The sequence below is a fragment of the Toxoplasma gondii genome, chromosome VIII (assembly GCF_000006565.2).
Source record: "Toxoplasma gondii ME49 chromosome VIII, whole genome shotgun sequence".
NCBI classification, from domain to species: domain Eukaryota; phylum Apicomplexa; class Conoidasida; order Eucoccidiorida; family Sarcocystidae; genus Toxoplasma; species Toxoplasma gondii.
The window spans coordinates 3,809,386-3,916,341 of record NC_031476.1 but is presented as its reverse complement, the minus strand read 5'-3'; the positions used below and the strand labels follow the sequence as shown (position 1 = coordinate 3,916,341).

The 106,956-nt window shown below is 50.6% G+C and overlaps 14 protein-coding genes and 1 non-coding gene across 15 annotated transcripts; 7 read left to right on the top strand and 8 right to left on the bottom strand.

Annotated features, from left to right (window-relative positions):
* Positions 1-584: 584 nt before the first annotated feature.
* Positions 585-10,882, top strand: TGME49_272540 (protein kinase (incomplete catalytic triad); the record flags this gene model as incomplete). Its single annotated transcript, XM_002365846.1, has 8 exons — positions 585-930; positions 2,129-2,531; positions 3,277-3,357; positions 4,019-4,095; positions 4,638-8,577; positions 9,224-9,320; positions 9,963-10,164; positions 10,797-10,882. 8 exons carry the CDS (start codon positions 585-587, stop codon positions 10,880-10,882), a joined length of 5,232 nt encoding a protein of 1,743 aa, XP_002365887.1.
* Positions 10,883-13,283: 2,401 nt separating this feature from the next.
* On the bottom strand, positions 13,284-27,282 carry TGME49_272550 (hypothetical protein; the record flags this gene model as incomplete). The annotated part of the gene is made up of 18 exons (XM_018781666.1): positions 13,284-13,687; positions 14,105-14,325; positions 14,782-15,273; positions 15,473-15,654; positions 16,231-16,482; positions 17,006-17,251; positions 17,884-17,949; positions 18,443-18,575; positions 19,027-19,099; positions 19,457-19,871; positions 20,488-20,931; positions 21,806-21,951; positions 22,620-22,703; positions 23,248-23,395; positions 23,893-24,211; positions 24,576-24,663; positions 24,985-25,252; positions 25,573-27,282. The coding sequence occupies 18 exons, from the start codon at positions 27,280-27,282 to the stop codon at positions 13,284-13,286; spliced, it is 5,691 nt and encodes a 1,896-aa protein (XP_018636702.1).
* A 3,884-nt stretch (positions 27,283-31,166) lies between these two features.
* Positions 31,167-31,544, bottom strand: SRS31B (SAG-related sequence SRS31B; the record flags this gene model as incomplete). Its single annotated transcript, XM_002365848.1, has 1 exon — positions 31,167-31,544. The coding sequence occupies one exon, from the start codon at positions 31,542-31,544 to the stop codon at positions 31,167-31,169; it is 378 nt and encodes a 125-aa protein (XP_002365889.1).
* Positions 31,545-35,289: 3,745 nt separating this feature from the next.
* On the bottom strand, positions 35,290-38,395 carry TGME49_272570 (dihydrouridine synthase (dus) protein; the record flags this gene model as incomplete). Its single annotated transcript, XM_002365849.2, has 1 exon — positions 35,290-38,395. The coding sequence occupies exon 1, from the start codon at positions 38,044-38,046 to the stop codon at positions 35,290-35,292; it is 2,757 nt and encodes a 918-aa protein (XP_002365890.2). The 5' UTR covers positions 38,047-38,395.
* A 1,157-nt stretch (positions 38,396-39,552) lies between these two features.
* Positions 39,553-39,624, top strand: TGME49_272580. Its single transcript has one exon. It is a non-coding gene; the product is annotated as a tRNA-Asp (tRNA).
* A 10,412-nt stretch (positions 39,625-50,036) lies between these two features.
* TGME49_272590 (hypothetical protein) lies at positions 50,037-56,024 on the bottom strand (the record flags this gene model as incomplete). The annotated part of the gene is made up of 6 exons (XM_002365850.2): positions 50,037-50,745; positions 51,242-51,435; positions 51,904-52,061; positions 52,347-52,518; positions 52,981-53,116; positions 54,388-56,024. 6 exons carry the CDS (start codon positions 56,022-56,024, stop codon positions 50,037-50,039), a joined length of 3,006 nt encoding a protein of 1,001 aa, XP_002365891.2.
* Positions 56,025-60,199: 4,175 nt separating this feature from the next.
* Positions 60,200-60,608, bottom strand: TGME49_272593 (hypothetical protein; the record flags this gene model as incomplete). The annotated part of the gene is made up of 2 exons (XM_018781667.1): positions 60,200-60,274; positions 60,330-60,608. The coding sequence occupies 2 exons, from the start codon at positions 60,606-60,608 to the stop codon at positions 60,200-60,202; spliced, it is 354 nt and encodes a 117-aa protein (XP_018636703.1).
* Positions 60,609-60,940: 332 nt separating this feature from the next.
* On the top strand, positions 60,941-61,987 carry TGME49_272595 (hypothetical protein; the record flags this gene model as incomplete). Its single annotated transcript, XM_018781668.1, has 2 exons — positions 60,941-61,213; positions 61,742-61,987. 2 exons carry the CDS (start codon positions 60,941-60,943, stop codon positions 61,985-61,987), a joined length of 519 nt encoding a protein of 172 aa, XP_018636704.1.
* Positions 61,988-62,798: 811 nt separating this feature from the next.
* On the top strand, positions 62,799-75,341 carry TGME49_272600 (adaptin c-terminal domain-containing protein; the record flags this gene model as incomplete). The annotated part of the gene is made up of 12 exons (XM_018781669.1): positions 62,799-62,985; positions 64,186-64,403; positions 64,939-66,112; positions 66,514-68,475; positions 69,260-69,777; positions 70,547-70,792; positions 71,235-71,414; positions 71,790-71,851; positions 72,621-72,754; positions 73,223-73,293; positions 73,661-73,779; positions 74,250-75,341. 12 exons carry the CDS (start codon positions 62,799-62,801, stop codon positions 74,395-74,397), a joined length of 5,019 nt encoding a protein of 1,672 aa, XP_018636705.1. The 3' UTR covers positions 74,398-75,341.
* A 1,750-nt stretch (positions 75,342-77,091) lies between these two features.
* Positions 77,092-78,771, top strand: TGME49_272620 (hypothetical protein; the record flags this gene model as incomplete). The annotated part of the gene is made up of 1 exon (XM_002365853.1): positions 77,092-78,771. The coding sequence occupies one exon, from the start codon at positions 77,092-77,094 to the stop codon at positions 78,769-78,771; it is 1,680 nt and encodes a 559-aa protein (XP_002365894.1).
* A 1,858-nt stretch (positions 78,772-80,629) lies between these two features.
* TGME49_272630 (U6 snRNA-associated Sm family protein LSm8, putative) lies at positions 80,630-82,222 on the bottom strand (the record flags this gene model as incomplete). Its single annotated transcript, XM_002365854.2, has 3 exons — positions 80,630-80,819; positions 81,451-81,619; positions 82,192-82,222. 3 exons carry the CDS (start codon positions 82,220-82,222, stop codon positions 80,630-80,632), a joined length of 390 nt encoding a protein of 129 aa, XP_002365895.2.
* Positions 82,223-86,194: 3,972 nt separating this feature from the next.
* Positions 86,195-92,725, bottom strand: TGME49_272640 (eukaryotic initiation factor-2B, epsilon subunit, putative; the record flags this gene model as incomplete). The annotated part of the gene is made up of 8 exons (XM_018781670.1): positions 86,195-86,889; positions 87,466-87,753; positions 88,149-88,703; positions 89,168-89,344; positions 89,730-89,918; positions 90,685-90,968; positions 91,557-91,763; positions 92,245-92,725. The coding sequence occupies 8 exons, from the start codon at positions 92,723-92,725 to the stop codon at positions 86,494-86,496; spliced, it is 2,577 nt and encodes an 858-aa protein (XP_018636706.1). The 3' UTR covers positions 86,195-86,493.
* A 1,721-nt stretch (positions 92,726-94,446) lies between these two features.
* On the top strand, positions 94,447-95,413 carry TGME49_272645 (hypothetical protein; the record flags this gene model as incomplete). The annotated part of the gene is made up of 2 exons (XM_018781671.1): positions 94,447-94,630; positions 95,310-95,413. The coding sequence occupies 2 exons, from the start codon at positions 94,447-94,449 to the stop codon at positions 95,411-95,413; spliced, it is 288 nt and encodes a 95-aa protein (XP_018636707.1).
* An 8-nt stretch (positions 95,414-95,421) lies between these two features.
* Positions 95,422-101,033, top strand: TGME49_272650 (3'5'-cyclic nucleotide phosphodiesterase domain-containing protein; the record flags this gene model as incomplete). Its single annotated transcript, XM_018781672.1, has 4 exons — positions 95,422-97,845; positions 98,490-98,686; positions 99,307-99,631; positions 100,095-101,033. The coding sequence occupies 4 exons, from the start codon at positions 95,422-95,424 to the stop codon at positions 101,031-101,033; spliced, it is 3,885 nt and encodes a 1,294-aa protein (XP_018636708.1).
* Positions 101,034-102,307: 1,274 nt separating this feature from the next.
* Positions 102,308-104,760, bottom strand: TGME49_272660 (hypothetical protein). Its single transcript, XM_002365857.2, has 3 exons — positions 104,682-104,760; positions 103,659-104,190; positions 102,308-103,376 (listed from the first exon to the last, which is right to left on the bottom strand). Exons 1-3 carry the CDS (start codon positions 104,748-104,750, stop codon positions 103,201-103,203), a joined length of 777 nt encoding a protein of 258 aa, XP_002365898.1. The 5' UTR covers positions 104,751-104,760; the 3' UTR covers positions 102,308-103,200.
* Positions 104,761-106,956: the final 2,196 nt, after the last annotated feature.

The window sequence follows — 106,956 nt, the reverse complement described above, 5'->3', positions numbered from 1 at the left end:
GTTATGTCGAGACAAGCTTTATGGAGGCAATCTCCTCGACCACGTATGAAAGGAAACAGACGGCCACCCGTCTCGGCCTCCGAATGTTGGAACAACAGGGAAGCCTCCGGCAGGTACAAACCGACGTCGACTTCGGCAGTTATGCATCTGCGTGCGACGAAATCTCAAACGCTTTTGGAAGACTCAAAACAGGTGGCGCCACGCCTTCCTCTGAAGAGATGAAGCCTACCCCTTCAGATTGTCCCAAATCAGGAAGCCGACGACGGAGCAGCAGCCCAAATACCTGCAGATCTAAAGGCCTCCCACCACAAAAGTCTCCGAAGTTTTCTTGGTGTAATGACTTCAATGTTAGCGCTGATCTGCCGGCTGTTTTTTCGTCAGACACTGACAGCAAATCGCTGTATATCCAAAGGTTTTGTCCGCACACAGAGATGAACAATACCAGTGGTCATATGCTAACAGACAGTCGGACGAGCGTAGAACGGACAATGCCTCGTTTAAGACTTTCCGAGGACGAGCAGACAGAAAGAGGAACTCTGCTCCAACGATCTGACCCGTGTCAACCTCTGGATGAGCGCTGCACTATGGAGACCTTTTACAGAGACAACAGCCAGCTTCTTTTTCAGGGAAGTGCGGCTCCTGACGCAGTCAAGAATGTGAGCGTGTCACCAGCGAAAAGAGAATGCTGGAACCAAACTCGATGGCAACTGGAAAGTGTGGGCAAGCAAGCCTCCATAACCGCCGAGACGGGAAATGTTCTTCCGGTAGGGTGTTTACGAAATCGGTGTAGAGATCGCATGCTCAAGGAAGAGTGTCATGGAGGCAACGATCTCCCAGACGACAGGGAACAGGAGCTGACCAGAGACGAAAATGACGATACGCCTTGGTCTGTAACAGCGAAACAAAACGCTCTACACTCCTCAGAGGACAGTAGCACAGCCTTCTCGTCGTTGACTAGAGTCGACACAGCGACAACAACTGTTCCGTCGACTCCGCTTCAGTGGCAAACAACGATCTCTTCCTTTTCAACTCTCCAGTCTCTGCATTCACTAGGTTCCACTACTGTCGCTCGAGAGAGTTCCACGCTAGACCGCACCTGCGATCTAAATAGCGCAGACCTTACGTCTCCGAGCCTTCCATGCAGTGCTCCGGGATCTGGTTCTGAGGACTCTCAGTGTTCCTCCAATATTAGGGAGGCGTCGCCGACTTATCGTCCCAGGTTTGACTCTCCATCTGGGAGCAAAGAAGATTTGTGGGATCCCGACACCATGCGAAACAGCGTAGACACGCAACTGCATTCGACGGCCGCACGCGGGTCGTATGCAGACACCCACTGCGTAATTGCGCTAGCCGCTACTGCTGAGGATGAGTCCACTTTGGGCAGGAATCATCTCCGGCCTCCCATTGCACATCTTGACTTTCACTGTCCTAATGGACTGGAGGATTGTTTTGACACTAACCGTTCACCTCGGGGCGAACTCCCCCCATGGGAAATGGTGCACGACCCAGGCAGGACCCAGGAACGCATTTTATCTTTTGAAGAGGGGAAGAGACCAGAAGTCTCATCACGCAGTCAGAGGGCATTGCAAATCCAGAGTCGTCTGCGTGGAAGTTGTGAAGGAGAGTCTAGAGTAGAAACGGTACGGCGACTCTTTCGATCGCTCCAGTTGACTGTCAGGGACTTCGAGCTCAGGGAGACAGTGGGTAAGTGTAGGTTCTGTCACTTGCCAGGTCCGGCAATGCGGCTGAATGAGACAGCCTCTCTCAATGATGGGAGGTGGGTGATGCCTCTATCACGATGCATGCGTGCTCACACGTGCGCGAGTATTTGGAGATATGAATATAGGCTCTGGATCGGGAGGAGAGAGGGGAAATTATCGGTTAATCATTACTATCAAACAACGACTCCTGCAGTTGTAGAGAATGTTAAATCTCGAATTTATCCCCTACAAGACTGTACAACATTTACATAAGTTCTAGCCACTATTTGCTGAACCGTTTTACTACGGGGGAAAAATCCGCAATCCCACCTACTGCTGCAACTCAACGCGAGAGCAGATTGAACATTAGAAAACATGTTTGCTAGGTTGTGCCTTCTTTCTGCAGTTTTGTGCCTGTTCCTTCGCAGGGACAGGGACATTAGGAAGAGTTTATCTTGTTCGTCCGAAACTATCGAAAAGAATGTCGTACACGCCACTGGCCTCGCAACTCGGGGAAAATGGCGGCTGGATCGACGTCGCCTCCCTAGCTGAAGAAAGTGGACTTTCTCCGGTAGGCTTTAAGGGGTGTCACAGCCATTGTGAAGCTCCCACCTCCTTGGAGGGTGGCGTGTGCGGCAGCAACGAGCTTCTGGAAAACGACGAAGACGATTCGCCCGATCGGTTCCGCAACTGCCTCCAACTGTTAAAGGCCTTCCCTATGGCGCTGAAGGTTATGAAAAAACGCCAAGTTCTTGCTCTGGGTCAGGAGAAGCATGTGATAGCGGAACGGAAGATTCTCCAACAGCTCAGACACCCGTTTATCGTCAACATGTACGTTTCCCTGTCGCTAGTGAAAACGGTGAAGCAAATGCAACAGATACGACGCCTAAAGGAAAAGTAGCTGGAAGGAAGTCGCTCCCCACTCTCTTCGTGAAAGGCTGAGAAACAGTTGACTAGCCGTACAGCCCGCCGCCACTAAACGCGCCCCATTTGGCGAAGCAAAACATGTTTCTGTAGGAAGTGCCGCTGACGAGCACCGCCTGAAGCAGATTGTTTTACGTCACAGCGGTCAGTATGCAACCAGGTTCCTGCTCTTCAGGAAAGCTGTGTCAAATCAAGAAAAGGAGAATGTGGCCACTGCACAAGTCCGTAGTGTTGACCCGCAGCGGTCAACATGCTCACACTTGCGAAGTTAGAGACAAAGAGGCAGGCTTGCTGCCTGCCCTCTTAAATCACTTTGACATCGCTGAAACTGCCGCGTCTCGTGTCGCAGGTGGAGTCGTGCTGTCACCGGGTTTCGGTTCAGTCGGTTTTCTGAGTTCGCGCCTGCGACTCTAGACTTCCGAAGCTGTTAATCTTACGATATCTCCCCACAAGGATAGATAAAGAGAGACTCCGTTTCTCCATGGACAGCAAGCGACAGCAGCTGCGCTGATATTTTTGCCAGATCTGTTTGCCTGACATTCCCGAACTACTTTCATGAGGATGGGCCGGCGGTACTGAAAGTCTTCAAACAGACAATCGAACTACTGTGCAAGCGACGAACTTGTGTGTTGTTTCCGACTGCGCACTTCAGGATCTGTTCATTTCAAGACCGGCGACACATCTACTTGCTGATGGAGTTCGTCAACGGCGGCGAGCTTTTCTCACTCTTGCGGTACGGCAGAAACAATGGGCCGTTCTTCGGTTTGCCGCGACCGATGACGTGAAAACCTCATCGCTTGTCAATACCGATCTCCAGAACGTGTTCACCATCTAGACTGACGAAACATTGAAGGGTTCCAGGATTAGATATACAGGACGCACTGGCGTACACGGCATACCAAGCAATAACAGAGCCCGTTTGGCAGAGAAGTGCTATATTAGCTTGTTCCTGAGGTGACATGTTTACACTTCATGTGCATGACCCCAAGAATATGCGCTCTTACATGCATGGTTGTCGTTGTCCCGCTTCACGGGTTTACCGATCAACCAGAGGAGTCGCCGATTCTCTGTCTAAGGCCTACTTTCTCTCACCCGCTACAGGCGCAATCCAATAGAGCCTTCGCACGAAGTACAGAAAACACAGAGCTACGAAACACTCTGTGCCTTCACAGATGTCAAGTGTATGCTGACGGTGACGGTGGAACAGAGCTGCCAGAATAATTTCACCCGGAAAAATCCGGATAACGTTGTTGAAGGCGGGGAAAGAAAATCCATCAGAAACGCTTTGAAAACGTGTCATCACAGTTGGAAGACACACACGCAGTGCCTGCAGCAGCCGATTTGGTTTCTTTGTGTGCCTCTGTGTGCGACGAACGGGCGTCTCCGTCTTCTAGGAGTGAAGGTACTTTAACAGAGAACAGCGCGCGGTTCTACATCGCCGAAATCATCTTGGCTCTCAACTATCTCCACGGTGAGTCGAGTTGTGCTGTTTCATCACTTTTCTCTACACGACATTGGGTGCCCGTACAAGTAACTGACTTCGACGTTTGCTAATTGGATTCCCTGGAACGCCTCCTCAAACACTCCATGTCCCGGTCTTCGCGCACCAGCGGCACTGAGCTGCAGCTGACTCACGTACAGTTCAACACCACGTGAACCAAAACCCGATCATGTGCCCACATGTCGACATCTTTGGATTCAAAAGTTTTGCACTCTCAATACTTACCTGTAGCATCTGGAAGCAACGCATAAGCCAACACACACGGCGCGCCATTGTCGTTCAGTGTGTATCTCAGAAAACAGCATCACTGCCTCTTCTGCACACTAAACAAATCCAAGTGAAACTCTAAGATACACACATGTCTCCGTACCACAGAGACGATACGACGCGAGAGCCTAGGGCACGCAGTCACTACAGCGGAATCCTCGTTTCTCCATCTCCTGACCTCTTGGTCCCGGTTTCAGTTCCCCGATTTGTCAAGATGCAGGTGATGTCTGTACATGCCACTGCAGCCAGCATGATCGTGTACCGCGATTTGAAGCCAGAGAACATTCTCCTTGACCACATCGGCCATGTTAAACTGGTTGACTTCGGGTTCGCCCGCTCCTTAGATCCGCTGCCTCCGCCCACACGCTCCCTACCTACAGATTTCGGTTCCACCAAAAGCAAATCCGCAGCTCGGAAGCTACAGAATCAGTCCCTATCACGAGCAGAAGCTCCTCCCCAAGGGGGTGGGCGAGGTTTTGGCTCCTTTCATGGGCGAGCTGATGATCTGTATCAAACCGAGTCTGCGGCCCACAGTACCTGTCAAGAGCAAGCAGAACGCTTACGCGTTTATTCTTTGAAACACGGACCGGATGGAGAGGCGGTGTGTCTATTATCTCCTTTCCTTGTGGAGCCACCGCGGAAGCACAGAAACGGTAGTCCGCGCTCCAGAGATCCCCATGAGGAGTCGGAGACTCTCGCCTCGCCATCAATGGTTGGGGGTTTAGGCGCGCTGCCAGTCCAGAGCCAAACGGTGCAGCTTCTTAGGCATACCGCCAACAAAAGAGCTGTTGGTGCTGACGGCGAGCCTACGAAAAATGTGTTCCCGCCTTACTCTTCCGCTTTTACGTTTACTGGGACGGAGATCGACGGAAGTGTCGCAAAAGAGCATGGGCTCTGCGGGTTCCGGCACAACACAGGAGGGGGAGGCGCAGAGGTTACAAATGGAACGATGTTGGAAACCAAAATAGAGAAGCAGGCGCTCCCTGGTTGCGGGCGATCAGTCAAGTGCGGCACATCCTTTGCTTTCATAGACACCGCGAGGAGCACATGCGCTGATACTGATAAAGAAAATCCCCACTTCCCCGCCTCTCGAACAGCGACGTTACCGTACGGGGCATTCGACATCACTCCCGCAGACGTGAACCAGTTAGATTTCGGGGTGAAACGAAACACTCCTTCACATATCTTTCCTTCTGCAGAAGGTTGTATCTCATCCGTTCCGACAGGCTCATTGTGTGGTATCTCCTCGTATCCCGGCTGTCTCTCTGTGTCAACGTCTTCGCATGGGTTCCTCTCCATTCCCGCTGTCACGTCGTCTGATCATCGGATCCCCGACGCGTTAGTCGCTTCACAGTCTCCACGTCGTGTATCACAGGAGCTATACACTCCTCCGCTCAAGGGGCAGCTTCAGAGCGCTCAAGTCCACGGACATTCACACCAGCACAGCGAGAACCACTGCAGGCATCTGACTAACTTCGGACCAAGCCAGCAAACATCGCTTCTTTCAACTCCAAACTACGCAGGAAAGTGCACTTCCCTGTCCGAGTCGCACCCACTGTGTGAGCTCATCTACGGAAAAGGAAAACAGGGCGAAGGTGACATTCCAGGGGATGGAATTCCACCCAACGGGGAGTCGTGCTTCCCTTTTCTTGCCCTGGCACGTCCCACGGGCGACCACGGCATTGGACCTTACGAAAGTGGAAGCCAGTCGGCTCAGCTTATGTGGAACGGACAAGAGAAGGAGAAAATTGAGAAACGGGCGGCATCATGCAGCCCAACAGCGTGGTTTTCCTGCCACGAAAGCGATCCATCATATCCGGCAAGGCGTCGATCAGTGCTCGTTACGCTTTACGACACGTCTGAAGGCACACCCGGTCAACGGGGGAAAGGCCGGATTTCTGATGTCGGGGAAGGGCGAAGGGATTCCTACGGGCTTGCGGGCAGCAGTGAATCTGTGGATTTAGAAGGACCAGCAACACGAGCGTCCAGCTGGAGCTCTATCCAGTTGGATCCAGCGTCGACCCGTGCGCCGCTGAACCAGGCAGAATTCGACGATGATTCGGAGATGGAACTTCCAGGGAACGGGCTGACATCTTGTCTAAGACGAGGATCTTTATCGCGACGAGAAACAGCGCCTCCGTTTCGACCAAACGCGGACAGGAAGCAAGTAGGGGATTTCAGAGGGGACACAGACAGAGACACACCCTCGACAAGTCCTCAGTCGGAAGTGCTGACTGCGGATATGAACCGACGGAAAACCGTAAGGAAAGATTCAGAGACCATGGGATCGAAGGTAGGGGACCAGTCACCTCCCCCGACTTGTTCGTACCACCGTCTGATTTCTTCTCCGGAGACCGCTCCTGCCTGTGTAGCAGCCACAGGTCGCCCTGGTTGTTCAAGGAACTTTGCGGAAAAAATCACTTTTCAATCCGACGAAACAAATCCCTCAGAAAAATGTGATTCGTGGCAACCTTGCCATCCAGGCTGTGGTTTAGCAGACTCGTTGTGGTCTGTGATAAGGCCTCACGACCGTCCGCTGCGACAAGAACAAAGCTTGCTTCTCCGAACCGGAAACAACCGTAGCTCCCGAGTCCAAGATGCCACCGTAACTGGCAGAGAGGAATCGTCGCTGTCCTTGGATGGAAAAATCTTGAAGGCTCCACAAGCAGGTGACGCGACATTCGGACACTCTTCGGATCCTTCCAATGCACAGAGCCCTAAAGTAGTGAAGACGGAATTCGCAGAGAAGGACCAGTCTGCTGCAGTGAGACAGTTAGAACCCGAAAACTGCAACAGGAAGACGTTTCCACGGAATTCAGAGATAGTGTCCTACGATACTACCCATCCTTCTGTGACACGTCTCCCGGGGGAATCTGCTTTCGCAACTGTCTCCTCGTATGACGGCTATTCGTCACCGACCGGTGCAGATTCTCCCGTCTGTCGCGCGCCAGGCGATGAATCCGGTTCACTCACTTTTGTAGGGGATCTTAGCACGGCGGTTCCTCTTTCACCGCGTGACGCCGCGACACAGTTCAGCTCTCTCTCTCTGCCTCTTTACTCTACGGTTTCCCAGTGCTTACCCTGCGCACAGTTGAACACAACCCCAGCAACGGGGGCATCTGTCACAGCTCACTCATCCGCGTCGTCTAACGCCTGCTTCTTGGAGAGTGTAATAGATGCGTTGAGGAGCCCTCCAGCCGCTGCGCGTGCCTGCGAACTTGTGCGAAGCTCTCCCGGCGATGCGAGGAGCTCCCAACTGTTCTCTCCAGTATCGTTAAATGCTTGGACAGAAACACGTATTTCTTCCATAGCCTCTTCTCCCCGTCTCACAGTGAGCCGTGGCAGCACACACCTACGGGCATTAACTGTGGGGACCCCCTGTAAATCTAAGGAACCAGGTGTCGGCACCTGCGAGTCGGCGCTCCGTACCTCCCCAAATCATTCTGCGTTAACAGAGAATCTTCACGATCGGTGTGATAGCGCAGTGGAAGTTGGGCAGTTTGTCAGCGCGTCTTCTCCCGGGAGTGCTCCGAGAATGCTGCTCACTTCTGAAGAAACACCGAATTCCCGAGAAGAGTTCGACAGTGGCTCAGGAAACGTAGGCTATCAGAGGGAGTTGGAGCGTCTGCAGGGATCAGGGGTTGGTGGTTTTCCGTGCGAGTCTTCGCGAAGAAGCTGCTCGCTAGCAAAAAGGCGAAGTCCACCGTGCGAGCTTTCTCGGGATAGCAGCGACAATATTCCTTCTAAAGAAACGGGGACAAAGCAAGCCGGAAGGAGCGCCCAGGCTCGAGGGCACGACGTTTCCTGGGATGGTGTAAAGATACAGCAAGCGAGGGAAATGGAAAGAGGAAAGGACGACAAGAATCCTCCGACCAAGCCTTCCGAGATCGATGTTCTGGGGAGCGGAGACGAGCGTGAGAGGATTTGTCTTGTGCATCCACCCACTGCGGTGAATCCCCAATGCTTCAAAAGAAAGAGCTGTTCCAGTGCCCGCCACCACTTCCAAGCGGAATGTCAAGAAAGAAGATGCAAACCGCGTGAGAAGGAAGCACCAGAGCTCCTCAGAGCTTTTACACTGTGTGGAACTCCGGAATATCTTCCCCCAGAGGTGCTTCTTGTTAAAGGCCACGACTGCAAAGCGGACTGCTGGGCACTGGGCATTCTCGTGTACGAAATGTTGGTCGGGTGAGTGGAGAAGAAAGACGAGGCCGACTCACCGTCTGAAAAAAAAACAACAGAATCTGCGCGAAGATGTATTTTTGGAACGAAACACGAATCCACTTTTGCACATACCGCAGCCACGCGTACCGGATCACCGCATGCTACTTCCAATCAGAACACTTCATCACGGCGATGTTGTGGCCTTGGCTGTTTCTAGCCAGATGCTCTCTCTCCGAACAACTTGAGACAAAACGTATTGCAGAGACCCTGAGCGAAACAAATGCCGACAACCTTTCTGATATGTTTAAACGGCGACCACACATGTTTGTATGTATTGTCCACGTACATATATATATATATATGTATATATATACGTATAACTATTAACGTATCTCTAGTTCAGTTTCTGTACACATCTATCTTTCGTTGTATTGAAACATATATATATATATATATATATATATATATATATATATATATTCTCCTCACCACGTGTTCCTATATACGTGAACATATGGGTACACACTTACGTGTAACCGCGTAAAATCATGTACTTGACAGTACTTCACATGTATGTACGTATGTATAAATATATATATATATATATATATATACATATATATATATATATATGCTGTACTTGGCTGTCACATTTGATGTCTCTGAACAGGCAGACGCCCTTCTACCACGATAATCCACAAGAGATGTACGAAAATATTCTCCGCGCTCCAGTTCCGTTCAGCCCCTGTCTGAGTCCGATTGCCAGCGTAAGTGTGGTCCTGCCGGGTCCTGACGCTCTGCCGGCTGACTCTCTGCTCTGGTTTTCAGTGTGAACAACACTACCACACCCAGGGGGGAAGCTGAGAGAGGGTCACAGGCGATGGGAGTGTTGGTAGCGGGTATCAAATATTCCATGGTTGAATGCTTCAAATCATACAGCAAACGTTTCCTCGCCCTCAAGCTATGCATGCCGGATAGGATTACATCGCTGACGCTGGCAGCGGAGTTCTGGCAAACGTTGCGGCAAAAACACACAGAAATGCAGGGGAACAAAAGGAATTAAAACGCATGAACTAGAGAACTATCAATAAAGAAAAGCTCGGGTGCTTTCGTTGGGTGCCACAGAAGGAAACCCGACTCGTCACGCGTTTCGGTTAATGCAGTCAAAAACAGAGTATCTTTGCCACTCATATGTGAAGAGAATCGAGAGGCAGGATGATGTAAATAAATGGCTGAGGAGAAGATTCAAATACTCATCCGGACGGCGGACAGCGTTAGCCCTGTTTCCGATGCAAATACCGAGGATCCTATGTATATATATACATATATATATATATATATATATAGAGAGAGAGAGAGAGAGCTCAAACTGTGCTTTTTGCAGGGGTCATCTTATGTTTCCTTCGCAGGATCTTGTGGAGCGCCTGCTCCGGAAGAGTGCAAGCAACCGTCCAAGTATGAAGTCTCTCACTCAGCATCTTTTCTTCACGTCTGTGAAGTTCGACTGGGCGGCAGCAGCACAAGGTCGCCTGACTCCACCGTTTGTCCCGCCTGTCCGAAGCAAAATGGATACTCACATGTTCGACGAATACCCGGAATCCTTTGGCTCAGGTGAGTGTGAAAAGAACCGGCAGAAAAATGCTGTCGCAGAGATGCCAAAAGGTTGCAAGTGACTACGACCTCGTGCGTGTCAAATAACGAGGCGAGCGATAGATGCTTTGAGACAACCGAAAGGCGCACGTTCCGTAAAGAGTCTTCCCAGCTAAGAGAGATGTACCTGGTGTGTTTGTTTATGCAGAGGGGGCGTCGCCGACCGCACAAGAAGACCTCTGGTTTCAAGATTTCTGATGATTCACGGTGTGCTTTTCTCCTTGCTCGGTTCCCCTGAACTTCGCTCTTCCCTTTTTTCTTGTTTCCGCTGCTCCGTCCTGCGAATTATTCCGGAGACCTTTTCTCCCCTGTTTCAGGTATTCCTATCCGCGCCGAGCTGTTCGCGCTCCAAGAGCTATTCCTCGAATTTTTGTTGTTGTCGTCGACTCCGCGGTTCCATAAACGACACACTGTCGACTTTTTTTTGCAAAGTTCATGTGTACATATTGAGCTGTATGTGTATGCATGTATGCAAACATTCCTCCTTGAGCTTCTCCCGCTGGGCCATTTCCGTTGATGTTCCCTGCTAAAGTGGAAGCGGAAAACAGGTCAAAGCTCTAGGCATTCTCACCTCTCTGCCTGACACCTCCCAGCAAAATTCAAGCTTGTCAGCGTCGGCATCGTCGATCACATTTTTTTGCTAAGCGCCGCCTGGTCGCCAACAGTCAACTTCATTTAGTTCAGATGGTAGGACTGCCGGCTATTTAAAAGCTTTGTTCCTCCATAACTCGCAGTGACGACATCCACAATTTACGCATTCAGAAAAGCACATCTAAGGTAAGAGAAAGCAACTCTGGTGTCACACACTTGAGTGCTTTCCACCCCGGATACGCGCTTCTCTGTAACCAAAGCACAACGCAGACGCCAGCTTCAAAGTACACGCAAAGAAAGATACTCCGGGAAAGACGAAAAAAAGGTAGCTCACCAAAGTTGTGCAGCCGAAGATGCTGGGCACAAACCACAATCTGCCGGAGCATTCGCGCAAATTTCAATTGTCAGATTGCTGTTACAAATGAATCCTGTCAGACCCAGCGTAGCGGGGGTCAGACTATTCGACAGTCCATTTGCAGCGGATCAAACGTGGATGTGGCTATTTCAACCTGCACGGGTCTGCCTTCCACATTCGATCGGCCAGTGTTATAAAATCCTCACTGTCGTTCGAAATGCGCGCGTGCATATCTAGGTTCGATGTTTCGCCACTGCCTCTGTGGTGCGTGACAAAGGCATCAAAGAACGGCGTAAAAAAGCGAGATTCGAGCGATGCATTATCTGAAATTTGATGCTATGTGTCCCTACGCCAGCTGCCCTCCTGCGAATGCATCGTGTTCCGTTCGGGAGTTTGCTAAAGGCAAAGAACGAGAAACACGGAAGATATGCTGTCAACCACGCCTCCAAACCGAGATAACGGAGTCTGAGGTGCGACTGTCCCGACATCTCTGCCGATGTGTGTGCGTCGTCTGTATCGAGAAGCAATCGCTTATCTGCGACGTTTATCTACAAAAGAAAAACAGTTCGATTCAGACCTGAAAAACGTAAACATAAACCCCTTATACTCCTTCCCTAGTCAAAACCGCTTCGCAAGTCGTTCTTCCTTTTCCCTGTCTTCTCCACAAGCCGCTTCGAAGGCTTTGTCCTTTTCTCCCGGCCCTTACAGCGACGCGAATATCGTAGATGGCGTTTTCCTCATATTGTAATGTTATCTTATCTCTACAGACTTTTTTTTTCTCAAGGCTCAATCTGTCCCCCTCGTCAACTTTCAGGTGTGCCTCCACCCCAATTCTTTCGCCTCTCTAGCTCAAAAACGAAACACGGGGTATCTCAACCATGGAAGCTCGCAGACTCAGAAGCTCCGTTCTGCTGTTTTACTCTACAATTCGCTCTTACACTCCCTAAGTCGCGCATGCTCTTCCCTTTTTCCATGCACACACGAGACTCTTTTCTCCCTGTTGCAAGCCCCCCCCGTACACGTCGGCAATTTCGAGAGGCATTGACGGTCTGTTCGGGACTGCAAAGAAAGCGAAGAAAGCAACGCGTCAGGAATTTTCTAGAGCCAACAGCCAACCTGTAATGGCTGCCTTCTAGAACGGGGCTGCTCTGCTTCCTCTGCTTGTTGACCGACAGCTAGAAAAGAGTGCACGCTCATAGTTCAGTGCCTCTCGTCTTCATCCTCATCTCTCTTTTCCCTCTTGCCTGCTTTTCCTGGATTGAAGGATGCAAAATCGGAAAAACACGAGAGAATCTGTTGCTTCCACTCTTTGTCCGTCACCTCCCTCCACAAGGAAGAGAGCAGAAAACATGATAGGTTCACCCAGACGACTATGCTTCTCACTCTATCACCCTCGGTCATTCTCCCGCATTGCTTTCCTGCGTGCTAAAATTGTCTTTAGCATCCCTATCTAGCCCGTGGCGCAGTGGCCCTGTGCACATGCCCACTCGGAGACACTTGTGCGGAGGCCAAAGCAGCCAGAGCCTGTTAAAACTGTTTCTCCCAGCAACGCTTTTCCCCGTGCTTCACTCTTCACTGAATGTGTGTACGATGTAGACTGAAAAGACGCAACAATGGATACAAGCTAGGACACTCGAATCTGCTTACGTCGTTGCCTCCGCTACGTTCGCACAAAAATATTTTTTGTGATAAGAGAGGGCGAGACACTCGTATACGCGTGCACTCAGAAAAAGGTATGAACACGCACACACTTTTCGTGTGAGTGCCTCAGCTATGTGTGCGAAGTCAAAGCGAGAATCTCCGCTTTTCGTTTTCAGTATCCTAGCTCTTCGCGGAACTTCATTAAATCGACAGCGAGGGTGTTTCTCGCATCCCTCCCTCAGCATCTTTTCTGCCTTCCTCTCACAGACACTCAGCGAGGCAATTGCCACCCTCCGTCTTCCTGTGCCGCATTCCGTCTTTTACCCTCCCTCCCTATCTGTTTTTTCTTCTTCTGCCTCTGTGCAGGTCGTCTTCCTTTTGCATTTGGTTCCCCCCACGCACCATCGCTGTCTTTTTTCTGCTTCCTCCTAAATTTATCTTTGTCTCTTATTCTGTCTTGGCACTTCTGCCGCATGCGCGCGACTCCGTCCCTTCACGCGTCTTCATCGTCGCTACCGTCTTGCAGCATGTCCGCGACGAGCTCTTCCGTCCACTTTGACTTCTTTCTGTCGCGCTTGTCCAATTCCTCCCCGGCGCTCTGGGCCTCGTCATCCGAGGAGTGTCTTCTCTCTCCTCCCGTCTCTCCTCCTACACGGCTGGTCTTCTTGCTCGGTTCCTTCGCCTCTCCCTCAGCCCTGTCACTGCCCTGGGTATCTTCTGTCTCTGTCGCCCCCACACCCCACAAACTGCGCGCCGCCAAAAGGCCCTCGCGCCCTCCTCGAGGGCATGGCCGCGCCCCCCTCTCATTCTCCCCGCCCAGCGGAGAGTCCGACGACAGAGAAGAGGCCAATCCGGACGAATGTTTTCTCTTCAATACACCAGAAAGCAGGCGCATCCCTGAGACGACACGCACACCACGAGGTCTGTCCACGCGCAGTGATTACTCTCTTTAAAGCCACACTTCCTTCTCTACATATATATATATATATATATATATTATATGTAGGGATACTTGGATAAAGAGTTCATGGCATGTGTATCAAGACGAGACAGAGTGGCAGTATTTAGAAGTCGGTCGCTGCGCAGAGACAGTAATACGAATGGCTAAACCAGAAACGTGGAGAACACGTAGCATACATATGTGTATAGAGGGCGATACGGAGACGTGTAGAGGCGTGTGTCCTCTGTCAATCAAAATTTGTAAAAAGTACTAGAGACGTCTCGTCGCCTTTCCTAATTCGAATACCACCCGGAAGAAACTGAAAGGCCTCTCTAATTTCCGCTCTCCCTTTGTCGCTTCCCTCGTTGCCTCACCTGCAAGAAGTTCGCTTCCTCCCTCTCCTTCGCGCGATTTTCCACCCTCGTCAGTCCCGCTGCTTTCAGCATCACTGTCGCTGTGGAGGCGCCCATCACCTGTTGTCGTTAACGCACGATCATCAGACATAGAGTCTCCATCGTCCTTGTCGTTTCGGACCTTGTTCTCAAGATCTGCATTGCTTGAAGACGTTCCTGTGCCCGCGCCGTTCCCGCCGAGTCTGAGGAGCCAGAGAGGACGAAAAGAAAATGTCGACAGACAACAAGCACAAACGCAGAGGAATGATACGGAAACAAGCGAGCCTGCATGACCTCCCCCCCCCTCCTCGACCCCTCCCTACCTAAGTGGAAAACGAAGCTCCTTCCCAAAGGCAGTCAGCTTATGTTCCCCTAGTTCCCAAACGATATGGAAATCACATACACATATAATTAGATATGCGCATATATATATATATATATATATATATATATATATATATATATATATATGCATGCAAGTAACGCTGCAACGATGACGCGCGTATTGTCGATGAGCCAGCAGAGCTATACGCACAAAAACACATGTCATGTGTTTCTTGTAGTTCTCTGCAGATCAAACTGAACAAGAACTTGAGACCTATAGAAGTGTACATATATATATATATATATATCTGTGTTGTGCGTTCTTGGCGTCTCACTTCAGCTTGACTGCGATCTTTTTGGGTCCTGCAAGTGCTGTTCCAACTCGGGTCGGTGAGGTCTCTTTAGGGCTGGTTTTCGCGTCTCCGTCCGGCACCCGTCGTCCTGGACTTAGTCGACGGTTCGATCGTTCCTCGTCTTTTTCTGTCGCCGGCCCTCGAGGATTTTCAAATGCCTCTGCAAGCTTCGCGCTGTTGTCGTCTGCTCGACGTCCCTCGCTCTTGTCGAGTCGCCTTTTCTCGGTCCGCCCCTCCTCGCCCGGGTCCCGCAGCCTCGTTGGCTTCGAAATCAGCTGCTTCTTCTCCGGGAAGGCCTTCAACAGAAAGGACTCGTCTTCGTCTTCCTCGCGGGTCTCGAACGGTCTCTGACTCCGATTATAAGACGAATGCGAGGCCGAGTTGGTCTTCCTTGACGTCAGCGAAGGCAGACTCGCGTGGTCCTCGTCCTCTTCGTTGTCGTCGTCGTATCCGTCGACAAGGGATGATGTGCACCTGCCACCACCCCAAAAAAGTAGTACAGTGACGAGGAGATAAATGGAGAGTGAAGCCGAAAATGGGAAGGCACGACTAAACAGAGTGGGCTCAGAACTGCTGAGACCCAGGACACAAGCGACAGAAACCTAACAACGAACGTGAGAAGTAAACACGTCCGAGAGCAATGACCTGCAGTTTTCTGCTTTCTACAGCCTACCGAGACAGACTGCGCCTGCCGCTGATCTCTTCCTCGTCGTCCTCGTCTGGGTCAGTGTTTCGCAGAGACAGAGAGGAGAAATTCTCCCGGCATCCACTTCCCTCCGACGGCGATTCCTCGTCTTCGTCTTCCTTGTCGTCAGAGAGGAACCAGGACTCCTCCTCTTCGTCATCCAACGACCTCTGCGAACAGAAGCAGAAGACAATATGATGCGAAAAATTTAGGTTTCCCCCATCAACTAAGAAGATAGTCGAGGTGACTGCGGAAGGAGACCAGACACCAACAAGGAAGGAAAGCTGCAGCAAAACGCGGAACAGAGGGAAGCCTTGCTTTTCCCAGCTTGACTTCTCCTGTGTAGCTCTCCGACATCCACTTGGACCCCTCGGCCTAACTTGTCCTGCATGTGGGCAACACTTCCTGAGCCAGCGCCCCGCCCTCGTTCTTCTGTTTTACCGTAAACTTCGCCTTCTACTCTTCACACAATACAACTTTTACCAATGTATGCAGAAACCTACATATACAGCCACGCTTGTATGCATTCATCAACAGAGAGAGATATATATATATCAACACTAGCATCCTTACAGATATATATATATATATATATATATATAAATGCATGTGTACGCACGTGCATATACCCAGCGACTTATATATATATATATATATATATATATACAGATTAGTGTGATATTTATGAATATCAACATCCATCTGAGGAGATCATCCTACATGTATGCATAAAAGAGTGAGCTCACATTTGGATCTCTACGAATAACTCGACCGAGACTGGACCGCAGAGAGTGAGGCGAGAGATTCCCGTCGCCTGCGTCGGACGAATTGAGGCCCGAGCCGGAGAAGAAGAAGTCCCTCGCGCCACTGCGTCCACTTCGAGGCGAGAGAACGCGAGAAGACGGGGAGAGGTAGTCCTGCGGCGATCGCAGATGCAGCGGCTGACTGGCGCAGAGCGACGGCTTCGCGACAAACTGGATGTACAAATCGTGTAGATCCTGAGAAAAAACGAGAGGCCTCGCACGCATGCAATCGTGCACGCGTTTGCTTTGCCGATGAACGAAGCCTAAAGAGATATGTCAGTCCCCGAGCGAGACCGCTTCCCTGCGAGAACACTCCAGACATGAAAAACAGCCGAAACCGCAGCAACTGCCACACACATCAGGTGTCCATACGGGCTTTCCACACATGTGTATTGGCACAGATTCACAAAAAGGCTGGAAAACAGAGTCACATATGTACTCGTGTGTGGAGACGTCTCTCCCTGGTTCAATAAACAGGCACCGCAGTCGGGCCACAGAACGGTCGGGAAGATCCCCCTCGGTCTGCAAAGCGATCCTTCTCACACGACCTTCCAGTCGTTCACATTTCCCGTTCGCCTCCATCTCCATTTTATTCTGACAGAACAGAAAGATCAGAGAGTCAGATGGACAGAGAGACGCCCCAGATGGTCGAGGGCACAGCACGGTGGTTGCGGCCGTCTTGAAGCGACGCTGTGAGGAACGAGAGGCGTTTCCCCACCTGAAGAGTTTGGCAGGGCCGGCGGCCTGTGGTCCGCATGGACTCTTGGATGTCTCCGATCCAGTGACGACAAAAATCATCCGTGAAAAGGAATTCTATCAAATGCAGAGAGTGACAAGGCGCCTGTGGAGCCGCGAACGTCGCTGCGCCCGCTGCGAGCGCTCGCAGACAATCCAAGATGACCGACGCGAGCAGCGAAGACTGCTGCCGTCGAGATGAAAAAAGCGAAACTGCGTACTGCTCTTCCTGCAAGAGAACGCAGAGAAACAGCAAAGGAAGTCAAACCGCAAAAAGCTCAACAAGTAAAAGCATGCATATCTGTACGTGTACAGACAGACAGACAGCTACAGATAGAGAAGCGTAAATAGATTTAGATACATATGGGACACGCAGATGCATATATATATATATATATATATATATACATATATATATATATAGAGAGAGAGATGAAATATAGACACATGTATATACATAAATACAGATGGATATAGATATCGACAGATAGATATGGACACCCAAAGAGACACAGATAGATAAAAATAGATAAATACAAACAGGCTGACAGACAATCCAGCAAACATACAGGCAGAGACATATGCATTACGGTAGAAACAGAGGTACATCTTGTAATTGATATATGGGAGTGAATCTCTGTTTTCGCAATGCATTAGATAAGCGAGGGTTGCAGGAGACTGGCTCGCGGCGGAGAAAGAAGCATTGAAAAGTGTCTCGCTTCTTCACAAAGAAGCTAAAAAAACCGTCCGCACTCCAAGGCAGTAAACGTCAAACCGAAAAAACAGAAGCACAAACCCCAGATGAGGAAAGGCTGGGAACGAAGGCTTGAGGAAACACACTAATCGAGCAAAGTCTCTCACCTTGAGCATCCAAATGATCGGTCGGAGGACCTTGTGCTGCACCAAATGTTTGTCCACGTATGCATCCTAAAACAGCAATACGCGACACCGGCAAAACAAATTAAACAAATCCACGGTGCGTGCCAGAATGCGCATTACGCCTGGGAAGGGTAAATGCGTCGATCCACTTCTCTTCATAGGTGCATGCAGATGCGCAAATTCGCAAAAATGTAGATAGATGGATATATAGATAGAAGTACAGATAGCAATAAAGTATATACAGACCAACATACGAATGGAATTCCATAGATGCCCGATACAACTGGAAGCGCTAACAAATTTTCATCTAGCTGCGAAATAGCACTCAAATACTTATGCATATACATTTACTTACCTGCAAAGACATAAATATCTCTAGACATATATTTATATATCCATGTATACATAAATATATACGTATATAGGCATTTATATACATAAACGCTTATGGAACCCTAGGGATATCGAGGGAAAGAGACCGGAGCACCATCGTCACTCGTGAAATCGATGATCGGGAAGGTGGTGTTTGACGAAGTCTCACTTTGAGGGAGATGCATGCGCGAATGAATTTGACGGCAAAGAGAGCAAGGAATTTATCAAACGTGGGCCGGAGTGAGGCGAGGATTGCCCGAATCGGAACCCGGTCTTTCTGGATGCGAATCTTGAAGCGATGCCTGGAGCCAAGACCGAGGAAGGAACATAACAAAAACAAGTTGAGGCGATTTCTCCAAACTGGTAAAGAAGCAAAGACCCGAAACATGGAAAAAAGCAGGAGACGCCACACTCAAATCACTACACACACCGGTCCAACACATCACGGATTTACGTCTATGCGCCTTATGTAGACATCCACGAATATTCATCGATGTATACGCATAAAAACACATACCTGATTATGCATATGCGTATATATATATATATATATATATGCAGGAAGCTTGTCCAGGTGAATGCGCTTGCGGTGCAGACGCGAGAAGGTCTCAGAGAAGTGAAGCACAGAGATGATGAATGCGACGGAGTGGAACGAGAGCAAACCAACAGACACACAGGAGATAAAAGGAAGAATTGGAGAGAGCAGGAAGACGAAATACGAATGAAAGAGACCACAAGGGAGCAGAAACTCACTTGTGGGCCGGGACGCAGTGCGCAAGAATTTCCAGAATCTGCTGCTTCGCGTGGTGCAGACGATGGAAATCGCCTGGTGGAAAAGTCAAGACACGTTAAAACACAATTCATCAAGATAGAGAACCCGCGTCCTTAGAGGTGTGGACGCGATATCACAAAGCACTCATAGTGTACAAAATGTCTCCGGTAGGGACTTGAGATCTTCTATTTATGCGTATATTTATAAATAAGACGCCGGAAGGCACTGAAGTAGATAGAACACCATATGGGATCATGTGTAGAGGGATCGACGTCTAATAGTGTTACACGTCGCTGGACCGTGAGGTATTTATACGCTCTGCATGTCGCCTGAAAAACATCTATCAACCTATGTGTACATAGATCCAGATATGGCATCTGAGGCCTAGTCTGTGTGTTTTGAGGTTTGTACTTGGAGTCATTTCGTCGGCGTTTAACGGCAGAAAGAGGGTCTGAAGCAGGCGGTCCATGACGCCTTTGTCGTAGAAGAGCATGTGGATTTCGTCCTTTTCCGGAAGTTCCATGACGGGACTGCAGACGACCTTGACGAGAATTTCCTTCACCTGAACCTGGACGGAGTCGCTGTGGCTCTTCTCTAGGGTCTCTGCGAGCAGAAGGAGGAGACGAGACTCCTGTTTCGCGTCGCTCTTCGCTTCCGAAAAGAAGGCCTGACGCAGCAGTTGAGGCTGGAGCTCCGCAAACGTGTTCAGAATCTCAACCGCCACGCACACTGGAGTGGGGTAAGGCAGCCCAGACAGATCGAGAGGATTCGGACGATACGTCTCTGCGCCGTCCGCCAGCAAAATCTCCTTTAGACGCTCTTGGTACTGCAAGGAAATGGGAGAAAAAGACAGAATGCCGGAGTAGACAGAACGGGACGCAAAGCAACGGCGCGACAGGGCGACGCACAGACAGAGGAGAGGACGGGGAAGACCGAAGGAGAGAAGAAAGTGGTGGAGAGAAACACAGGAAGAGCAAAGGGCGGAAAGAGAAAAAAAAAGAGCAGCACGGAGCGCGACAGGGAAAGGAGATGGCAAACGAGGAGAGAAACGATGTGGCGACCGATAGAGCGAGGGGAGGAAGGGGAGAAAGAGAAAAGAAGAGAGGCGCTCTGGTGCGTATCACGAGGCAGTCTGCGTAGAGCATCAGCGGGTGGAAGGGAAAGGCATCCTCCCAGAACGTCGAGTTCAGAAACAAATTCCTAGACCGTCTCGAACTCGACTCGCGGGAAAATCGCATTTCTCCCTGCCATCTGCCACCTCCCATTTGTCGCCGTTTTTGCAGACACGTCGCTCTACCAACTGAAACGACTTTTCATTAACCTTCAACATGCATCGTTGGCTCAATACAAACGCATCTGCATGCGTACACTAATGCATGCGTATACCAGCAGATGGGCTCGAAGAGCCATGCACGACCGAAGTGGAGGGGTGCGAGGCCTACCTCCTCAGCCTTCTTGTTGAGAGGAAGAAAAACTTGGTTCCAGTTCGCGACGGCGGCAGAGGTGCCGTCGAGGTATCCACGAAGCTCCAGAAGAATCATGTGTTGCTTGATTTGCGTGAAGATCGAGTGTTTCTCGAGCATCTGCTGCTGCAGCAGCTTCGAGAGATTTTGCAAGAGCTCCCGGAGAAAGAGAGCAGCCATAAAGTCCTCGCTGAGGCGCTCGCGGAGCACGGCGAAGCAGGATGAGCTGAGACTCTCATTCGATTGCACACCCACGAGGCTGTGGGAGGAATACGAAGAGAAAGAAGACGGAGACGAAGGGCACCCAGGAGGCGACTGGCAGTCGCGAAGAAGAAGTCGCAACACTTCTTGAATGTTGCAAGCCAACACTGACTGAAGCCGATTGATCGCAGCCTCGTCCAAATACCTCGTAATCGCCACATCCTGAACACCAAACAGAAGATAAGCACATGTAAACAAATATTTACACATACACATCACTAAATACCTGCATAAAAATATTCATTCAGCAAATACACATTCGAATGTACATTCAGGAAATAAATACATACAATTCCATACGCTATATATATATATATATATGAAGATCTGTCTGACGAGATGGTGCATTTTCACACACGAAAAACCTGATAAAAAGGCGTTTCTCCTTGGCCTCAGCAGGAAGGAGACTACACTGGAACCCGGGTGCGAGATACGGAACGACGATGTCGAGGTCGAAGCACTCGGTAACGGAAGAGGTCTGCCGCGTTCCACCAACAAGCAATACGTATATACGTACAGACGAGCGTGACGACAGAGTGAAATCGAACGAGCAGCCTTGTGAAGGTAAATACAGAGACGCAAAGAATCACTCGTGTCCGCACATTCACACAGTTGGAAATGTCCCACATCTCTGTGTACGAGGCATTCCTCGATGCATACAAACATTGCAGGAATGATCGCAAAAGTATGGATATACAAATTTATCATACGGCCTTCCCATCCTGCATGTTGCATGCTCAGAAGAGCGAGACTCCGAAGGCACTAAATGCACATACAAATGTGTATACTTGCGCGTCCGCATGTTATATAACCGTTAGCATGCGTAGACCTAAACACATGCATATATATATATATATATATATATATATATATATATATATATATATGCATGTGTGGACTTATCCTTGATGGCCGGTATCCGAGGCAAGCTGTTCGTCTGGCTGTTTGTCGATTTCTGGCCTCCTGTTTTCCATGCGTTAACGGCTCTCTCTTGTCTTCTGTCTTAAAAGGACAGGGAAGTCGCTTCTCTGCTTACTTTGAGATACATGAGCCTGTAATGGAGGTGGACGTGGCTAGTGAAGACAGGGTCCTCGAGTTGAATGACATTGTGGAACTGAGCTTTGTGCGCGAAGAACTCGCTGTGTCGCATCTCCATGCCTTGGTGAAGCAAGTCTTGATCATCTACACCAATACAGTGATTCCCATGGCCAGCAAACCAAACCGAAATCACAAATGCTTCTCAGTCAAAGGCTTCCAGATAGAATGGATCGCGGAAACAGATCACTCACACATCAACTTGTCTGACATGCTTAAAAGCATAGAAATATATATATATATATATATGGATTTACTTATTTAAGGCAGGGACACAAAGGATCGAGAAAGTGTTAAAACCACAGCCTGCCCAGAAACAAAGAGCACGTGTGGTATGCGCCAGGTCGCAATGCATTTTGCAGGCGGATGTATCGAGGAGTCGATGATGTACAGCAATGCACACCAGCGCGGTATATACTTACAAAACGTCGAACAGAAGCGTTTTAGCGCCCTTCATGGGAGCAAAAGAATTCAAAAAAACCCGGATCAAATCTGAGTTGCAAGTGACTTATTTTTCCACCTTCATGACACTTCAGTCGCGTGGCCGCAAAACGCCAATAGACGCTGATCACAAGACGCCGCGCATGCACGCGCCTATGAGGAGGATATACCGTGAGGAGATGTGGTTTTCATCACAGGGGAAAGGCTACATTCGATTGAAGAGCGGCAGTCGTCTTTTCTAGCTTCTGCAGCTAAAACTTGTTGCCTATACAGAAACAGTCTTTTGACCTCAAGTGGCCAGGTACGGGTCTTACATTCCAGAGACTTGAGGACGTCGGGCCAGAACTCGTCGCTGAGCAGAACCTCCAAGGCGTCGATGTGGCCGCTCCAAAAAACCACTGTGGAACAAAGACAGAGAAGAGAAAAACATGGGTAAACGATGCAGAGGAAAGCGAAATCTAACATGTGTGCTTCTCTCCATGAGACACTTCGCCGAGCACAGCCCTCCATAGCAAACTGCCTTCCACGGCCGCACCAGACAACGATCACGACACGCAGTCTTGCAGGAGGGTCTCGTCCTCAGAGATCAAACTGTGAATCCGTATTGCTGTTCGGCGCGTTCAAAAATAGGAGACGCAATAATACCTAGGACACTGAAGATGACTCCAGTTACGACGCAGAAAAACAAGATCTGTTGTATACATCTATATGTGCATCGTATACAAAGACATATATAAATACATAAATATAGAGACATTGAGCATTGATGGTTATATCTTCCTTTGTCCCAAGACGGTGGATACCGTGGGGAGATCTAGATAAAGAGATAGATCTAGATAAATAGAGATAGAGATAGATGCATCTGAGTAGAAAGATAGACAGACACTGGGATCTGGGTGTGTTATTCGGAAGGAGAGTGTTGTTTGTGTCGATTTCGCGTACGCATTTTTCGAATGATGAAGGCGATTTGCTTCAGCTGCTCGATTTTCTCGGCTGCGATGCACTTTCGCATGAATGCAAAGAGCAGATAAAGCCAGTGACGCCCCAGGACGTCCAGCAGCACAAGTTCTCCCGTCTGCGGATGCGGCAGCTGCAGAACAAGCAGAGAAAGAAATCCCAAACCTCCCTCAAAATCAGCCTCCGAACTACGCCTGCCACACATGCTCCAAAATCCCTGATTGGAAACTCCAACAGAACCTCCACAACATGGCGATGCATTAATTGGCAGAGAATGCGAGGCAACCTGGGATGGAGATACGAATCCAGCGAGAGCGAACAAGAAAGAGAAGTCGGTCGGCGCACAGTGGGAAAGCGGCAAACAGAGAGGCGGCCAGCTCGTGATCTGGAGATGGCCAGCGAGGCAGCGCGATGCCGGCGAACAGAAACGCATGCACTGCACCTTTCCTCTATATGCAACGGGGAGAGCAGATCACCATTCCGATTTCTTTGTCAATTTACCGTATGGCGGATGTGAATTTGTATAACAGAGAAACTTGAAAAACCCAAGAAGCCTCCGCTCGCTGGCCAGAGACAGACCAACACATCGACTGATTCCGGCAGCGCCAGACAGAAACCTGTTTTTCTTACGTCGAATTCCATTCGTGTCATCAGCATGTGTAGATTGTCCTCGTTCGGTGTCTCGAGGATGTGGTGAGGTATGGATTCTGCGCCGTCTAGGCCGACAAGAGAGTCGACACCGGCCTCGTCTTCCTCCTCTTCATCGTCCCTCTCGTCTTCTACTCCTTCCTCAGTGCTTCGCCTAAATCGCCCCAGCGCGCCCTGGCGTCGGCCACATTCTCGCTGCTCCTCTTCGGCTGCACCAAGCGTCCCCTCGTCTCCTTCTTCTTCCTCTTCTTCCTCCGTTCCTCCCGCACACCGATCCGGGGCCTTCAGAGTCATGTAAGTCCTGAAACGCGAATCGAGCAGAGACAGCGGGCAGTGGAGGGGCATGCCGCGCAACGGGGGAACTGGAGAGAAGAAAAGCGAGCGAACAAGCGGCGGGTACGAGTCCTCAAATAAACATGACTTGCTACAGACAAAGTCGCCGGGAGATATGGGTGAGATGAAATTCCCCCACATTATCTGCACACCTACACATGCACATATATGCGTATATACATGTATACATACATATCGGGAGAGAGACAGAACTCCAGACACCTGCCAAGGGTTTGAGAGACGGCAGGATAGACCAAAACGTCGAAACTTGTTCCGACTCTCCGTGATGTCCTCTCTAGGCCGGATTCCTCTTGAGCCCTCTTGAGACATACCAGCAGGCGAAGCAGCCGTGGGGATGCTGAAAGGATAGGGCTCGATAGACATCTCCTGTTCGTCCTTCTTGCCAAGTGATGATGGAATCTGGAAGGAGAGAAAAAGCAAGCAGGCATACCGAGAACATGTCGATGCGGCTGCTCTAAAGATTATGATCGAAAGGCCCGTCTTGCGCTGCAGCGATTCTCCCTTAAGATCCCCGAGCGCCTTCCTGGTGGTCGTACCCGTCTCTCGCGCTCCTGTTAAACAAGTTGCGAATTGCCGTCGCCACAAAATGATTTCCTTCTTCCCCTCCTCTCTTGGTCCATCTCGTTATGCCTCTGGAGTTCTCTTCAAACCTGTTCTCCTCTCCGACCTCTCGCATCATTGCCCTCTCCCTTTTCTAGACCTCGCTCCGCGCTTCCTCACCTTTCTGATGCTGGTACGCATAATTGCTTCCGATTGCTGTGTCCACGTACACCTTCCCGTTCTCTTCGTCTTCGACTATAAGCCGAGCCATGCCTGTCTCGTCGTCTTCGTCTCTCTGGCCCTCGCCTGCTTCGTCGTCGCGTTCCAGACCTCGCTCGAGATAGAGACTCGACCTTTCGTCTTCTCGCCCTCCTCCGTCGCCAGCAGCGGCCGTGCCTCTTCCCTCAGTCACGTAGAAGTGGCCTGTCCCTTTGTCGATCCACCGTCCCTGAAGGAGACCAGTGGGGAGAGGAGAATGGAGAAAAGTTTGGAAGTAGACGGGAACAATGTTGTGAAGAACGAGAGGTTTTAGGCTACCGAACATCTTTTGAATGAAAGAACACCACCCAAGAAAGGGTTTGAGTTCGAAGTGCTACAATTGAATTTCAACGGATGCCGTGCACAGTAACATCAACTTCCTGTCCTTTCGAAACAAATCGTGGCATTCTCGCCTTCACCAGACCTTGAACTTTTCCAACACAAATCTCACTCACAATGAGAAAACGGAGACGTGAAACCTTGGAAACCACGACTTCTCTGGAGACGTACCATCTCATCGACTTCGTAAAGTTTCACTCTCCTGCAGCTGAGATTGAGGGAGTTGACGGGATGAAGTCTCGGGGTTTCCTCTTCTTCTGTCTTCCTTCGTTTCTTTTTCTTGTCCTCGTTGCGGTGAATGGAGTGGCCTCTCGCGCTCTGCTTCGCCTTCATCGCCATCTCTCGGCGTTTCGACACCTTCTCTTCTTCTCTGACCGCCGCCGCTTCTCCAAATTCGGTTCCAGAAAGATCTGCATGCGTAGCAACCTCCATCTCTCCCTCCTCACTCCCCTCTATCCCTCGTCGTTTCTTTTCCCCATCGAAGCCCGCATTCGCCCCCATGTCATCCCCCCCGACTCTCCTGCTTTCCTCCTCGCGCTTCGAGTCTACTCCCTCCTGTTTCTCTCCCTCTTCCTTCTCCCCAATCGCCTTCTCTCCCTCTGCCTTCTCGTCTTCTTCCTCGCTCTCCTCACTGGAGTCTTCCTCCTGGAGCTTGTCCCCCGCTAGGATCTCTGTCTCGGGCTTCTTTGAAAACTGGAAGTAGGCAAAGTGTTCAGAGACATACTGTCGCACGACCTCTGGCGGCGAGTGAAGAAGAATGTCGGGGCGAAGACCAGGAGGCAGAGCATCGCTCATGTTAACCCCGGCGCGTGCCGCAGCTCGAGACAGAGGGCGCGCATGCGAGGCGGGAAACGCAAGAGCGGGAGACGAAGACTGACGTGGAGACTCTGAGTGTGGTGAAGACTCTGGAGATTGCAAAGATGCAGAGACAGCTGAAGAGGATTCGAACGAAGAAGCTGCTGGGACACATGCATCTGCGAAGGCACCATTCGGTGCCGTCGACGCAGACGCAACAGCGGAGAATTCGGAAAAAGAGGTAGGCGCGAAACTCGCCTCGCTACTCGTGGAAACAGAAGCGGCAGTGAGGTCCAGGTTCGTGTCGGTGGGAGACCGCCCAGGATCGGTGGCCTGGGTCGCGTCAAAAAACGGCAAAAGGTCCGTTCCTTCCTCGACTCCAGCATCGTCGTCGGGTTTCTCTGGAGGAGAGCAGAGAGTCGATGGTGAGAACTGGCTGCCTGCCGTAGGTCCAAGAGCTGTCGAAGAAACCCCAGGGTCACCTGCGGAAGCCCCAAAGAGTGAAGAGGGTACGGAGGGCGAAAGCGTCTCCGGTTCTCCCGTAGGTGAGGTGAAACACCCCGAGGGAGAACACGACGTTCCTTCAACATCGACAGCCTCACCTTCCCCTCCAGTTAGGGGTGCCCTTGGTTGTTCTTCCATCTCGACGTCTTCCGCCTCTTTTGCCCCGGCACGAAAGAGTCCTGCTTGCTCTCGATCGCCTCCTGGCCTTTCCCCTCCCATCAGTTTTTCTCCGGCAAGTTCGCCGGTCTTCTTCTCGCCGTTTCGCCCCTCCCAGCAGTCGCTTCGTTCCGAGTTTTCCACGTTGGGGGTCGAACAGACGCCGCCTGTCTGCTCGCGACAGCCGGTTCCCCCCTCTTCCAAGTGGTTCCGCATGCCAGAGTCGCACAGCGCGTCTCTCCCTCCTCCTGTACACGGCGGCATATCTCCGTCTGTCTGAGTAGTTTCCGAAAACGCAAGCTGACCTGTTTCCGCTCTCCCGGCTTCGTTCGGTGGACGACAAGGCGTCTCCTCGGAAAGGCATCTGAGGCCCAAGCTCGGCGCAGGAGTGTGGGGTGAACCCTCGGGGTCCCCCGTTCGTGCCATTCTCTCGAGCAACAAAGAAAGACGAGAGGAAGGAGACGAAAACGGCAGGTCTGTGCCACGCCTTGTCTTCCCGCCTTTGTTCCTCTGACTCTTCCTCTCGGCCACACGCGGGTTCTCAGGGTCTTTCTGGTACTCGGAAAAGCATCTGTGAGAGGAAAGGGAAGTCCTGTACACGGAGCATGCGCGGGAAAAACACAGGCGAAACAGTGAAAAGAGGAGACAGAGGAAGACACGAGCTGATCGGATCAAGAGGACAGACAGCGTTTCTTCTGAGGGGTGCGACAAGCCGCAAGGGCATGACGAGCCGCAGGGGGGAAACAACACTCGTGGCGGAAAGCACAGAAGGCAGATAGGGGCGCTGAGAAAGAGAGAAAAGGCGGCGGGGAAGAAAAAACGGAATGACAGCAAAGATTCGAGCAGCAAAAAAAGACAGAAAAAAAGAGAGGAAGCTAGAGGCCAAAAGACCGGAAATCGAGGCAGATGCTGTGAAACTGTCACACGACTCACATTTTAAACAAATGTGAAAGTTCACACGTCAGTTAAGCAGACAAAGGGAAGACGGGGAACCGGAGTAGGAATTTTCCGCCCACATCAACCAGCAAAGAAAACGACGGTGGTGAGTTTGAAGGCTGGACAACAGTCGCGTGCTCGAAAGCAGAAGAATGTCGTTTTTCCCGTTCGCACACTCGGGGGAAAGTCTCTTGGATGACGAGCGCCTCCAGTTCGTTCTCCTTTATGCATCCCAACTCTGCTGCTGGTTTCTCAAGTTGAGAGGGACGGAAGGTGCGCAAAAGGAACTGCGAACAAGAGCACGAGCAACAGCTCTGAAACATGCGCTGGCTTGAGCGAAAAGGGTCGACAGAAGACAAAGTCTGCAGCCTCGATAGCGGAAAACAACAGAGAATGTCGATGAACGCAAAGGAGTGTTCAGCGATGGAAAACGACGAAAGACCAGACGGTAGACGGACGACAGGAGAGGAAAAATGCAAGAGCGTTAGACGGAAAAGACACTACAACTCCTCTGACCACTGCTGGGACACGCACGGGTACAGCGGGCTCAGAGAAAAAGGGGGTTCTGGGGAAAACGGAAAAATCCTGAGTTCTACAGGACGCGCGGCCCCGTTTCGAGCGGTGCAACGTCTTCGAGCGTCGCCATCTTTTCGGCTGGGGTCGAAGACGTTCCTCCCAAAAAAACAAGAGACGGGCGGAGTCTTCTCAAGAATGCAAAAAGCCACAACGAATGGTCATCGAGTGCGCGGCCTCTGCTCTCAGTCACCGCAGCACACGCCAGCTGCAGGGTGAAAAGCCGCGTAGTTCATGGTGAACAGTAGAGACTACTCGACAAAAAAGCATTTAACGGCTGTGGGCCGCCACAAAGATGTAAGGGAAAGAGGAGTGAACGAGAGAGTGCCTGAAGGGAGAAGAGGGTCTCAGCGGCCCCCCAAAAAGCACGCTCCGTTTCCCGTCTTGGATGTGTTTTCCTCGCCGTGTCAGATTATTCCCTCACGCCGCAACCCGCTCGTGGCCAAAACGGTGAAGGAACTCCCCAGATGCTCGCGAAAACAGACTGGCTGAGTCGTCCAGATGCCAGGAAACAGAAATCTGTAACAAACAGGATGCACGTTCGGCGTGTTGGCATGGAGTCCGGGGAGGAGCGGACGAAAAAGCGCCGCCCTGTGAAAATTGAGGGAGGTGTCTCGAGGGAGAGGTGAAAAAGACCAGAATTAGAGGGGGAAAAGGATCTCTAACGGTATCCTAGTCATGCAAAGCAGCACTCGAGAAACCTCCCTTTCACCTGTAGAAAAACGCTCAGCTGGCGACAGTGCGCGCCCTCGTAGTCCTACTGCAAGAAAAGGAGGTAGGAAGGAGACGACGTCTCAGCCGTCCATTCAGGCAACGCTTGCCCGCCAGCTTTCGCAGACGGCTGGAAAAATAGCCCGGTTACTCGAGTGACTCTTTTTGCGAAAGGAGTCGACGGCTGGAGAAGGTCGAGAATATTCCCACGAGAGCTAGAGAGTGAGGGGAAACCAGACTGGTAAAGACAGGAATCAAGCGAGAAACAAGCCTAGCCCAACAACACAGTGTGTAAGTCCCCCCAAATAGAAAAACTATCGCTTCTGCCACCAGCATGGCGTTTGCCAGACAGGGGACGTTCTCGATGCTTATACACGAGAAATCATCACCGTCAGTACAAGACTAAGCGGTGAACACGCAAGACCACCATGAAAAGAAGACAAGAGCAAAGGGCGGGAAATCTTCCACGACGACTAAGGGTGGTGAATTCCTACCCGTCAGAACTGGAAGAAATGTTTCAAAGGATTCTTTACGTCCCCGTCATTCGGACCCCACTCGGCTAAAGTATGTACGACCACACATGTAGAAGAGGGTCACAACAGGGTACCTAACAGGCACGGGCGCGCCAAGTGCGATCTCGGTCCAAACGATTGAGGGGATAAATGCCGCTGAAGACTCACTCCACTTGCTGTCTCTCCGTCGAATTTCACTGGACCGGTATCACAGCTGTTCTTTATCGGAATCGGACCGGACGTCGAAATAATGAAAATCTGTAGGGGGTTTCGATCGTGCGTGTTTTCTTCGTCACCGTTGCACGCGTTTGCCGAAGGCGTACGTCTCGCTTGTGCGTGCTCGTGAGCACAGAACTCAGGCTCCCGGCAAATATGCTGACGGAAGGCCTACATTTATCGGAATACTACTTACACGAAAGCACTGCAAGAATGTGTGCAGTTTTCTATGGAAGACTGGCATGTACCACGGACGCTACGAAGTGCATCGACGGCGCCGTACATATTGTTGGTCAACAGTATGTTCGTCAGAAAGGCACAGCTTGAAGGAAGTAGACTAACGATGGAAGCTCCTGAAAAAGGTCACTGAAATCAAGCACGTGCTAGTTTGTGTGGCCGTCGTAGGCTCTTACTCTGTTTCAGAGAAGCAATTGTACTTTAGATTGGTGTCATCCATCGTCTTGTCTCATCAATCCCGTTATAAGGGGCCTTTCTCATAAATCCAGTTATAAGGGGTCTTTCCATTTTGAAGCTACAGAAAATGTTGTCTAAAGCATATCGCCTGTGTTGGTAACACCCGTCTCCAGGACGGTGTTAACGGTTGTTGGCTCATCCAAAGCGCCCAACAGGCAGTCAGCACACCAAACGATATGGATTGATGCATTGTGTTATCTGCTAAAGTGAAAACCATCCGCTACACGGCTAATCTTGGAATTCGCTCAGCGACTCTCGATAAAAAGCTTCAGAGAAAAGGCGAAAGCGCGTTCTCGCCCGTCGGAGGATCAATCACTTCCAACACCTTAGCATCTTTACCTCCTCAACTGGAGGAAACCGTGGTACGTCTACCTATTGCCACTACGGGGCGTTAACCTGCCGCCTAAAACCAGATTCAGACTCTTACGCGGAGTGTGTTCGACTTGGTACAGGACTATTGTCTGCTTCCCTTTAGTTCTGTGGACTGCAATTGGGCGTCAGAAGAATTATCATTGTTCGGGTTCAACATCAAAACTTTCGTGGCGTGAAGAGCTGACGGGCCCGTAAGGTACGTGACGACACCAGGTGGAGTCTGCACGAGGCAAAAACAATTGATGCGTGACGAAAAACCACAGGCGATCTCCCTTACTTCAAAGCAGCATATATCTGCAACACGGCAGCTCTCGAAAAGCAGTTGCCGCGGACATATAACGCAGGGAATCGACCAGAAACCAACTGAACAAGTCGGTCTAGTCGCAGAAATATCTAGAACGAAGTCAACTATGCACCAGAGACCAAAGGAGATACCAATCCCCAAGAAAAGGTACGCAGTGCCGTGCTAGCAACAGAGCCGCTGAAGTCGATGCAGCGGAGATAGCCACTTTAACATTAAAAGTGGGTTTTTTCAACAGTTGTAGTATCAGGGTCCTTCCGTGAACCAGATGGTGTGTTCTTGAGGCTGCATCCCAACATAATTGTCTTGTTCTTTTCTGGGAAACCTCCCTTGGGGACCACGAGCTTAGCGGCGCCAGTTTCCTTGTCCACTGCTAGCCACGTCTCGTCGAAGTTGAGTAACACGTCAGTCACGTTCACTACCGCCGTACAGTCCTCTGCGTCGCAGAGGAGGGCAGTGAGAGGTGATTCCGGGCTAGGCTGCAGTTGACCTTCGAAGCCACATTCGACAGTCAGAGTGTTGTTATCGGAAGTCAGCGTTGCCACCGGTGTTCCGGAGTTGGTGTTGTTTTCTGTGCCGTATGAGCAAGTCATGACATTTTCCTTCAGTATGGACCTTTCAGCCGCCACTTGTAGAGTCACCACACCTGTTCGAGCCCCCAGACACTTCTTCCGCCTTTGGTAGGCATCCTACAAAGAACTTCTTGTCAGATAATGGCAAGTAGGCTCGTGGAAGTGTTAGACAATTCGTCGTGAGTCCGTCACCACTTGTGCTCCACTATAGCAACCTCTCTGGGACTGGACACAATAATTTTTTAATTTCTCCCCCGGGATTGGTTTTGCACTCTTTCAAATCGTTCGCATCTTTACCCGCTGAGCATACCATCGCTTTCTCACCAGCTACAAACTCATAATTGGCGGGACAGTTGACGCTAACTGTAGGTTTAGACTCAGTTATGAACGCATTAGTGGTGACTCCCGTGTTTACTCCATGAGCTGCATCGTCTGGACAAGTGCAGGTCGTATCATTGTCAGAATCATTGCATGTCTCTTCAATTGCCGTAGGATTCTGTTGTCTTTCCATGGCAATCGCCAATAGGAACAGATGTGTTACGGAAAGAAGGAAAAATACACCCAAGGCCAGCTGCGCCGGGCCTGCAAAGAAGCCTTCCGCTCCATGGCTGCAAGAACAGAGTCTATATGTACGTAAAAAAAGTGCCTCAGAGAGAAAGGGTTGGCGTGACTCAGAGAAAAGCTGCCACTGTTGATTGTGATATACCTAGCAGTTCTGACAACCTGTCTGGAACCATGTGGAACAGCTCATGCCCTAGGGGGCACCCTGCTTGTTGCACGGCGACAGATCCGCCGGTTTCTGTAGCTGATGACCATCCGTTTGTGGCGGGTCCTAAAGTCGGTCACGCTATTATGTCTTGCTATCCGCCGGGGGCCTGTACAGGAACGAAAATCACAACTCAGTCAACTTCGCAGCTACAAACAATACAGAAGCTTTTCGAGGTTGCACTTACTCCTCCTAGTCCGTTTAAGCCTAAGAGTTCACGGCAATTTTCGTTGTGCCTAAAAATGGCATCGAGAGACAAAGCGACAACGGTCCCCAACTACGCCCTGAACGGGGGGAGAGTCACCTGGGCGACACGTAGGCAGCTGTACCCGTGGCTCTTGAGAATTATTTTCTTTTGCAAGGGGGGAACACCACAAGTCACTAGGTTGCGGCTTGTCGCTCTCTAGTAACATTTTTCTGAATGAAGTCTGAATATGCCAGTTCATGCCGCATCAAGTAACCAGTGGAAGGCACATCACTCACGGGAAAACGTAAACACCATTGTCTGCTAAAATTCCCAAACACGAGCCCCAATCAAAGGAACCATACCGAAAATGGTTTCAGCCTGACCCTGCCATGTCTTTTGACGCCAGAAAAGGCGAATTGCCAACGTCTCTGAGAGGCAACTGTCAGGGGCAAGTGCAGAAGTGAGGTCTATCGGCCCTACTCTGCAGAAACACGCCCCGCTAATTCCTTGGACCGAGGAAGCACTTGACTCCGGTTGTGCAACATAAACAAGTTCTTGTGACGGTTCGGCGACCCACTGTTGTTGGCTGTTGTAAATCGTTGAGGTGTGCACTGAGTCTAACGCGGGAGCACATTCTGGTAGCAAACGCCGGAAAGATTACCATTTGTGCTCAGGAAGGGTGATAGAGTATCGTTCTGCATCGAGGCGCACGGATGGGAGGTCGGCGAAGTGGCTGAGGCGAAGATAGCCACCTTCACTTCGCCAGTTGGTGCGTTGCAGTTGATGTCGCTTTTTTCCGACCAGTCCCGGGGGTCTCAGCCGTGAGGCTGCATCCGAGCATAATCGTCTTTTGCTCCTCAGGGAAATAGCCCTCAGGAATCATGAGCTTGTTCGTGGCTTTCTTCGCGACAACTGTTAGCATTTTCGTCGAAGCTTAGAGATATATCGGTTCACTATGACTTTGCACTCCTCTGAGTCACAGTGGAAGGCTGCAGTTGGCCTTCAGGGCCACTTTCGAGAGTCAGAGTGTCGTTGTTGGACATCAGCGCCGTCACGGGTGTTTCGGTGTTGGTGCTGCTTTCTGCGTCATTGACGCTGGTGATGACGTTCTGCTTCAGTACGGGCTTATTAGCCACTACTTTTACGTGGCATTCACCACACATGACTGTTTGTTTGAGACTACACCAGCTTTCGTGGCGCCTTGGATAAGCAAGCTACAAAAATTTTCTTGTCAGTCAATGGGAAATTAGTTCACAGAAGTGCTGAATAACGTGTTTTTCTCCGCTGCCACTCATTTCACTCCACTCCGAGACGCTTGTTGGAACTGGATTCGAACGCTTTTTAATCTACTCATTTGAGGATTCGAAGGTTTCCAGGCTCGCTATCTTTTCAGTCAGCGAACATACACTGGTTATCTCCGGGACACGTGATGTTGACAGAATGTTTGTATTCTGTTAGGGATGCGCTAGAGTTAAATTCGGTTGCACTATCCTTCAGTGTGACGTCGTCACACACGCAAGCACTGGTACCTTCTTCTGGCACCGCGCACGTAGGATTAGTTCCCGTATTCTGGTTTTCTGAGGTCGTTTTATGTTTAGTTCTTGTGAAAGAATTTATTTGTAGCTGAAAAAGCCATGTGGCGATAGTCTATCGCTGGAAGTGAATAGTCTCCGACAAGTCTCTGAGGGGAAAGACACACCTGAGCGAAAAGGGGGCAGCCGTACCAGTGTGACTCGTACAAATCAATTCCATTTACCAGCGAGAGGTGACGAGGAGGTTAAAGTAAATCCCGAAGTGCGACAGATGGGGTTCAGACGAGTGTATCTTGTCACTCTCTAGCACTCCTGCTTGGATGAATCCTGAACATCGTAGCTAACTTCAAACCAAGGAACCAGCAGGCGGTGCAGCATCTACAGAAAAACGTGAACCCGACTGTCGACCATCACTAGAGAACGCCGACCTCCATCTCCGGAGCCAATACCGGCGTACACGGCTCTACACGAACTTGTCCGTTCATTAAGCCCACCAAGGAAGTGGCATAACCATAAACGTCTCTAATGAAGAACTAGTTGCGGTCACCTGTAAACATGCGATCTACCCCAGGCAGTCAGTCCGGACTGATAATCCCTTGAACGCCGAAATGCTGTAGTCAGATCTCTAGCATTGACAAACTTTTATCACGGCCCAGCGACCCATTCTCTTTGGCTCTTCCAAGAAACTGGCATCGACAGTCGAGCAATGACACGCGAGCATCCTGGGATATTTGGGCTAGTTTTCGATACTGCCACGGTGCTCGATCTATATTGAAAGCTCCTGACGACTTCCAAAAATGCATTGGCTCTGCCACCCAGTGTGTCATGAGTATGCAGCTGGGTTACGTCCTGGGAATCGTTGTCATGTGTTTTCACTCCAGACTTCGTCCGCTCGCATCCGCCCTTCGGCTGACGCCCTGGCGAGTACGAGACCGTCTCTCTATCTGTAGCACTCAGCCTCATGCAGCAATATGTAATTCAGTTCGGCTCCACCAAGACGGAAAAGAGACAGACGAAGGACACTCACCATGCATGTGATGTGTACACTCAGTCAGATGTTCTTTCCCTTTGAACATAGTGCAAGCCTTCATATGAACTCGCGAACTCTTCGTACGAGCTTGAGATAAACAAAATCTCTAGTCAGTGGCTCCTCATAACGTTGGAACGAACACATCTCAGACGCACTGTCTCCTCAGTCCGCACAAGCAACGCCGAGAGCTACTTCAAGAGGGGAGTCAGTTATCCCGTCCAAGAACACCCCACCGTATCCTCTACACAAGCTTATGTGGGCTTCACAGTCTCTGGTAGGAAAGAGACTACTCCTGCGTGCCAGAAATCCCATTCTGGTTGTGAGTGAAGAATGCCCGTTGGAATGACTTCTAAGGTCTGGCGAATGATTTCGCCTGTCGACTCCTGTCTTGGAAACCGAAGCCCCGAGGCGTTAGAGGCAACAACTTGCCTCGAATATTCACCACTCGAAACTTCTCCCCTTCCTTTATGTAAGCCGTCTTCATCTGATGATTCACTCTGTCCAACGTGGAAACTCTCTGGATTGCCACAGGCAGCCTGAAGCCTTTGCTTAAACGCACGGCTTCCTGGTTCGCCAGCGAACATATTCAACAGCGGCTTCAGCAACGACGCCCGACTGTTCAGTATCATTTGCCCGCCGCTGGTGGCTTTTCTATTCCCGCTCCTCCCCGTTTCTTGTTCATCTGATGTACACCTTAGTCTATCAGTTTTCTCTACTTCATCGACATAGCATGCATATCGCTCCAACACTTCTGCCCGGGTCACACGTTCCATTATTCTTTGTGTCTCACAAGGCTCAGTCATCCACCGTTGTGCGCGTGAAACAGTTACTTCCACCGTTCCTAAATCTGCCTTCACCTTTCTCCTGTTGTCACCGGCGAGAGTGGCATTGGATTTTCCCATGCTTCCCTCGATAGTCGAATTCGAACGCATACCACGTCTCTGTTCCTGTGCAGTGATAAAAGCGTCCGCATGCGATCCCCAATACCATGGCCTCTCAAGCATATCTCGGCCGACCATAATACCGGCAAGTTTATCATTTGTGTTCAACAAGTGTTCTTCTGCGTTCTGAAATGATTTGACGCCGCCGTTGAACGTGAATGACACGGTTGGAAAGTCACTGCAGAGCCTGTACACCCACTCGGGCCTCCGTTGCGGAATTTGAAGGTTCTGCTTCGGTGACAACTTACCCACCAGTATTCCAGGCCGAGCGTGAATTATGAAATGCCTTACCGGGGACGTCTCAACCACTGTACCAACGAATTCAGCGAGCTTGTCATATGTGCATGAGGACGAAGAATAGGGAGTTGTAGCGCTGGATATCGGGCTGCTTCCGGACCGAAGAAATTGCTTGTCTTCTTCGATCCCAACCCGACATTTGACAGACACTGCTACGCTGTCAGTTTCGGGAGAGTCGTTTGTGTGGACCGTCCTATCCTTCGTGTCTCCTCTTGCAGACTTTCCCATCACGTCGAGGCTGCACCTCTTCTGGCCCTCTCGGTTGTTCGCACCGTCAACGAGAATCTGGCACATCTCTGCAACACGCTTAGGATCTTCCATGAGAATCAACCCGAACGATCCCTTGGCGACGCGTGGACTGGGGCACCCACAGTTAAGATTGACTAAAAAGGTACGCTTGCCTCGCATCCTTGTGACCGGCTCGGCATGGTCTCTGTCCACGCTAAATTCGTTGAGCACACGGGCAACCGCAGTGGCGCTCTGGGCGCTTCCCACGCCCACTTGAAGAACAACATCATTAGGAACGCTGGCGAGGCTACCCGCTTCTTCCAACAGTTTCCGCTTTACGGAAAATGGAAGGTCTTGAGAACTGTCCGGACTTTCACAAGGAGCCGGAGGGACAGGCACCATCTCTGTATACAAAGTCAAGCGCCGCGACATCAAACTGATCAGACGTCGCCAGTGGCGATTCGTGTAATCCATCATTGGAGCTGCGGAAAGAAGGCCGCCAGAAGGGTCAAAGGCAAAACATCGAGACGGAGAAGAACCATGGCAATTGTCGTTGGGGGAAGAAGTCCAAGTGGATTTATGCGACCGAGATGTTGCCACGGGAGCAGCTTCATCACACCGCAAATCGGTGACGCAATTCTTTATGGCATAGTGTCTTTTCCAGAACCGGTGTGAAAGAGTGGTTCCTTCGAGGCCTGACTTACACGAGCTGAAGTGCAACCGTGTGCACAGAGAGTACGCTTCGTCGCTTGCCGGTAGCTTTTGAAATAATGGGGAGAGCGGCTTTTTCATTCGAAGTGAACTTTGGGAGAGCCTGCGCTCAAGAAGGGCGGGAGATACCGATGGTTTGACAAACGTGAACGCGTATGCCTGCGTAGGGAATATTCCCGAAGAACAACCAGCGCTTCGTCGATGACGAAATGGACTCACATTTCGCTCTGGTTTGAAACCTAAGAAGAATAGACAAGCGCTAGAGACGCCTTTCTTTGGGGTCGAGTGATTTGCAGGTCTGGCATGCCCCACAAAGTTATTTTTTCCGTTTAACACCTCGAACTTAGGTACGCCAGGTGTAGCAGAGTCTGTTACTGTGGCAGGTAGGTAGAGCCATTTCTTAGGGTAGGAAACGAAAGGGAATTTGCTGGTAGGAGAAAATGTCTTCCTTGTCGAGTTCTGCTGGGTAGGTCCATCCAAATGAGTATGCAGAAGAGCGAACGGGGAAGCAGAGACGGCATGCGTGGACTGAGGGGTGGTGGCTTCAGGTTGATGAAAGCGACGAAGCTGATGGTGGTTGAGTGAGTGGGCATTGGATGAACAGACGGATACAAGAGTATGGAACACTGCTGCGACAAACGCACAGTCGAGTAGCCTGTGACAGCGCCCGGTTCTCCCGAAACAGCGCAACTCGCTCAGGTTCCGGTTTCCCGTTGGCCACCGGCTCTTCCTAGAGAACTCTCCCAGTTCCGGTGAGGCACCAGTGAAACAAAACTCCTGCTGGAGGGACTGCATGTTGTGCGTTCGCGCTCGCGGTGCCAAGACCACCATTATATGAAGGGAAACACACTCGCCCTCATTGTGTCTCACTATTCTGAACAGCGACAGACTCTAATACCTCGCATGCAAAACAGCAGACTAAGAAACTCAGCGGACTTTCCAGGTCTCGGCGATTGTGTTCATCATGCGGACGCAAAGACCAAATTCAGTTGTCCCGATTTGCCAGACTACAACACGCAAAAAAGACCAACCATATTTGCTGAGTGAAAGGGGCAAATTGCCGCAGAGGAAGGAGCAGTGTACACAGTGTTGTCTTGACAACTTCGAATGTTGCTTGTCGCGACTACGCTTGCATCTCATCGGAGATTAAGCCGAACCTTCGAGAAAAAAGAGCGGGCTTCTGGAGAGAACAAACTTCCCAAAAACTTTTGTGTGCAAGGATCTAATGGGCACCAAAATTGGATGGTGTTTCTGTAGAGAGACAAACAAGGCCAGGAGCGCTCAAACCACCATAGGAAGCCGCATGCACGGCATGCAAGCGAAGAAGCTGTGAAGAGTCCACGAATGAACACAGAACACACACTCTCGTGTCAGTGTCGTCAATACACCACAGCATTTTCAAACACTCCACGGTGTATCAACATAATGACAGTACATCGTTTACGATATCGACATTTCTACTTCAGAATGCGGGACTGCTGGCCAGCGTCTGTTCCGGTCAGCGTCTTTCTGTAGTTAACAATTTGGGAAAGTGCATTTTTTATTCAGTTGTATTCGAAGTACACTAGGTTCGATTAGGCGCCGTGTCTCTAGCAAAACGAAAGCCCTGAAATACAATGGACGCCCGCGTAGCGAAGGGTAACCTACTTTTTGCTGAAATCCCCATATTCGCACTGTTTATACGTAAAGTGCTATATGACAGCGATTTCGATAATGGCACTAGTGTTCAGCCGTTTGTGTCTTCTCACATCGTGCATGTCAGTCTTGTCACTCTTTCAAGCCTGGAAGACGAAAGGAGCCAATATAACTGGCTGCCTGTTCTTTTGTCGGTTCGACCAGTGCAGACACGTGAGTACATGACAGCAGTGCCCGGTTTATTTGCGTTTTCAGGCTTACAGGAATACAGCTGCATACACAATACTTCGCGGAAGGATTCGTAGCTAGAAGCATTTGTTCCGGCGCAGGTCGCACGTCAGAAAACACGATGTCGATACCTTGCGAGACAAGACAAAATACCGTTCACACCTGCAGCGTTTGCGAATACAAAGAACTACGGGGGACAGTATTTTCGTGTCATATGTAAGAGTCTAGCTCAGTGCCGATGTTCAGAATGGGTAATCGTGCGCTGCTGCGGGGTATGATCATAATTCGACAAGAAAATACTTCGGATTTGTCATCAAGGAGCGGGGTCGATCGAGCCGAGTCGTGGAGCGAATGTGATAAGGATACAAGCGTGAAGTGCGGAGGTAGGAAAATTTAGTCGTAAACGGAGATGAAGGTGAACTAAGGCTCGCTGAAAATTGAGTGACGAGAATACTCAGGCAGCACCGGGCCCCGTCCGAGATAGTATAGTGGCTAGTATTTCCGCCTGTCACGCGGAAGACCCGGGTTCAATTCCCGGTCTCGGAGGTGGCTATATTACTTGCAGCACATAGCAATTAGATAACCAAAAGCTCTTTTGGCAAGTTTCTGCCTTCTTTTCGGAGGAAACGACCCTGTCATTAACGAACCATGAGTCCGTCCGTTCGGAGGTCTAGTCATACATACCTTCATCGACCGACGTATGTTAAAAAAAGGAGTTTCGTCTTCGGTCCTCAGTATCGGTCATACTTCTCCACAATCCCCTTCTGTAAATTATCCCATCCACCACAGCCTGTCATATCAGACCCCCAGCGTTCTATCGTATCATGCGGAAGAAATTGTTTTTCCTCACGGAAAGTTAACACCAGTTTCGGCTCTCGGCCACCACTGCAATCAACGACGTCACCGTTTCCCTTCCGTAGAACACAGAACAGTGGGAATACTTATCACTTGTTTGCCTACAGCCACTGGTTTCTGTATCCACGCTGGAATTCCCGCTTTCGTGACCGGCAGTCAGTGTACACCTAGGGCGGATCTTCGGCCTGAATAATTGTGTGTGAATGTTTCATGCTACTCAAAACCGGAGAGAGAAAAATGTTGGGGTTTTGGGGGTGTACTCATGAATGTTGTGGGTCCAGATACACGGGAGGGAAGGGCAATGCTGAAATTATTACAAAAACTCCTGTCTGATCTCTTCAAGCTGCTCAACTTTTCGAGCCCAGACTCTCCTGTTCTGCGTAACCTCGCGGTAAGCGGACGCCAGCCGCTCTCGAGTTTCTGTGCTCGCTCTCCTTACCTCCTCGAGAGCGCTTACAAACGCCGCGTTGCGCACTCTGTGCAGAGCAAGTAGATCGCATCAAAGTACAACACTTTCTAATTGCCCGCTAGTGCGTAGGTTCCGTGCGCTTTTGTAACTAAATCAACGAGAAGCGTCGGACCACCTGACGTGGCTGCTTCCTGTGGGCTGCAGCTCAATTATAGGCCATTTAGTTAGGGAGCATCGAAGCCTACCGGAAGAGATGTTTGTGAACTGGAGACGAGAAAGATGTTATTGTCTTGGAGAAAAGAGAATTCGATACATTGTTGTCGTCCACCAGGTCGCTTGGAACAGCTGTAGTGCCACTGACAACTTGTTTTCCAACAGGCTGGTTGTGAAGTGTCTGTTGGGAGACTGGCTTCTCTTTCGGCTTCACAGATGAAGCTGAAGTATGTCTGCTGTCAAGGGGTGGTGATGACTTCGTATGATAGAGCACCGGTAGCACCGGTGCAGTCCACTTTTCGTTTACATTCGCATCACATCCAATGCTCGCGTAAGTCGCATCTGCGGTAGAAGCGTAGTAACTACAAGCCGACAAAACTGTTCACGTTAGCTGACAACTGCCTCCCCGTTGCGGTCATACTTGTCGGTGACAGGATCCCGCAAGTCGGGCAGCGGAACATGCACAGCAGGTTGGATAAATTACTGTCGTGATAATGTGAAAACAGAGCTGCCCCCACACAGCGGCAAAAGTAAGGTCTACGAGACCTTGCTAGCATCATGCCTACACACTTTGTCAGAAGAGGCTTTAGTGATAAAAACGCCTAGATTAAGTGAACCTTCCGATTAAGGAGACGGATTATCGGAGTTGAAAAAAACATTGTTCTTACCTAGACTCCAAGGCTGAACAGGGAGACCTCTCCATTGTTTGGTGAAATAATTGGAACAATCGCCCTCAGGAGTAGGAGTTGTACAAGAGACCGCGCCCTTACTGTTGGCAGCTCTCGATGAAGTGGAAAGCCACGTCCCACCTGCTGATTGAGGGCTGTTCTGTTTACCAAAAGCAGAAGACACCTGCGCACAAGCGCCCTGCTCGACCTGCAGTACTGCAATGTTTTTTCGCAGACGTCTTTTCAGAGACCTCCTTGGCATCGAATAAGCTGAAAAGGGGATGTCGCTGACGAAGAAAAACATACATTTAAGAAGGCTACGGGACCGTGTCATCTGGACAACAATAAAAAAACGCCATCACGAGGAAGCCGGCGGGATACAAATCTTTCTATCAACACCAATCACTTTGTCCTCCAGTTAGCCCTCAAAGTGCAAATGTGATTGTGAGACTTTACAACGAGGCGTGTGGTATTCATGCGTTCTGGATCACACTGGAGAGGTCAGAAAACAAAGCGACAATGATGTCGGAGTGTTGTAAAACGCAGTCCCGAATTGGCAGTAAATTCCTCACCCCGTACACTGATGAAGCGGTGCCCCAACAGAACAGATTTTCAACGCCGTATCTTCGATGATCTATTCCGTACCCGTCAAGAGGACGGAAGTCCGCCAGTTGTGGGAGCCTGTCTAGTACGGTAATGAGAAACTCGAAGTGGCCGATACAACCGTTAGTGATGAACGCTGAGGACGCATTCAACCGCGAAGCAGTTTCGTTGCAGACTCTGAACAATAGTGCAGTCAGCTGTTCACGTCGGCTCTCCTCCTCTAGACAAAGCTCCCTGTTGACAATCCAGCATAAAAAGAAATCGCTGTACACAACTACCAGCAAATAATCAGACTCTCAAACGAATAAAGCGCAGCCACCGCCCCATAGAAATCGAGATAGGATGTGAATCGATGGAGGACGATCTACGGTCAGAGAGATTCTGCACAACCCCGAGATATAAATCGCTGGGCATGAAGCTGTTCTATTGCCGTTCATTCTCGTATCCCGGCCGCTACCTTCTCTGATATTTTTTCGGCTAGTAAAGGAATAGCATATCTTGACGTGTTCTCGCAAATGTTTCCCTCCCTCGTCAACCGAGAAGACAAGCAAGCTTGCGAAACCACATCCCTCCCGGGCTGATCCGTGTCTGCTAGGTTGAATATTTCACCACAGTACACGTTCAGGCAACACGCTTGAGAAGAGAGTTCAAATGCCTTGTCTCCTGCTCTTTTCTAAGGATAGATGAGTTGCCGCGCTCCCTCGGGTGCTTGAAACTGTACCTCAGACGGTCAGTTTCTTCGACGCATTTAAGCTGGGCATCAAGATTTAGGAGGTTTGCGTCCCACTGGCGTCTCAGTTTTCGTATTAAATCCACGTCAGCGGGACCTATGCGTCCCTCGGCTGCCTTGCCATTTCCAAGGTATACGTCGAGTGCTCTGCGTTCAATGAATCAAACTGAAAAAAATTACTCACCACATACAACTCAACTGGGCCGTGGAGGCAGGCGCGGTGCGACTATACGTGGAAAAAGTCTTTAGCAAACAGGAATAAGCGGACGCTCCACATATTCACCGCTTGAAAACGCTGATGCTCACCTTCAAAACCATAAACACATGAGACCGACTGGGAGGGCCTGTTCCTTTCTAGAGGAATGCAAGTCATGGAGATGAACAACTAACAGTCCGACAGCCACGGCAAATATGCCATTCTAAAAAGCGTAGACTAAGTGAACCTGAGCGCTCGACTTATGTTACTAGAAGTCGACTAGTTGAGGGATGAACTCAATATTACTGGTGTACTTATTCAGAGAAATCAGGAACTGTATCGGTGATTTCACTTTTGGCGAGTTCAACTAGGAGGAAACAGGAGGGAACAGTGAAATATCCCGTCGTCGTACGGCCATCACCTTACTCCAGTTGGTCTTGGAGGGTTTGGCCGAAATCGAGGAAGATGCCGCACACTGCGATGGGGAAGAGTTCTTCTCGCACAGTGTGGCAGAAATGTCGAATGACTGCTACAAGCTGAGTATATTGAGTAGGAAATACGCATCACAGAAGTCATTGCAATCCCCGTTACAGCTCCGTTTCAGAGTGTGTTTCGCATGAACGCTGTGGCAAAATTAGTAGACACGTGAGAGCGTCTATGCTCAGAAGGTATTTGAAGCAAGTGGTTCGTTTTTGAGAAAGGGTGATTGACAGAAACGCCGTCTGTCAACATCGTTGCAAAAGGACATCCTGGATTCCTTCTGTTCGACGGCTTTTACCCACCTCACCCGCGCCATCAAACGTTCCGGGAAGCGCTTCCGCAATACGTTACCAAGCCTGTTTTTGTTGGTTGCTCCACCTCCCTGACAGGCTCAGGTAATCCATATGCCAGCGAGTGCTTTCCCATTCTTTGGTTTTCTATTCCGTTCATCAGTGACGCTTAGTGTGACTGTCCGAACACTCCTGTCGCCATCGTGTGTTGAGCCAGTTTTGTGCTGTGTTACCTCTCTGAATGCTTCGAAAGTCATTACCTTCTGGCGATTCGCTTCTGCCTGGGTTCGTAGATACTGAGCGAAGTGATCGACGTAAACAGGCGCCTCGAAGTCTCTACAAGCAGACATCCCTCCTGTTGCTGTCGGCGAACCGTCATTTCTTCCGTTTCCTCTGGCGACAGGGCCTCCAGTAGGCGGCGCAGGCGCCACTGCAGCAGCCGCCTTGCTGCGGAATTCCCTTTCAATTTCTTCCACTGCTGCTGCGTACGAAAATGGCAAGCTCGCCACAGATCCCAAGAGGCACCCGAGCATCGATGTACGCGCTGTTGTTTCCACTATTTCTGCGACAACACAATAGAGCAGAACGGAAAGCAGAAACTGCAGACAGTCTGATTCTCCTTAGCAATCCGGCAAAGGAAACTGCGTGAAGTCTGATACAAGATGTCAATTTTGTCCTTGAAATATTCCGTACATCCGATGTCCGTGATTGCAGAGCCATCCGCTTTAAGAGAGCTCTTTCTAATAAGAATCGACGGTGGAGAGGAGTTCTACTCTTCCTCAGTCCTAAGTTTTCTCATTCGAGAGTGTCGAAGAATCTACCTCCGGCTAAAACCATTTCCACTACTCGGCAACGCTTTTACAGTAGGATGGGGGACCAAGTGAGTATTCCTTTGCCGAATTCAACTGTTTCTCTCGGCTGGAGCCCACCTATTCCAGAGCTAGTGATTAAACCTCACCCCGAAAAATTTGTTCTGCGTTGCTCTCCGCTTCAGAATCTCCTCCACCGGGAGTGATGCCTGTTCCGCCGCCAAAGCTTTTCGCTGATTCACTGCTACTATTTACACTTGCTGAAACGGCTGCCGCTCTCCCTCTGTTTTCGGTATTCGACCCCCCTTGCGCCTCCCGTGGATTTTTTCTATCGTTAGGGCTTTCTCGACTTTTCCCCGTGTTCCACGTTTCCTCGGCGCTCGAATGACAGTGGTCTCGGAGAAGAGGAAGGCCCTGGAGAATCTGTTCGGCGCCTTCATCCACGAATGAGACTTGCGAAGGACGGAGACACTGCAGTTTCTGACAGAGAACAAGAATGATCGACCCTGCAAGAGCGTACCCGGCTCGAATTTCTTGAGCTATGCTGACACGAACTTCTCCCTCTAGCCGAGACACTGCACCGGCGACTACACCCTGAGGCAGCGATTCGACTTTCCGCATTTGGCCGTTATTGTTTCTTCGTGTGGTGCCGGATGTTTTTACCGGGAGCGCAGAGGAAGTAGAGGTGAACCTCTGGTACTTGAGGTCATCAGCTGCGGTGCGTACGTGGTAGGCAAAAGAGAGTGCATTTCGTTCGTGAGGTTTCAACAAATCTACAGACGTGAAACTGTGTGATGTGTGTATCGGCCCCGCTTCTAGCCCGCTACGTTCTGTGCTACGCGAACCACCAAGAGAAAGATAGCAAGAATGGGTCATTTTTGCGTTTTTCGTGTATGCATTTGAACAGGTGTCTTCTTCTAAGCCTGCCATTGCAGGGGGCGAAGCGATGGCCTGCTGGGAGAAGGTGCAACTTTTCCGTGCTCCCATTTTGTCCTCTTTCTCGTAGCTCCCCTGACCACCAGGGCCGTCGCTGGTACCGGCACCGAGTTGGCTTCTGTCGAGTGTATGGACTGGCAAATCGGTTGAGCATTTTGTCAGAGGAGATTCGACATGAGGACCATTGGAAGCAGAATGTGCAGGAGGAGAAGGGGCAGTCGAAGACGATCCCTCGAAGAATGTCAGGATGACACGACACGGCCGGCAGAAGTTTCTTGACTCCTTTCCTCGTCTTTCTGAGGTGTAGCGAGAAGGGGATGAAGGATCGCCAAGGTCTTGACGACAAGCAGATATCCTTCTCTCAGCTTGCTCAGTTGAAAGAGAAATACACTGGAAACATCTCTGAATGGCCGCTTCGTATTGCTGGTGAAGATGCTGCATCGCCGCCACTGCAGTACGCTTTGGAGCCCCGTGCTGTCGACCAAGGCCTGAAGAATATAAAGAGTAAAACTAAACGCAACCACGAGAAATCTCGTCGAAACGAAGAATTAGAGACAGATGTTAGAGAAGTGGAGAATCGTCAGGGACAGAGCAGCCTGCTCAGAAGCGGGAAGGTAGTGAGACGAAATGATGAGACGAGGCATCAAAAGAAGACGCGTACAACGGACAGAAGGTGGTGCGATAAACAGACGAGCGCTGGAATAAATCATAAAACAAGTCCTCGACAGTCAGGAAATCATAGACCAGGTCTCGTTCACAACCTACTTTACGTTTACCGAAAGTTATCACAAGTTCCTCTTGGCTTCCTTCTCTCTGTCTCCTCCTCTCGCGCTGCTGCTGACTCTTATTCTTTCTTTCTCTGCGTCTTCTTCGCAGCCCAATTTCAGTGGTCACTGCGTGTTTTTCTCGCCCACCATAAAGCCAAGAAATTCGGTCTTCGAGACCAGAAACATGTTCTTCGATCTGTTTTCGCCCCTCCGTTGCTGTGGAATCCAGCCTCTCTTTCCACGCCGAGACACGCGCTTGCCAGTCTCCCTTTCGCTTCTCGATTTCCTCTGTCCACTCATCTCTCTTTGAATTCGCTTCTTGTAGTTCTTTCTCCGAAATCGAAGGAGCCGAACTAAAGAAAGTCTCGATCTTAGTCTGGATTTTTTGCAGGCTTGCAATCAGGGACTGCTCAATAAACTGGAAAGACAAAGGGGAAGAAAAACGCCCTCGGTGGAAAATAGATACTATTCAAGAACAGCCGGAGAAAGAAAAACACTGGCATTCCATTGCAGTCGCAAACTGCTCAAGAACCCAAGCACTAGCAAACGTCGATGAGTGGAAAAATCACTTTCATCTCTGACTCTAGCTTGAACCGCTCTGGTCTTGGTCGACCCATGGGAATCGGAGTACATAGTCGTCTCTCGCTCGCTCTGTAGAACAAGCTAAAAACCAAAACTTATTGGTTTCCTCTTCAACAAGCAAGACATTAGGCCCATACACCCTTCTATTGTTGTTAGGACTAGAATTTCAGTCTCTTTTCATTCTCCTCCCGGATTTCTTTTCATCTTTCCCTCATGGTACTAGTCCACTGTCGGTCACTTTGCAGTCTCTCGTAGTTCCTGTATTGTTCATGTGTTTCAGCCATTTCCTACAACAGGTTTGCATCTATGCGCGCAAATGCCGCATACAAATGTGTGCTTCTGCATTCACTCCTGTCCGAGCTGTACGTCTCCCCTAGTATCTCTCTGCTTATTTCCGCGTGCATGGTGTCTCGACAGGCGTTTCCCACCTTCGTAGATATACCTGAACTTTCATTTCTGCGTTTTTCCTCATATGGTCCTGCTCCCGAACAAACTGTTTCCTCTTGCGCTCTAACTGTTGGATCAAACACCCGCCGATTCTGCCATCTGGTGGTCTCTCGTCTGAAGCCCCTGGCCGGTCAAGCGGCCCTGCTTCAACGGCCTCACACTCCACACCGGATCCGAGAGCAGCGACAGATGCCTCTTTCACCCTTCCCTCTTTGTCTCTCCCAGAAGCTGATGAGGGTAGCAGTCTCCCGTCTCGGGCTCCAGGTACGCTACTCGTTCGGAGAGCGGAGACAGCAAAGGAAGAAGCGACCGGCTTCGAATTCAACGACGAAGGGGAAGGAGGGGAAGGCGAAGAGGCAGCTGCCGCTGCGGAGCCCCCTACATTGCTCAGGAGCGATTCTAATCGCAGCTGCTGAAACCGGTTCTGTTCCTCAACCATTTCGTGCAGAAGAAGAGTAAGCTCCTCCTGTCGGAGAAGGCGCGAGAAACGGAGAAGCACTCACGATGCAACCTCAACCAACTCTACAACAACCCCTCTCTTCATGGAGGAAACAAGCAGGCAGAAAACCTCTGCTTCCAAAAAACGTAAGACTGTAATATTCTTAGTGTTTGAAAGGTGCCTCGTCATAAAATACCAAAGACAAAAGTCTCGTGTCTCCCTCGATTCGCGTGGCCTGACACTCCCTGGTTTGTCCCCCCCCTCCCTCCCCCCATCTGGTGTTTTTAAAGTTCCACGTCTAGCCATGTAGGCGACTCTCTTGTTGAGTCCAAAGCGCCTTACTTCATGAACGAAATCGTATCAACATGGGTTCTCCACTCCTTTGATCCGTTTAGTCACCTTTACATCAAAAGTCACTCTTGTACTCACACTTTCGCCTCGTTGACTCAACTCCAATCGATATGTTCCGATTTTTGCCTCTGCGACGTCTCTTCTGTCTTTCGTTTTTCTCTTTTCTCCTGTTGCTCTGATTTCTGTTCCGCGCCTACCTCCGTCTGCACCAGGAGACGTTGCTGCTGTGCCACGGCACCCGCCACACTTTGAAGGAAGCGCTCAAGACGAGCGAAGTGCGATGCCAGCTGCTGCTGTCGGTGTTTGTAGACGAACGAAAAGGAGGCGACAGTTGCAGAAGTCGAATCAAACTCTGTCAGCACATTCTTCATTTCTCCCAAAGCCGTCGAATATGCTGCCTAAACAGGATGCAGCAGCGGTGAGAGAAGAAAGCCACAATGGTAGTCTTGCAGGAAATGAAACCGAAGCGGTGCTTCCAGGGAAACCCGACTGTGTTCAAGGGTTTCCGGTTGCGTGAGAGCGGGAAATGGCAAGGAAGGATGGAAGAACGTTTGCTTTTCGGAAAGAACATCAACGACCATCAAATTGTTTTTGAAAGGAAGGTGGATTTGCCAAGGTTGTGAATCTTCGAATGCCAGAGGACGACAGACAAGAAGCAAATCCAAACCTACTGGGAAGAGGGGGCTTTTTATTGGTTCTACTATAGTAGTACGGATCATCCAAGCATCTGAGCAGCACTTCTCTCTCGCTTTTAAACGTATTCTATGCCTCCTGTTGGCTAGAATGAAGACACCCAGGCAAAGGCCATTAAACATAGACAGGACATACTACGGATTTCAGTAGAGAGGAACCTAGGCATGTTAATGTTCATGCCTTTCATCACCGAGAAAAACACTAGACCCAGGCTTTAAATGCGTGCATATGCATGCATGCGGGCACAAGACAACGTGTTTCCATCCAGGATAATTCCTATCCACCCCAAATTTCAGTAATCATTCTCCAGATCTCTATACTTTTCTGTCTCGATCTATTTCGATATCACTCGATCTACGACATGAACGCACATACGCACACGCAGCCAACTTGGTTCCAAGAGTGTCCGCATAAAACTAAGTCGATCTACACAGGTACTCCTTTATTCATGTCTGTGCAGATATGTACAGTATATTTCCAGGATACCTCTCCGAGTGCTGTGGCAGTGGTTTCCACTTCTTCAAGGGCGCGAGATACGAAGTCGAAGGATGCAGTTCTCAGCCTTGTGAGGCCCTCTTTCCAAGACTCTCTGAGAACGATTTCGACGGGTCCGTTTTCTCCTTCTCTCCCTTCGACTTCTTGTTGCCGAGTAGCACCCGCTCCCGGACTCCCCAAGACAGTTCCATCTTCCGTGGCGGGTGCGGTTCTGTTCGGGGCGCCTCGTCCGTTGGAGCAGATGCTTCTGTGCGGCACAGAAGCTGAAACTATGGACGAATTAGGAAGAGAAGAAGCAGACGTCGGTTTTTTCTTTTCGCCTATTAGGTCCGGGGTAGCTTGCGGAGAAGATGACAATGTAGGTGAAAGATCCGGCGGAAGGCGAGGGGAGGGAGGAGATACAGAGGCCCGAACAACACTTCCACAAGAAGGGACAGCGAGGGAAGCCAACATTGCCTCGAAGGACTTCAGTTGCCGGTAGGCCTGACCCCGCGAGTCTGTCCTGGGCAGAACATCGGAAAAGAAAAAGGAGAGAAATCAGCGAGGGACTACAAGGAAGTAGAGACAAAGTAGAGGGGCGTATAAGTGGGAATTTAGGGAATAAAAGAGGAAACGCAGACAGCAAGAAGGCAGGAATTAGGCAGTGACTCGCAGGACGAGTGCAGAGGAACAAAGCGGGAGAAACAAACAAAATGAGGAAGAACGATACATATGAGCAAAATCGCGAAATCACGGAAGATCTCCACATGGAAAGAGACACAGAGGCGACGAAGAAAGAAATCGAATGGAAGGACGCAATGGACGGGAAAACGTGAAGAGAATGGGAGAAAGAAGAGGAAAAACACAGACAAGGAAGGATCAAGTCGGGCATCTGCATCCTGAGTGGTGCCGTTGGGAAGGGTAGTACAAACAAGAAACTACGATAAGCCACGGTATTCCCTTGGCACACTTAAAGACGGTGAACAGTCGAAACAAACGAGACCAAGTGTTTCCTATCACCAAATGTTCTTGTCGAGGTCGATCTCGTCTTCGTAAACTTCGCGTTTTCCAACTTTATCTCTTTTTTTGCCTTCTTCTCGATCGCCGTTGCTGCCACCGTGAACGCCGCCTTTGCCGCCACCCGCGCTTTCCATTTCTCTGCTAAGACTTGAGGCTCCTGATCTCCGGTCGCTGCCTGCGTGCGTCGCAGAGACATTTAGCTTTCTCCCGTTGGCACTTTCGGCTTTTTTCTCGCCTCCTCTGAGAGCCTTGGCCGCGGTGTTGGAGAGAGGCCGCTGTCTTGCCAAACTTCCGCGTGCTGGAGAAGCTGGAGAAGAAGACGCCTCTGTCTCTCTCTCTTGTGCACTTCTGATCGACTCTTGTTTTCCTATTTCCGCGGAAGAAGGGCCGACGGCCTCTTGTGAATCTGCGAGAAGTTCGAAAGAAGCCTCGCTTCCGTGGCTTGCTTCCTTCTTCTCCCGCTCCTCTACGAGAGCCAAATGCTTTTTCTGCTGTTCCTCAGAGACTGGCGCGAGACTCCACAGATCCAACAGCTTCGCCAGTTCCGTTCGCCGTCTTTCCTGAGTTTGCGGGAGAAAGGATTGACCAAGTGAACCGATCCGCTTCACCCCTGCGCGAACCAGACCCTCCAGAGTCTTCAGTTCCTCCTCCGCTTTGTTCTTCAGTGCATCCAAGTCGGCGAGAGTTGCAGCTGTCTTCATCTCTCTAAAGACAAGCACGAGAACCCAGACCAACATAGGATTATCGCGTATATGCATCCGCGATAGAGTTCACAGTCTCTTACTTCCCGCTGCCTTCTTCCCAACACTCGAACCTCAACAGCGATGCAGGTGCGCAGCCATACTTCTCACAAGCCAAGAACCATGCACTCAACAACTGCTTAACACACCTCGCCATCTTTCGAGATTAAGCTCCCTTCTATTATCAAAGTGTGCATCTACGGGTTATCTCTGTTTCTATGCATGCATCTAGGTACAGTTATATATGCACTTTTATCTGGGACGTAGGTTTGGAGTACTCCACTGGCATGGCGGTATAGTTGAAGGCAAGCGTGTCTCTCTGGCTTGTGTCGTTTTCGCTGAGTACACTCAGTTGCAAATTTGATTTCTTCCGCTTTTTTCACGTTGCTTGTCGTTTGGCCTCTCTTTCTTGGGTTTGGGAAATTTTAGAGCGGCTTTGTTTCTTGCACATTCTCGCGTACTCCCGAAGAGCGAGAATGACGGATGCTTGCCGTCGATTTGCATTGACAAACTCTTTGGAGGCATCCATCGCGACACGCCTGTGGCTGCTGTTCAGGACCTGGTGAGAGTCCCGAAAAGAGGCGAGGAATGACGCAACTTGCGAGAGAAATGTCAAGAGGCGAAGGCACACACGGTGCTCTTCTTGCTGTCTTTTCTGCAAAGAAAGCGAATGTCAAGACAAAGGGAAAAGAACCGAAAACGACGTTGTATAAACACTGCTGTTCGGGGGAGTCGCAAATACGCAATGAGCTAAGTAGACTCGAGGAACATGACACGCATTCCTTGGCTTGTATAATCGACAAAAGGAAATGCAGATTTTCTTACCTTTGGACTGTTAGAGTACACCCAAAGTGGTACAGATTGTGGGCAGATGTTGATTTTCAAAATGCACGAGGGATGCCACTGTGCTCAATGCATCTGACAATGTGGTATCAAAAACACAGTAGAGACACATTAATCCGGTACACACAGACCTTTAAGAATTCATCCGCAGCCCACCTCGTAGTACGTACTCTCCAGAAAAGCCAACCCTGACCCCGCCACCACATTTCGCTTGTCTTTCCCGGTTTTCTGTTGTCAGATTCTCTGCAGTGTCCTGTGGACATCTCGCTCTGGTGCTTACTTCCATTCGTGACGCTAATGCATTCAAATCTGTCTGCAGTTCCTCCAAGTGTTTGTGTTGAAGCGGTTCAAGAAGCTGCGCCGCAACCTCGCTGGCGGTTTCGCACGCTCCCCAGAGAATGCGGGCGTTGAAGTGTGCCACCCTCTCTGCACACTTGTCTAGAGACAGACACATGCAAAACGTAAGCACCTGCTCTTCACGTTCCCAGCAGACGCTTTGTGTCTGCTGGCTTCGTTCGATTTCCTTCGACGAGAGAGAGAGTCTCTAAACACCTCCCACATCACACATGACTACAACGCATATTTGAAAAGCTTTGGCTGCTTGGTCTGGCTTTTCGTCTCGTGTCCTCCGGCTGCTCCTTCACAATCGACGATTCGACACAAGCCCTACCAAAGAAAAGCCCAAAACCAAGATTAGAAGCGTTCTTGCCCTGTCGAGCTTACGAATTAATTCTTCACATCTGCGCCTCTGGATCTCTTTTAAGTCAATAAAGTCCCCGGAAAGGTTTCGCATCCAAGCCTCTCCGGCTTGGCGAATGCAGTCAAGGCGCCCCAGCCAGCGGGTCACCTTCTCGGGAGTTACTGAAGCGGGCTGACAATCCAGAGCTTCGTGGATCTGCCGAAAGAAAACAGAGAACGTAAAAGAATGGACGGAAGCGACGCTTCGTACGTTGTAAGGAGAAAGCGGAAACCAGAGGAGATACACGTGCAGAGTTGAGATACAGCGTTGGTAAGAAACAACCGATCTGAGGTGCATATGAAGCGAAGCAGTGTCAGAAAAGCACGAGTATGAATATGCATTTCCATCTCTTCTTGTTGTTATGTTTTCTAGCCATGATTCTGGCCAGTTGTCACAGTCTTGAGAAGAATGTGAGGAGAGAAGAGAAAGAAGTTTGTCTCAACGGTGAGCGATGGATCGACTTCCTCTGTCCTTGTGTTTGTAGGACGGGAAGGTCGGGCAAATGCTTTCCTTATTTCGATGTGTTATATGTAATTTTGACTTCTTGCTGTTCATCCAGCCTCTTTATGGTTCGAAGGAGGGTTTTCTTCGTTTTCCAAGCCTTTGTTTTGCGCTTACCACATCGTGTCGTTTGACAGAAAGCGACTTTTCTTTTTCCTGCATTTGCTTCTCCATGGATTGCCTCTCTGGAGGAGCTGTGAAGTCGTCGTCCTTACGCAGTGTCATCACAGCTTCGCGAATTGCGGTGTGGTGACTGGCAAAGAACGGCACCGAGGAAAAAAGAAGGGGAGCAAGAACGTTTGCTTCTACGTTATACGATCAAGCGATTCAAGCGTTGAAACAAAAAAATGTCTATTCTACGTTATACGACCAAGCGATACGAATGCTCTTTTCATCGATACATACAATGTCTAGAAACCTTTATTCGTGTAGACTCGTCTCTACCTATCATGTTCAGAGTCGTACCCGGAAACCACCTTGAGTAGAGATACGAATTCTATGCAAAACTAATTCACCATACGTCCCGAAAACAACCATAAATTCACAGACTAGAAAACAGTAGCGTACGCACCAAACACACAAACATCGTACACCACACACTTACACATCATCGTGTATAACCTAAATATATTTATATATATGTATCTATGTGTGGGTGTAAGGAAGAAAGAGAGAACTGAAGACTCATCTCTTTCGCGTAAGCGTTTTTTTTGGAACCTTTGTTGGGTCGCGGTCTTTTCATGCTTTTTCTCAGTGCTTTTGTGTGTTCCTTGGGTCTCTCTGCATCTCCTCACTTGTGTATTGTCAACTCCTCTCGACATTTTTTGTTGGTTGTCTCGTGCTGCTTTTCCCAGCCCTCAACCGCGAGGACTAGGCGATGAATGATTTGCGCCTGCGCTCTTTGCTGGTGGAGAAGTTTGAGATTTTCGACTTTACACTTTTCGTCAATAATTCTCTCAATGTCGCCTCTCGTGTGAAACGCGACTGTCTGCAGCTGTCTAGACAGCCCCCGAATGTGTTCATCTGCTGCGTGCTTCCGTTCTCTCTGAGGCAACGAGAAAATGTATCCAGGACGAGCGAGAAAGTCAGAAACACAGGCAGAAAACAGAGGAGACAGCGGGTCTGCATGTACTGATCATCAAGTGTGCTCTCTATGGGCACAGCACAATCAAGATTGTAACATCGTTGCGTAAATAGACCCAACTGAAAACCACGTATTAGCCTAACGGAGATAATACGTTGAGCTTTGTGTGCGCAGTGTTTGTAAGAATTTGTAAGCATTTGTCAAGGGTAGCGACAGCAATCACCTGCTGACCGTACTTGGCGCCTAGAGAGGTGAAGTGTGATGCGAAAAGCAAGAAAACAGAAGACAAAGAAGCGAACAATTGGAAAACACTTGATGTGCTTTGCGGCCTGTTCCTTTGGATGTCCTCATCTGAAGTGTTTCCTTTTTCTTCGATCCCTTTTCTTGGTTGACGTCTCCTTCCAGTTTGCCATCGAACTTCTGTTCGCTTCCCCTCTAACTTTGTGCGTTTCTTAGTGCCACTCTCTTCATCATTCGCCCTCTCCACGTCGGCTTCTTCTACTCTGTGTTTTTGTTCGATTAATTTCCCTTTGAATATGTTTTTCTTCCTCTCTCTATGGACTGCTTCAATGTCCCTGTGGTTTGATTCGCAGAGTCCCGGTCCTCGGTCTCCTCTGAGAGGTCTCTTTTCGCCCATGGGATTTTCGTGTTTGTCTCCGTTTTTTGCAGTCTGGAAATTCCGTGTCTGGCTTGCCTCGATCGCCTCAAGCTCTGCAGCAAGCTGCGTGACCACAACTCGCATTTCCCGAAGGAGTTGTTGGGCGCTCTTTAGGTTTTCATCGAGGGCCTCCTTCGTCCAAAAGTCATCTTTCTTCCTTTGTTCTGTCCTGGAGACACTTGCGTGATCTGAAGCTCGTCCGGCCTCTTTGTCCTCTCCGTTTGCTTCTTGCCCCACTTTCCCGGCTGTCTCGAAGTCTCCGCTCGTGCACCCTTCTCGCCCTTCTTCGTCATCGGAGAAAAAGAAGAGGTCTGCAGTCGCTGCCTCAGCAAGACGTTGGTGTTCTTCGTCTTTGTCTCTAGGTTCTTCTGTGTTTGCAGCAACACACGCGAAAGGCCTCTCTTCTTCCCCACCTCGTCGTCCCTTGAGCAGCGTAGATCGTCCGTTCTTCCCGTTTGAAGAAGAGGCGCCGGCGCAGGGTGAAGCCGCTGCCGAACTGGCATTTCCTCCATGCGAGGAATTCGAGTTTCCAGCTGCATGCGTGGGTGTTTTCGCAGCGCGAGAAACCGCCTTTGCGCCGTGAGTGGACGAGGTAGAAGACAAGGTCTTGGGAGACCCTCTCATGTCCCGAGTTCCCCCTGACTTGTCTTTTTTCTTTACACCTCCAGACTCCGGAGCTGACTCAGGTGTCTCTCCCTCGTCGCCTTTCTCTGCGACAGGCGCCACTTCTTCTCTCACGCGCTCCTGGAAGGCGCGAACTCGCAGAAGCTGTTTCTTTCTCCACTGAATCTGTTCGTTGAGTTTCTCTTTCAAGACTTCCTGTAGCGCTCTCAGAGTCGCCTCTCTTTCCTTCAGTTCCTCCCGCGCTGCGAGACTCCGCATTTTGACCCGGCCTTCGAAGGTCTCTTCTTGCATCGCCCACTCTTCGTCTGCCTTGAACAGGACCCTTTCTGCTTTCTCTCGCAACCTCGAGGTCAGACGCTCACAGAAGGACAGCGGTGATGTCCTTCTCTCCTCGCTCTCTGCTTCATCTTTCGCCTCGCATTCGTCTCTCTGCATCTGCTCATTCACTTCTCCATCATGACACATCGCGCCACTTGGCTGGTCTTCCATTTCCTCCTCTCCTTTCTCCCCTTCTGCTGCCGCGTCTTCAGCTATTAGGACAGACGAAGAACCTTCTGCTTCTCGACTCCTTCCCTCTTCTCCTCTGTGTGAGACGCCAGGGAACGCTGGCGACAGCCTATCGCCTTTAGGTGACCCAAAAGGTGGCTTACGGAGATTGGTGCTCTCTAAACTTGACCCAGCCTCTCTCCCTTCGACGGGCGAAGACTGATGCTTCATTGCCGGCGGCGAGGAAACACCGGAAGTTCGCCGCTTCGGACTCGGACGCGTCCGTGTCTTTGTTTTTTGTGGTCGCATGCTTTCGAGGGAGACGTCACAAAACAGAAGGGGACAACATGGGCAACAGAAAGTGATCCCAGCTTCGGAGTTCGAGGTGAAACCAACTGTCTGTGGAGTTTGCTCCGTCGTAGTGTTCCTGGAGAGAGTCCTTCGTGTTTCCTCTTATAAGGACGTTTCCCGTTGTCTTCTTGTCACTTAGCGAAGCGTGTGTTTATTTCCTTCCGTTTTATGAACGCATGTTTGCTTTTTCACATTGTCGGCAGCTAGAACGGCCCGTGTCATCAATTACTGATTCGTCTTTGCGTTACCCACTGAAAACAAGGGGAAATGCAGGAAATAAAGCGTTTGGTGGGGTATCAAAAGTGTTGAAAACACATCTTGTTTTTTGGAAAGTCGAAATCGATTTCATGTTAAGCGTTGGGACAAGGTCTGTAGAGAAAGCGCTGAGTGTCGCTGCCGGGTAATGAGAATAAAGTTTTGTTAGGGAGATCGAGGTGTCTACGGAGCGATTTGACCAACGCGACGCTGTGTCCTAGAGAGTGAACCGTGCTGTCGAAAATCGCAGCAAAACGGTTGCTGTTGGATGTGTTCTAAATCTGCAAATTTTCGCATCTACAGCGCGCTTCGCAAATTCCCTCTTTCTCGAATGAGACAACGCAGAAAGCTAATGAAAACAACCTCACATGGAGCTCTGCGACCAACAGGTAGTCTCTTGGTCACATGATGAGGAAAAAAAGAGGATCTATGAGTCCATAAATTACGCGAAAACAATGGTAAGCGAGACAGAAGAGAAAAAAGTGAACAGCTGACCTTATGCGGCAGGGCAAACGCAGAAAAGCCGCCTCTCCTACCGGTTTGAGGTACGGAGCCCCGCACGGAGAGAAGGAAGTTAAGAGGGTGGAAGGCTAGTAAGAGAAACCCCAACTGGATTTTGTCGAGACCTGAAGAAGCAAAGATAAGTGCGATAAGCTGTCGGCCAGCTCGAGGTCAAAAAGTGGGAAATACGCGGCACACGGCCAATAGCGAGTTTTACGCCGTCGCTGACTGCACGATTTTTAATGTGCATGTTGGTCGTGTATACAGCAGATCAACGAACCTATGTGGGTCGAAGAGTTAACACATGACAGAAAGATGTGGGCGAAAACCCGAATGTTGCATGATCCTCCTACGTTTGTCGAGCAAGTTGTACAACGGAGAACTCAGCGCTCGTTCGCGAGCATGCACGCAAAGCAGATTCGTGTCTTGTCATCTCACGACGACCCTACAGAAATATGACGGAACAAGAATCGAATCGCTAATAAAACAGAATCAACGCAAGCTCGATGAACAGCTTTTTTGTGTTCAACGGAGAAATTCGTATAGAGCGGCTGTGTGTCGGTTGTTTCCCTCTCCACTACCAGCAGATTTTCCACCTCGGCCAGGTGTGCAACAAGGCAGAGCACTACGTTCGTCGTTATATTTACGATTTCCCTCCGACGTTGGAATCAAGCCGTGTTGTTTTGCTTTGTTTTGGCCTTTCCTGATATGAACCTCTTCCCCTCCTACAGCGAAAGCTTTCCACTAAACGCATGTTTTCCGCTAGTCCACCGCCGTTGAATGCGTGGCGGTTTATCGTGATCCGGGCCGCGGTAAAGCAGTGAAAGATTCCTCCTCAGCTTGCTAAATGCGACAGGCAAGCCGACTTTCCTGGCCAAGTGAAGCGGGCGTTAATCGCTCAAAATTTATTTCCAAGGAATCTAACAGAACATCTGTAGAGTCTGTCCACCGGTGTGGCTGTCCGGTGGACTCGAGAGGATTTCTGGATTCGTTGTAGACCATTTGAAGCAGTCCACTACGCATCAGCGGTTTCCTCCACATGTTAAAAAGGAATATACAAGCTATTTTTCGACTAGGGGGAGCTCCTTTAGCTCGCAGAAAAATTGAACAAATCGACGGTTTTCGCGGCTATCCGGCACGCTACAATGAAGGCGCTTGCGGCAGCCCGCTGCTTCACATAGACTTATGTGCTACCACGTTGTGCAAGCCCGGGTGGAAAGGTCCTCTCAGCATTTTCTGAAAATCGGGGATAGAGAACTCCATAGTCGACTCAACCATTGTGCAAAGCTATCTCAGTGATTCGCGCTTTAAGCCGTGGCTACTGAAGACAAGCAGAAATGTCCACTTGTCTCGGCGCTAGCGCTCAACATCGACTTTGAGAAATAGTAGCAGGACGGGAATTTATGATGTTACATGCTACAATCGCCTCTTTCGTATTCTTGCGTCTTAAAAAAGTTACATGACTTCCCTTCTGGCTGCTTTACAGAAAGAATGCTTAGATAGATATAGGTGATGGACTGGGCCTGGTTTGCCACTGGGCTTGCAAGGTAACATCAGCTGTTTCGATGACCAGACAGATCAACAAACCAAAGAGAGAGGCAGAGGTAGCAGCAGGGAAGCGTACACGGCAGACTGCTAGCTTGAGTGACAAGAAACATTTCATAAGCATGAACCATTTCACAGCTCGCATTCAACACAAAGTAAAAAACAGGTGTTTCCCGGCGTGAACGACAAGACGACGCGCCTGATGGGACGCGAGATTGCCATAGGACTGTTGTTAGCAAAAGACTAAATACACCACCAAAGAGACAAGATGTCGGCAGTCATAGACAAACGAACGAGGTACACAGAGAGAAGCGCTAGCCCGCCGCGGCAAGGGTGGTTTACTTTCTGCTCACGGACATGAAAGCTAAACAGTAGCCTTGGAGACGAAATCGAGGCGCTAACCCACATACACATCCGAATCCATCTCTCTTTGCAATGTAACACTGGATTACCATTTGTGCCATTTCCACGGGGTAAACCGACTTTTTCATGTAGTCCAACCAATGTAAGTGTTGAAATAACGCCTTACTCATTGCAGGTAGAACTGGTGATTCAAACGTGCCCATCATATATATATATATATATATATATATATATATATTGTTCAATGCCTTCTGGTGAACCTTGCGAGCGGTTTGCAGCCTGTGATTTTAGGTTGCTTCAAGAGGTTATGGTTTCAGGGGCTAAAATCTGTAAGTGTCTAACTAATAAAAATGTCTTATCAAGAAGCTACATCGGTCTGCGTTATTGTCATGATGTGCACAGCCAGAGTGACTCTAGGGTGACTGGTACCGTTGTCAACACGACCACTACTTCTCACGCATGAACGCTCGCAAGTCCTCATAGAGGAGTGTTCAGAGGGAGGGGAAGTGTCAAGTGAAAATATCCATGCAATTAAACTACAGAGTTGAAAAATGTGCCACTGCTTCTACATCGTCTCGACTGCGACAAGACTTGGAGTGGGTTCACCAACCAATTCTTGACATAAAACATTCAGAATCACCGCACTCTCTTGTACACCCGGCCAGTTGACATCTCCGCAAAATAAAAGCATGTCTCCTTTAGAATTGTTCAAGAATTACACTTAGCGCGCTAGGCAAAATTCCCGGTGGTGGCAAATCTGGCATTTTGTGTCGAGATGAAGTTTTGACATCGCGAGTATCGTTTTTGCTGCGTGCGTCGGCGCAGCTGGCTGGAATGGGTTCACGATGTAGCACTAGACATCGTCGCCAGGAAGCTCCCGCTGACTGTCCAGTCGGCAATTTGACTTCACCAGATTCCACACAGACAAGGAAAATTCGAAGACATAATGGGCTCATGTACCAGTTATGAAGGTTAATGAATTCTTGCGCCCTGGTCCTGGGGAGCAAAGGGTTTGGCCACGCTCGGGCAACCTCGATATCGAACGATTGAAGAGCGATGAGCCGAAAGGACATATGCAGCAACTGACGAGACCCTGTTATGTCAGAACCTTCGCCACGAAAAAGAAACACGCAATTCTATGGTGCGTTTGGGAATTTGTGACCCGGAACAGTTTCACTGCTCGGGAATCGCGTTGTCTAGTCCGTTTCGAGAGTTCGAATGTCAAAGCCGCCCGGACGAAATGGTGGCGGAACGGCTTTCTCACACAGGCCAGCCAGCACAAGCTGTGACTAGAAGTGTACTTTTCTCACTGGACATATATGAATGTTAGTCGAACAAGCTCTCCGTCAGTCGACACGCTTTTCTCCACCAAGAGGCAAGTGGACTTCTCCCGGGCGTCGGCATTGCTCATCTCAACGCGCGTTTCTTTTCTCCCTTTTCTTTGCCCGGCCGAAAAACGCTGTCAAGACTCAAGTGAGACTTCCAGGCAAACGACAGTCGGAGGTTCCTTCTGCACTTTTCTCCTCTGGTTTACGGCTGTCCTGCTGCCCGTGATGGTCTCAATCGACAGCCCGTTTTTCGAAGTAACCGTTTTCCTACTTTTCTTTCGCTTTCGCGGTGACGGCCTTCGAGTCGTCTTGCCACGAATAATTCGATGCCGAAGTTCGCGCGGGCGCCAGCGTGATGTCGGCTTTCACGCTTGACTGGGGTCCTTTCTTTCCGACCTTTTCGTTTTTCTATTTCGCTCGACGTCCACTGCATTTCCCATTCTCCTTCACTGCTGCTTTTCCACTGAGCTTCTTCACGTTCGTCTACCTCCTTGACAAGCCGCGAGTCCGTCCGGCCACAGGTCGCACACTCCGACTTCTCTCGACACATTTGCGAACCGTCCGGAGTTTCCCGTTTCTCTCCGGGTGTACGTACAACCAAAACCCTATCCGCACCCGGTCCGAATTCTGGAACTGACTCGATAACTACCTCGAGACAGTCCGTCCGCGTGTTCATGATTGCCAGCCGTAAAACCTGGACTTGTCTGAGTTTTTGCCGAACCGCCTTCTACGTCCATTCCGTAGTCGTTGTTCCGTTTTTGTCTCGGCACTTTCTCTAGCGTTAGCCGGCCCATACTCGTCGTCCCTGCTGTTCCCGCGCCGATTTCACCGCTTGCTTCACTTCGGCGGTCCTGTCGCTCCCTTCCTTCCAGACGGAATGAGATGCAATTTCTGAAGCGACGCACCATTCCGTCGAGGCGACGGCGAACCCCCGTTTCTCCAGTGTCTTCGGTCTCGACAATCACTGAGTTCAGAGAGACCACGAAAGAAGCGGAAGACGATCTGCGTCTGTCAGCAGAATTTCTGGGTTCTTCATCGGGAGCGAAAACTAAAGGACCCCGCGAAACACGGCGCACACGAAACACCATTCGACGGAGCACAACAGCGCTTGCAGTCGATGGCAATAAAACCGATTCTCAAGCCACGCTCAGTGTGGTAAGCTGAGTCATTGTCTCGCCAAATGGTGCAAAAACGAAATAGCCGCAGCACGCATGCATGCGACTTGACCCTGACGCCTTCATATATATATATATATATATATATATCTGTATGGGTAGTTGTGACTGTTAGTTCTTTTAATATTAATGACGACCCATGTGCGTAGATCGACGGCCGGCGGGGGTGTTCCCACCTTTGGACCGTCGTACTACTGACAGTTTTCGCTGGGTATCAAATCCAGTGCTCTACCGTGGACACTGAAACTATCCCCAAGTTCAACCTTCTGTTATTTATGAACCTGTTCGTTGAACTATCAATCTAGACATGCCTGCGCATTATAACTGAGTCTCTACACCGTCGTTCAGGATGTATTGTATCTGTACAAGTCACTCTGATCCTCTGCCCCAGCTTTTTCTGCGCCCACGGCGTTTGCACGTTTTTTCTCGGTTTATTCTTGTCAGAAAAACACGGGTCACGAGTGTTTCAGTCCCCCTTAATAAGCCTGTGTTTTGTCTGCTTTTTCAGCTGTTATCCCTAACGAGTTGCGTGGTGCCTCCGTCGCTCACGCCCGATGACGCTGCGCTGTCTGTGGCTCTGAAGAGTTCGCCGCCGCTGATTCTTCGTGAGCTGCTGGAGAAGCGTTTGCTTCCGTGTACTGCGGGGGTCGGTGGGAAGCTCCTTTCTCTGCTTCTTGTCGAGCGATTCTTTCTGTTATCTGCACCGTATCGTGCAGCGGTTGTGGCTTTTCGTCGTTTTCTGCTTCACCTCTAGCGAAGGTCTGCTCTTTTCTCTCTGACTTGTCTGTATTATCTCTCCTCGCGGCTGCGAACGGGACTGACGCGTTCTCCTCAGCTCCTTAGCCCGCCGGAGGCTTGCCGCTGTCCCCAGCGACGAGAACAAAGAGTCTGCGCGGCGGGAAGCCCACAGAGAAAAGGGGGAAAGCGTTTGTATCTCAACTCGCAGCTAGCCATCATCGCGCTCTCGCGTTCTTCCCTGAAGACGCCCCATCTTCCCATCTGCGTCTTTGTGGTCGCGCGGCCGCCAGGTGCCCCTTCGCAGGGCTTTTTGTCTCAGGCAGAGACCCCCCATATGTCTCCAAATGATTTCGCTCTGCCACTTCTCATTTGCGCTCCCTCGGCCTGATCTTCATCAAGTACGCCGCGTCTTCTACAGTATCTTCTTCTCTGACGTCGCCCTCTTCCCTCCTGGCGCCAGTTCCGCTTTCTGTGGAGGAACTGAGAGAGGCAATTCTGCTCGAGGAGCTTTTGCTCGTTGCCGCCCTCCTGCAGCACGTGGAGCAGCGCGGGTGTCCACGCGCTGCTGACTGCTGCAGCTAGCCAGAGACCGGAAGGATTGGGGGAACTCGCATCTACGCATTTGGCCAGTGTCTCGCCTGTCGGGCCTCTCTTTGGAGACTCCAAAATCTTTGTCGGATACAAAAGCGAGAGAGAAAACGCCTCGAGTTCGGCCTGCAGCGACACATCTGCCCCTTGCGTTTTCGGGGCTTCGAGTCCCAACGGCAGACAGACTTGCCTTGGGCAACTGTATCTTATCCAGTCTCAGATCTCTCTCGAAAGCAACCATGGGCATGTTTAAAAAACACTCGAGGAAGGCCTCACAGGCCATCAAAAACGCCACAAAGACTGCGCCTCCCCCCCCTCCACCCCCCGCCGCCACGCCAGCTGCAGGCCCTCCTGCCCCGACACGCTCGAGCTATGCCGGAAGCGAATGCAGCGATGACAAGAGAACACTCGAAGAGATTCTCAGCGGTGAGATCAAGGAAACAGGATCGACTGGGCTTTGCCCCTCTTGTTTATTATCACCTTCTGCCTCCGTACATATATATATATATATACATATATATTCATATACATATGTATTTAACACTATTTGAATACATATGCATCTCTGTATATATGGGTCTGCAGACATGTAGTAGTGTTCTACGTACTGCATAAAATGCGCGAAAGCAATTGTGGTGCGAAACGCGCCACAGAAAATGCATCCTCCGCATCCCCAAGAGGCTGTGGAGACGAAAGAAGAGAGGAAAGCAAAGGCGTTTTTCATTAGGAGGCACACGTTGTACACTCACACAGGGGGGATGCGACAGTGAAAAAATTTCTAAATTGTGTCTTTTTGCGAGAGCAAGACAAGGATCGAGTGGTCGCATTTGCACTTGTCCTGATTGCTCCAGAGTCGTGGTCACAGAATAGAACTCGAATCCAGTGAAATGTTAACGGGCTAGGGTTCACGGTCTTCGAGAAGGGAGTACTTGCTTGTGTTGCAGTGGGTACGACGCCTTCAAAAAGAGATAAAGAGTCGATGTATGGTATGGGGAGAGAGAAGAAAATCTTCTTTCTTCCTGTTTTCCGTCTGTGTCTCTCCCTTCTACCTCTTGTCTCTCGGGTGTCTGCAAGGGTGGATCTACACAAAGAGCGTCTCTGCGGAGAAGGAAATGCCTGTCTTCTCTTTTTTTGTCGGAGGGACTTACCGGGAATGCCAGTGGCTTGACGTTCCCCAAAGTCGAAATCCATATTCGCGGCTCTAGAGCGTTTGACACAATGAGAAACATAGAAAATAATAATAAATGCATGTGTAAGTGCTCCTTAGGTGAAGTGGTAACCAGGGAGCTGCTCTGGATGAGAGACACTTTATTTTCAGAAGCCGATCTTCACTCAGTGACTCGAACCTGTTTTGTTCTTTGGCTATTCCACTCAGGGTGCGCTTCGAGATGGAACACTTGTCTCGCTAGCTAGGGTGGTGAACCGAGTTGTTTTGTCTTTCCTATGCTTTTAAAGAAGTATCGAATCCGCACTGGCGCTCAGGGCCCCGCGGCCGATGGTGTCTGTTAATCCCCAGAATAAGAGAGTCTCGAGCATGCAGAGAGGTGGCGTCGTTCCCGACTGTACGCGCACCTTTATCCTGTTTTCCGCTTTTGCGTCCTTTTCGCTCCCCTCCGCTTTCCCCAGGGGCTCTGTCGGCGGCGGAGTTTCTCCAGGAAATGATGAAGAACGGCGGCCACCTGGAAGACGCATTTTCCTCCTCAGATGTGCACGCACTCGACGAGTGCACCTCCATGCTCGCCGGATGTGCCTCTCTGTGTGGACACAAACAGAGGAAGTTGCAAGAGGAAGCCGCAAAGGCTGTAGACGACGGAAGAATGGACGACTTCGCGACCACCAGCAAGGTGAACGAATACTTCTTTTTGCGGATCGTCTACACTTCTCTAGAATCCGCTCACCTGAATATATATGTACATATATGTTTGTATATATTTGTATGTATATACATATATACAGCTGCTCGTATACGCGTGGGTGGATAGAGAATGTTCACTTGTGAGTATGCATATGTATGTGTATGTGTGTGTACTTATACATGTATATATATATATGTATATGGAAATGAAGGACTGAAATCCTAGGCAGACCTTTTGATGGCTGTAGGTTAATGGAGAGAATGCGGCTTTCCCCCTGGAGGAGGATGTAGGTCATATGCGTAGATTTTGATTCCTGAATTCCAGTCTTCGCCTTCAGTCTCTTCACATGTCTCTGTAACTCCTTTAGCTCACTGTCTGTATATCTGTTTACATTTGTATCTCTTCACAGCTCCGTAAGTATCTGTATCTGCATCTCTGTGGATAAAAGTCTCCACTTGCCTTTACACATTCATATTCATATATCAATTTAACACATACCCAGCTACATCTCCCTTTCGTATAGGTTCTAGATCAACTGAGTCATGCACTGGAGGCGTACGAGACCGGAAAGCGCCGCTTGGAGCTCTGGCGCCGAGAGACGGCTGAAGGGTCTTCTGCGGGGCGAGAGAAAGCGTCTCCTGCCGCAACCCCACAGGCGCATGTCTCCGACGAGGCCGCAGCGTCTCCGGGAGCTCCGTTCGCTTTTCCTTCTCAGTCTCCCTGGGAAGCCGCCTCTCCGACAAACACGCGGTCAGAGCCGCGCTCGGCATTTTCAATGCCTCTGGGGGACGACGCTGAGTTCGGAGAAGACGATGAGTTGAAGAATGGAGACGCTCGACCGCAGGCTTACGAGCCTTTCGTCCCAGCAGAGAACCTCGACTGGGAGCTCCAGAAAGATAACGAGGAAGCAGACGGACAGGCGTCTGTCTCTGCGGCGAGTTCGGCCGAGAGAAAGGAGGACAGAAAAGAGAAGGAGAAGAAAGAGAGGGACAAGAAAGAGAAGGAGAAAAGAGAAGGCGACGGCAGACGAGGCGAAGTTCGGGGAGTCGCTGAGTTATTGCCGCATACGGAGTCGGTTGCGAGTGTGCGCAGGGAAGACGAAGAACCGGCGAGAGATGACGAGAAGAAGGAGAGAGAGCGGAGGAACGAGAAGAAAGAGAAGAAGGAGAAGAAAGAAAAGAAAGGGAAGAAGGAAGTTGAGGTCGTCGGATCCGGTGACGGGGAGAGAAGCGACGATGGCGCCTCCGTCGGGAGCGGGAAGCAGAGAAGAAGAGAGGGGAGCGACGCAGCAACCTGTCAAACTTTTCCTGCTTCCTCTGTGGCGAGAAACGAGTCTGTCAAGAAGGAATCTTTAAAAGGAAAACATGTCAAACACGTATCTGTTAACGAATCCATCGAGAATGACGCCGCTTCTCTGCCGGGGCCTTTTGCAGCGACTCCGGTGGGATGGCCTGAGTCTACGAGTGAGCCTGGAGAGACCGCCGAAGACTTTCTGGGCGAGTGCGAGGAGACAGGAGCGCTTCTAACACCCTTTCAACGCACTCGAAGTTTCTTCGAGAATCAGGCCAAGAAGAACGCGCGAGCTGCAGGGACCAACGGCCCCGCCGACTGCAGCCGCCGTCCTCTCGGCGAGAAGAAAGAAGCCAAAGGCGCGGAACAGAAACAAGACGAAGATCTCTTCAAATGGGATGCCGAAGGTACGCGGTCTGGAAAGGGTGAAAGAGAGAGAAGACACGAGAGGGTACAAGATGAAGGAAAAAGAGACCAGGACGAAGGGGAGGGATCGGGGAGAGAGAAAGAGAGCAAGGCAAGAGGGAGAGAACTCGGGGAAAGAAAGAGAACCAGGCAAGAGAGGGGACAATATGAGAGAAAGAGAAAAGACAAGAAAGAGACCGACACGAGGGAAAGAGTTGGAAAGGAAGGGTAGCACATGTGAGTGTTTATGTCATTGTTATTCCAGTTTGTGTGTTTTCATGTTTTTTCCTGACCTGTACATGCAATGCGAGAAGCGCGTTTCTGTGCGTGAGCGTCGACCAAAAGAAGAGGCGCAGTCCAGCGTTGATCCATATGTTTTTTACAGCTCATGCTTTGTTTTCAGGGATCGGCTTCGACGCCTTCGACGACGGGTCCGTGTGGGAGCAAGAACGCGTTCGAGAGAACAAGCGAAAAACCGAGGCTTCGCCTCTCCTAGAGATGAACGCATGGAATCCACCGTCGCTCTTCACAGTTGCAGAGGAAAGGAAGTCGGAATTAGAGGCCGAAGAAAGCCGTCCAGCTCGGTCTTCCCGACTTAAAGCGACTTCCTCTTCTTCCTCTCCACTGCAGGGGCCTCACGATAAAAGGAAGAAGGAAACAAAGAAGGAAGGGAGACGGAAACCTGGCGAGTCTTCCGCGGTGGATAGTCAAAGCAACAGTCAGAAAAGTCGGTCTGTGGGTGGAGAGCCGGCCTTTGTCTCGTCAGCCACAGGATCCCCAGATGCAAAGGAGAGAAGAAGGCGTCGCGAAGGGGCGGCGGGGATGCGAGAGAGCAACTTCCCGTCTCCGTTTCTTTCTTCCGACTTAAAGGAGAGACAGGCTCCGGAGGGCAGAGACACGGACCTCTTTGGCGACCCAGGAAGAGAAGAGTTTCAGGCGAGAGAGGACGGTGAGGAGAGCGAAGGAGGCGAAGACTTCGACTGGATCCGCGCAGCTTCTTATCCAGTGTTGCCGTCGCAGCCTTCGAGTCCCTGTCAAGTGGCACAAGAGAGAAACGCGGACGGTAGCGGTTTCTCCACCCGTCGCGGGGGAGAACGACAGAAATCTTCCCCGGTAACATCTCTCGAGAGAGAGAGACAGGTGAATCTTTCGGCAGGCTCACCGTCTTCCTCGCCAAGACGGAGTCGGAGATCGGCTCCTTCTCTCTCGCGTCCTCGCTGGTCTGTCGGCAGAGGAGACGCCTCTTCTTTGTCGGCGGGAGATGCGATCCCTCGTCGAGGGGATGTGGATAGAGCAGGACGGAGAGAAGCCGTCTCCTTGGCTTCACCAAACTCGACGTCTCCGCAGCAGTCGCACTCGACTCACTCCCGAGCGTCTTCTCTCTTCTCTCCGCGCCTGACGCCGAACGACTTCGACACAGCTGCGGCGCGGGCGACGCGCGAAGGGAGGCCCTGCGGATCGAGGAAAGGCGAACCCCTCTCCAGTTTTGAAGACTTTGAGTTCTTCACGACTGCCTGCTCCGATCAAGACGTCCCCAACGATTCCCCTTCCTTCCCTTCTCACTTCACGCCTGTCTCCAGCCTCGCGTCCGGTGTCTCTGCACCTTTCTCAGCTGTGGGTGCTGCGTCGGCGGACGCTTCGGGGCTCGGTCGACGGCGCGACGGGAGAGCGGGCGAGCGAGAAGGAGACAGTCCCTTTCGTCTGTCTGCAGACCGAAGGGTGAGGCCGGAGAGGGGCACCTGGGGTGTCTTCCCCACAGTCTCCGGAGACAGAGAGACAGACACCGGCTCTGTCTCCAGGCGCGAAAGCCGCGTCTACGCCGGGACTTGCGAGGCTTCTGTGCACACCCAGGAGAAGCCCAGAGGACGGGGAGGCAGAGAAAAAGAAAATGGCTTTTCCTCTTCTGCCAGGGAGCCGGGTCTCGAGGTCGACAGCGGACAGAAAAGCGAGAAGAGAAGCGGGAGGAGGCACGACGAAGCGACGCGACTAGAGGAGCAGGTGAAGCTGCTCGAGGAGCAAGTTGAGGTGCTTCGGCGGCGAGAGAACGAGCACTTGGCGAGACTCGAGAGAGAGCGAAGAGAGGCGGAGAAGCTCCGACGGGAGATGAAGGATGCGTTCGACAGAAAAACGCGAGAGTGGGAAGAAGAGCGAAAAACCTTTTTCAAGAAAGAAGAAGAACACGTCGCGAAGCTGCAGAATCTCAGCGGCCGCCTCGTCGAAGCCGACGAAGAAGCGAAAACACGAAGAGACGAAAGCGAACGACTCAAAATCAACCTCCACCAAAAGTGTGCCGCCCTCGATAACGCGAAAGACATGTGGCTGAGAGAGAGTTCACGCGCCTCTGCCCTCTCCGACAGACTCGATGGTAAACAAAGACAGAACGCATGCTGTGTGTGTGTGTACGCGCGGACAAGGGCCAGGAGAAGCTCTCCAATGCACCCGTGGGGTTAGCAGGACTTCGTTGATATGTTAGAAAACGTACAGCTCCTCACAGGTATTTCAGTGACGTAGTGTGACTAGGCGTCCGCAACAAGAAGATGCAAGCATTCAATGAAAAGTCGGACCTGCTTGCACCTGAGGAGTGCTGGTATCTCGCTTTTCAGGAGATGACAACAGGACACTCATAGTCTACGCGTCGAACACAACCGATATGGAATAGCCCCAATGCCGCAAACCATCGAAATGTAACGTGTTCAGTCGCTGCCAGCTAGGTGTCCTGAATCTGTGGTCGAATGCAAGAGGTTCTTGAATGTTGAGAACACCGACTGTCCCTTCCGCACATATATTTCCAACATGTTCATCTAGAAACATTCGGTTCTTACCTTGGCCTAAGATCAACCCCCCTTCCCTTCTCCCCCTCTCGCGATGGAACACACGTGTCCTGCATCTCTCACTCTCTTCTCCGAATATAAGCCGGTCGAGTTCCCTTGTTGTCTTCTCTGTTATCAGCTGTAGGATCTGGTTTCATGCCAATGCAGCAACAGCCAAGTGTCCAACTGGACTTGCTTCTGCCACGGTCGTGAGTCTGTCGCTCTCATAATTGTGACGAGGCTTTACGAGAGATACGGTGTCTCTAACGCAGGAAGAACGTGTTGTGAGGGCCAAGCACTTTGAAATTACATTCACTTTTCTTCCCCCTTTTCTTTCAGAGGCGGAGGAGAAGATCTCAGATCTGGAAGCGAAGCTCGCGTCTCTCTCGACCAAGTACGCAGCGAGTTTGCGAGAGATCGAGTCTTTCAAAGTTCTAGTCGATCCCCGTACGTCGTCTGGACCGTCCGGGCGGTCTGCTCGACCTTCTCCCGGGCCTGTTTCTTGCCAAACCAGCTGCGCAAGTGTCTCTCCGAGCGTCTCCAGTTTCCTGCCTTCTTCAGCAATATCGCCATTCTCTCCCGACATCTCTCGTAGCACTAGAAGCGCGCTCAAGCCTTTGTCGGCGTTGTCGTCTTCGTCCCTCCACCCGGCAGGTGTGTCTTTCGGGGGAGCCGAGAGACAGAACGGAGACAGTGTCGCGAGCAACAGCGTGTGGGGAGATGAGAGGCCAGAAGGAGACAGACGGCTTTTCTCGCGTCAAGAGGCCTGGGGACGGGGAAGCGAAGATCAGAGAGTCGCCAGAAGACACGAACTGGCAGAAGTTTCCCAGCTGGTCAATGGATTCGGAGAAGACAATGTAAGTGAAAAGAGGTGTAAAACAGAGGGGGCGTTGGAGAAGAAGAAGCGCGTGTACAAATCAGGGGAGATGCAGTTCGCTACTTGCATTCTTTCTGCCCCTGTGAACGCTCTTCTTTCAGCTTGACTTCCGTACACGAAAAGACACTTTCATAAGGAAATCGCAGTGACGGAACTGTCTTGGGATCTTCTGCTCAAGGAGTCCGTAGCTGTCGAGTTACAGATTCTTTTTAGTAGTGTAATGCGTACTTTCACATTGAGTCAAAACACGACGTATTTTGTGTGAGATCTTGTCCGAATCATATCCAGTCTCATTTGTCGAACTTCGTTGAAGCACTGCGGACCGGGGTCGCGAAAATGGAGAGACACGTCTAATTAAAGGCAGAAGCGTCGAGAGTTTTTATCCGTTTGCTTCTCTCACTGAGGCTGAGCTTATTTTTTCCAGGCTTTGGAGAATCTGAGTAACGGGTGTGTTTTTTCCGGAAAAGAGGGATTTCTGTGTTTCGCAGCTTCTCATTGAGACACGCCGTCTGTCGCCTCGTTGCGTCTTTCGTGCTTCTGTCGACTCTCTCAAAACGGCTCTGTGCGATTTCTTTTTCGATCTTAACAGATGTTGCTTCACCATCTCTCTCGTGGCTGGATTTCTGTGTCTCCGCCGTTATCTTTCCACGCATGCCCCTACCGTCTTTCACACCTTTGGACGCCTTCGTTCTCTTCGAATTTGAAACAGTCTCTTCACTGTGTTTCACGAAGCGCGCGCGTCTTTTCAGATGGAGGGCGACCCTTCGACCCTGCCCCCGTTCTCGCCGTACAGCGCATCAGCAACTGCCGGGCAGTCATCGTTCCCTGCTCACGCGTTTTCTCTGTCGAGGCCTTCCTCCCTCGCTTCTTTGGAGAGTCGAAACGGGAGAGAGCGAACAGAGGTGAAGCACCCCCGCATCGTTTTCGTCAGGGATCATCTGCGTCGCCTTCTCCTCGTCGACGACGCGCTGCTCTTCGAAGACGACACCTTGCAGGTAGGACCCCAAACGTATCTCCATTGTTTCTGCAGCGAGTTTCCACCTTTCCTCCGCGGACGACACGACAGCAAAGACACCAACGGCTGCTTGCTGCACACAACCACAAATACACATTTGTGTACATATGCATGTACGTGCTGCTACATGAATAGTTGCATATGTGTATATATAGATAACTATATATATATATATATATATATATATATTTATGTGTGTATAGATGTATATGTAAGCACAGATAATTCGTCGTTGCGCAGGTCATTTGATGTGTATGTTTCCATCCATGCATGTGCGTCTCCTGCATGCGAAACTGTGAGGGCGTCAAAGTTCTGCAAATGGAAGCCAATATGAGGAGTTTGAAGAGCCTGGTTTTCTTGTAGATGTCTGTGGTTTAGACGAATGAGGACAGGAAGAGTTCTTTCCGGATGTGTTTCTTCAGATTGGAGTAAAGAGCGTGTACGAAGGCCTGAAGGGTCGAGTGTCTCTGTACTACGGCAACAAGACAAGCGGCCTTCTTCAGAGCTTTGCCACTGCCTTTTTAAATCCTCAAGGAGAGTCTCTCCTTCTGCAAACTTCGGCCGTGCCTGCCGTCCTCGCACCCAAGCAACAGATTTGTCAAGTGAGAATTTCGTAAAACAACTCCGATTCAACTCCCACACAATACCCCCAACTCTGCGCATTCACATCAGCACTGTGATGATATGTATGACTGGAGTAAGTTCCACGCATATATATATATATATATACATATATATATATATATATATATATATATATATATATATATGCGTATACATGTGTAGGTATGTATGCATATACGTATATGTATGTATAAATGCATGTGAAAATGTTACAAAAGTGGATGTGTAGAAAGTGTGTCTAATTTTCGTTTTTGAGCATACGGAACCTTCTGTATCTTCGTTTATCAGCCGATTTAGTTTTTTCTAATTTTCTCTGAGGAAAAGGAAGGATTTCGTTTACCTTCTGTACGCAGGAAATTGCGCTTGAGTGTCTAGCTCCTTTCGACGAATGGCCTTCGCTTCGACTGGATTTCTTGTGAGGCTGAAAGAAAAGGAAAACGAAAAGCGACAATTTCCGGTTTGCGTTCTCCACGCCCGTCTTTCTTTGTTTGTGTCTCGTGGGCTCTTATTTTCTGCTACACTCACATTTTGGTTCAATGATTTTCTCCTTTGTCTTTTTCGTCCTCTTCTCCACGCTCGCCTTCCTATGCTTGTGTTCCGTCGTCGTGCTTCTGTGTCTTTGTGCGTTTGTCAAGAACCTCAACAGCCTCAAAGACACGTCCTGATTCGCTCTGTTTCTGAGCCTTCGTCTGCATTTGTCGCCTTGGTTTTACAGTTTTGACGAAGATAAATTTTTTAGCTGATGTGACTCAGTGGTAGAGCTGCTAATTTGTAATCAGGAGATCTTTTCTCTATTAAAAGTATATAATTTTAAAGAAGTATTAAGTCTTAATCCATTAATTCAATATTTAGAACAAATTAATAGTTTCTCAGAACTAAAACGGAAACGAAACGCGTTTCGGATGGTCTTCTAGAGTCTTTGTTCGCTCTGTCCCTTGAAAGCTATGCGTGTATCTCTCACTGCAAGAGTGGCAGAGAGCGGAGGTGCTCAAACATTAACACCAGGATAGGGCAGGGGAGATCCAGCGGTAGAACTCCATGTTCGCTCGGAAGACCGCTGGAGTGGATTGAGAGGTTCGACAGGAGAGGCAACTAGGCGAGACTGGAATGAATGCTATCGAATGTCGACAAATGCGAGTTTCGTTCGTTGCAGAAAACGCGCTTTCTTTTTTCCGCCTGTGCAGGCTGGCTGACAATACCCCACGCAGTGTTGAGGTCACGCTTCCGATCGCCGTCACGAAATTCATGGAAGGTCGCGAAATGGGTGCCGAGGAGTTTTTCGTTTTTTGGAAAAACGAGAGATTCGTGTTGAAGGAAAGTAAGGACAGTCGCAAGAAAGCAAGGCGGGTCGCGTGGCGGTGTAGGTACAGTGGAGAGTTGAACAAGGCGTTTCTTCGGTTAAAGGAACCCGAGATCTGCTGTGGCATGTTTTTTCTTTGACAATGTAGCCCCTGCGTTTTCAGAGAACTCGGGGCGAACAAGCTCACGGAGATACCAGTGATACAGGAAAACTCGTTTTCGTTCTTCATGACTATTTGAAACTCCGTAAAAACAGGTCTGAGTCTCCCTTGTTTGGACGACGGGTGACACTCGTGTCCAACGCCAAGGAGAAAATCCCTGTCTCCCATCGTTCGTCTCATCGTGTGTATTTCTCTTTGTTTCATTCTCTCTTTTTTCCATTTTGCTCATCGCGAAAACACGCACTTCGCCTGGGGTGTTGAGACACTCTCAGGGAAACCATGGGGTAATTCATGCCGCTTTTGTGGCTTGTCACCGTTGCACTCAGCCTCCTGCGTGCTTAATCTCCACTCTCGCTTCCGCGGGTCTCTTCTCGCCGTCGCACAGGCGTCGCAGCTCGTAAGTTTCCTCTTTTTTGGCAATTTCAGCAACGGCAAAAAGGGAATGTTTCCATCTGCGACTGATTCCTTTTTCTCTCTCTTCACACTCCCCGGTATAATCGCAAAGACGGAGACACGAAGCCACCAGCCGCAGCACTGTTTCAGATTTCGATGTCGGCGTAGGTCAGGCGTCGCCGTTTTTTCGCTTGAGTAGTCCTCTCATTTTTGCCCTGCGCTGAATGTTCTTCTTTTCTGTTCCTTTTTTTCTCGCTTCTCTTCTCTTTTGTAGTTCTGGCGTACACCAAAAGGATTCTTCCTGTCGGAGGTTTGGTCTCAGATTGATGTAACAGTGGAAAAACGTTTCGCGTTCTGTGTCTTTGCTGCAGGGTCGCGCGCTGTCTCTGTGTCGAAACGTAGACCCGAATCCAGAGAACCTCGTTCTGGCTGGCGCCTTCCCTCCCAGTGTCTGCGACCAAGCGATTCCCCTCTCCATTGCTCTCGTCCGGTGAGGGCAACCAACTGAGAATCGAAACGAAAAAGAATGGAGAAAAAAGATGACAGGAAATGAGAACAGAGAGGCAAAAGAAGAGGCAGTAAAACGGAAGAAAAGGCGTGAGAGAGAAAAGGGAGAAGAAGCACAGTGTTGGTGTATCCAGTTTTTTTCTGCTCCTCTGTTTGTGTCGCGTGCTCCGCTTCCTCTGCGCGCTTCTCTCTTCTTTCTGAAAACGTTTTTCTTAGGGGCTGTTCGTTTTTCCGCCTGCTCCCCAAATTTCTTTGATGCGTCGATGCGCTTTTTTGTGTCGCGAACGTCCGTGGATCGTCTTTTGCCTTTTTCTACTTTTCTTTAGCGTCGCGCGCCGTGGTGGTCTTCCCGCCGTTTGTCTCCCCTTTGTTCTGAAACAATGGTTTTCATCCTTCTCTCCTCTCCCCTTCTTCGTGACCGGTGTTTCTCCATTTCATTTTCCTCCTCCTCAGGTTGGAAATCGGCCGCGGCAGACACCACGGGAAGTGCCGCCTCGTCGTTCGCTCCGACTGCCACGTTCTGAGTCAGGGAATTCGCGACCTCATCAGTCTTCAAGTGGCCACACCCCAACCGGCGCCTTTGCCGCTCTCTTCGAGCTGAAACGACGAAATGCAAACAAATGTCGAAACCAGCGGTCTAACAAGCCGTGAAACCTGGAAAAAGAAATCAGGGAAAACAGCAAAAATCGCGAAACGGGCAACATATCTATCCAGGCGCGCATAGGCATATACATATATACATATATATATATATACATATATGCATGTATATGAATCTGTGTTGCTTGGGAGCGAGCAGGTCCATGTGGAGATGTGAGAAACTTGGACTTGGCTCTTTTCTAGATTTGCTTGTGGATCAGACTTTTCAAGGCAGTGGAGGAACGAAAGGGGATGCCTAAGTGCGTTTCCAGCCCCAGTGGAAACAAAGGGCGTCCTCATTTGTTTGCTCCGAGTGCGAACACGCATGCGTCTACCCACATGCAATTTTTTTCTGGGCTGTCTCTGTCTCGCCGGTTCGACCGGGCTTTTCCTCATGCAGCGGCCGCTTCATACGTATAATTTGTGCGCACACGCAGAGATATGCGTATATATATATATATATATATATATATATATATATATATATGCACATGACCGGATCCCCTGCTTATGAACTGTTGTTTCCGGTGAATTGTGTTGAGGTGAACGGAGGTGGTTTCTCCGCAGAGAAGGGCGACGAAGAGAAGGGAAGTGGCCCGTCTCTAGGCATTGCGCAATGCCCCGTTGTCGTGCACAGTTATCGATTTCGATCGGCGTTGTGGCGAGTCATATTTTACGAGAAGCTGCCGCCGTCTCCGCCCTCGTTTTCTCTACTTTCGGTGTCCGTTTGATGGGTTTCGTACAGCCAAAAACGTCCCGAGTCTGCGTTTGAGGATGTTTCGTTCGCGCCCGTCAGCTTCATGTGGCACAAACTGCTCTCCCAGGTGCACGTACACCTCGGGCGGCCTCCCACACCCAGATGGATGAACCTGAAGACCATCGGGCGATGAATTCCATATTTACTGCAGCATAGCATCGACATTGACACCCGTGTCTCGGATGTAATGCGTGGCATTCCACGATTCCCACGTTCAGACGATTCCTAGGACAAAACACGCTTCTTGCCTCAAAGATTCCAACTCTATTGTCTTCACAGATCGTTGACTTAGGTAGCACCTGCGAAGAGAGCGCCGCACAGTCTCGGTGGACAGCGCAGGTACTTCAGTGCCGCTGGACCTCTAGATATATTTATTTACACAGTACTTTTGGGTTTAGACGTATGCACGTGACTATGGGCAAGAGATAGTAGGTTATTTCACTATGCGTCCGTCAGAGACAACGGCCAAACCTCCATACCTAGCTTTCTGTGTAGGAAGTCGTCCTGAAAGATGTCAACATTTGCTGCAAAAACCGGAACCTGGTTTGTCTAAATGCAAGAGCTGAAGAGAGTCTTTAGGACATTCCAACCCACCTTGAGCGCCGCGCCAGCGGCAAGCCGGCGCATGAAAACTTTCTGGAGCACAGGGTCAAGAAGAGCGAACCCAAGAAATATAACGGGCTAGACTCCCGCTACAAGGCAATCCTACGGCTGAGCATATCAGCGGTCAGCAGAGAGTCATGATAGTTGGGAATAGACGGAGCTACATCTGAGATAGGGAAACGTTTCCTTTTGTGGATTCAGACGCATTTACGATTGCAACACGAGGACAGTTATCGCGAAAAGGTGACACTGTTTTCGTCAGCAAATGCAACTTGCGTCCCGCTGTCCAATAGTCACACGGCTTCTCGGAGTCGTGCTGAGTTTTCTGGTTAAAGGGAGTTTTGCTATTCTGGAAATGTGCAGTTAGCAGAGCTGCTAAAACTATCAGCGTAGCTGCAATGCACGCGTTTCCAGTCTCACTGCTTAGCCATTTCACGTGAAAACTCATTGAATGGCTGCGGGAGAAAACTTTGCGTTTCTGCGTTCATTGGTTTTTGGCGCCGCCATTCTGTGTTGTTCATATATGATGTTGCAACTCGCGTGAAACGCTTTTGTGTTGCAGGTTCAGGGGGTGTTCTACATGTGCTCTTGTCTGCTGGTCTCCACGCCAAGATGGCGGGTGCAAGGCTTGCTGTGCTTTGTTTCCTCTCAATTCTAAGCTGTACTAATCCACTTGGTTGCGTGTCCTCATTTGAACTTGATACGGAACAAGTCAACCTTTCTTGTCAGTTTTGCGATCTTGCCTTGACGCCGTCTCGCGCTTCTTACTTATCAGCTGCCAGAAGCGATGAATCGAATGGAGGGCTTCTCGCTGCTTCTGTTCAGGAAACCAAGACTTCTGATGTTGCCTCTTTAAAAACTGTCTCGTCGGCGAGTACTTCCTATTTTCCAAATCGTGTGTTTGCTAAGGAGCTAAATCCTCTCTTCTCTTCCTGCGCAGGCGCTTCCTGTCACAGGAGAGACACAAGACACTCTATCAAAAGCAAATCAACAAGGCAAAAGGGCAAATCTCAGCTTCCTCAGGCCGGAGGCACAGTGCCATTGCTGTCCGTAAAAGAAGAGAAGCGGGAGGTTCCACCGCCTTTCCAATGGCTCTTACCGCCATACCCGACATCCAGTTATACAAATTCATCTTCGGCTTCTGTTCAGCCTTCACATAGCCGCCTTTCGTCTGATTATATCTCTGTGTCCTCGATAGGTTCGTCACCTTTACTTCCCAGCGGCGTTGCGTCGTTTTCTTCCGCTGCTCCAGGACATGCCCCGTCGTCTCACCATCCCCAGTTAGGCGCTCCTTCAATGATTCTTCCTTCTTCCTGGAAACTGCCGAATCCTGTATCATCTCAGCCATCTGAGCAAATTAGCGACACCTCTTACGCTGCAGAAAGTAACGCAACGGAACGGCCGCTGGTCGATTACTTACATTTGGGGGACTTGAAAAATGGTTTCAAAACCCAGCCCAGCGAGACTATGAGCATGCTTCTTCAAGCAGAAGGGGGTCAAAGAGCCTTTGCATCTGTCTCACCGTCGCTGCGACATGCGCACTCGACCAAACCGGTCGCAATTATTTCGTCTTCAGGCGTTCCTTTTCACTCTGGAGCTGGTTCTGTTGCGGCGCGTGCGGTGCTGAATCAAGAACGTGGCACCTTCCACAAAAACCGGAAGGAATATCCAGTTTATTACACGAAGCAAAGTCTGTCTGGCAGACGATATGCTTCGAAGTTACTACCGTACACCCAGCGCACAAATACTGGCAAGGAACGAAGTAGAAGGCAGGTCACACATAGTGACCCGGCACACACGGCGGAAGCGACTCCAGTTGATTCGGCTTCCATAGAAAGCGCGTCTAGTCGGTTGTCTTTTTCTTCAGCTTTGTGTTTCGATTGTAAGCAAGAGCGCCACGTGCTAGCAGCCGATACTGCAGCGGGGTTGCCGCCAAGAAATCGATCGGCAGAAAACTCAGACGATACTTCAGCGTTCCCGTTGCTCTTCAGTTGGAACGGTCGAAGTTCAAGTTCCAAAAACACAGCTTCTCCACAGCTCTCTGCGACCTCGAATGCGAGTCAGCATCTGAACACCGAACTTGCGGACCAGCTCCAGCGGTGGATTGCCAAGGCGCAATCAGGTTCTGCCGTATTTCACCAGCTTGCAGGTCCGCCAGAACGGCGAAAAATCGGGATGGGTGTTGAGAAAAAGCAGCAGATTGAGAAGCCACTACGTGCGGATATCTTCAGCACTCTGATCTCCCAAGAAGATATTTTAAGGGCCACAGTCGGAGTCTACCGCACCATCTACCTTTGGCAGCTCTTAGACCGGAATGACAGAAACTCCACAGATTCCACCGGCCTTCCGTCCTTCCACTCCCCCTGTAGTTGGCAAGGCAGCAGAACGTTTCCTAATACTGTCACAGAAGCGCGAAGGACCTCGTCCAGTCGCCTCTCTTCCGAAGACAAGAATCTTGGCAAACAATTCGGAACAACCGCTTTTTACGTTGAGCCAGACGCATCTGAGACATCTTCCGTTCCCGCGGCACCTGCGTTTGGTGATGCATACTCGCAAACGGTTTCGTCGAGTCCTCCCGGCAGTCAGGAATTTCCCAGGCTTTCCTGTGACCAGTCAGGCACTGAGCATCTGCCAGTCTGGATGGCGACGCAGATGCATCTAGCCCACAAAAGGGGGGAACCTCTGAATCCTCAGTACGTGCAAAGCTCGCCAGATGTGTGGTTACTCCCTTTTGTGTTTCTGAGGTGGCTGGACATGTGGAAGCGCCAGGTAACGCTTCAGGAAGAGGCATCGCGTGCCGGCATGGAATTCTCCCAAGAGGAGAAAATGCTCGGAGACGACGAGCAGCGAAGCACCTCGGCACCCGTGGCTCGGCAAACTGACGTTCAAGAGGGCCACGGTAGCGACGCGAGGGCACCTGACGACAAAAAGGGGATGAAAAAAAGATTTCTACGAAAGAGTTCTCGACAAGGCTGACAACCACAAGCAACTGCAAAGGAAATAGCTATTGCACGAACCAACGGGGAGGGTAAAAAACACGTTTGAAAAGGATGAAAACAGAGTGAGGGAGTCTGTTGGTAACACGCAGAAAGGGAGAGCCCCCTGCTGGCGCATAGTGGCAACGACACAGAGTGCTAGTTCTACGTTCTCCGGATGTGTGCCGTTAGTTAAGAAGGCGACATGGGTGCGCTATGACTCGAGAGACTTCGAGAACAAGAACTGACGAACCGCGAAAAGATGAACTTCACCAAAGCTGGAATAGAGCGGGAGAGGGGCGCAGCACTGGAACACAAAATCTCTAACCAGGGTGAAAACGCGGAGAGCAAGAGTTAGAGCTGGCTCCCAAAACAGGGATTGGCTGCCGCGTTTAGAGCTGCGTGCGTGTCGTTTGTTCGGTTACATTCCGACTCTTGCTGAGGGCAGTAACCACGGTTGGTACCTCTACGACTTCTCAGTATAAGAAGAACTGTAGTATATGGGTACTGTCGTGTCCATGACATCTTTTGCTTCGTATCAGTCTCTGACGTAAGAGAATTCCTGTGTTCCCTCTTAGAGGCGAAACCGATGAGACGGTAGGACGGGAAGCTGATAGCCTCAGGCGTTGTTCGGACCAGTGCCGTTTTCTCGAAAGATCAGTCAGCGCTCGTTTTGTTAAGAAACAGAGGGGAGAGGAAAGCAAGCACTACCCGTGGACGCAGAAACGAGTCGACGCGGGATTCTGATCAGAAAGAAGACAGTTGTGTATAACCTACCCATGAACGAGCTCACGGCGATCCTTGCTAAGCACTGTGCCGTCGATCACCGCAAAATTCTATCGTTAAAAATGCACTGAACGCCTAGAGGAAACTATTGAGTGAATCCCCTCAGGTGTGAGGTCTTCCCGTTCTTTTTCGCTGACGTCGTCTAAGCCGTACGCCGAGTTTCAGCGCAGTTTCAAGCCCCGACACAGAATCAGGGTACCCACAAGGAGGAACTGTACGCCGGCGCGTTCGCCACAGAGAGGAGGGCGACAGAGTTCGGAGACACAGATCGAAAGAAGAAATCGGGGAAGAAGGACGACAGAACTGTCGCGGTAGCGAGCAGGGGAAACGGCGCCGAAGCACAGGCAAAAAGGACACAGTAAATCAGAGACAGGACGAGAGACCGAGACAGCAACGCACACAAAGAAGGTTCAAGGTTCCCTCGACATGAGAGACATCCTCATCCGTGTCTCCCCGTCCAGAAAACAAACACTGCTGTCTTCCCCGCGGGGACGTTCTGAAGGCTCCTCTTCCGCAGTTAGTGTTTCATCTGAAAACAGAAACAACGCAGAGTCGATTCGCTCAAGAAATCTTGCATCCCGATTGAGTGTCTCGAGCAGGCGGGCTCTCCGGTTTTGCACAGATGCATAAAGTAGGAAGAGACAAAGACACGTTTTCGCAAAAAAAACCAGAAGCGCATCCTCTGGAAAAACAAAGATCACTTTTCTTTCGTCACTTCACGGTGAATACTACAGCACACAGCAAAAATGTCATTACCAGGCTGTTGAAAAGTTTATGACACGCGCGTCTATCCGAAGCCACGCGTACAGCCCAGCTTCTACACCAGGAAAAGGACACTCATGCATTGAGAGAGGCATGGCAACACACGTGTCTCCACTTGTCAACGCAGGCCTCGCCATCTCTACAAAGCAGAAAAAAGCATGCGGATGTGATCACGAGAAAAACTCGCGCCACTGACACAACGAGAAGTGAGCGAATTCTGCGAAGCAGACAGCTCTCCGAGGACTTCGTGGAACTGAGCTTCAATCTACAACCAATGAACACGGAAAGGAAGCGAGAGACAGAGCGAATGACTAGCCAAGTCGAGACCAAAACATGCACGGACCTTTCCTGCTCCTCGGTGAAGAACGCGATCTGGAAAAATGACGAAAATAAAAGGAGACGGAAAGAAAGCAGAAACGTACTGGCTTGAGAGGAGCTGCACGAACCGACGACAGCTGAATGCTCTCATCTACCTCCACATCGACCTCTCCGACGACCGCGCTAAAAAAACACATGCATGCAAAAAACAGATTTCAGATGGAAAGAAAATGCACAGCATGTCTCCTTATATGCAGTATCAAAACACATTAAAAAACTTATATGTATATATATATATATATATATTTATATGTACTATATTTAGCTGAAAGTGTGCATAAGAGTGCACGCAGAATTTGTGTGTTTTTGTGTAACATAAGGAAACATCTCAAGCTGTCTCGGAATATGCGTCTGCGTTCAGGTAGGTCCACGTGTACAGGAAAACGCACAAGACTGCGTGCTCAGAGAGGGGAATCTCCATCACGTGATGCTATATATTTTTTTACGATAAAAGGAGCAAACCTAGAAAACATTGTCGCGAGTATGTGCAGCCAAACAATCTCTCACAGATAACGTCATCGCCAAGAAAACAATGCTTCCCCAACACATGTACCATTGTATATATATATATATATATATATATATATATATGTATATATGTATGCATTTCACTTGTGTATATATTTAAACATAATGTATATATATATATATATATATTCTTTGTATACGTGTACAATGGAAAATATGCATATATGTGTATACACAACAAATAAATGTATATTTGTGTACGGCGAAAATGAGAAAAGAGGCTTACATGTTATCGCCTCGAATAAGATAGAGGCCGAGCGCAATCTGTTCGACTGCGGCATCTACGCTGTAAATTCTTTCTTCGCACTTGTCCAGAATCAAGTTTGTACTTTGGTCAAAGCCTTTCAGAGTGCCGACAAACACGCGTCCGTCGACAGTGACAATTTCAACTTTTTCTGCGAAAAAAAAGACACGAATCTGCAACTGCCTCCACCGCCACAAGCACGCTGGGAACCGACGAGGGGCTCGTGCGACCAGAAAGGAAAGACAGAAAAATGTGTTTCCCTCAGGAAGTATAGCGAGACAGAAAAGAGCAGGTAGCGCGAGAGACTGCGAGAAAGAAAAGAACAGAACAAGAGGAATACCTCAAGCTCAGAAGAATCACAAAACGTCCGAGGAAAAGAGAGAATCCTGCAACGGCCACTCACAGAAGGTGATCATCAGTTAAACAGAGACAAGATCAACATGAAGTGTGAAGCTAAAAAAAACTGAAGATTTGAAAATTAACGTGCTCCACAGAAAGTTGCGCTGTGTTCCATCTGAACCTTACACTGTTTCAAGAGCATCCAGTGTCTCTACATGAGTCTATCCCCAGCGCACCCGGGACTATGTCAGTGAGGTTGGAATATGAATTCCCCTGGACTTTCCTTGAGGAAAAAAGAGAGTGAGCAGGGCGGCAGATTGCGAGAGGAACGGAGAAAGTGTGCAAGAGAGATGTGGGGGAGACGCGAAAGAAATCCAGACTTACGGTCAACGAGAGTCTGAAGCACCTGCGCCATCTTGCCGCCTTCGTGTACATACACAAGAAGAGTGTTTTCTTTTGAGAGAGAAGAGGGCAACAAGGGGAAGGAAGCTGTTTCCCCGAAGAGACGAAACGGGGCGGATGCGCGACAACTCAAGAAGACTCGATCAGTGAATCACAAAAAAAGAGAAACCGAGAGAAGAATCCGAAGAACAGCAGAGTTCCTCGAAAAAGCACAGTCTCCCTTAAAGAGGAAAAAGACTCGGAAATAGACACAGAAAATTCAACAAGATTCCAAGGGAAAAGAAAACATTTGAGAGGATGAGACTTGGGGGGAGGGCGGGAGGGAGGCTGGAGAAAGCGAGTGCGGCACAGAAAGACTCACGAGAGAAAAGGCAAGGGTGACTGAGTACAGTATTTGGAAAGCGGCCTCCCACAAAAACAGTCAGGTGAATGCACTGAATAAGAAGAAAAATGCACTAGAGTCTTCCTCGCACTGGAAACCCGTAGCCGTGCATGCGTTGAGGCGAAAAACAGCGGGACGACTTTCTTGAGGACACAAACTGGGTAAGACGGGTGTGGAAATACGAAAGTGTCAAAAGAGAAAAGAGCCCAACAGACAGAGAAATCGAAGCCTCCCGTTACAATGTGAATGAGCGAAAGAACGGTCAAGAGTTAGAAACGCATACGGAGACAAAAAAACGGGGCCTGCTCATGCTGAGGAGACGCATGCAAAACGGAAGTGATGACGACACGCTAAGACACCAGAAAACAACAGAGTCCCTGCGATATAAAGAAAGGAAACTCCAAGAAAAGACAGTTCAAGTGGAAAGAGTAGAGGCAGGGTAGCAGAGGAAAATGGAACGCTGGAGCCGGCGGGAGAGCTCCCAGGGACGCCGTAGATTCAGAGGATAGAATTTTCAAAACTTTGAGGAGGAATGAACTGCGCTTCTGCATGGGTTTGTCCGGCTGAAGGACCCCGGAAGAAAAGGGAAAGACCGAAGAAAGCCGGGTCGGGAGAGGCGAATGGACGATGAGGGAAGGAGCACTTGCTGCCGACACTCATAGCCGGGAAACAACACTCGGGAACGTTGAAAAAATGTTTCGCGTGCTTGAAGACACCCCGCAAAAGGGAGTGTACAGACGATCTTCTGCTCCGGAGCCCGGAAGCATAAAGGAAAAGAAACGACCGAACGTGCGTGAAGAAATCCAACAGAGCCGGAATGTGGTTCGACAGTCCGGAGACGAATGCCTCAAAAGTTGAGGTGTACATACACCTCAGACTCTTGCACAAATCGAGTGTATCACCTAAGCGTTCAGAAAACGCCTGAAGAGCTGCAGTTTCTGCGCGTGTCGGAGAAATCCACGGAAAGTGGGGCCGCTCGTCGTCTCCGGGCAGTGGGTCAGCAGGTTTGTCAGCGGCAGAAGAGACGTTTCACCGGTCTTTTCCTCATGCAGTTCCAAGAAAGGCAAGAAAAAGGCATCGACCTCCAGAGTGTGTGCCCGAGAAGCCGCAGCGGGAAAGCTTTATGCGAAAAACTGGACACGGACGCCGGCAACTTGCAAAGTGTCGGGCGGTCTTTCTTGACTTTCGCGAAAGAAAGAGTAAACACTCCGGAAGACAACAGAAAGAGTCCTGTGAAGGCGACCTCAGGCGCGGGACTGTTGGTAGAGTCGTTCAAGGAAAAAGTCTCCGACCACGGCAAGGCCCTCGCAGACGCGTCAAAGTTCGAAAGGGCTGCTTTCTCGAGTCTCGCATGCATGCACTGAGAACTTAGACCCCGGGAAACCACCGGCGACTTCGCGTAAAACCCACTACAACTCTTTTTTCTCGCACTTTCCAAATACTTCTCAAGATAAAAAGCGTCAGAAGCGAAACAAGAGCAGTTTTGTCAGGAATGTTTTCAGAGGGAGAGGGGAGACGACCGACGTCTTTAAACTGGATGAGCAGATAGTGAACACAGGGAAGAAAACCCCGAGGTTCCATTGACTTTTTACTGACGCGTGCCGCTCTTAGATCAACACTTTAATGGTGTTAGATCAAAGAGCCTCAGCTTGAGAACTTCCCTCGCCGCAGTTAATGCACACTCTCTGCCCGGAACTTTTAAACACAGGCGAAATACAGGCAGTTCTACACCGCATACCGGACAATAATGTTTTATCTGTAGCCTCGAACACGACTTCCACACACGAGAGAACGCCTTGGATACGAAAAGGGACTGCAGCTACGATACTGCTGAGTTCACTGTTCAGGAGCTGCAGACACAGCTGTGATCCGCCACGGGTGTTGCATTTTATGATTCTGGGACATTAAGTTTCTTCGCATCTGTTCCAGACGTAATGCATGGTTGCTTTCTCCATTAGTAGTGACAAGGAATCCAGTCCCCTTTTGAGAAAAGACATATCCAGATGTGATTGGTACGTTCTGAGGATTTCGCGTGACTGGACTACATGCGAACCACAGGGCAATGGGGTGGCTTTCAGACGCGTACTGCTTCAGCGATCTTGTCTTCACTGATCCATTTACGCTCTCTTCTTTCTTCTGATGAAGCTACTGAAACCAGAGAGGGCTTTTTCAGTTTCTTGGGAGTTATGTGGTCGTGGTCGATCTGAGTTCGAGCGTTTGTCTCCAACAAAAAAACGCGAAAACTACCAGCAATGTACATATATCCCCCCTAACCTAACAGATGTGAGCTGATCTTCAGGAGGTAAAATGACGAAATGCACCACTTGGACTAGTGTGGTGAACTTCCACATCCGCGATCAACGTCGCCGGTGTGGCGTCAGGACGACGCTCACCTCCCCTCTGCGGACAAAGAAGCCACAAGGAAATGTCTTTGTTTCAGCCAGTAAAAGAAGAATTAAACTTCCGTTAGAAAATATCTTATGAGTTGCTCTTAAAAATAGACGGTGTGTTTCAACACGATGTTCTTTCACAGGCGACCGACGGCTTCTCGAACCGCGAAAGTGAAGTGATCTCAATCCTACGTGGTGTGGGAAGCAGACGAGTCGTTTCTAGGATGTTACAGTCGCTACAAATACTTCTTGAAGGCCCTAATCAATCGCTTGGGGCACAGCAGAGTGGTATGCTTCCCATGTACCACTGAAACAGTTGTCTGTATTTATTTCAGTTGACTTTTTCAACTTGTATCAGAGGAAGTATTAAACTTAGTGTTTGAATTCCACTCCGTCTTGCCTTGCATCCCTGTACAGTAGGAACACCAAAAGCAATTCTCTGGGATGCATTTTCTCGTCCCTTTTATTGGTCTTAGTACAGCGACTTCTGGACACGTATCTCCAGCACTCACCACGATCCTGCGTACGTTTCCTCTTCGTAAGATCATTCAGTACCGAAAAGGCGCCAGCTCAACAAGAAACCCGTCCGTGGCTTCTGTGCTACCTAACATTATGAAGGAGACTAGCAAAGCTTGCGTACTGATTGTGTATCGATAAACTTACAAGAAACTGAGTCAGTTCGACAACCAGATTTCTCCCCAAATACACTAAACCCTAGATCTTAACGGCGTTCGCAAGAGACAGGAAATGAAACAGGCTGAACTGTTTTCACCTATTTTGATTGCACTTCTATTCACCGGACACTGCCGATTGAGAAGCAGTGCCTTTGTGGCAACTTCTTTTCCATTTTCCTCGTCGCTCTTGGCGTGCTTCTCTTCACCCGCCGAGCGAAGTTGTTTTTGCTTTCCCCTACAAATTCGTTCTCCAACCAGCTGCTCCCGGCAAGGCACAAAGCCCCGACACTTGAGCGCCTTTTATATTCCTTCTTGGACACTTTTCTCTCAGACGATGTTCTACCACTCGCCTCTAGGTCCACCAGGTTTCCAGCCCCGCCATCATTTCTCTGTTGCCACCCGCCATCCAGTCCTTCTCGAGGGTTCTACCTGTCCAGCGTTGTTGAAAGCCTTTTACAAATTGTTTGCAGTCGTTTCTCAAGCATTTTACTTTTGCTGAACGGTTCCAGCAACTCCGAGGCACTGGGGCCCCCTGTTTTGACCGAATTCCTTTTAACGCCAGCACCAAGCTCAAAAAGCTAGACCACGGATTGCAAATAGTCTCAATCTGCCGTTGCATTTACTCGAAGATGCCAGACTCTCGAAACCCTGGTAACGGGTCGGAACGCGTTCTTTCACTGAAGAACTACACAACTCGAGAAACCGCGCAAGTCGAAAAAAGAAAATGGGAAGGACACTTCCAAAGGAGCATCCCTTGTGCAGCTAGCCAGCACATGTCTGTTCCTTTCCTAACACACGGCAGAGGCAGATATCCACCAGCTTCTTCACTTGACGTTCTTTATTCGTGGGCCAGCCACTCGCAGAACGCGACCAGCCGCGGGTTGTTGAGGTACTCGGCACAAGCGCCCTCTACGCCCTGGGGCCTTCTCTTCATCGCCGCAAACCAAAGAGGCAACGAAATTTCGCACTCGAGCAAATCTGAGGCCTGCATGGTTTCTACGACAGAACAGAAAGCTGCAGGCCCGTAGAGAGGATTTACAATCACACCCGGCTGTGATCCTGCGGCGTCCTGAGACCCGTGACTTCGCACAGGCAAGTAAAATGCAGATTGCTGGCAGAACATAAGGCATTCTGACCAAAGAGGAAAAAACGCCGCCGCACTCATGTGATCCACCGGCAAAACCGCGGCGAACAGTGAGTCGACTCGGTGCTCAGCGACGTACCGCCTCCAAACCTACAAAGCGAAAACGACAGACGAAAGAAAGAGACGACCAGAAAGTCAAACAGTGATTCCGAAGTACAGGGGCTGCAATGGTACAAAAAACATAAGGAGTGTCTCAGACTCGCGAACATGCACAAAAAAACAGAACCCAAGAGAAACGACGCAAAAACGTCTCGTGCAAAAAGACCTCCCCACACATACGCAAAACGCGTCGGCACATTCGAAGAATTCCCACCGACACACGAAATCTCCACCTGTCCATACACATGCACCTGTGCATATATATATATATATAAGAATATATATGTAATTCTGCGGGGTAGCACGAATGCAAATACAGAAAACCCTGTATTGCATATATAAAGGCAAACATTCTCTCCATATGTGTGCGTATGTATGTACAAATATGAGTGTATTTGTGTGAGGGTAGGTTTGCAGAGAAGAATGAATGCACAAAGAAAATTGCTTCTGTGGCAATTTTGGGAGGCACACCGCATTCCTCTGATAATGGCACATATCCATCAGCGCCTTCCCCTCTGCTTCATCGCCAATGGAATTGCGGATTCGGATTTTCTTCCCAGTCCTCACCTCCGGATTCGTTGCCCCGAGTGAGGCCAACTGAAACAAGAAAGCTCGCAGAGCATGCCTGGCGGGGAAGCTCAGATTCGTCTTATCTGCGAAGAAGTTTTGGGCAGCCAGGTACTCTTCAACAGCGGCCCGGCAACGCTGTTGCTCCTCAAAAGAGGAACTCCGCAAAAAGCTCAAACACAAAGAAAACAGCTTTTCATCTAGACCGTCGCTGAAGCTCGAAACTGCCACATTCTCCAACGCAGGAAGACCTTTCAACGACACTGGAAATGTCGCACAACTCAGGAGCTGCAGAAAAACAGACACGATTGACAAAAGGATCATCATAAAAGCTGATCAGAAAACGAAAAAAACTACATAGAACGACCATTAATAGACACAGACTATCCGTATGTACCGAAATAAAAAGTACACATATATACCAGCATCTATAGAAATTCATGCATATACGAAGACGTACACAGATAATCAAATGTTCATCTTTATACAAATGCATATAGACATACATACAAATATACATGTACAGACGTAGACATATATATACATATATATATATATATGGAGAGAACTCATATACATAAATGATATACATATAGTCCCATACGAACCACATGAGTCACTGTAGAGCGTTTTTCGTTGAGATTTAGTTTGATGTTAGGCCTGAAGGGGGGGGGGATGCTCACTTGGTCTGCGTTAGACTCGTCCTCTCCTGGGTTTCGGGTGAACTTGGGTACAGGTAGATCGACAGCTGGAGCGATAGAAGCCCCGGGTGAGGTGAGGAGGATCCGTAGATTTCCTGTGTCTTTCTGTTCCCTTGAAACAACGACGCCTCTGCCGTCTCCGCCGACGACGGCGACACTGGACGCAGGCGCGTCGGCCGTCGCCTGCGATCCTTTCTCCGAGTGGTCGCCGAGAGGCAGGTGAATGCGGGTGAAGGGCGGAAGAGATCGCTCTTCTCCCAAGATCACATGTTTGCCGAGGAGACAGCCCCGGGCGACTTCCGCTCCTCTCTTGACCGAAGCGAAAGGGAAGAGCAGTGAGTCGCGAATCACGGCGCCATCTGCGACATGCACGTGGTCCAGCAGAATCGATCCTTCAACAACCACTCCTTTGCCGATTCGACAGCCAGAGCCCAGGAAGGAAGATCGAACGGAAGAGTCCTCTCCGATCTCTGTGGAGTCCTCAACCACGCTCAGAGCCCCGACTTCGCTGCGACTTCCAACCACCACCGAGTCGGCCTACGAACAGACACACGACGCGACGCTGCGTTCCACGGTGCAGATTGGAAGCGGAGCAAGCGAAAAACAAGACGTCGACCGTTCGCGGGACACACGGGCGGGGCGCTGACTTCGCCCACGAGGGAGACGACAGGGAGCGTCGAAGAGTGTGTGGGGGCTGGTGCCGCGCAATGAAACACAGAGCAAAGCAGAGGAGAGAGAAGCTCAGGAGACAAATAGGGGGGAAATGCAACACATTCATACACAAACGAGAAGAGATCTTGAGAGTATTCAAGTCGATGGCTTCGTCGAAGTCCGTTCCTTTCGTTTTCTTCTCTGACTTGTGACCTCGAGTTTTCTCCAACGTTTATACAGCGTCTGCCATAATCCACGCAGAGCTTGCTGGCAGACAGGATGTGCCTCTCAAGGAAAATACTGTTCATCACTTTTTTAGCTTTTCCTGCAATTTACAATTTTTACTCTACCTGGTAAGTGCCTGCTCCCTTGTATTTGAGCTTCGCCTGCCCGAGGAAAATTGAAAGAACCTCAGGGACGATGGGGTACAACCACCTGTCAACCACACTTTGGCATGCAGCGAAATACGACCGCGGATCGGAGACCTGCGCGGCGAACGGCTTGTATTCGGAGCAAGAGGCTTTCTCCTGAGCACAAATGGGGAGTCAGACTTCTTTTCGAATTACAGGTGCTAAACAGACAGGCGGCCCGTACAACAACCGAGTTAACCGGAACGTCGCAGTCAACAAAGTGACCTCCCTCGGATTCCTTCAACCTCTGTATCTTCCGGTATCTATCCACATCAAAACATACATACATATATAAGGTTGTCCTCAATTTTACAGACCCGCACATAAACGAACATCTTTCCATCCATATACATAGATATCTCTGTGTATTTGTACTTGCCGTTAGATGCACGTATAGATATGCGGTTCGACTTTGATGCATACATACATACATACACATATAAACATATATATATATATATATATATACATGCATACGCGATTTCATGAAGGTTTGTCTTACTTTGAGAATGTGAGCAAAGACAGCGTGGAGTTTGATATCGCGGTGAACAACGGCGGGAATGAAATCTTTTGTCATCGACTGGAAGTCGAAGGAATAGCGGAAAATTTTCAGAACTTTCGGCGAGCAAATGTACACTCCTGCGTCGACTAGGTCATAGTGCACCTCCAGGTGTCCAGAACTATCGTCGCTCTATATAGAGAGGAAAAAGAAAGACGCATGTCTCATCTCCACGAGCAGATACGGCCACCAGAGACAGACGCTGAACAGTGTAAACGGACTCGTAAATATAACCTCTTCAAAAGACCTCAACACACGAGGTGTCCGCACAGTGACGCGGGCTCCCCAAGGCACGAAGCAGAACAGCGCCGACAGAAATATTCAAGTTTTTTGTCAACATTAATATTTAGCGATAGAGACATTCAGGTATACAGAGAGACATGTGTGCGTGAGTTCGTCGAGATTATTTAATCGAGTTCCAGTTTCTCGCTTCTGCATGAGCCCCCGATGGATGCAAGACGCAAAGACCAATCATATCCACCGAGCGTGAGCGCACCCGTCCCAGATGTGGAGCAGAAGGGCGGTCGGTCGAAACCACACATGCAAAAGAGGCCAGGAACCTCCCCTGAATCCACTAAACACTTACTGAAATAGACATGGAAGAAGAGACGCACATCGAATACGTATAGGCATAGGTTTATGTATATGTGTATATATGTAAAAAAATGTACATAAATAATGCCTGCCTAGCTGTCTATCTATCCATCTAGGTATCTCTCTCTCTCTCTATATATATATACACGGTATATATATATATATATACATATATAAAGCACACGTGTGTATTTGTACATAAATAAAGGATACGTAATATGCATATGGTAAGTAATCATATATATATATATATATATGACCACATCTGTGAAACTCCCGAGGCTTTTGTGTTTATAAAACGTACGGGAGCCCGAAGAAGGCAGACTTCGTCTAGACCAGCGGAGTCTCTGGAACGTAGAGACACACATTTTACGACTTCTTTCGTTTCCCCGTTGAGAACAATGGCCCGGTCATCGGAGAGGTGTCGGTGAGGTGAAACAACAGGAAGGGAACACAAAATTTGTGTCACAAGTTGTTCGCCGGTCTGCAGAGATGTTCGCCTTCCTCTCGATCGTCGCTCACGGTGACTCGCAAGGGCCTCGTGGATGTCTCCCACGATGAATGTCGTCGCAGACAACAGCAGAAAATCTGAAGAAAAGTGACAAAAAGACTCGGCCATCCTCCAACATAAAAGCATATATTACATATATATATATATATATATCGATGAGCTCTAAACGGAATTCGTTGTATACGCAGAATTCCTCGTTGCTCGTATGTGGTGACAGCACAGCTTTGTTTTTTTCTGAAAACGACGAAGGGAAAGAGGAAGAAGAAAAAGCTGAGAGACAGCCAGGCTTCCTGGAGGATCTCAAGTGCCGGGATCGATGAAATAAGGGAGAAGACACTCTTCTTCGGAAGACAAGAAACAGGGGCGCAAATAAATCACCCTGAAGATTCAGTTGAGCGAGGGAAGTCGAAATTTAGCTCTCTCATCTGAAGGAATATATGGAAGTCTATTACATGTGTACCTTCGACTGCAGTGCGGTGGGGTCCACCCCACCTTTCCAGTTTCTGCTCTCCTTTTTCTCATTTTCTGGAGGCTCCTCTGGCATATCTGGTGTGCCGAAATATATTCAGTTTCCTCTTTCGATCTCTTCTGCAGAGTTCGTTTCTCCTCCACCAGTCCTTCTTCCCCCTCTCTTCCTCTTTTGCAGACCCTTTTTTCCGGCGCACCTTTGGAAAAATTGACGCGTGAGTCAAAGTCTCTCAGCGCGTCCCCGAGTGTCTCGACAGTCGGCGAAACGAAAACAGCCAGAATCTGCAGAGACTGTAAGCGACTCGCAAATCTGCGCTGAAGGAGAGGCTGCTGTTCCTGCACCACTTTCTGAATTTCTTGGCCTTCTCGGTTGTTTTTCAACAGAACGAAAATGTCTGTGGCGCCTGAAAAAAGTGACAACGAGTCAGATTCAAACACACGGTAGTTCGGGGATGTCGTTGTGTCGTTGAATACAAAGAGGCAGAGAGAGAACGCCAAAGAAACGAAGCAGGAGACTCGCCCGAAACCACGCCGAAAAAACAGAGAAAACGGAAACTGACGGGAACTCGTTGTTCAAACACGTGGCCGAATTGCTTTTACTTTAACTTGTTTTTGCTTTTGAGTTCTCTGTTTTTCTTGCGATCCCTTGTTTGAGCTTCTCTCTCCTCCATTTCGCTGTTCTCCTTCTCCTCTCTCTTTCACCACTTCTCCTTGGCTGGTTCCTGTCCTGCCGTAGACGGGCAGTTCATATTCCCCTGCCTACTCCATGTGTAGTTTCGCTCCACTCCTCCGGCGTTGCTCCTAACGACTTCTCTTCTCCCTCTCCTTCCTAATGATTCAGTTCATCTCTCCTTCCTACTCCTTGCGTTCCGAGCGTCAACGTACCGTTCCTGGCTAGGAAGTCGAGAGCGAAGACAACAAGCGGCACCCCACACACAGGCAGCAGCGCGGGAGGAATGTCCTCTGCGAGAGGGTCGAAGTTCAGTCTCTCTTCTGGAAGAGAGAACGCGCGAAGAAGCGACGGAAGCTCACCAACGCTGAGGCTTGCAGACGAGAGAGTGGAGAGTCTCTCCGGCACGCAGGCTGAGGCTTTGCGGGAGACACTCGCAGCCTTCGTCTGATCGGGTGTGAAGGCAAAAGAGGAGGAGACTGGACTTCCTGTTGCACCTTCTTGCTTCTGTTCCCTTCGCGCGGATCCAGGAGATCCAAGAGAAAACGCGGAAAGAGCTCGCGCAACAAACGACGAGGCGCGCGAGGGTGCAGGAGCAGAGGTGACTCTCCTCATTCTGTCAACGAAGGAAGAGCGAGAGAGGGCGCCGAGGCCTTCTTCCCCGGGCATCGGAGCTCCCGCAGCGCTGTCGTCCATCTTGAGAAGGTGAGAAAACCTTCAGAACGTCGGGTGGTACTTGGATCCGGAAACGTGTCTGTGGAGTGTCAGAAGATTTTTGAGGGGACCTTCTTGGAGGCTTGCCCGTTCTGTGACTCGGGAGTCTTTCGTCGCCTTCCGCTTTCGACGGCAAGCAGCTTTTCGGCGTCTAGACAGCAAAAGGTGGACACAAACGGAGAGTACTGAAGCGTGGAAAGAAAGAGTTCCCTGGAGAGCAGGTCGGAAACGAACACAGTCACGGCAAAAAACGGGAGGAAGGGGGACGAGCACACGTGGAGGAGGCAGACAGACGACCAGCGACAGGGGCGCTGAGAGCCTCCGAGGGAAACTGCGTGGCAAACTGCAGAAAAATGCTGATCTTGTGTTTCCTTGCTTCTCTCCTTTCTTTCTGCCGGGCAGGAGCAAGGAAAGAGGAAACTCTGCCTTTTGAAAAAACGACGCTCTTCTCTCGAGTATACTCTCTATCCCTTTTCCCGGAGGGAACGAGGTTTTCGCTAGCTTCTGCACGAGTTCTCAGAATTCAAGCGTTTCATGCAGGCAAAGACGCTGCACTTTTTCTTTGTGAGAAATATGCTGAAGTGATTTTTGAAAATCCAAGCACTCGCCAGAAACTTTTGCTTTCAGATCCACCACGCGACGACTTAGCGCTCGCGGGACGGCTTGGGCTCTCGTTCGATCACAGCCACTTCTTTGCTCAAAAGAAGGAGCGAAAACGCTGTGGTTAAATATCAACAAGGATTGACAGAACGCCTGCCATTACAGCGTCTTCTACCTGCAACTATCAATATGTAAATGTACGTATGGCCAGACACATCTCCGTTGAGATGCAAAATTCAGAACGGCTGAGCGTCGAAGGCGTCAAGCGCGACACGAAATCTGACATTTGTCTTCTTCACCAGTTGAATTTTAAACTCTCAGTCGCGTTGAAATCGTTCGCCGAGTCGCTTTTCGTGGTTCTCCTCAGTGCAAAAGGGAGCATGGACCTCCAGGAAGTTATCGCTCGACTTGGCTGTCGCCGCTGTGCCGCCGGCAGAAGACATACTTTACACGACGCTGGACATCAAAGCTCACGGGTACTGACACAGCAGCTCGCAAATGCATCTTTGACTGAATCGACGCAAAGTCATATAGGCAGCCTGCAACAATCAAATAGACATTTCTTCGGCCGCGACTCGCCACTTGGGAGGAAACGACGAACGTGTCAAATGAGGCAAGCCCCAGGAGCAAAGATTGGGCCTTTATGAAAAGCCACTTCCTCCTCGGATGTGGACGTCTCTGCAGACCATGAAGAAACTTAGTGCAGAGACTGGATATTCGGTGAGTTGTTGGGTCGGGGCGCTTTCTTTGGAGAATCTGTCGTTTTCTGCGAAGATCGACCGCAAACGCTGGCAAACGCGCGAGCACCGTCACTTCCCCGCTCTCGCTGCCCAGCGCTGTCTCGAAACTCCTTCGATCTTCGCTCTTGATGAGCTGAGCGTCGCAGACCGTGACGTACCCTGCAAGACGGAGGCCCTGCTTTCCGGGTGCTGTTCTTTTGACGGCTTCTGCCTTCTCCTGACAGTACTGGAACGGACATCCTCTAAGGAATCTGTTTCGGAGAAAATGTTAATCGCAAGACTCGCTGCGCCACGGCCGCAAATTGCCGTGTCGAAACCCACGTGTCTTGCAGCTATGCCAATTCGTGCCACCCGGTGGACCACATGCAGCTGAATCCGGAGGCACAGAAAACTCGTTTTTCAAGGCGAGATTCCCTCAATTCACAATTCGTTGGGTTTTATGTGCTGGTCCGCGCGCTTCACTCGCGAAAAACCGCACGAACCCGTCAAATTGTCGACTCCACAGTCTACGATCTAGAGATGCGCGTGCGTCAATCGCAAGCAACAGGTGAGTGAGCTCGAGAGCGCAGAGGCAAGTTCGCCGAAGGAAAAAAAGTCAGGCATGTTGGAGAAGAAAAGATCTGAGTTTTCCCAGGCTTTCTGGTCCTTCCATGTCAAACCCGGCGGCCACCTTCACGCAGAACACTACAACGCGTTCCGTGTCAGTCGTGGGGGAGCCCGCTTTTGCCTAGAGTGAGGATTCTCCGATATTTGACCGGAGAAGTCATCAAGACACGGACGAAAAGGTCCGACAGCACTCGTTCATGTCGAGAGCGCCTATTCGAAAAGTGTCACTTCGTTCTGAACGGCAATAGGACCTCCCACTGGTTCGTCGCTCCAGGTCTTTCTGCCTCGACTTCGCGTCTCGAGCCTGGTTCGGTTGTCTTCCCCTCTCGCTTTTCCGGTGCGCATATCTCTCGAATCTGCCGTTCGCTCGCTCTTACGTTCGGTTCGTGATGAACCTACCTCTCTCTCCTCGTCAGACACCACTCGTGGAGGCTGCTTGTGCCTCGTACCTGTGGTGGCCGTTTTCGGCCCCGTTGCCGCGGTTAGCTACAATTGATCCGTGTCTCAGTTCGTTCCCTTCGCTGTTCCGTGCATTTCTTCCTCTCTTCGCATCTTCCTTATTCGAACTCGCCTCCGATTCGCCTCGTGGTGGTGTGGCTTCCTCTGCATCGCGCTTTCAGCTTCCCTGTGCCCTCGCAGATCGTCTTCTCTGTTGGCCGTCTTGTTCGATTTCAAACTATCGCTGTGGCAAAGCAACCTCGAACTCAAGTATCCGCAGTGGTGACCTGCAAGATGAATGCCTCGTCGAAGTCGATGAGAATCGGCTTTCCAAATGGAAGCCCTGGGGTTGGGGACCCTGGGATGCCGTCCCCGGTTCTCCCCCTGTGTCAAACCGCGTCGCACGCCCTCGGAAATGCCCGCAGCCAAGCAAGCGAAGGACGCACTGACGGTGCGAGCGACCGGAGCATTTCTGAACTCGAGAAAGAGAGTTGTCAACGAGGACACCGTCTCGAAGCCAGAGAGGCTTCGGAAATCCTCGCTGCCGAGTCTGCTCAAGAGGAACATCGTTCCTGCGCGAGAAAACCTCGCGCATCCCGCGTCGAGGTGGACACTTTGGCAGAGTCGCCCGAAAGGCCCAGCCAGGCGTATGTCCCGACGGAGAGTCTGGGTCTCGGTCCGCGGCGGACTGTGCCGCTTTGTTCTGCTGGTTCGTCCGCTTCTGCAGGGAGTTGGATTTCTTCCGGGGACAGCGTCCGCGAAGAAACTCGACAGATCCGAGGCAGGGACGCCGCCAACAAATGCTCGACCGCAGAACTTTCCGTCAGTGTGGAGCGGTCGTGCGGCCACCACGAGGGCACTGACACCGCAACTCAGTGTGTGGCTGCTCGGCCGGAGGCTCTCTGCGCGGCGTTCCTTCCCGCTCCGTCGCCGGGCGTATCCGTGGACTCCGCTGCCGCGGCAGTCGGGCCGCACTGCGCTGCAGAAGTTCCTGTTGGTGCCGACCGCCGGCGGCGACTGTTCGCAGCGCCTTTCTCCGCGCTCCCGCAGACAGACGCATGCTCGCGGGGCTCCGCCACACCCCCGTCGCTGTTCAGCCGCCAGCCGTTCGACACTGTTCGGTCCAGCTCTTCGCTGCGAGACGGCGGGAACGCGTGGACGAGGCTTCTCGACGGCTGCTCCGCGCACCCGACGAGCAGCTCGTCGTCGGTTTCCCCGCCGGTCTTGGGGAGCATCCGGACGCTGCAGCAGTCGCTTCCGAGCAGCGACGACGACACGACGTCCGCTCGCACAGATACGAGCCTCACGCCCGCCAAGCAGGTCTGGCTGCTCCCGCTCCACGGGCACTCGCTGTCGCAGAGCAGCAGTTCTTCGTTCCGGGAGTTCCGCGTGACGCTCGGCAGTTTGACTGGCTTCCGGTCCTCGGACTCGCGGACGAGTGCGAGCGGCAGCGAGCGGCGGCGGTCGAAGTCCCGCGGGAAGCCTCAGGGACGCAGCGGAAGCCTCGGCCGAGACAATCGGCGGAAGTCGGAGCTCTCGGGCCGAGACGAAAGCCTGTCGTGGATTGCCAGGCGTTGGTGGACTCGCGACGAGGACTCGAGGTGGAGTGACAGCCGAGTCCGCGGCAGCGTGGCTCTCCGAGCTGAGTCCACCTCGGATTCCCGCTGCGAGAATAACAGCTGTGCGACTTGGCTTTGCCGGGTCGTCAGACGCCTGCCCGTCGCCCCCGCCCAGACGTTCTGCGACGAAGACGAGAAACGATACACAGAAGGCGTCCTCCGCTTCTCCCGGCGCCGCACAATCCCGGTGGCCGTCGCGGTAGTGATCGTCTCTTTCCTCTACACCGTACCATTCGTCCTCCACGCCTTGCAGGAGTTCGTCCAGACGCCGTCAGCAGACAGGAAGGTCTTTGTATTCTTCTCGTCGCGGGCGCCGCCGCGGAGTCCAGTCGCGGCCGGCGCAGCGCACGACGCACAGCTCGATGTCTCCGCGGCTGACTCGGCTCTGCAGGACGTCGGTGGCAAGGACGCGTTCTTTGTGGTTGCGAGCCTGGTCTTTTGGCTGCTTTCTCTGGCCTCGGTTCTCGTGTTTGCCTTCTTCGCAGTCTTCGGCGCATTATTCGTCCGGATCGAAAAGATTCTCTGCGTGCTGACGGCAGTGAATTTCTCTGCTCTCGCCCTCGCCGAGTGCTTCCAGGCGCTGCGCATCTCCTCCTGTCCACCCTCGCTCTTTCCGGAGCAGGCAGCCGCAGAAGGAGGTTCCGACGCCGACCGTTGCGCCCAAGTTCACTCAGGGCTCACCCCCGAGTTGCTCATCATTCAGACCTTCTTTCTGATCGTCCTCGACTTTGGCTTTTGCGTCCGCCTCCGGATCTCTCAGTGGCTGCACCTCTGCGCCGTGTCGCTGCTTCTCTCGCTCGCCTTCGTGTACTCGATCCTCCTGCCGCTCCCCGCGTACCTCATCGCCTCGCTCTGGGGACAGGCCGTGATCGGCGGCTTCGTCCTCGGGAGTCTCCACCTCGCGGCGCTCACCCTCGAGACAGAGAGAAGAAGAGTTTTTTTGCACTTCGAGGTGGCCAAGGCCCGGGTCGCTGAGCTTCAGGAGCGCGCTCAAACCGACAAACACCATGGAAAAGTCGCCGTCTTCGGACTCATCCACACCCTGAAGCAGATGGACGCCTGCATGAACGAACTGCAGAACCTCGCTCCCGAAGCCGCGGTAAACGAGAGGAAAAAGAGGGCCGCGACTGAAGCGGGGAAGTGGACACCGGGTGTCTCAGCTCTGCGAGAGCGACAGAGGCAACCGAACTTGCTGCAACATGGGTGGAGAAGAAGCAGGGCGGAACGAAGAGCCGGAAAACTGAAAAATCGGGATTGAAGGGGAAACAGGCGTCGCGAGGGAATGTCGAGGAGAAGTAAGAGGAATGCGTGGAAAGAGACGGATCCAGATGAGCAGAAGAGAGTGAGAGACGGCGAGCCCTCAGGCAGGATATTGTAAGAAGGGAGAGTGAGAGAAACAATGAGACACAAGCGCGTCTTGCTCTGCAGCGCAATTCGTGCTCGCGAACGCAGAAACCTGTGTTCCTCGCGGAAAGTGTGAAGAGAGAAAGCAGCGAGAGAGGAAAGACTTGAGCGAAGATGGCACCGGGGGTAAGCGGAGAAAGAGAAACGAAAATGCACCAGTGCGAGAGCTCAAGTTCGCGAAGAACGAGGCGAGAAGGTGAGGCCGAAGACAGAGAGAGAGGGAGAGAAAGGCGGCAATGAAACGCGAGGCGTGTCTCATCAGGTCCTGCATTCAGGAGAACGATTCGCTTGTTTCGCTGTGAGAAATCCGCGTTTTCGTGGCTTCCTTTTCTTTTGCAGGACGTCTTGTTTCAGCTGGATGCCCTCCGGGTCCAGTGTCTAGACATCGCGACAAGCTCCGAAAACTTCTACGCAGTCAATATGAACGCGCTGCCGACGGACGTTCGCGATCTCCTGCAGCTCGAAACTAGAAACGCCTTCGATGGAACCACGTTCAGAGACACTCAAGTTCTCCTGAGAGACAGCCTCTCTCCAAGGTACAAGCCAATGTCCCAGTGACAAAACCGACGTCTCTGTCTTGCGGTGTGGAGACTTGTGTGTCCGTACACAGCGCTGCGACGCTTCTGTCTCATTGACTGTTCCGAGGCGTATGACCACATGAGGGCATCGCAAATGTACCTGTACATACTTCTCCATCTGTTTACATTTGCATCTGTGTCCGCACAAGCGCATACAAATACATCTCTCTCTCTCTCTCTCTATATATATATATATATATCATATGCATTTGTACATATACGCTAATGGATAGTACGTTGATTTCTGCATTTCGACATCTATAAACGTGTGTCTGTGCTGTCGAACAACTAGCCCTGTATATACGCATATAAACATATATGTATATACATATGCATATATATATATATATATATCCATGTATCTTCGAAGGCTGTGAGTCGCTGTTGGATTCGATGTTTACCTTCCTGGACTTCCGAGAAGCACGGAGTTCTTGCATCAGCGCATCGCAGACGACTTTTCTGATTTGTGTGGAGGCGCAAGTTGGGTTTCGTATATTCAGAGCTCACTCTGGAGGCTGTCTGAGCATTGGCAATCCGGCGACGTATCGCTTTCCTCTCTCGCCTTCTTCGCCGAGCAGAAAAGGAGTTCTTCTCGACTTGTCTCTCGGGCCAGCGTGCGGTGGAGTTTCGAGGGAACGTCGAGCGTCCTGCTCGGCAGCTGTCTCTTCTACCTCGAGCAGAGAGTCGGACCGAAGGGAGGCCATCGCGAGGGATCCGGACCTCACTGAGACAGAGAGAAGAGACGCGGAGAGGCGAGGGATGGAGAGGAAGGCTACCGACGACCGGCAGAAGAAGGCGAGGTTTCTGGTAGTTCCACAACTCGTGGAGCACGAGCTTCTTTGCCACGTTGGAATCCTCTGGTCACTCGACCTTTTTAAACTCGACAAGGAATGCAACGGAAACGTAAGAGGTCCAGCAGAGAAGCAAGAAAACAAAGAGACGTATTGACGTCTCGCAACTGTGTCCGGGAGGAGACCCTCTCGAGAAAACAGAAAAGAGCAAGATGCCTCTCCACCCTAGAGTGTGTTTGACCTGGGCATGCTACGGACTGACACGCGGGCATGGAAATAGCTAGACCGTCGAGAAAAGCACTGTTTTTGCGTCTCTTCTGCACTGTGTCGGCCAGCGGAATCCTTTGCCTTCACTTCAGGTGACCTAGGTTGACACGGTATGAGGAAAGGAGAAACAGAAGTGGGTCAGGCGGAAGCGGTGATGCGCTTCGCTCGACCTGAACTAGGTTCGTCGATTTCGTCGGCACCGGTCCTTGGCAGACACTTCTCATTGGTTCCTCAATCGATTTCGACTTGGCGTTTTTTGTCCTTTTTCCCCCTCTCTTCCTGTCCGCCTTTTCTCTTGTCTTTTCCAGGCTCTCCTCCACGTGGGCTATCAGCTCCTGGCTCCTTTGCTGGCTGCCGGATACTTGACCTGCTCGCGCGAAGTTGTCCTTGATTTCCTCTACTCGCTCCAGTGTCTGTACATAGACACACCGTACCACAACCAGCTCCACGCGGCTTCTGTCGCACATTTGGCATTCTCGATTTGTCACTTTCTGGACTTGTTTGCGCCTCTGGAGAACGCGCCGGGGGACGCCGCCGCCTCTCAGCCTGTGTTTGCTCAGTACCTCTCTCTCGCTATCGCCGCTCTCGGCCACGACGCGGGACATCCAGGGAGGAGTAATGCGTTCCTAGTGCAGACGTCGTCGACACTCTCTGTGGTGTACAACGATCGGTCGATTCTGGAGAACTACCACGCGTGTTTGACGTTTTATACACTCTCGCACCGCAAGTCAAACATTTTTCGCGGGAAGACAGTAACGCAGTACAGAGACGTCCGCAAGAAGGCGATTGAGCTGATTCTCTCGACAGATATGAGTCTGCACTTTGAGTTTCTGACGCGGGTGGCGGCGCGCCGCGAGAATCCCGACTTCAACTTCGTCGACCGAGAGGAAGATCGAGCTCTCGTTCTTTCCCTGGCGATCAAGGTGGCGGATCTGGGGCACTGTGCACTCGACTGGGAGGCGCATACACTCTGGTCGGCCAGACTGAAGGAGGAGTTCCTCGCGCAAGGCGACGAAGAACTCCGACTTGGGCTCCCCGTATCGCCGCTGTGCGACAGGACCCAGCAGGGTCAGCTGGCAAGGAGTCAGGCAAACTTCATCGAGTTTCTGTTCCTCCCTCTCGCGCAACACCTCGCGGCCGTGGCGCCCGACGACCGATTCGAGGCGACGGTCGTCACGCGCGCGCGACAGAACATCTCGATGTGGGAAGGGGCGCAAGACGAAGTCGACCAGGCAAGCGCAAAGTAAAAGAGACGAAGGGAGATGAACCATGACACTCGAGGGAGGAAGAGGTAGAGAGGACGTCTGCGTCTTGAAGTCTTCACAGAGGTGCGGGACTTGCTGGGCCAGGTCTCCTGGTTCGTCTTTGGACACACACAAGTTCCGCTGCGTGGTGCCGGTCGCCGCGCGACGCGCATCCAGAAGACTGGCCTGCAGCGCAGATTTGAAAAGTCCGCATTTGCAGAGAAGCTGCGTAAACGTCGCGCTCTGGCGGACTCAGGGATCAGAGAATGGACTGAAGAGAAGCAGCGGAAGATGACGAAGTCGCGTTGCCAAGGGAGAAGAGGTCGTGGAGGAACAGAGGACTCTTAGGAACGAGGAGGAGACGTGTGGCAAGATGCCAAGAGAAAGAAGGAAGCAACCGCCAGAGAGAGGGAACCGGAATGGCGAAGTGGAAGAATCCAACATACGCGCAGGAGATCGACTTCAAGTGGAGTCTTGAATTCCCTGGGCGATAGTCAACTGTTCAAGGTCGGTTCAGGGAGATATCGAGAGGTCTGACGTGAAGCGAACGACTGAGCAGACCTTCAGGTCTCTGGACGCCTCGATCTGTTTCCTCCTCTGATGCCTCGTTCAGCGCTTTCAGAGGAAACGCAGGTTCACAAAAAGATACGGAGACGAAGGTGACTTCGATTCCCTTCGGCTACTCGGTCATTGTGCAACAGCGCCCCAACTTGTCGGGGCAGAGAGAGCGACAGGGTCTTTTTTTGTGAGGGTACACTGCGAGTTTGCTTTTTTTTTTACTTTGTGAGTGAGTTCTGCCGGTGCGCATGATATTCCTTGAGACAACGACTCACTCTGGAGACGAAAAGTCGGACCAGAACAAAAAATACACCAGACCCTCGATGCAGCCTCGTGTGTACGTACAGCTCGAGGATCTGTAGCGTGAGAGCACCGCCAAGACCCCAGCCACATGTCACGACCATCGGCCTCAAAGTGATATTCGTTGCAACAGGATGTCAATTCTCGTAATACACAGCTACGTATTTTTTTATATAAATACATACATATGTATGCGTATATATATATATATATATATATATATATATGTGCGCATACGCGTAGAGAATCGAGGGCCACTCGACTGGGGCTTGAATGCCGTCGTCGCCGTAAGGGCATCTGAGCACTGGGATGCTTCTGGAAAGAATCGACGAGCCCAGCTCCTACGTTTTAGATTGAGTGTTTCTCGGCACCCACGTTCCCTTTCGCTGCGGCAGAAGCGTCCTAGAGTATGCTCCAGAAGCAACAAAAGGCGCTTATAGTTTCCTTTGCTGTCAGCTCCAACTGAGAAGAAGGGAGCAAAGTCGCGTCTGGCGTTTCCTCTCCCGAGACAGACACTGACAGAGGAGACACTCCACTGCCGTCCCTTCGGCGAACAGAGCAGACTGGAATTCGGTGTCTGCGTTTCTTGCAGACGACCCGCCATGTCGCAACAGCCAAGCTCGTGTTCAATCAGAGAAAAACGCAGCAAAGACAGAATGCTCTGACTTCCAGGACGGCGACAAGGATCACGAAATCTTTCTCAGCGAAACACGGCGTTCTCAACCGGGCCTGGATTGTGGTGAGGGGGGCAGGGGGGGAGGGCGTGAACCGCAAGACGAACAGTGGCTGACTGAGTCGCTCGTCTGAGATTTAAAAGGTATTTTTTACAACTAGGCAACCCTGTTGGCGCTGAGCACCGCGGGAACAGACGGAAAGAACGAGTAACACTGGGGCAGAAAAAAGTCAACCGGCATAGTTGTGCGCGACCTTGTGAACCATTGCCAGAGAGAGGTGAACCAAAACGCCTCCACGAACCAACCTTCTTCGGCGGTGCAGAGAAAAAAGTCAAAGCGAGAAGCACTGAGACACGACACAGGCATACGTCTTCATTTCGGAACCCCAGCAGCGTCACCTGCGCTTTCTCCACTCACGTTTCTCACTTATCTCAACCACTGATCATCTCCATATGTCACGGACTCTGACGCCACCACTGCTTTCTCGTCCTTCTCTCCGCCGGCGGCTTTGTTAAGCTTCATCTGCTCTCGTTTCTGAACCTCTCTGCCATGTTGTCTTCGTCCTCCTCATTCCCCTCCCTCGAACTCTGCCTGTTGCTCGCGCTTTGCCGCACAGCTCAAGCTTCGTTGTTTTCCAGTCAGTCGAAGTGTACGAGAGCGACGAAGACCTGCGGCTGATCGCTGAGCTTCCACGGACGCACAAGGGCGAAGGCGACCGCAAAGTCTCCCGGCACCTCGGAAGAAATTTCGCTTTCGTAGTAACTCTCTCGACGCATCTTTCCTCTCGCAGTCTCCACTGTGGACGGCGTGGAGCCTGAAAAGCACGCGGAGAAAAGAAGCCGAGAGCGGAAGTGGCAGGCAAAGGAAAGGAACCAACTCTGCAGGAACAGTTCAGCGGAGGGAGGAGGAAAGCGAGATCGGGAACGCAGAGAAAAGGAGGAGTTCAGGTGAGGGGAAGCGAGTAAAAAAGAAGATTGAAATGCTGAGCAAACGAGTTAAAAAGAACTCGAGGAATGAAGAAGGAAAAAGGATGCGGGGCTGGAAGCCAGAGTGCCGGACACACCAGAGTGTCTTTCTTCCCTCTTTTTTGTCCTACGCATTGACTTTTCAGGAGATGACACAACAACGCCGTGTTTCTTTGTCGGTTCCGCGAAAACCTTGAGGAAGAGGACGTCTTCGATATCTCCATCTTCTCCCGATGTCTCGCCTTCAGTCTTCGCTTTCTCCTCTTGCTTCTCCTCCTTCTGCTCGGACGCCGGTGTGAGTGGAGCGTCTCTCCCCCTTTTGCCTCCGAGTTTCTGTCGGATTTCATCCCTGAAACTCAGAGGGAAGTCGAGGCCGCGGTAGACGTCCAAGACGACGAGGGTGTAGCCTGTTCCCAGAGTCGCAGGAAATTCCACTTTAAGAGGCTTCTCTTGAGCCGCGCGCGCCCGTCCGTGAGCGAAGTGAATCTTCGGAATCGTTCGCGCCCCAGCTTCGAGCGCAGCGTCGTCTCTCTGCGAGCCTCCTGCCGGGTGCTCCGGTCCGGAAACGGGGAGAAAACTGATTACGGGAGTCTCTGTGCAGGTCTCTCCGTCCCCCGCAGTCCCAGCGCGCGGCGACGTACCTTGCCTGCAGCTCGCGACAGACTGCAGTGTTCGTACACCCGAACCCAGACACAGTCAGAGACACCGAGAGTTGGAGAAAGTCAGAAAAGCCACTGGCCTTGGGCGCGGTTCAGAGGTCGACCTCCACAAGCAGCACTGGAACAAAGGAACCTCGAGACACAGACGGTGCGACTACCTACACACACTCATCACGAAAAGATGTTTCCGGATATGCTCTCGAAACTCACGAAAATACGCTCACAGGTTCATACGTATGGTGATACACATATATATATATATATATATATATATATATATATATATATATATATATATATATGCATTTACATGCCTCTATGGGGGGGATGCCTGAGGTAAGCGGTTGTCTCTGTAAATACAGTTACACGAGCTGACTCGTTCATCTGCGGAGAAAAAAGACGAAGGGTCGAAGCGCGTGGTGCAGATATAACAGTGTGCGATGTGGAGCAAGCCTCGCCTTCATTTTTGTGCATTTCTTGTGACTCTCAGCTTACAAAGGAAAGCAGAAAAAAAGCCACAACAGTCAGGGGCATCAGCGCCCTCGAGAGCTTCAGCGTCTGCATGGTGTCTGAAGCCTTCACCTCGAATGGCCAAGCGCTGCCTTCTTCGGTGTTCACGTTGACGGACAACGCGATTGGCGAAAATGTCTTCTTTCTTCGACGCCTTGCGTTTTTCTCGGAGAACTCCTCTGTCCACAGGCTTTCTGCGATGCTGCCCACACACAACGTGGAGGCAGTGGCACTTTTATTTAAGCTTATTTTTAGTCTTTCAGTCACCCTGCACTCCCCTTCGTTTGCGCGTTTTCCGGCGACAGCAACGGCGAGAACAGACAAGAAGTCACTGGGGGAGACAGACACACGAGAGGCGCCACCGCTGCTCGTGTGTCTGTACGCCGTGTGCAAGTGGGATTCCGAGAAAAGACGCAGAGAAGAAAGAAGCGGAGAATGAGTTGCACCCGACTGTGTGTCTGCGACAAAACTGTCAAAGATCGGGAGAGACGCGGAAGTTGTGAAGTTGAGGAAGCAAAAAGCTGAGAGTCACTCGACTGACGTGAGGCGCGCGCGGTTCCGAAAGACTTCAGACACGACAGATGCAGGTGTGAAAGACCCTGCTGAGCGCGATTGGGAACTCAGGAGAGTCAGGCCACTTGGCTGAATGTTTCCACTCGTCTCTGAAAAAGATCAACGAGAAGGAGAAGCAGCGAACCAAAGAAACTCTCGAAAGCGCCTCTATCGCATTGCAGACAGTCCGGACGGCTTCCCAGTGCGTCGTCAACTCCCTGATACGTAGTTGTCACCTTCGGTCGCTTCAGCTGTCCGAAGCCTGCAGAATGTTGCAAGTTTCGTGGAGAGAAAAGGCCTCAAAGACATTCAACAAAGTGGAACACAGTATCCACCAGAGCGTCTCGCGGAGCTAGCGAAGGCAGATTGCAGCAGCAGTGTGCACGCTCTCAGGAGGGACAGTCAATTTTCCCCAACTTCTCTGCGTGATCCGACGAAAAAAATCGAGTTCTGCTTTGCCTCCGTCACTGAGACACAAGGAGATGGGCTACTGCAACTGGAGAAGATCCCCAGAACCTGAAGTCGCGGTCGCCAAGGAGACAGCGAAAAGAGTTGCGGTGGGTCGCGGACGTCGCCGGCGTGTCTGCGACTCACAGCGGGAGAAGGAAGCAAACTTCGCGACACTTTCTCGGCCGAATCGGTCGTACACAAACGCTAGAAAGAAGGCGACTGTGTTTCTTCACCTTTTGCCGACTTTACACCCCAAAAATCAGGAAGAAACCGGAACTCACCGACCTGAACAATACCCACACACAGACAGCCTGCTTCGTGTCCAGATAGAGTCACGGCAGGCACACGAGCCGCGCGAAGACAGCGTGAAAACTGAAGTTCCTGCACTTTAATTTGACACGGGAAAGCAAACGCGCTTCCGGTCAGTACGGGCTTGACAGAAAGCGGGAAAGCGCCGCTAAACTGCTTGAAAAAGTTCGTTTCCTTGACTCCAAGGCAAAGAGAGGGGATCATGTGAGCAAAGTCGCACAGAAGGATGCGACCTGAGAAAAACACGGAGGATGCAAGTGGTCTCTCTCACACATCTGGATCTCCTCTCGTTCAAACTGGCAGAGTGCTTAGAAGGGGAGCATCAAACGTCGCAGGAAAACAAGGAGAGTTCAGCTTTTCTCCGCTCCAAGGTCATCTGTGGCCTCGGCCGCCGCGTGTATGTACACTCGAGTTTCCAAGTGGGGGAACATTCGTCGAGCCACCACGGCCGATTTTGGGCTTTCAAGCTGAAGCTTTTCCGGCTTTCCTTTTTCCGCTGCTTCTTCTTCTCAGCTTCTTTTAAAAGCACTCGCGATCGATGGTAACTCGCTTCTTCCGACATACTGGGTGTTTTCATGCGCTTCCCCCTCTCCAATGTACACCTACACCGGCATGTAGAGCTTGACCGCAGCAAGCGTCTTTCCTGGAAAATGATTGAAAGGGATTTTTCGAGCTTTTGTCTTTCAGATGCGGCTTACTGTCGCCTCTGAGATCGCACCACAGAGGCGAACGCTTGCAGAAGGAGAGCGTAGCGTTATGCGGCAACATCGTTGGCGTGTGAAGCATTTCCCTGATCATCAACGCAGCGACGTTCTCAGGACCTTTTTTCTGGGACGTCCTGTCTTCCCGTAGCTCGATTTGCCCTCAGGTTCGCCACGCCAACTGTCCCTTTCTGCTGCGTTTCTCTCGGCTTTTCTCTGGGTCTCTCACCCTCGGGAGAAGCTGCTCT

Excerpts from the sequence above, each read along its gene's own strand:
- TGME49_272660 (XM_002365857.2), bottom strand. The coding sequence starts at position 104,750 with ATGCAGACGCTGAAGCTCTCGAGGGCGCTGATGCCCCTGACTGTTGTG. Across the intron at positions 104,191-104,681 it reads CTTTTTTTCTGCTTTCCTTT|TCTGTCGCGAGCTGCAGGCA; the intron begins GTAAGCTGAGAG and ends CGAACACTGCAG. Across the intron at positions 103,377-103,658 it reads ATCTCCTGAAAAGTCAATGC|GCTCCACGCCGTCCACAGTG; the intron begins GTAGGACAAAAA and ends CGTGCTTTTCAG.